This window comes from Oncorhynchus masou, chromosome 30 (genome assembly GCF_036934945.1).
Source record: "Oncorhynchus masou masou isolate Uvic2021 chromosome 30, UVic_Omas_1.1, whole genome shotgun sequence".
In the NCBI taxonomy this organism is placed as follows: Eukaryota; Metazoa; Chordata; class Actinopteri; order Salmoniformes; family Salmonidae; genus Oncorhynchus; species Oncorhynchus masou.
Genome location: NC_088241.1, coordinates 49,574,177 through 49,718,355, shown reverse-complemented (window position 1 = coordinate 49,718,355; position 144,179 = coordinate 49,574,177). Strand labels below are relative to the sequence as shown.

The following is a 144,179-nucleotide window of genomic DNA, read 5'->3' as shown; positions in this document are numbered from 1 at the left end:
GAGGGGGAGGTAGGGGAGGGAGAGAGAGGGGGAGGGACAGGGAGGAAGGAACATATGGGGTGGGAGAGGTAGGGATAGAGAGAGAGAGAGAGGACAGAGGAATGAATATATGGGGAGGTGGACGGACACGGAGGAAGGAATATATGGGGAGGGGGAGGTAGGGATAGAGAGAGAGAAAATGAGGGAGAGAGAGAGAGGAGGGGGGGACAGGGAGGAAGGAATATATGGTGAGGGAGAGGTAGGGATAGAGAGAGAGAGGGGGAGGGACAGGGAGGAAGGAATATATGTGGAGGAGAGGTAGGGATAGAGAGAGGGGGGGAGGGACAGGGGAGAAGGAATATATGGGGAGAGAGAGAGGGGGGAGGGACAGGGAGGAAGGAATATATGGGGAGGGGGGTAGGGACAGGGAGGAAGGAATATATGGGGAGGGTTGAGAGAGGGGGGACAGGGAGGAAGGAATATATGGGGAGGGGGAGAGAGGGGGAGGGACAGGGAGGAAGGAATATATGGGGAGAGAGAGAGGGGGAGGGACAGGGAGGAAGGAATATATGGGGAGGGAGAGAGAGAGAGGTAGGGGAGGGACAGGGAGGAAGGAATATATGGGGAGGGAGAGGTAGGGGGAGGGACAGGGAGGAAGGAATATATGGGGAGGGGGAGAGAGAGAGGGGGGGGGACAGGGAGGAAGGAATATATGGGGAGGGGGAGAGAGGGGGAGGGACAGGGAGGAAGTAATATATGGGGAGGGAGAGGTAGGGGGAGGGACAGGGAGGAAGGAATATATGGGGAGGGAGAGGTAGGGATAGAGAGAGAGAGGGGGAGGGACAGGGAGGAAGGAATATATGGGGAGAGAGAGAGGGGGAGGGACAGGGAGGAATGAATATATGGGGAGGGGGAGGTAGGGGGAGGGACAGGGAGGAAGGAATATATGGGGAGGGAGAGGTAGGGGGAGGGAAAGGGAGGAAGGAATATATGGGGAGGGAGAGGTAGGGGGAGGGAAAGGGAGGAAGGAATATATGGGGAGGGAGAGGTAGGGGGAGGGACAGGGAGGAAGGAATATATGGGGAGGGAGATTTAGGGATAGAGGGAGATGGGGGGGAGGGACATTGAGGAAGGACTATATGGGGAGAGAGAGGTAGGGATAGAGAGAGAGAGGGGGAGGGACAGGGAGGAAGGAATATATGGGGAGAGAGAGAGGGGGAGGGACAGGGAGGAAGGAATATATGGGAAGGGGGAGGTAGGGGGAGGGACAGGGAGGAAGGAATATATGGGGAGAGAGAGAGGGGGAGGGACAGGGAGGAAGGAATATATGGGGAGGGAGAGTTAGGGGGAGGGAAAGGCAGGAAGGAATATATTTAGGAGGGAGAGGTAGGGGGAGGGACAGGGAGGAAGGAATATATGGGGAGGGAGATTTAGAGATAGAGAGAGAGGGGGGAGGGACATTGAGGAAGGAATATATGGGGAGAGAGAGGTAGGGATAGAGAGAGAGAGAGATGGGGAGGGACAGGGAGGAATGAATATATGGGGAGGGAGAGGTAGGGGGAGGGACAGGGAGGAAGGAATATATGGGGAGGGGGAGGGACAGGGAGGAAGGAATATATGGGGAGGGAGAGGTAGGGTGAGGGACAGGGAGGAAGGAATATATGGGGAGAGAGAGAGGGGGGAGGGACAGGGAGGAAGGAATATATGGGGAGGGGGGTAGGGGGGACAGGGAAGAAGGAATATATGGGGAGGGGGACAGGGGGGGGACAGGGAGGAAGGAATATATGGGGAGGGAGAGGTAGGGGGAGGGAAATGGAGGAAGGAATATATAGGGAGAGAGAGAGGGGGGAGGGACAGGGAGGAAGGAATTTATGGGGAGGGGGAGGTAGGGGGAGGGACAGGGAGGAAGGAATATATGGGGAGGGGGAGGTAGGGGGAGGGAGAGAGAAGGGGGAGGGACAGGAAGGAAGGAATATATGGGGAGGGGGAGGTAGGGATAGAGAGAGAGAGAGGGGGGAGGGACAGAGAGGAAGGAATATATGGGGGGGAGAGAGAGGGGGAGGGACAGGGAGGAGGGAATATATGGGGAGGGAGAGAGAGGGGGAGGGACAGGGAGGAAGGAACATATGGGGTGGGAGAGGTAGGGATAGAGAGAGGGAGGGGGGGACAGGGAGGAAGGAATATATGGTGAGGGAGAGGTAGGGATAGAGGAGAGAGGGGGGGGGGACAGGGAGGAAGGAATATATGGCGGGAGAGAGAGGGGGAGGGACAGGGAGGAAGGAATATATGGGGAGGGAGAGAGAGGGGGGGGACAGGGAGGAAGGAACATATGGGGTGGGAGAGGTAGGGATAGAGAGAGAGAGGGGGAGGGACACGGAGGAAGGAATATATGGGGAGGGAGAGGTAGGGATAGAGAGAGAGAGAGAGGGAGAGGGGGGGACAGGGAGGAAGGAATATATGGTGAGGGAGAGGTAGGGTTAGAGAGAGAGAGGGGGAGGGAAATGGAGGAAGGAATATATAGGGAGAGAGAGAGGGGGGAGGGACAGGGAGGAAGGAATTTATGGGGAGGAGGAGAGAGGTTGAGGGACAGGGAGGAAGGAATATATGGGGAGAGGAGAGGGGGAGGGACAGGGAGGAAGGAATATATGGGGAGGGGGGTAGGGGGAGGGACAGGGTGGAAGGAATATATGGGGAGGGGGAGGTAGGGATAGAGAGAGAGAGAGGGGGAGGGACAGAGAGGAAGGAATATATGGGGAGGGAGAGAGAGGGGGAGGGACAGGGAGGAAGGAATATATGGGGAGGGGGAGGGACAGGGAGGAAGGAATATATGGGGGGGAGGTAGGGGGAGGGACAGGGAGGAAGGAATATATGGGGAGAGAGAGGGGGAGGGACAGGGAGAGGAAGGAATATTTTTTTGGAGGGGGGGGACAGGGAAGAAGGAATATTTGGGGAGGGGGAGAGGGGGAGTGGGGGGGGAGGAACAGGGAGGAAGGAATATATGGGGAGGGAGAGGTAGGGATAGGGAAAGGGAGGGGGAGGGACAGGAGAGGAAGGAGAGATAGAGGAGGACGGAATATATGGGGGAGAGAGAGGGGGAGGGACAGGGAGGAAGGAATATATGGGGAGGGAGAGGGAGAGGGGGGGGAGGGACAGGGAGGAAGGAACATATGGGGTGGGAGAGGGGGATAGAGAGGAGGGGTGGGACAGGGAGGAAGGAATATATGGGAGGGAGAGGTAGGGTTAGAGAGAGAGGGGGAGGGACAGGGAGGAAGGAATATATGGGGAGGGAGAGGTAGGGATAGAGAGAGAGAGAGAGAGAGGGGGACAGGGAGGAAGGAATATATGGGGAGGGAGAGGTAGGGATAGAGAGAGAGAGGGGGAGGGACAGGGAGGAAGGAATATATGGGGAGGGGGAGGTAGGGATAGAGAGAGAGAGAGGGGGAGGGACAGGGAGGAAGGAATATATGGGGAGGGGAGGTAGGGATAGAGAGAGAGAAAGAAAGGGAGAGCGGGAGGGGGAGAGAGATAGTTTGAGAGAGAGAGAGATAGAGGGAGGGAAGTAGAGAGAGAGAGAGAGAAGTAAAGAGAGAGAGAGAGAGAGAGAGAGAGAGAGAGAGAGAGAGAGAGGGAGGGAGGGAAGTAAAGAGAGAGAGGTAACTTCTCCCCATTGTAGTCTACCTCTAGGGCAATCAAATAGTTAGGAGGAATGATGAGAGTTAGTTTGGTGAACTGGTCCTTGTTTTTTATGTTTCTGTCACTTCCCCCTCAGCCCCTGTGTACTGTGTGTACCCTGTCTGGAGCATGGGGCAGGTCACAAAGGTCACAAATCTTGCTGCAGTGATGGCACGCTGTGGTATTTCACCCAATAGATATGGGAGTTTATCAGAATTGGATTTGTTTTTGAGTTCTTTGTGGGTCTGTGTAATCTGAGGGAGATATGTGTCTCTAATATGGTCATATATTTGGCAGGAGGTTAGGAAGTGCAGCTCAGTTTCCACCTAATTTCAAGTCAAATCTAATTTTATTTGTCACATGCGCCAAATAAAACATATGTAGACCTTACATGCCCTGAACCAACAATGCAGTTTTTAGAAAATAACAAATAACTAAAGAGCAGCAGTAAATAACAATAGCGGGGCTATATACAGGGGGTTCTGGTACAGAGTCAATGAGTGGGGGCACCGGTGTCGAGGTAATTTAGGTAATATGTACATGTAGGTAGAGTTATTAAAGTGACTATGCATAGATAATAACAGAGAGTAGCAGCAGCGTAGAAGAGGGTGGGGGGTGGGGGGATGCAAATAGTCGAGGTAGCCATTTGATTAGCTGTTCCGGAGTCTCATGGCTTGGTGATAGAAGCGGTTTAGAAGCCTCTTGGACCTAGACTTGGCGCTCGGGTACCGCTTGCTGTGCGGTAGCAGAAAGAACAGTCTATGACTAGGGTGGCTGGAGTACTTGACAATTTTTAGGGCCTTCCTCTGACACCGCCTGGTATAGATCCTGGATAGCAGGAAGCTTGGCCCAGGTGATGTACTGGGTATATACTACCCTCTCTAGTGCATTCTGGTCGGAGACCGAGCAGTTGCCATACCAGGCAGTGATGCAACCCGTCAGGATGCTCTTGATGGTGCAGCTGTAAAACCTTTTGAGGATCTGAGGACCCATGCCAAATCTTTTCAGTCTCCTGAGGGGGAATAGGTTTTGTTGACTGTCTTGAAGCTCTCAACCTGCTCCACTACAGCCCCATCGATGAGAATGCGGGCGTGCTCGGTCCTCCTTTTCCTGTAGTCCACAACCATCTCCTTTGTCTTGATCACGTTGAGGAAGATGTTGTTATCCTGGCACCACACGGCCAGGTCTCTGACCTCATCCTTCTATGCTTTCTCATTGTTGTCGGTGATCAGGCCTACCACTGTTGTGTCATCAACAAACTTAATGATAGTGTTGGAGACGTGCCTGGCCGTGAAGACATGATTAACCAGGTATTATTGGAGGGGACTGAGCACACACCCATGAGGGGCCCCCTTGTTGAGGATCAGTGTGGCGGATGTATTATTACCTACCCTTACCACCTGGGGACGGCCCGTCAGGAAGTCCAGTATCCATTTGCAGAGGGAGGTGTTTAGTCCCAGGGTCCTTAGCTTGCTGATGAGCTTTGAGGGTGCTATGGTGTTGAACACTGAGCTGTTGTCAATGATTAGCATTCTCACATAGGTGTTCCTTTTGTCCAGGTATGATAGGGCAGTGTGGAGTGCAATAGAGATTGCATCATCTGTGGATCTGTTTGTGCGGTATGCTACAGACGTGAGTGCTACGGGTCGGAAGTCATTTAGCTAGGGACTATGGTGGTCTGCTTGAAACATGTTGGTATTACAGACTCAGGCAGGGAGATGTTGAAAATGTCAGTGAAGACACAGTCAGAGCATGCTCGGAGTACACGTCCTGGTAATCCCTCTGGCCCTGCAGCCTTGTGAATGTTGACCTGTTTGAAGGTCTTACTCACATTGGTTGCCAGACCGTAATCACACAGGCATCCGGAACAGCTGATGCTCTCATGCATGTTTCAGTGTTACTTGCCTCGAAGCGAGCATAGAAGTAGTTTAGCTCGTCTGATAGGCTTATATCACTAGGCAGCTCTCGATTGTGCTTCCCTTTGTAGTCGGTAATAGTTTGCAGTTTTTCTGCAAAATCTCAGTTTCCTTCTCCAGCGAATGACAGGGATCTAGGCCTGGTCGGGTGTCTGTAGTATCTCCCTCCCGTCCGACTCACTGAAGAAAAACTCCTAGTCTAATCTGAGGTGAGTAATCGCAGTTCGGATGTCCAGAAGCTCTTTTTGTTCATAAGAGACAGTAGCAGCAACACAAATTGTACAAAACAATTTACAAACAACGCGAAAAACAAACAAAATAGCATGACTGGTTCATAGCCGATAAGACGGCAGGCATCTGCCTACGGCGGCCTCTCTCAATAGCAAGGCTATGCTCACTGAGTCTGTATATAATCAAAGCTTTCCTTAATTTTGGGTCAGTCACAGTGGACAGGTATTCTGCCACTGTGTACTCTCTGTTTAGGGCCAAATAGCATTCTAGTTTGCTCTGCGTTTTGTTAATTCTTTCCAATGTGTCAAGTAACTATCTTTTTGTTTTCTAATGATTTGGTTGGGTCTAATTGTGTTGCTGTCTTTGGGCTCTGTGGGGTCTGTTTGTATTTGTGAACAGAGCCCTAGGACCAGCTTGCTTAGGGGATTCTTCTCCAAGTTCATCTCTCTGTAGGTGATGGCTTTGTTATGGAAGGTTTGGGAATCACTTTCTTTTAGGTGGTTGTAGAATCTAACAGCTATTTTCTGGATTTTCATAATTAGCGGGTATCGGCCATATTCTGCTCTGCATGCAGAATTTGGTGTGTTACATTGTACACAGAATATTTTAGCTGAATTCTGCATGCAGTGTCTCAATTTGGTGTTTGTCCCATTTTGTGAATTCTTGGTTGGTGAGCAGACGCCAGACTTCACAACCATAAAGGGCAATGGGTTCTATTACTGATTCAAGTATTTTTAGACAGATCCTAATTGGTATGTCAAATTTTATGTTCCTTTTGATGGCATAGAATGCCCTTCTTGCCTTGTCTCTTAGACCATTCACAGCTTTGTGGAAGTTACCTGTGGCGCTGATGTTTAGGCCGAGGTATGTATAGTTTTTTGTGTGCTCTAGAGCAGCTGTGTCTAGATGAAATTTGTATTTGTGGTCCTAGCAACTGGACTTGTTTTGGAACACATGTAAGGGCCCACATTTGACAGAATATGTGCAGAAGATCTAGATTCTTGGTTCTCTCTCTCTCTCTCTCTCTCATCTCATAGAGTCTCACCCAGCAATTCAGTCAGGAAACTGGAGCTCCTATCTCTGTGTTCACTCTCTCTCAATAGACACAAAGGATCAGGTTTCACAGTGTGAGCTTCTGTTTTACCGCACTCCCCTCTACCTGTCGTTCTACCTCCCTCTCCTTCTCTCTCCGTCCTCTCCCTGTCGACTCCAATCAGTGACAGAGCCTCCTTCCGTCCCTCCCTGCCTGTCTATCTGACTGTCTATCAATCTTTTTTTCGGTCTGTCTGCATGCCAACCTGACTAAACAACAACTTAGCTGAAAGATGTGAATGACAATGTTGTACTTTCCCTGCCTGCATTTGGCCTGCATGCCTTATACCAGGATTTCCTCATTTCCTCTGCTCTGCTCTACTCTGCTCTGCTCTACTCTGCTCTGCTCTACTCTGCTCTGCTCTGCTCTGCTCTGCTCTGCTCTGCTCTGCTCTGCTCTGCTCTGCTCTGCTCTGCTCTACTCTGCTCTTGTCTCCTCTGCTCTGCTCTGCTCTGCTCTGCTCTGCTCTACTCTACTCTACTCTTGTCTCCTCTGCTCTAAACCAAATGGGAAGCAGCATGCTGGAAAGTGAACCCTGCTGCATACTCTGCTGAGAGACAGAGACAGAGACAGAGACAGAAAGAGAGTGAGAAACACTATTTTCTGAACCTTTTTGAAAGCAATATTTAATGTTAAATTCAAATCGTTTTTTGTTGATGATATTTTGTGTCTTCTCACTTTTGTTTATTGTTTATTTCACTTGCTTTTGCAATGTAAACATGTTTCCCATGGATTGAGAAATAAAGAGAGAGAGAGAACATGAGAAATAGAAACTGATTTCTGTACTTCAGGACCCCCAGCACAATTCAAAACACATTTTCACACACCCTCTTTCCTCTCCTTTCCCTTCTGAGAGAGAGAGAGAGAAAAGAGGCAAGAAAGAAGATTGAGCTTCACATGGCGATGGTTACAGCTGCCTCAGCCTCAGCATTTCAAATGTGTCAGTTTAACTGGGAATACAGGTGAGAGGAAGGATTGAGCAGGGAGGAAGACAGCCATGGTGGGAATCTGCTCAATCTAAAGTAGAGGCTATGCTCTGATGAGAATCTCCACTCTCAGTTGTTATTGCAGGCTCCTGAACAAAAGGCTCGTGCATCAGTACATTCAGAACACACAACACACACACTGCGTGCAAGTGGTGGGGGTGTTGTGACAATAGCAACGTGTTAGTAGAGCTTCGTGTTGACCTGAAGAAAGCAACAGCAGCTGAAGTCTCTCCCCTATAGCTCCCAGCCCCTTCTGTGACGGTAAAGAACCATAAACTGTCAGAGTGGTCAGAAAATATAGTCAAGAGTCAACAGACAGGAAATACTGGAGTGTCAGTGGACGTATTGTGTTCTAACAACTTAGGCTGCCTGCCCCCAGAAGCATTTAGATATGATGCTAGTGGTGAGACAAGGCTGGGGAGAGTGATCTTACTATTGTCAGAGAGAGAGTACTGTATAACGTCATAATGCAGGAGCAAGACAATGGCGCACACAGATAAAGTACTGCTCTCATCTCTAAATGAGGCAGCTCACTGGGGTGTCACACGAGCGCTGAGTCTCTTTCAATTGTGAGGAGTGGAGAGGCGTGTCAGCCAGCCTCTCTATCCGCCTCAGCACTCACACTCTCAAGACACAGTGCTGCTGAAGCAAAGCAGGGTCCACACCTCAAACAAGAACATAATCACTGGCACAACAAATATCAAGTGTAATTGCTATGCGGTTTGTACTTTATCACCGTTTAACAAGTGACATTTCCCCTTTGTTGATGTGATGGAGGAGGACTGTGACTTTGATGAAACCTTTGGAAAGGTCAGTTCCAGATTCGGGGGAGTTTCAGGCTCTGCCCAAAATGACTCCCTATTGCCTACATAGTGCACTACTTTTGAGAAGAGCCCAATGGCCCTGGTCAAACGTGGTGCACTATAGGCAATCGTGTTTGATTTTCAGAGAGCTCTTTTGTAACTGTGTTGCACACAGAGTATTGCTATGTAAATACTGTCAGCCTCCGTCTACATTGACCCGACGTTTGCCGTGTTTGAACATAATGAGAATATGTTTGCGGATCAAACAACAATGGCAAATTGAAATAACAGTTTACAAACACGTACACAGATGCTCTCTCTGTCATCATCTCTCTCTTTCTTCCTCTGTCTCTCACTCTCGCTCTGTTTCTCTCTGTCTCTCCTTATCTCTCTCTCTCTTTCTTTCTTTCTCACTCTCGGTCTCTCTCTTGCTATCTCTCACCCTCCGCTCCATCGATTCATTGTTTCAATGAGTCCTTCACTTACTCCCCCACTCCTGGTACTTTTTATGACTTGGAGTCGATGCAGACGAAAGCCCAGAAGAGCAGTCCCCTGATCAGGTAACAACACACACACACATGCACGTACACACACACACATGCACGTATACACACACACACACAAACCAAGTTGGTTAGATGTGACAAAACCCCAGCCTTAACATGCCCACGTGCTTCAATGTTCTCACCAAGAGAGAGCCCAGAATACTTAGCTATACTACCCAGTGAACCTCATGTGTCATGAAGCATCAAGCCAACACATCATCATCTAACATGATTCATGTGAAACCTACACATACATGCGAGGAGGTTTGGCATAGTGCATATCCTCTCTTCTCGTCTCTCTTATACACTGTGCTTTTATCCTTTCATATTGGCTGTTTTCCCTGTTTATTTAACCACTGATGACATCATAGCAGGGAACATCTCATCCGAGAGGCGATAGTGTATGTTTTGTTCCCAACCTCTCTCTAAGTGACAGTGGCATCCTGGCTGGCATCTATGTCTGTGTCTGTGTCTGTCTGAGTATTGTCTTTGTCTTGTCTTAGACTCTCCCTTCGCTTTCGTCTTCTCATTAAACCTCTCTGTTATCAGTCCGTAGTGAATGGATCAAATGGGATAGAATCTGGGCAGATCCCTCTGGATTTATCAGCCTAAGGGCTTTTTTCTCTATTAGACCAGAGACCTATGCTGAAGTTGTGAACTATATAGGGAATAGGGTGCCATTTCGGACGCATTCCTGGAGTTGATTTCCTAAAAGCAGAAGGATCATGTGATATGACCTGATTGACCCCTCCCACTGGGACTCAAGGATTTAGGCTCCTATCCATCAGGCAGGTCTGAGGACAGCTCAGAGGGATTTTATCTGGTGGTAGGTACAGTATCAGTGGTTCTCTCATGATCTACATGGGACCCCCGGAAGACCCAGGACACATGAGAGTAGACCAGAAACAACACTGGGCCTATGGCTGTTATGTAAAGCAAGGTGAGATTTACATAAGATGAATTACCCAATGTTTAGTTACACAGTGTTTCCCATAGTATTTCTGAAGATCAGACAATGGGATGACATTGACCTGCCCTCAATGCCTGACTTGTGTGTGTGTGTGTTCGGGCTTGTGTGCATGCAGGTGTGTGTGAGTGTGTGTGAGCCAGTATGAACCAGTGAGTAGAATGAATGCTTGTAAGCAGAGAATGTAACCAAATCAGCAGGAGGGAAGAAAAGAAACAACGGTATTGTCCTTCATGGCAAAATGCATGAACACAGCAGCAAACTAAAGCTAACAAAATGTTGCCAAGTAATGGCCTCCTGATCATACTCAGCGCTCTGTGAGGAGCAGGGCATCTCAACTATCTACTCAATTAGCCTTTAGGCTAGGCTTGGCAGCCTGGCCTCAAAGAGTAGACGTAAGATAGTAAATGTAAATTTGTGACACTCAAATTATCAAATCCAATTTTATTTGTCACATACACATGGTTAGCAGATGTTAATGCGAGTGTAGCGAAATGCTTGTGCTTCCAGTTCCGGCAATGCAGTAATAACCAACAAGTAATCTAACTAACAATTCCAAAACTAATATCTTATACACAGTGTAAGGGGATAAAGAATATGTACATAAAGATATGAATGATTGATGGTGCAGAGCAGCATAGGCAAGATACAGTAGATGGTATCGAGTACAGTATATACATATGAGATGAGTATGTAAACAAAGAGGCATAGTTAAAGTGGCTAGTGATACATGTATTACATAAGGATGCAGTAGATGATAGAGTACAGTATATACGTATACATATGAGATGAATAATGTAGGGTATGTAAACATTATATTAGGTAGCATTGTTTAAAGTGGCTAGTGATATATTTTACATCCTTTCCCATCAATTCCCATTATTGAAGTGGCTGGAGTTGAGTCAGTGTGTTGGCAGAAGCCACTCAATGTTAGTGGTTGCTGTTTAACAGTCTGATGGCCTTGAGATAGAAGCTGTTTTTCAGTCTCTCGGTCCCAGCTTTGATGCACCTGTACTGACCTCGCCTTCTGGATGATAGCGGGGTGAACAGGCAGTGGCTCGGGTGGGTGTTGTCCTTGATGATCGGCCTTCCTGTAACATCGGGAGGTGTAGGTGTCCTGGAGGGCAGGTAGTTTGCCCCCGGTGATACGTTGTGTAGACCTCACTACCCTCTGGAGAGCCTTACGGTTGTGGGCGGAGCAGTTGCCGTACCAGGCGGTGATACAGCCCGCCAGGATGCTCTCGATTGTGCATCTGTAGAATTTTGTGAGCGTTTTTGGTGACAAGCCAAATTTCTTCAGCCTCCTGAGGTTGAAGAGGCGCTGCTGCGCCTTCTTCACGATGCTGTCTGTGTGAGTGGACCAATTTAGTTTGTCTGTGATGTGTATGCCGAGGAACTTAAAACTTACTACCCTCTCCACTACTGTTCCATTGATGTGGATAGGGGGGTGTTCCCTCTGCTGTTTCCTGAAGTCCACAATCATCTCCTTAGTTTTGTTGACGTTGAGTGTGAGGTTATTTTCCTGACACCACACTCCGAGGGCCCTCACCTCCTCCCTGTAGGCCGTCTCGTCATTGTTGGTAATCAAGCCTACCACTGTTGTGTCGTCCGCAAACTTGATGATTGAGTTGGAGGCGTGCGTGGCCGCGCAGTCGTGGGTGAACAGGGAGTACAGGAGAGGGCTCAGAACGCACCCTTGTGGGGCCCCAGTGTTGAGGATCAGTGGGATGGAGATGTTGTTGCCTACCCTCACCACCTGGGGGCGGCCCGTCAGGAAGTCCAGTACCCAGTTGCACAGGGCGGGGTCAAGACCCAGGGTCTCGAGCTTGGAGGGTACTATGGTGTTAAATGCCGAGCTGTCGTCGATGAACAGCATTCTCACATAGGTATTCCTCTTGTCCAGATGGGTCAGGGCAGTGTGCAGTGTGGTTGAGATTGTGTTGTCTGTGGACCTATTTGGGCGGTAAGCAAATTGGAGTGGGTCTAGGGTGTCAGGTAGGGTGGAGGTGATATGGTCCTTGACTAGTCTCTCAAAGCACTTCTTGATGACGGAAGTGAGTGCTACGGGGCGGTAGTCATTTAGCTCAGTTACCTTAGCTTTCTTGGGAACAGGAACAATGGTGGCCCTCTTGAAGCATGTGGGAACAGCAGACTGGTATAGGGATTGATTGAATATGTCCGTAAACACACCAGCCAGCTGGTCTGCGCATGCTCTGAGGGCGCTGCTGGGGATGCCGTCTGGGCCTGCAGCCTTGCGAGGGTTAACACGTTTAAATGTTTTACTCACCTCGGCTGCAGTGAAGGAGAGACCGCATGTTTCCGTTGCAGGCCGTGTCAGTGGCACTGTATTGTCCTCAAAGCGGGCAAAAAAGTTATTTAGTCTGCCTGGGAGCAAGACATCCTGGTCCGTGACTGAGCTGGATTCCATCTTGTAGTCTGTGATTGACTGTAGACCCTGCCACATACCTCTTGTGTCTGAGCCGTTGAATTGAGATTCTACTTTGTCTCTATACTGACGCTTAGCTTGTTTGATAGCCTTACGGAGGGAATAGCAGCACTGTTTGTATTCGGTCATGTTACCAGTCACCTTGCCCTGATTAAAAGGAGTGGTTCGCGCTTTCAGTTTCACGCGAATGCTGCCATCAATCCACGGTTTCTGGTTAGGGAATGTTTTAATCGTTGCTATGGGAACGACATCTTCAATGCACGTTCTAATGAACTCGCACACCGAATCAGCGTATTCGTCAATGTTGTTGCCTGACGCAATACGAAACATGTCCCAGTCCATGTGATGGAAGCAGTCTTGGAGTGTGGAATCAGCTTGGTCGGACCAGCGTTGGACAGACCTCAGCGTGGGAGCTTCTTGTTTTAGTTTCTGTCTGTAGGCAGGTATCAGCAAAATGGAGTTGTGGTCAGCTTTTCCGAAAGGGGGGCGGGGCGGGGCAGGGCCTTATATGCATCGCGGAAGTTAGAATAACAGTGATCCAAGGTTTTGCCAGCCCTGGTGGCGCAATCGATATGCTGATACATTTTAGGGAGTCTTGTTTTCAGATTAGCCTTGTTAAAATCCACAGCAACAATGAATGCAGCCTCAGGATGTATGGATTCCAGTTTGCAAAGAGTCAAATAAAGTTTGTTCAGAGCCATCGATGTGTCTGCTTGGGGGGGAATATATACGGCTGTGATTATAATCGAAGAGAATTCTCTTGGTAGATAATGCGGTCTACATTTGATTGTGAGGAATTCTAAATCAGGTGAACAGAAGGATTTGAGTTCCTGTATGTTTCTGTGATCACACCACGTCTCGTTAGCCATCAGGCATATGCCCCCACAACTCTTCTTACCAGAAAGGTGTTTGTTTCTGTCGGCGCGATGTGTGGAGAAACCCGCTGGCTGCACCGCATCCGAGGGCGTCTCTCCAGTGAGCCATGTTTCTGTGAAGCAAAGAACGTTACAGTCTCTGATGTCCCTCTGGAATGCTACCCTTGCTCGGATTTCATCAACCTTGTTGTCAAGAGACTGGACATTGGTGAGAAGAATGCTAGGAAGTGGGGCACGATGTGCCCGTCTCCGTAGTCTGACCAGAAGACCGCCTCGTTTCCCTCTTTTACGAAGTCGTTTTTTTGGGTCACCGGCTGGGATCCATTCCGTTGTCCTGGTTGAAAGGCAGAACACAGGATCCGCTTCGCGAAAGTCATATTCTTGGTCGTACTGATGGTGAGTTGATGCTGATCTTATATTCAGTAGTTCTTCTCGACTGCATGTAATGAAACCTAAGATGACCTGGGGTACTAATGTAAGAAATAACACGTAAAAAAACAAAAAACTGCATAGTTTGCATAGTTTAATTAGTATGATATGTTACGTTGGGTATGGCTAAATAAGACAGAAGGTTACTTAAGTCAAAAACTAAACTTTAGCATTTTAGCTAATTAGCAACTTACTACTAGCTACTAGCTACTTTACAACTACTTAGCATGTTAGCTAATCCTTCGCCTAACCATAACCCCTAACCCTAACACCTAGCCTAGCTGATGTTAGCCACCTAGGAATTCGATTCCATAGACGATGTACACAACAGAGACTTTCATGCAGCTACACAGACCCTATTTAGTGCACTGGGGAAGAGGTGATAACTCAAAGCGGTCACTGAGGTACATAAAGGCAAACACACTGGCAGACATTACCCAGAAAATAATTATTGATCCCCCCCAACCCTAACACACTGGCAGGCCTCACCCAGAACAGATTGTCTGATCCTCATATTCCAAACCCTAACCTTAACCATAACCGTTTAACCTCCATAACTCTCCCTGCAGAACTCTGGAACTGGCACTGACTCCTGACCTGGGCGAACAGCCCACACCTATTCCTATCCCTTTCCCGATTCTGGGTCCGTATCCCTATACTCCCCATCCTATCCCTGTCCTCCAACCTCAGACTTTTCCCAGACCCCCTGTTCCTACAACCGATACAGAACCCCAGATTATACCCATCATCAGCACCTTCTCAGACATAAACAGACTCATTCATTGTAGACTCAAAGTCGCTTTCCCCCAAACACAACATACATTTCCCCCACTTCAGGAATTCAGACCCATATCAGCTATCCGCAGAAATCCCAACCTAAGGGATCTGTTCATTTTTGCAAAATGTTCCAATAAACCCACTCCTAAACCACCCATTGAACAACACTACTACAGGCAACTCCCACACATTCAAAATCCACATGCACAAACCTCCCACAACTCATGTCCATTCAGAGCAACAACATTGTTTATGCTATAACATGCACATTATGCCACAACATTTATATAGGAGAAATCGGTCACACAGTCTTGACACGCCTCAAACAGCACCTCTACACAATGGAAAAAAACACATTACAAACACACCTGGTAAAACATTTAAGTCCACCCAACAACCTCCCTCCACAATTACCGGTCTGGAGATGAAAGCCTCCTGGACCACAGGCCAGAGAAGAGCAGCTGAATCCAGGTAGATTTCCAAACTTAATACCTTGGCTCCACTTGGAAGGAATATTAAGGAGTAGCATAACTGTAGCGGTTTTCTTGTGTCAAAGGAGAGGCGGACCAAAATGCAGCGCAGTAGTTGTCAATGGTTTTTTAATTCGAAAACTGAACATGAACACATAACCAAAACAACAAAGTGAAAACCCGAAAACAGTCCCGTGTGGCACTAACACAGGAACAATCACCCACCAAACAGGCTACCTAAATATGGTTCCCAATCAGAGACAATGACTAACACCTGCCTCTGATTGAGAACCATATCAGGCCAAACACAGAAACAGACAAACTAGACACACAACATAGAATGCCCACTCAGATCACACCCTGACCAAACAAAACATAGAAACATACAAAGCAAACTATGGTCAGGTGTGACCCCCCCCAAAGGTGCGGACTCCGGGAGCAAAACCTGAACCTATTGGGGAGGGTCTGGGTGGGCATCTGTCCACGGTGGCGGCTCTGGTGCTGGACGTGGTCCCCACCTCACCATAGTCTTAGTCCGCCCCATTGTCCGCTTCCGTGGCCTCCTAACCACGCCGACCCTTCTAAATGACCCCACTGGACTGGGGGGCAGCTCGGGACAGAGGGGCAGCTCGGGACAGAGGGGCTGAGGGGCTCTGGCGCCTCTGACTCCGGCAGCGCCGGACAGGCGGGAGACACCGGCAGTGCTGGACAGGCGGGGCGCACTGTAGGCCTGATGCGTGGTGCTGGCACTGGTGGTACTGGGCCGAGGACACGCACAGGAAGCCTGGTGCGGGGAGCTGCCACCGGAGGGTTGGTGCGTGGAGGTGGTACTGGATAGACTGGACCGTGCAGGCGCACTGTAGATCTTGAGAGCAGTGCTGGCACAGGACGTGTAAGGCTAGGAAGGTGCACAGGAGGCCTGGTAACCAGAAAGTTGCAAGTTCAAACCCCCAAGCTGACAAGGTGAAAATCTGTCATTCTGCCCCTGAACAGGCAGTTCACCCACTGTTCCTGTCTCTGTGTTTGTTTGCACCAGAGGGGGTGTTTAGGTTTTTTATTGTTTTTGTATACTGTTCGTGTTTTCATCTTTATTGAGTAACCACACTGCATTTTGGTCCACCTCTCCTTCAACTCAAGAAAACCGTTACAATAACTAAGGGCTGGAGGGGCCACCGACACGAGGAGGGGGTTCAAATAAAAATGTATTTGATTGCTCAACCTGGTTTTGTCATTTTATATTTCGTATTGAATTTTATTATATTATGCACTTTAACATAGCATGTAATCCCTTCATCCCCTCTTTTGAGAGGAGGATTTCTAATTGTGTACTTAATTAATTCATTGATCTAGTAGGCATGTTTAAGTGTGATTTTATATGAAATTTGGTTTAAAGTCAAACCTCAGGATTTTGTTGATGATTGTCTTCCTCCTGTTGCAGAATCGTTATGGGTGGCCCTTCGGAGCCCTCGGCCTCTCAAGTTCTCCCACCCTCTCCAGACCAGTTATATGTACAACACAGGGCAGAAAGTTGCAATAGGCCCTTGCAACCCAAGGTCTGATACCAACATAAACATAAACCCTCTTAAACCTAACCCTAACCCCTAGCCTAGCTAATGTTAGTCACCTAGGAATTCGTAACATATCATAGATATGGCAAATTCTTAATATATCGTAGGAATTTCAATTCATTACATATCACACGAGTTGTAATTCGTAACATATCATACCAAATGGATTATGGGCATCCACATATTAATACAGTACATACCATACGAAGCATAACATATCATACGAAATGGAGGGATACATATTTACATTTACTAGGTTTACTAGGTTAATACCCCTGAGTCCAGAAAAAAAGTGCAGTAACTGCAGTTGTGGTATTTTGGATGCAGCTGTCAGATCAATTCTGCCCATTTTTCCCAGCACCAGCCTTTCGGCCACAGGCCCAGCCCCCAGGGTAGTAGATACCCTGGGGTATCCCTGGGATATGCCAGTACAGTATGGGTTGTTGCCTGACTGGTTCCAGAGAAGAAGAAAGAAGCAGAACACGAGTTAATCTTCAGAAATAACCATGAGTTCATCTGCCAAAATGAAGACAAAATGCTATGCAGGCATATAATTATTATAATGTAGAAGAACAACGTACAACAGTTGCTGTCAGCAGCAGCCAAAATTAGAGATCCTCTGATAGTTGGGTTACTGCCAGACTGGGCAAAACATAGGTAGTGTGTTAAAGTCATGTAATGGTCAACTAGGCTATTGAATCACCAATACACTTATACATAATTTATTATAAATAATGTATACATACCTCCTCGGTCAGCAAGAATCTCCTAATGGCTTCTTGTAATGCCTGTCGTCGGAAGGAGTGGACCAAAGCGCAGCGTGAAAAGTGTTCATGATTTTGTTATTATCAAAAAACACTCGAACAAAGTAACAAAACGAAAGCGAACAGTTCTGTCAGGTAACAGAGACTATACAGAAAAGAACTATCCACAAACACAGATGGGAAAAGCCTGCCTAAATATGATTCCCAATCAGAGACAACGATAGACAGCTGCCTCTGATTGGGAACCACACCCGGCCAAAACAAATAAATAGACAACATAGAATGCCCACCCCAAGTCACACCCTAACCTAACCAAATAGAGAAATAAAACAGCTCTCTAAGGTCAGGGTGTGACACTTCCTTGTAAAACATAGTCCCTAAATTGACTCCACACTGAAATACTGAAGTAAAAATAGCAATGAGCTAATTGCCAATGTCAGGCTGGGCCTGTAGCTTTATTTGGCATATCCCATAATAAAAAAGTAGGTTTATTTGAAAGAGTTAGCTAGCTAGCTTGTAAAGTGGTACATTAAAGTAGCTTAGCTTTTTCTGTTTAGTTAGCTAGCTAACATTAAGTTATGTAGCTAGCTAGCTAACCTTAAGTTACGTAGCTAGATAGCTAACATTAATAAATATGCTCATTCTAATAAAATGTCAACTTTATTAATCTAGCCTATTGTCTACCATGTGACTTTGGCTCAATATATTTGAATTAAATAATCAACTGCTTACCTTAATACATAAAATAAGGATGTGCTTATTGGTAGGCTACTTGCAAGTTGGCTCAACATCCTCTTGCGTCATCATGCTGGAATGGCATTTGGTTTTTGAATCAGAATGGCACCAAAAGGTCCTATTTTTAACCCTTTTTTTATCTAAGAGTGTATGCCTTTATTAAACACATAATTTCCTAGTTTTTCCAGATAGCATTTAGTTTTCAACAGCACAGCAGGTTTGTATGAACCTTGCTGTTTGCCACTCAGACCTCAGCAACAATGTTGCAAAATATGAATTCGACCTTCCCCTTGCCATAGAGAATTAGCAGTTTAGGACAGCAGCTAACAAAAGCTAACCCAGTCACATCAAACTCTTAAAAGACAGCTAACATTCCCTTTAAATTTGTTTCAGCTGTTTTGCATTGACATTTACAACCAGGAGCCAGTTAATTAGGTACACCACCCCGACATGAAAACGGTTTGTGCTTACAGACAATGAGTCACGTTTCAACGGCCTTCTTCTGTTGAAGGAGGACCAAAATGCAGCGTGGTGGTTACTCATGTTTATTGATGAAAATAGACTAGACATGAAATAACTGAAATGTACAAAAACAACAGACGGAAACGTGAAAAAACTATACATCTGGTGAATATAAACACAGAGACAGGAACAATCACCCACGAAACACTCAAAGAATATGGCTGCCTAAATATGGTTCCCAATCAGAGACAACGATAATCACCTGACTCTGATTGAGAACCGCCTCAGGCAGCCATAGACTACGCTATACACCACACAAAACCCCAAGACGAAACACACCACAATAAACCCATGTCACACCCTGGCCTAACCCAATAAATGAAGATAAACATAATATATTTTGACCAGGGCGTGACATCACATGGCTGTGGCTTGCTATATAAAGCAGGCAGACCGGCATTGAGGCATTCATTTGCGGTTCGATTGAATGTAAGAATAGGAAAAACGAGTGACCCGAAGCGACTTTGATTGTGATATGATCATCGGTGTCATCGGTGTCAGGCACACCGGTTCCAGTATTTCAGAAACGGCCGGCATCCTGAGCGTTTCGCGTATGACAGTGTCTAGGGTTTACAGAGAATGGTGCAACAAACAAAAAACATCCAGTCCGCGGCAGTCCTGTGGGCGAAAACAAAAAACATCCAGTCCGCGGCAGTCCTGTGGTCGAAAACAAAAAACATGCAGTCCACGGCAATCCTGTGGGCGAAAACAAAAAACATGCAGTCCACGGCAGTCCTGTGGTCGAAAACAAAAAACATGCAGTCCGCGGCAGTCCTGTGGACGAAAACAAAAAACATCCAGTCCGCGGCAGTCCTGTGGGCGAAAACAAAAAACATCCAGTCCGCGGCAGTCCTGTGGGCGAAAACAAAAGACATCCAGTCCGCGGCAGTCCTGTGGGCGAAAACAAAAGACATCCAGTCCGCGGCAGTCCTGTGGGCGAAAACAAAAGACATCTAGTCCGCGGCAGTCCTGTGGGCGAAAACAAAAGACATCTAGTCCGCGGCAGTGACATTGCTCATTGTAATATTTCTATACTTCTCTTTCTATACTAATTCCTTTCTTTTTCTTTTTGGGATCTGTGTGTATTGTCAGGTATTACTGCAATGGTGGAGCGAAGAACATAATCATTTTGCTACACCTGCTATAACATCTGCTAAGTACAGTATGTGTGCTCCAATAAAATTCATTTGATCTTGTAGATTATTTAGGCACATGTTGGGATTAGGAAAATATGTATGAATCATTACAAAAACAGGTTTGGAGAGGCTTTACACATGAAATATATTGATGAATCAAACATACAGTGGTTTGATTCATCCTGAAAGTTGTCATATTCAAGTTCCATCCATGAAATATAGTTAAGGTGGAAAAAGTGTTCAATAATGCTAGAACAATAGACCTATAAATCTACACCTACCATGGGACTGTATGACAAGGGTCCAGTCATCGTGAACCGTGCGCCAGGCTCCAGGTTTAGCCTGCTATGAGTTCCATAATGATTCAAATAGGCTACTTGTCCCAAATGATTGCACAATATGATCCAGTAATTCTAGCGACCCTCAGGACCAGCTACACAGAAATGACAGAGGAAAGAAAGGTCAACGGAGTGGAAGGATGCAAGATGTAAACTACAAATTGAAGAAAACTAACACTAAAGTGAAAGTTATAAATATTACTGACGGTGGTTTACAATAGGGGCCGATATTTAACATGATACAAATCCTGGGTATATAATATAACATTCGGAAGTGCAGACATCAAGTTGGCAGGTTCAGCACTTCAGAAGCCTATAGTTTGCGTCTCCAAATTTCATCCATTCAAATTATGAGGACGCACAATCTGAATAAAGGCACAGCTATTTATAGCCTACTTCACTGTGGAAAAGACGCCACAATACATGTCCTGTTGATTCGATTTTCAGTTTGCTTCCATATGACTGGTGTCACATTAGTTTCCAGGGATCATAAGAAACAATTATCTAGAACAATTGCTATGTGTATTTACAATCCCCTTCTCCAAACGGATTACTCATTTACCTAGCTCTAGTCAATAACTCATATCATTGTATAAAGTACAGTGCATGGAGAATGCTGTTATTTCTTTTGGGGGGAGGTGCTTTTCTCACTTGGAACTGGCAGGTTCGCTCAACCTTATTCATAGTTTTCTCTCCCGTAAAAGTGGTGGAATTATGAGGGAATTTAATCAAGGTCAGAATAAGGCGTATCTGTAGACACACCTCCGCCACACCTTCAGTTCTTAGATCTCCACCCCGAATGAATAGCAGCTGAATAGCGTGCTATTCTCAGGCTTAAATTCAAGGTCAGAATACAAATAGAGAGAAAAGCACATAAAAAGGTAATTACATTTCATTTACATGCGCTTAACTCGGGTCAGTATTCACCTGTGTTATTTTGATTATTTCTTAGTAACACCATGTGGAGTGTATAGTAGAGGGTTGGCATGTGTACAGTAAATACAGGTGAAAAATGTACTTCTTGTTTGGATGGTAATGACTTGTTAAATAGGTCAAGTTCACAACCAGGTGCAACATCACATCACCGTGTCCAGAGAGACTGATGTACGCGTATGATGCATCTAGCTAATGAGTCCCTCAGAGACAAACCGCTCATTTAGGATAGCACTGTGATCCTGTTAGACATGGCATAGTCCGTGAGGTTATGACTGGGATTATGTCACCTGTTGACTCATGTTCTTGTCACTGTGAGGCGAGTCACAGTATCCTGTGCTATTATCTCACAGAGCAGCCAAAATACTCATGTGTTCTTTCTGTAATGGAGGTCATGTGAGGAGAACAACAAAGCCATATTACCTGCTTCCTCAGGTGGGGAAAATAACTGGATGTGATTGGCCCGTACTCACGGTGTGTTTTGTGCTAATGGGTCAGTTTTGGGTAAGCGACATTTGCACACATTTTCAGAAGCAAATAAAAACTGTCCTTATTACACAATTATAAGAATCACCGGTAAAACGCAGCGGTCGTTTATCAGCTTTGTTTTGGATCCCAGCCACAGTCCTTGAGACTTATCATCATCACCCCTGGTCCAATCAGAGATGAGAGATGAGAGATGCTCATCCAATGAGAGACGGAGAATATGCCTGTCAAAGACGTTGAGTCAGGGAGTGTTTTTTTTATCTCAATTTGCAGCCATTTTTTTTATCTCAATATCAAATCATTTCTGGGTGACAATTAAGTACCTTACTGTGATTGTTTTCAAGCTTCTTAGCAAAGAGCAATTTCTCAAGCAATAGTTTTGATAGGACTGTCTGGGAGTGGTCTGAATGGGGAGGGGAAAACGGAAAACTAGCTGTTATTGGAACTCTCTTTCTTATTGGTCTATTAACTAAGGCCAACACTCCGTCCCACCAAAACAGGCTGGCACTAAAATGCATTATCGTCATTTTCACAATTTCACAGTATCATTCCAAACTCATAGTGTGGAAGTTTTTGACTGCACTGGGCCTTTAACCAAGGACTGTGTGTGTGTGTGTGTGTGTGTGTGTGTGTGTGTGTGTGTGTGTGTGTGTGTGTGTGTGTGTGTGTGTGTGTGTGTGTGTGTGTGTGTGTGTGTGTGTGTGTGTGTGTGTGTGTGTGTGTGTGTGTGTGTGTGTGTGTGTGTGTGTGTGTGTGTGTGTGTGTGTGTGTCTGTGTGTGTGTGTGTGTGTGTGTGTGTATGTGGATGTGTGTGTGTTGTTGTGTGTGTGAGAGGTGTACCTCCTTTTCCTTTCTTTAGCAAAAGGAATAACCTTGCCTCATCCCCCCACACACACACACACACACACACACACACACACACACACACTCAAGGTTTGCATCTAAGCACCTGCTTTAAAGGATCTGGCCCAATTCATTTCATACAGTTGGTGTAACCATGGCAACTGCATGACGTATAATTTCAGGCCAGGGCTACAGGGTAAGTGGAGGGTAATTCTGTGAATGAATTACAAATGTCAATGTGTGTGTGTGTGTGTGTGTGTGTGTGTGTGTGTGTGTGTGTGTGTGTGTGTGTGTGTGTGTGTGTGTGTGTGTGTGTGTGTGTGTGTGTGTGTGTGTGTGTGTGTGTGTGTGTGTGTGTGTGTGTGTGTCAGAGAGAGAATAGGATTAAGGTGTGGGAATGTTCCCTGCTGTTGTTTCCTGGTGCGGTTGAACTTCGTGAGCCAGGTAAACCAAAGATAATCCCTCCTCTCCCAAGTTCTGAAATGGGTGATCCAGGTGAGCCAAAGACAATCCCTCCTCTCCCAAGTTCTGAAATGGGTGATCCAGGTGAGCCAAAGACAATCCCTCCTCTCCCAAGTTCTGAAATGGGTGATCCAGGTGAGCCAAAGACAATCCCTCCTCTCCCAAGTTCTGAAATGGGTGATCCAGGTGAGCCAAAGACAATCCCTCCTCTCCCAAGTTCTGAAATGGGTGATCCAGGTGAGCCAAAGACAATCCCTCCTCTCCCAAGGGTGATCCAGGTGAGCCAAAGACAATCCCTCCTCTCCCAAGTTCTGAAATGGGTGATCCAGGTGAGCCAAAGACAATCCCACCCTTTCGAGGTTCTGCCCAACAGGTAACTTTACCTGCTCTGCTCCAGCTTCTCTCTGTTGAGCTGCAAAGCTCATTAGAAGATACTTTACTTTCTGGGGCATTCACTCTGCTAGACCGACGCTCTCTTGATCTTCAGAGGTAAAGAGGTTAACACACTGTTATTATAGAGCTGAAAACTGATTCTGTGGTGTGTGTTCACTTCTTGGGAGGTCTCTGTGGTTCAACAGGCACCGAAATGAGTTCACATGTTCACACAAATCTCTATTTGCCCTATACACTATTGCTGGACCCAGAACCCCTGCAATAGAGAGTGTCAAGACCTGTCAACTAATTCTGTTGAACCATGAGTCCAAAATGTGTAGGCGACTTGACCAATACGTTTGCAATATCTGCATCTGCGGATAACCTACCATAGATGTCAGTTATAGTGAATATCAGTTATGTAGCAAAAAGCATATTTATTTCCTCAAACTGTGACAAGACCTAACTGTTGAAACAACATTAGTTTAGAGAGAGACACGGGCAGCCTACTTATCCTGGGCGACATGGCTGACGTGTCTGTAGGTGAAAATGTAGGTTTGTGTTGCTGCTGATACTGGTTTTTTAGTAATTACTGGGGGCATCTAACTGTCTGGCTGGTATAAGGTAATGAGGTGTGTGTGTGTGTGTGTGTGTGTGTGTGTGTGTGTGTGTGTGTGTGTGTGTGTGTGTGTGTGTGTGTGTGTGTGTGTGTGTGTGTGTGTGTGTGTGTGTGTGTGTGTGTGTGTGTGTGTGTGTGTAGGGAGGAGGAGATGATTATCACAAAGGCAGCTGAAGCAGCAGGTCTACCACTCCCATGGCACCTGCTCAACACCTTTATATGCATCACCGCTATACACACACACACACACACACACACACACACACACACACACACACACACACTCGACCAAGGGTCCAGCCCGTGAGTCCATTCAATATGGCTCGTCGGTGGTTTGAGTAAAAAGCTATTTAGGAAAAAACTATCTTAAATTGACATTGAAATGACTAAAATCAAATTGAAACGGTGTAGAAATGATAATGGACGTACATTTATAGTCTCTTCACTCTGTCAGTCATAGACACGAAAGCTAGACAGTGGGTCTAGAATTCCAAAAGCGATGTTTACCTGACTATTTATTGCATATCTTGACGGCGAAGAAACATAATACATTTTAAGTGCGGCCCGCCGGACCTCGGTGAAGGCCGATTGCGGCCTGCAGGGCAAAATGAGTTTCCCACCCCTGCACCGCACCACACACACACACAAGCTAGGTTGACTGTGTTCATGTTTGTAATTTTTTTTAACCATTTATTGAAGAGGACTTCAATGGAAATATGTTTTCAAACTTTTTGATGTCATCCTCAATGATTTTAAATGCATTATCCACATGTGTGGTTGTATTGTGTTTGAAATGGTCAAATAAACATATCCATCTATCTACAGTAAGCTCCAAAAGTTTTAGGATAGTGATTTTTATTGTAAATAAGAATAGAATAGGTTTCTAGACACATGATTAAGGATCATTCTGATTGAATCATGAATAATGATGAGTGAGAAAGTTACAGACGCACAAATATCTTAGCCCCGAGATATGCTAACCTCTCACCATTACAATAACAGGGGAGGTTAGCATTTTATATCATACCCCCAAGACATGCTCACCTCTCACCATTACAATAACAGGGGAGGTTAGCATTTTATATCATACCCCCAAGACATGCTCACCTCTCACCATTACAATAACAGGGGAGGTTAGCATTTTATATCATACCCCCAAGACATGCTAACCTCTCACCATTACAATAACAGGGGAGGTTAGCATTTTATATCATACCCCCAAGACATGCTAACCTCTCACCATTACAATAACAGGGGAGGTTAGCATTTTATATCATACCCCCAAGACATGCTCACCTCTCACCATTACAATAACAGGGGAGGTTAGCATTTTATATCATACCCCCAAGACATGCTCACCTCTCACCATTACAATAACAGGGGAGGTTAGCATTTTATATCATACCCCAAGACATGCTAACCTCTCACCATTACAATAACAGGGGAGGTTAGCATTTTATATCATACCCCCAAGACATGCTAACCTCTCACCATTACAATAACAGGGGAGGTTAGCATTTTATATCATACCCCAAGACATGCTCACCTCTCACCATTACAATAACAGGGGAGGTTAGCATTTTATATCATACCCCCAAGACATGCTAACCTTTCACCATTACAATAACAGGGGAGGTTAGCATTTTATATCATACCCCCAAGACATGCTAACCTCTCACCATTACAATAACAGGGTATGTTAGCATTTTATATCATACCCCCAAGACATGCTAACCTCTCACCATTACAATAACAGGGGAGGTTAGCATTTTATATCATACCCCCAAGACATGCTAACCTCTCACCATTACAATAACAGGGGAGGTTAGCATTTTATATCATACCCCCAAGACATGCTAACCTCTCACCATTACAATAACAGGGGAGGTTAGCATTTTATATCATACCCCCAAGACATGCTCACCTCTCACCATTACAATAACAGCGGAGGTTAGCATTTTATATCATACCCCCAAGACATGCTAACCTTTCACCATTACAATAACAGGGGAGGTTAGCATTTTATATCATACCCCAAGACATGCTAACCTCTCACCATTACAATAACAGGGTAGGTTAGCATTTTATATCATACCCCAAGACATGCTAACCTCTCACCATTACAATAACAGGGGAGGTTAGCATTTTATATCATACCCCAAGACATGCTAACCTCTCACCATTACAATAACAGGGTAGGTTAGCATTTTATATCATACCCCCAAGACATGCTAACCTCTCACCATTACAATAACAGGGTAGGTTAGCATTTTATATCATACCCCCAAGACATGCTAACCTCTCACCATTACAATAACAGGGGAGGTTAGCATTTTATATCATACCCCCAAGACATGCTAACCTTTCACCATTACAATAACAGGGGAGGTTAGCATTTTATATCATACCCCCAAGACATGCTAACCTCTCACCATTACAATAACAGGGGACATTTTATATCATACCCCCAAGACATGCTAACCTCTCACCATTACAATAACAGGGGAGGTTAGCATTTTATATCATACCCCCAAGACATGCTAACCTCTCACCATTACAATAACAGGGGAGGTTAGCATTTTGGGGGTGTATGATATTTGTGTGTCTGTAACTTTCTCACTCATCATTACTCACACTTCATTCAGGACTATCCGTAATCATGGTAGGATCCACATTAATGTAGAAGTGTCTAGAAACATTCTTATTTACAATAAAAGTGACTCCAAAATGACACAATACATTATTTACCATTAATTTCTATTGGGCAGAAAATAAATCTGAAACACAACCAAAACAAAGAGCAAATGCATCCAACAAATGTGTAGAGTCACAAGCTTGATGTAGTCATTGCCTGCTGTGAATATGGGACCAAATACTTAACGGTTTACTACTTTAATACACATAACTGAATTTGTCGGCAAACTTTTGGTCCTCTAAAATATGGGGACTATGTACAAAAAGTGATGTCATTTCTAAACCGTCACCCGATATGGATGAAAATACCCTCCAATTAAAGCTGACATTCTGCACTTTAATCTCATAGTAATTTGATCATTTCAAATCAAAGTGCTGGAGTACAGAGCCAAAACAACAACACATGTGTCACTGTCCCAATACTTTTGAAACTCACTCTATATATAGCCATCTGCTCTGGTGCCTGTATGGAACAAGAAGGCCTAGGCAACCTAGTATGGCCGCTAGCAGGTCATTATAAACCATTTAACCCCAAACCCCTACTCACACACCCCTCCCCCTCATCTGCCTCTATGTCCCCCTCTTCTCCTCTCAATTCAATTCAATTCAAGGGGCTTTATTGGCATGGGAAACATATGCTAACATTGCCAAAGCAAGTGAAGTAGATAATATACAAAAGTGAAATAAACAATAAAAATGAACAGTAAACATTACACTTACAGTTCCAAAATAATAAAGACATTACAACACTGTATATATACATAATATGACATTTGTAATGATATGCAAATAGTTCAAGTACAAAAGGGAAAATAAATAAGCATAAATATGGGTTGTATGGTGTTTGTTCTTCACTGGTTGACCTTTCCTTGTCTGGTTGACCTCTCTCTGCCTCCCCAACACAGGAGGCTGCCGAGGGCAGGACGGCTCATAATAATAGCTGGAATTTTCCCCTTTCTCCTGTCTCTCCACTCCCCCCCTCCCCGTTCCCCTCTCTCCCCCTCCCTCTTCCCCTCTGTCCTCACTCTCCCTTGTTACAGCCAGTTATAAATCAATCCTGTTAGCTCTCAGAATGGTGCCTGTAATTCCTCCTCCTTGCAGATAACGCGTAGAGAATGCGTAAAACGGCACAAAAGAAAGCAAACAGTATTAGATATATTTATCTGCTCCTTGCTTTCATATTGAATCTGTAGGCAGTACTGGTTAGAAGACCAGAGAGTGTGTTCTTCTCTACCTCCACTGCTCTCCATAGCCACACATGTTCCTTATGGGATCCACAGACACAAACACAGCGTTTTGCCCAACCTGATATTACAGGTGGAAGGAGTGTTCCTCTTTGTCTGCTTTAGCCTTGGCCCTCTCAGTGAAAATGGAATAAAGCAGTTTTTTTGAGGGCAGTCATTTCTCTAAAAACTCTTCTCCCGGACCTAAAATCTGATTTGATTGTGAGTGAATTATGATTATTTTTCAACTTTACTTTAATGAGCAGTCAGTGTTCAGAAATGGTGGGAATGGAGCTGAACAATGAGAGAAACCGATTTGACTCTCAATAACACCCATCTCTGTAAGTTTTCACCAAATTGCTTGCATGTTTTTGAGCCGGTAACATCTCTGCTCTTAGCTTCTCCCACTTACAGCTCTCCTCCCAGCACCTAGCTACACACCAGTCTTCATTTGTACCAAATTTCTCAGTGGGTGTTGGGATGTAACCTTTTATTCCTGATATAACCACCAGACAAGGGTTTTGGAATGTTCCATAAGTTATGTATTGAGAGAGGCAGGGAACCAGAATAGCACACTGCCTAAAGCCTCGTCTGACTGACTGACTGACTGACTGACGTTTACACATTCTAGAATAATTGCAAACCATTATGTCACGGACATTCTTCATAGAAGGAGTCATAAGAAAAAATCCTGGAGAACAGTGACACTGCAGGCCTCACACCAAGGCCTTTTAAGGAACAGGCCTCTTGGGCCAATAACATTACATTTGTATCCTTTTCTAACAGTGGAAGTATTGCATGGTGATGTCTTCTAGCTGGTTTTAAGACGGGAACAATAGTCTGAGTGATTGTTTCTGCCAGTCCGCGCTGCACAGTCAGGGGGGAGAGAGAAAGAAAGAGATTGTGTTTTCTTTCTCCCATCAATAAACTTCACAGTGCTCCTCTTCCAACAGAAGCAGGAAGCTCAGATCGCCTCTGAAAAGCAAATAGTGATGTTGAAGATTATAGTAATATGATACTGTGTTTTGCACCAGTAGCTTTGATTGGCAGTATAATTTTGCATTTGGATACAGCAGCCCTGGCAGCCTCCGCTTTGTTACTCTCTTAATGATGAAAAGACCCCTAAGACTTTAATCATCTATTCAAACGCAGTAACCTGTACATAAGTATCCACACACACACACATAACTTCAGTATGAGTGAAAAGTGTCTGAATCAGCAGTTGAAACCCATCACATCGTCGGTATCATTATGACACGGAGGAGATTCAACGTAGCACGGCAGGAGGTGTTGTATTCCTGCACATTGGATGAACCACTAGCTAAAACCCTATCAAGCAGAAGCTGCTTTTGATACCTTCTGTCTGCCGCTATAAGATACACATCCTAGACTAGGCTATCTGCCTCCCCCTCTGCATGCTAATTCTGCACGTGGAATATTCATCAAAGTCAAGAGCTGGTGCACATGGGATAAACTGGTGATTGTTTAACATACATATCTAGTCTCCTACAGAAATTCTCCCAAGACACCAACACACACACTCCGTCTATAAGGTCACAGATATGTTAAGCCTGCTATAACCCACTCCAGCCCCCCACGGACCAGCTCCCCGCCCTTGTGGTGGGTGTAGGCACACACACACACACACTGCGCCCCTGTGGCGTGGGCCTGTGGCCAGGCATACAGTAACGCTCACCATGCAGCCCCAAATTTAACCAGGTAGAACTCCCCGTCGCTCTGCACTCAACTGAATACTGTGCTTATCAATTAGTGCACTGTATGTTTGTTGCTTCAACTACCCATAGGAATACACTACTATATCAATATAGGAATATACACGACATGGCCAAGAGTACGTGGACATCGTCTGTCCTCGGTTGCAACACTCACTACAGAGTTCCAAACTGCCTCTGGAAGCAACATCAGCACAATAACTGTTCGTCGGAAGCTTCATGAAATGGGTTTCCATGGCTGAGCAGCAGCACACAAACCTAAGATCACCATGCACAATTCCAAGCATCGGCTAGAGTGGTGTAAAGCTCGCCACCATTGGACACGCTTCACCATCTGATAGTCCGACGGACGCTACCTGCCCCAATGCATAGTACCAACTGTTTGGTGGACGATGAATAATGGTCTGAGGTTGTTTTTCATGGTTTGGGCTCGACCCCTTAGTTCCGGTGAAGTGAAATCTTAGCGCTACTGCATTCAATGACATTCTAGACCATTCTGTGCTTCCAACATTGTGACAGCAGTTTGGGGAAGGACCTTTCCTGTTTCAGCATGACAATGTCTCCATGCACAAAGTGAGGTCCATACAGAAATGGTTTGTTGAGATCGGTGTTGAAGAACTTGAATGGCCTGCACAGATCCTGACCTCAACCCCATCAAAACCGTTTGGGATGAATTGGAATGCTGACTCCGAGCCAGGCCTAATCGCCCAACATCAGTGCTCAACCTCACTAATGCTCTTGTGGCTGAAAATAGAAGCAAGTCCCCACAGCAATGTTCCAACATGTAGTGGAAAGCCTTCCCAGAAGAGTGGAGGCTGTTATAGCAGAAAAGATGGGAACCAAATCCATATTGATGCCCATGATTTTGTAATGAGATGTTTGATGAGGAGGCATCCACATACTTTTGCCATGGAGTATAGTTCAATGTCATAACACAATTATTGCATGACAGGGACAATCATAGATTGGCACCGTGAGGTCGCTATCAATGCTAGGCAACACAGCATGAAAGTCTCCCTTACAGAACCAGGGACAACTACTGAATACAGAGGCATAGTGTGCATCCCAAATGCCACCTATTCCCCATATAGTCAACTACTTTTGACCAGGGTCTATAAAGCTCTATTCAAAAGTAGTGCGCTATACAGCTCTGGAAAAAATTGAGACCACTGTAAAATTATCTGTTTGTCTGGTTTTACTCTTTATAGGTATGTGTTTGGGTAAAATGAACAGTTTTGTTTTATTCTATAAACTGCTGACAACATTTCTCCCAAATTCCAAATAAAAATGTTATTTAGAGCATTCATTTGCAGAAAATGACAACTGGTCAAAATAACAAAGAATATGCAGTGTTGTCAGACCTCGAATAATGAAAAAATTGAAGAAGCTCGGCTTAGTTTGATGGCGTGTGGCCATCCATCTTCCTCTTGATCACATTCCAGAGGTTTTCAATGGGGTTCAGGTCTGGCGATTGGGCTGGCCATGACAGGGTCTTGATCTGGTGGTCCTTCATCCACACCTTGATTGACCTGGCTGTGTGACATGGAGCATTGTCCTGCTGGAAAAACCGAGCTGGTTGAATTTTTGCGCCAGGAGTGGCATAAAGTCACCCAACATCAATGTGAAAGACTGGTGGAGAGCATGCCAAGACGCATGAAAGCTGTGCTTGAAAATCAGGGTTATTCCTCCAAATATTGATTTCTGAACTCTTCCTAAGTTAAAACAAAAGTATTGTGTTGTTTAAAAATGAATATGAATTTATTTTCTTTGCATTATTTGAGGTCTGACAACACTGCATTTTTGTTGTTGTTTTGACCAGTTGTCATTTTCTGCAAATGAATGCTCTAAATTACATTTATTCTTGGAATTTAGGAGAAATATTGTCATTAGTTTATAGAATAAAACAAAAATGTTAATTGTACCCAAACACATACCGATAAATAGTAAAATCAGAGAAACTGATCATTTTCCAGAGCTGTATAGTGAATAAGGTACAATTTGGGACGCAGACAGAGGCAGGCTGCACCTCCACCACAGTTAGGCTGAGTTACCATGCGCAGGTGGACCAGGGGTCCCTAGGTTGGTGATACTTAGTCTGGACCCCCAACACCAGCCTGGGAAGTGATCTCTGACCTCTTACCAGCTAGGACGTGAACTCCAAACTATCCCAGACGGACATGTGATAATGGCAAAGACAGTACAGTATGACAATTGGCTAAAACTGCTTCTCCAATAGAAATCGCCGATCACACTTGTAGGCGATGTCATTGCGACGTTGGCAAGCAAAGCTCATGTGTAGAAACACTTCATCGGGTCTAACGGTCGTCTCACACCGAGCTGTGTATGTGCAGGCTGTCAAATCAAAGGCACTCCTTCCATATAAAGTTGTTTTTGATGAAAATGAATATGTATCAGTTTGCCACTTTCACATGGTTGGAGTAATAACATATTCAACTACTTAAGACATTGGCTCGAATCTAAGTTGGCCTTTTAGATTTCGAGATTTTTATTTTATTTCTCTCATTAACTCTAACCTCAAACCCTGGCCTGGTCTGTTTCGCAAGCATTCCCGGAAGTCTCGTGATGTTGCGCCTCAGGGTTTAGAGAGAGAGAGAGAGAGAGAGAGAGAGAGAGAGAGAGAGAGAGAGAGAGAGAGAGAGAGAGAGAGAGAGATGCACACACATACACACTTACAGGGCAGGGTCATGAAAAGAAAACAACATATGGCACTGGGGTTTCTTGCTCTTCTCTTTTTAACGACTCTCTCCTTATGGACTCTCCTATTTTGTTATTAGCAAAAATTATATTTTTGTACCGAGCAACTCCTCATACATTTACTGCACATTTCTCCCAGCTTTTTTGCTCATTCAAATGTATTCCATTGAATTTATCAGCCCTCTCCTCTCTTACTTATCATTTAATGTTGCGTCAGAATAGTTCCGAATGCTTAAGTCCATTAGCAGCGTTTGTGAAGGAGACTATTAACGCTCCAAAGTTTTAAACTGAATCCCATAAATTCAACCCAGAAAATGAAATCATCTGTATATTAATATTCACCACTGTGTCTGTCCCCATGTTAAGTATGGCATAAATCTCTGTGCCCTGTTCCCCTTGAACAAGGTGGAGTGGACAAATTCAATATGAAGAAGGTTAGCTCTCTCTCTCTCTCTCTGTGAGGCTAGATTGTTTTTCTCATATTCATAAGAACACTGTCTTTGGCTTTTAAGTGCTTGTCAAAGATTACTGCATGGATGTCTCTTTTTTCTATCTGTGGATCATTGTTGCATTCCAATCTCCTATAAAATACATGTATTTTCTACACACTAGATGGAAAGACCTCAACAACAAGATGTCTCCCTGTAGACTGAAGCTGTGTCTGAAATGTCCCCCTATTCCCTCGGGCCCCGGTCGAAAGTAGCTAACTAACTAGGGAATACGGAGCCATTTGGGACGCACCCTGAATGTGCAGAATGGCAGCTGAGGACTATTGTTGTGATGCAACCCCGGTAGGACAGTATGTCTTTGTGCTCTGAAACAAGATGATTCACACGTGTCCTCAATGTTAACACATTGTTCTAAACCTTAACCCAGTCCATGTACTGCAATGAGAGACACTGTCTAGTGTCTAACCAATAATACCCCATACAGAATGTGTAAAAAGCCATTTTCTACTCATACCTTCCACATCCTCCCTTTCCTTTACTCGATTCCATTATGTTATATTTGCACGTTCTAATTGTAGAAACTGCATTGGACTAGCCTGGTCCCAGATATGTCTGTGCTCTTGCCATCTCTATTGTTGCCATTGTCAAGCGAAGCATGCTTGGCATGAGAACATGTTTAGCCTGACAATTCCATAAGGAGTTGACAAGCAGACAGGCACCCAGGCTACCTTGCACTAGCCAGGCTAAGGGAATGACAAAGACACTGTACTATATCTCAGGTCAATAAGATAATAAGATGAGCGTATTATATACCAATGACCAGTGTGTCTAGGCCAGCAGCACTTCAATTTGTTTTATATATTTATATTATATTTTTCAGATTTAATTGTAGCATCATTGATGGTAAACAACCTTGTTGATGAGCTATAACCTATGTTATGTTTTGGTTTGGTTCAATAAAGGTGAAAAAGCTACTCTGCTTCAACCTTTTCTATATTTTTTTTTTAAGCAGTTTGGACAAATCATGTTTGCATCCAGAGAGCTAGCACCTGTAAATATGTAAAATGACACCAAACTTGTCTCACAGTGACAATGAGAAAGCCTTAGTTCCTGGGACTTCCCCAGCTGCGTTGTCATCATGGTCGACTATTACTGTGGTCATATGAGCTGAAATTTGTATATTTTGGGATGTGAACTCTCGGTGTGTTAGACCTGATGAAGATCCGTTTCGGATCGATGAGTTGTCAATAAAGCGGTGGATTGGGAGCTGTAACAGTGTGCGGGCCTTCTTGTTCTATACTAGTATTCATTAGCCTAGCACCTACACTACCGTTCAAAAGTTTGGGGTCACTTAGAAATGCCCTTGTTTTTCAAAGAAAAGCAAATGTTTTGTCCATTAAAATAACATAAAATTGATCAGAAATACAGTGTGACATTCTAAACCTTGTAAATGACTATTGTAGTTGGAAGCGGCTGATTTTTAATGGAATATCTACATAGGCGTACAGAGGCCCATTATCAGCAACCATCACTCCAATGGCATGTTGTGTTAGCTACGTTTATCACTTTAAAAGGCTAATTGATCATTAGAAAACCCTTTTGCAATTAGACATAGCTTTTTCTTTGCAACTCTGCCTAGAAGGCCAGCATGCTGCAGTTGCCTCTTCACTGTTGACGTTGAGACTGGTGTTTTGCAGGTACTATTTAATGAAGCTGCCAGTTGAGAACTTGTGAGGCATCAGTGTAGACATTAACAATGTCTACACAGTATTTCTGATCAATTTGATGTTATTTTAATGGATTTAAAAAATGATTTTCTTCAACAACAAAAAAGTTCACCAAACTTTTGAACGGTAGTGTATGTTTTTAAGGAAGTGCGTATAACTCAAACTTTACTAATACTGTCCTACTATCTGTTGTCATCTGGGGATGTCCCACTGTAATAACATATAATAAAAAACTAATTAATAAATAAATAACTAATAAACCTGAAAGTCAAAAGACGCTTCCTCAGAGTAACATTATAGTTATAACAGACCAGTTTAATGATTGTCTCTGAGTCCATCCATGACTCACAATGTAACATAACCTGCTCAAACAATTAGCTTTTTGATGAATTAATGCAGGATTTTTTTCATTCGCTGGTTTTTCACTTTTACAAACATTATGGATAGTGGAAAACCATATCTTTTCTCAGGTTTTGAACATTCAAAATAACTCCCAAAACATCCAATTTGAAGTGTTTTCATAACAAGATACATGAATCATACAGTGTTTGTTTGTTTCCATAGTTGCAGTTCAATATTCAAGTCATTGTTCATAGGCCTTCAGGCTTTGTCAGAAGCATCCAGTTTTCCAGACACCAAAGTAATGGTCCTGTCAAATACAACTGTCTGTAATTGAACTGAAAAATAAAACTAAGATACATTCCAATGTGGCCAAGAAGTAGAATTCCTCAAAAACACTGATTCAAAGTAAAGCTTTATAATTCCACGATTAACGGAATGGCACTAGATGCAAAATTACATTGAATTCACTGTCTTTGGTGGAAAGGAAAAATAAATGTTTTTCTGTCACAGTTTGGAGACCGTCAGTAAAGTCTTCCTGAGGTCCTTGGCCTCCCCGGCCGTCCTGACTCTGTCGTAGCCCAGGACAGCCATGGAGTGATGACAGTAGTCCTCCACCTGTTTGATCTGCTGGATGCTGAGCACTGTTCTCCATGCGCTGGCAGCCTGAGTGGCGTTCCTGGAGGACACTATGAACGGCTTGGAGGACGAACTAGACCCACCTGTCATGTTCAGAGCAAACGACTCAATGTCGTGGTTGGTGGTGAGGTTGGCGAAGCGGTAGATGTTCCTCAGGATCTTCACAGGGTTCTCCACCAGGTCCTCATAGCGCACGGCCATGTACTTCCCTTTGAGCCAAGTGGGAGGGTTTAAGGCCGTCCTCAGGGTCCGCGAGGTGCGGTCACAGATCACCTCCATGGCTCCGATGGAGTGGTAGTCTGAGCCGTCCTTCTTGTTGGCTTTGTGGTTGGGGTCGACAAAGGGGATCCTGCGGAGCTTGGGGTCCCTGCTCCGGACCACCTGCAGGTTCTCCCGGATCAGCCCGTGTCGGGACTTGATCCTGGAGTTGGCCACGGCCCGGGGGTCCCTGACCAGGTGAACTACCTTCACATCCAGCGACGGGTCTTCCATGAGGGGGGCGAGAACGTTCACGTCCAGGATACGCACCCCTTTAATAACGATAGTGCTGTACTTGAGGCACTCCTCCTCCAGTAGTCTAAGGCTTTGAGGTGGGCACTTTTTACACACCTTATCGTCCACCATCCCCACCACCTCTTTCCTGTAGGCGGAGCACAGAGGGTAGGAGCACACCACCTTATTCAGGGTGGCCCCAAAGAGTCCTAGGGAGGTAAAGTTCTTTCCACCTGGGCTGTTGTACAGCTGGAACACAGAGAGATCACAGCGGTATAAGGAGCTGAGCATGTCCCTGGCTGCCCCCTGCAAAGACACTGCGTCTCCCGGGTACAGCTTCTGCCAGATGTGCCACATGGGTTCATACAGGAAGAACACTTCAGGATTTTGGTTAAACAGCTCCCCGAAAAAGGAGGACCCAGACCTCCATGTGGTCAGAACATAGACCAACTGTCTTTTCTTGGCCAGAGAGGGTCTGTAGAGGAACCGGATGTCTGATCTGCCATGATAGGTAGTGCTCCTCATCTGGTGATTGCACTGCTGGGGCTCTTTAGTCCATTTATAGTTGGCCAAGTTCAGCATGGTCAGCACCAGCAGCAAGAAATAGGCTATAAACAACACAATCCGCTTTCTGCGTAGCACCTTCATCACAATGCCGGGCTGAGCTATTATCTTGGTATGGTTCCTGTACGTTTTGAGCTTTCTCCCGTAGCCAGCATCCTTCTCCCAAGGCGCTGTCAACTTCAGTTGTTGGTGGTATTGTTTCCCTCTCATCTGTAACCTAGGAGTGAGTGGCTCTCACCACTGGGAGAAAGCTTCTTACATTTACAATAGGCGAACCCGTACAGCGTATTGAATATCTCCGGTGGGAATTGATACCGACCGAATCCAAAGCTAAATGATTAGGTAATACCCCAGCCAACAGATTCGATATCACAATCCGATTCGCGATCCAAAATACGATAACGCAGCTCTGCCTTTACTGCAGTGCGCAAGGCTCTTCACATGAAAATGTTTCCATTACGGGTATTACAGTGCGTATTGCGTTAGGCCTGCCATCAAAAACAAAACGAAGAACCGTTCATGCAAACAATTTACGCCCTCCTTGACAATATTCAGTGTAGGCATCTCAGCGCAGTTAAAATCTGATGCGCTCCGGTATAGATGGAGCCTATATGAACATTGTACCACAGCACACAAGTAATACGTTAGCAATTACGCGCTCCAGCTTCTTCTTGAATAATGCCGCTAAATGTCGCAGGTAAATCCAGAGGTGAGTCTATTCGTCCAAAGAATCAAATATTTCCATTATTCCTGATGTGCGGTATTGTATCTCTTAACCATTGAAACAGGACTGATTTAATCAGAGTACAGGGAGAAAAGCCCTCCCTTCTCTAAACGCCATTGGAGCATGATAGGATACGTGCATAAACGAGTTACGCCCTTGGTTCTTCGGCACGTCTGTCAACAATGAATGCACTGCTCTCGACACGCTCACATTTGAAAAAAGGCAACAGAAAACATGTCGTCTCTCACGAATGATGCAGCGCCCCCGCTTGGGCCAATTGAGATATCACGTGTGACTAACACATTTCAGTTTCGCAAATGTAAGTTAATTACTTTAGCTCTGGTCTTGGGCCAATCAGTGTTATTTTGTAAATGCTGGATGTTTATGGCAAGACGCATCATTCACTGAAGTTTCGTCAACATCGGCCAAGTGCTGTCTGAGATATCGCGTGTGATTAACGTACAAAGGCACCGACGGATGGAGACAGATCCACAGTCCCCTCCCCGATTTCATCGTGGGGGACAACAAAGTCTCACAGCAATGGTAGACGTCACAACCGTGGAAAATGATGCTGTTGTTAGGATAGAATAGAAATGTAAGGGATGCTGGTCTCCGCTCTGGCAGTGTAGTAGCATTGGGTCGACTCAGCTCAGGTCCGTTCATTTATAGACTTGCTTAGAGCACTGTTATGCAACTAGGCTAATAGTAGAAATCTGTTACATACATTGTTTCAATGTTACACTGTATCATATCAATGTGTGGTAGTATTTTCAAATCGTATGTTTTGTTGCATTTTCAGGGAGAACAGACAATAGTCTACATTCAAGGTCTGTTGGTAATATTAATGATCATGTTTCACCATATCTGTCTCCTCTCATATTGTGCTGGCCAAGGCAGCAAGTAATCGATAGCTCCCATTAGAGACATGTGTTTTGCCAAGTCTCAAGAGCTACTGTAGACCTGATGCCCGTTTGAAAACGGGACCAAACGGGACCAATGAAAGATAGGCAATGAGAGCAGTTCTGCTCCAACTGGTAACTGAACTGCCTATCCTGTCCTGTGATCTCAATTCAATTCAAGGGGCTTTATTGGCATGGGAAACAAATGTTTACATTGCCAAAGCAAGTGAAGTAGATAATATATATAGTGAAATAAACAATACAAATGAACAGCAAACATTACACTCACAGAAGTTCCAAAAGAACAAAGACAAATGTCATATTGTGTGTGTATATATATATATATATATATATATACACACAGTGTTGTAACCATGTGCAAATGGCCAAAGTACAAAAGGGAAAACAAACAAACATAAATATGGGTTGTATTTACAATGGTGTTTGTTCTTCACTGGTTGCCCTTTTCTTGTGGCAACAGGTCACAAATCTTGCTGCTGTGATGGCACACTGTGGAATTTCACCCAGTAGATATGGGAGTTTATCAAAATTGGATTTGTTTTCGAATTCTTTGTGGATCTGTGTAATCTGATGGATATATGTGTCTCTAATATGGTCATATATTTGGCAGAAGGTTAGGAAGTGCAGCTCAGTTTCCACCTCGCAGTGTGCACATAGCCTGTCTTCTCTTGAGAGCCAGGTCTGCCTACGGCGGCCTTTCTCAATAGCAAGGCTATGCTCACTGAGTCTCTCTCACCAGCCAAATTGGAATCAGCGTTAATCCACATTTTGACAGCTGTTAGCGTGGAATTGACAGCCATGGCAAGCGATAAACCCATATGTTTTAGGGGCACGGATCAAATGCCCAACAGATTGAAAATGATCCGCTCACGTGTCAGTTCATGTGTTATTACACCAAAGGCAGGCAAAAATGGGAGGGTTTGGGCATGTCTATTGGGCGTCCTACAGTTGTCTCAAGAGTTTTTAGTTCACTATTAGGCTAATCTTTTCCTGAGAGGATTTCTTGGTAAATGTGTATTTTCATTACTCTTATGTTTTTGGATGCGGTCACTGCTGTATGCGCTGCAGTTCCTTTCCGAAGGTTGCCATCTGCTGGGGTAAAGGAGATATTTCAATTCCTGTTGGGTGCGGTAAACCTTTGGATATTATGTAGGCTACTGCACCTGTTGTCAGTGATTTATGTCTTGTAGAAAAATAAGTTAAATAAACTTAATTGATCAATTGTTAAATGTATTATTTGAACTTTTATCTCTTTTTCTTATCCAGATTTTTTTTAAACAGCATTGTCGGTTAGGGGCTCGTGAGTAAGCATTTCACTGTAAAGTCTACTACACCTGCGCATGTGACGAATCAAATTTGATTTGATTTGATTATTTGTACTACAGATTTACGCCTAAAGTTATTTCAGGAGATATGTTCACCCAGATTAGAAAAATAAAACCTTTAACATTAAAGGGGAAATCTGCCGTTGCTACATCCATTTGTGGACTTATAAAAGAATAAGGTGTACACAATGATTCTTGAAGAACATAAATTCTAATTGCTTCATGAGTTTAGTTCATCTGTCGTACTCCATCAGCTGTCGTACCCCCTCAGCACCCACAATATTAACTTGTTCTACTCCAATGTTTGTAAACATGGTTAGTCCTTGCATCCATAGTGCTGTCTGAATTTGAGTGGTTACATTTCTCCAGACCCGTTCTTTAGCTTTTTTCGCGAAACAGGTGGCGGGGAAAACACTTTGTAACTGCTGATTGCCCCTTGTTTCAACGCCTCATGTTGAAAGATGCATGTGTGCACCATAATTATTAGCCCTCTTAGTGTAATTTTACCATCATTTATCCCAATCTTCCTTGCTTTAATGGTACAATGGCATGTTCATTACCTAAAAGCCCTCTGGTATTAAATGGTGCAGTATAGGCCTATGTGACATTCATCTGCAGTTACACTATGTCCTCAAAGTCATGCTGCTCCTACACGCATTGTCATTATATTGATCTGAAATGCTTTGTATCTTTGTCATCCAAATGTCTTTCTGTGAGGCAAGATGGGAAAGATCACATACAGACACACACACAAAATGTGCTCATATAATTCCTGTCAGTATGAACAAATTAGAGCAAGGTAAATAGTCAATTTGTTGAGATGTTTGTGTTATGAATGTGCAAATAGAAACTTTGAGACAATAGTATTCCAAATGAAACTGCTTATTTGAGCATTATTATTGCAGACTATGATTGTAGTAGTGTTTTGGAAATACTTCAGGGTGAACTATTTATTTACCTCTCTAAATATGCTCATGAAAATGAATGGTTGAAAAACGATTAGACCCATTTCCCTTTATGACACGTCCGCGCTGGGTATTAGTGGACCGTTGAGGATGCTGGCTGCGCTGTGCCAGCGAGATGAGATTGAGCATGCGCAGCAGCAACACCATCAGGACCAGAGGACTGTCAGGAGCCTGCGAAGCGATGCGAAAAAATGGTGCATGCAAACACGTTGATGGAGAGTTCTATGTATGCACTGACTGCGTGCGGTATGTTTACATCTGAAGAAGAATAGCGTGTGTCAAAGGGTTATTACGAGGAAACAACTGGGAAGGTCGTTACGCGCGCCAAACGCCGACGCTGCGTAAAAACGGATGAAACGTTAGCAACACGGATGCGACGACAATAATAGCTTAGATATATTTATTTATTTATTATTCCGGGAAGACGTTTACACCTGCCGTTCTTTGGGGGGAAATACATTAACAGTCTTTTGCAGTATATGTCATCCCATGTGACGGGCTTTCATGGTTAAATGGTCGCTGGCGCCTAGTAGTGGGATGCACATCAGTGTCCTTCCCTACTCCTTCTCCGTCGCAATGGCCGCTCTATATCAGGTCACGGACGTGTCCTCTCCGGATAAATTTCTGGCCCTGAAAGACGTGAGGGAGGTGAAGGAGGAGACTACTCTGGATGAAAAGCTCTTCCTACTGGCCTGTGAGAAAGGTGAGTTATTTTAGGCTTCTAGGTGGATTCATTTATCAAACAAATAAGTAAGTATATGATGTTATTAACAAGGCATTAGAAAAACACGTGACTTTATGACAGCGTGTTGTAACATGTTGTTTAAGAAAAGGTGTGAACATGTAGTGTTTTATTATTTGAAACACTTCATGTCATATCACACCATTATTACCAACAGTCATCCTCTCTTGCCTTATGATGGATGAGTGAGTATACTTTGGATGAATGCCTACTGCAGCAGCCTGCATGTAGCTCCACTGGACGTTTGTCCACAGAGCTGAGTTTTATTTAACCTAGTGGAGCTATATGCTCTTGTGTAGAGCTATGTGAAGCTATTTGCTCTTGTGTAGAGCTACGTGAAGCTATATGCTCTTGTGTAGAGCTATGCGAAGCTATATGCTCTTGTGTAGAGCTATGTAAAGCTATATGCTCTTGTGTAGAGCTATGTGAAGCTTTATGCTCTTGTGTAGAGCTATGTGAAGCTGTATGCTCTTGTGTAGAGCTATGTGAAGCTATATGCTGTTCTGTAGAGCTCTGTGAAGCTATATGCTCTTGTGTAGAGCTCCGTGAAGCTATATGCTCTTGTGTAGAGCTATGTGAAGCTATATGCTCTTGTGTAGAGCTATGTGAAGCTATATGCTCTTGTGTAGAGCTATGTGAAGCTATATGCTCTTGTGTAGAGCTATGTGAAGCTATATGCTCTTGTGTAGAGCTATGTGAAGCTTTATGCTCTTGTGTAGAGCTATGTGAAGCTATATGCTCTTGTGTAGAGCTATGTGAAGCTATATGCTCTTGTGTAGAGCTATGCTCTTGTGTAAGCTATATGCTCTTGTGTAGAGCTATGTGAAGCTATATGCTCTTGTGTAGAGCTATGTGAAGCTTTATGCTCTTGTGTTGAGCTATGTGAAGCTATATGCTCTTGTGTTGAGCTATGTGAAGCTATATGCTCTTGTGTAGAGCTATGTGAAGCTATATGCTCTTGTGTAGAGCTATGTGAAGCTATATGCTCTTGTGTAGAGCTACGTGAAGATGTGAAGCTATATGCTCTTGTGTAGAGCTATGTGAAGCTATATGCTCTTGTGTAGAGCTATGTGAAGCTATATGCTCTTGTGTAGAGCCATGTGAAGCTATATGCTCTTGTGTAGAGCTATTTGAAGCTATATGCTCTTGTGTAGAGCTATTTGAAGCTATATGCTCTTGTGTAGAGCTATGTGAAGCTATATGGTCTTGTGTAGAACTATGTGAAGCTATATGCTCTTGTTGAACACACACACACACACACACATATCAAACACATGTACATAATTCCCATGAGAGGAGGGGTATAAAGACAAATAACTTCCATCATTTGAAATCAATGACAAGTGAAGCTGAGGTGGATGTTTTTATAGGGGCCAGCAGGTTGTCCCAGAGAGTCTCACCATATAAAGCCAGTATAAACATGGCTCAACAGACTATCTTTGTCCTTTGATGGAGATTGTTATTGTTACATTAAGCCGGGAGTGTAGGGTGCTGGAGTGTTGGAGTGGAGCCTACTCTCTGTGTGCAGAGTGCATTCTGCGTCTCTCTCTGTGCATCTGCGTCCCACTCTCTTTCTGTGTGTGTGTATGTGTGTGTGTGCGTGGGTGCACCCATGTGTGTGTGTGCATTTGTGTGTCTCTTTGTGTTCTTTTCTTTCTTTGTGTTTGTGTGTGTGTGTTTTTCTTCTTCTCTTCTCTCACAGTGTGCATTTTTGTGTGTGTGTTTCTGTGTGTGGGCATGAGTGCGTGTGCATTTTTATTTGTGTGTGTGTGTTGTGCTCTAATGTCACACTGTTCCAGGTGACTACTACATGGTGAAGAGACTGCTGGAGGAGAAGACAGAGCTCAATATCAACTGTGTAGACGTGCTGGGGAGAGACGCTGTCACCATCTCTATAGAGAACCAAAACCTGGACATCCTTAAGCTTCTGCTGGAGCACGGCTGCCAGGTAACACACACACACACACACACACACACACACACACACACACACACACACACACACACACACACACACACACACACACACACACACACACACACACACACACACACACACACACACACACACACACACACACACACACACACACACACACACACACACACACACAGAGCAAGATGTTTCACACATTGTGGCCTCTGGCCCTGCGCTGTTGACTATTTTACTATAACTATCTAACTATCCTAACTCTATTCTCTGTTGTTGTGTCTGTGTTTGGTCCAGGTGCTCTCTCTCTCTTTCTCTCTCTCTAACCCAGTCCTGATGTTGTGTTTGGTCCAGGCTATCTCTCTCTCTCTCTCTCTCTCTCTCTCTCTCTCTCTAACCCGGTCCTGTTGTTGTGTTTGGTCCAGGCTCTCTCTCTCTCTCTCTCTCCCAGTCCTGATGTTGTGTTTGGTCCAGGCTCTCAATTCAATTCAATTCAATTCAAGGGGCTTTATTGGCATGGGAAACATGTGTTAACATTGCCAAAGCAAGTAAGGTATATAATATATAAAGTGAAATAAACAATAACAATTAACAGTAGACATCACACATACAGAAGTTTTTGGTCAATAAAGACATTACAAATGTCTATTATATATATATACAGTGTTTTTAACCATGTCCTGTTGTGTGTGGTAAAGGACACAAGATAAAAATAAATAAGCATAGATATGGGTTGTATTTACAATGGTGTTTGTTCTTCACTGGTTGCCCTTTTCTCGTGGCAACAGGTCACAAATCTTGCTGCTCTGATGGCACACTGTGGAATTTCACCCAGTAGATATGGGAGTTTTTCAAAATTGGATTTGTTTTAGAATTCTTTGTGGATCTGTGTAATCTGAGGGAAATATGTCTCTCTAATATGGTCATACATTGGGCAGGAGGTTAGGAAGTGCAGCTCAGTTTCCACCTCATTTTGTGGGCAGTGAGCACATAGCCTGTCTTCTCTTGAGAGCCATGTCTGCCTACGGCGGCTTTCTCAATAGCAAGGCTATGCTCGCTGAGTCTGTACATAGTCAAAGCTTTCCTTAATTTTGGGTCAGTCACAGTGGTCAGGTATTCTGCCGCTGTGTACTCTCTCCAAATAGCATTCTAGTTTGCTCTCTCTCTCTCTCTCTCTCTCTCTCTCTAACCCAGTCCTGTTGTTGTGTTTGGTCCAGGTTCTCTCTCTCTCTCTAACCCAGTCCTGATGTTGTGTTTGGTCCAGGTTCTCTCTCTCTCTCTCTCTCTAACCCGGTCCTGATGTTGTATTTGGTCCAGTTTCTCTCTCTCTCTCTCTCTCTCTCTCTCTCTCTAACCCAGTCCTGATGTTGTGTTTGGTTCAGGCTCTCTCTCTCTCTCTAACCCGGTCCTGTTGTTGTGTTTGGTCCAGGCTCTCTCTCTCTCTAACCCGGTCCTGTTGTTGTGTTTGGTCCAGTCTCTCTCTCTCTCTCTCTCTCTCCCGGTCCTGATGTTGTGTTTGGTCCAGTCTCTTCTCTCTCTCTCTCTCTCTCTCTCTGTCTCTCTCTCTCTCTCTCTCTCTCTCTCTAACCCGGTCCTGTTGTTGTGTTTGGTCCAGGCGCTCTCTCTCTCTCTCTAACCCGGTCCTGTTGTTGTGTTTGGTCCAGGTTCTCTCTCTCTCTAACCCGGTCCTGTTGTTGTGTTTGGTCCAGGCTCTCTCTCTCTCTCTCTCTCTCTCTCTCTCTCTCTCTAACCCAGTCCTGTTTATGTGTTTGGTCCAGGTTCTCTCTCTCTCTCTCTCTCTCTCTCTCTCTCTCTCTCTAACCCGGTCCTGTTGTTGTGTTTGGTCCAGGCTCTCTCTCTCTCTCTCTCTCTCTCTCTAACCCGGTCCTGTTTATGTGTTTGGTCCAGGCTCTCTCTCTCTCTCTCTCTCTCTCTCTCTCTCTCTCTCTCTCTCTCTCTCTCTCTCTCTCTCTCTCTCTCTAACCCGGTCCTGTTGTTGTGTTTGGTCCAGGTTCTCTCTCTCTCTCTTCTCTCTAACCCGGTCCTGTTGTTGAGTTTGGTCCAGGTTCTCTCTCTCTCTCTCTTCTGGGTCTAACCCGGTCCTGTTGTTGTGTTTGGTCCAGGCTCTCTCTCTCTGTCTCTCTGTCTACTCTCTCTCTCTCTAACCCGGTCCTGTTGTTGTGTTTGGTCCAGGCTCTCTCTCTCTCTCTCTCTCTCTAACCCGGTCCTGTTTATGTGTTTGGTCCAGGCTCTCTCTCTCTCTCTCTCTCTAACCCGGTCCTGTTGTTGTGTTTGGTCCAGGCTCTCTCTCTCTCTCTCTCTCTCTCTCTCTCTCTCTCTCTCTCTCTCTCTCTCTCTCTCTCTCTAAACCGGTCCTGTTTATGTGTTTGGTCCAGTCTCTCTCTCTCTCTCTCTCTCTCTCTAACCCGGTCCTGTTTATGTGTTTGGTCCAGGCTCTCTCTCTCTCTCTCTCTCTCTCTCTCTCTCTCTCTCTCTCTCTCTCTCTCTCTCTCTCTCTCTCTCTCTCTAACCCGGTCCTGTTGTTGTGTTTGGTCCAGGCTCTCTCTCTCTCTCTAACCCGGGCCTGTTGTTGTGTTTGGTCCAGGCTCTCTCTCTCTCTCTTTCTCTCTAACCTGGTCCTGTTGTTGTGTTTGGTCCAGGTTCTCTCTCTCTCTCTCTAACCCGTTCCTGTTGTTGTGTTTGGTCCAGGTTCTCTCTCTCTCTCTCTAACCCGGTCCTGTTGTTGTGTTTGGTCCAGGCTCTCTCTCTCTCTAACCCGGTCCTGTTGTTGTGTTTGGTCCAGGCTCTCTCTCTCTCTCTCTCTCCCGGTCCTGTTGTTGTGTTTGGTCCAGGCTCTCTCTCTCTCTAACCCGGTCCTGTTGTTGTGTTTGGTCCAGGCTCTCTCTCTCTCTCTAACCCGGTGCTGTTGTTGTGTTTGGTCCAGGTTCTCTCTCTCTCTCTCTAACCCGGTCCTGTTGTTGTGTTTGGTCCAGGCTCTCTCTCTCTCTAACCCGGTCCTGTTGTTGTGTTTGGTCCAGGCTCTCTCTCTCTCTCCCCCTCTCTCTCTCTCTCTCTCTCTCTCTCTCTCTCTAACCTTGTCCTGTTGTTGTGTTTGGTCCAGGTTCTCTCTCTCTAACCCGGTCCTGTTGTTGTGTTTGGTCCAGGCTCTCTCTCTCTCTAACCCAGTCCTGTTGTTGTGTTTGGTCCAGGCTCTCTCTCTCTCTCTCTCTCTCTCTCTCTCTCTCTCTCTCTCTAACCCTGTCCTGTTGTTGTGTTTGGTCCGGGTTCTCTCTCTCTCTCTCTAACCCGGTCCTGTTGTTGTGTTTGGTCCAGGCTCTCTCTCTCTCTCTCTCTCTCTCTAACCCGGTCCTGCTGTTGTGTTTGGTCCAGGCTCTCTCTCTCTCTCTCTCTCTCTCTCTCTCTCTCTCTCTAACCCTGTCTTGTTGTTGTGTTTGGTCCAGGTTCTCTCTCTCTCTCTAACCCGTTCCTGTTGTTGTGTTTGGTCCAGGTTCTCTCTCTCTCTCTAACCCGGTCCTGTTGTTGTGTTTGGTCCAGGCTCTCTCTCTCTCTAACCCGGTCCTGTTGTTGTGTTTGGTCCAGGCTCTCTCTCTCTCTCTCTCTCTCTCTCTAACCCTGTCCTGTTGTTGTGTTTGGTCCAGGTTCTCTCAATTCAATTCAATTCAAGGGGCTTTATTGGCATGGGAAACATGTGTTAACATTGCCAAAGCAAGTAGGGTATATAATATATAAAGTGAAATAAACAATAAAAATTAACAGTAGACATCACACATACAGAAGTTTCAAAACAATAAAGACATTACAAATGTCATATTATATATATATATACAGTGTTTTTACAATGTGCAAATGGTAAAGGACACAAGATAAAATAAATAAGCATCGATATGTGTTGTATTTACAATGGTGCGTGTTCTTCACTGGTTGCCCTTTTCTCGTGGCAACAGGTCACAAATCTTGCTGCTCTGATGGCACACTGTGGAATTTCACCCAGTAGATATGGGAGTTTTCAAAATTGGATTTGTTTTCGAATTCTTTGTGGATCTGTGTAATCTGAGGGAAATATGTCTCTCTAATATGGTCATACATTGGGCAGGAGGTTAGGAAGTGCAGCTCAGTTTCCACCTCATTTTGTGGGCAGTGAGCACATAGCCTGTCTTCTCTTGAGAGCCATGTCTGCCTACGTCGGCCTTTCTCAATAGCAAGGCTATGCTCGCTGAGTCTGTACATAGTCAAAGCTTTCCTTAATTTTGGGTCAGTCACAGTGGTCAGGTATTCTGCCGCTGTGTACTCTCTGTGTAGGGCCAAATAGCATTCTAGTTTGCTCTGTTTTTTTGTTAATTCTTTCCAGTGTGTCAAGTAATTATCTTTTTGTTTTCTCATGATTTGGTTGGGTCTAATTGTGCTGCTGTCATGGGGCTCTGTAGGGTGTGTTTGTGAACAGAGCCCCAGGACCAGCTTGCTTAGGGACTCTTCTCCAGGTTCATCTCTCTGTAGGTGATGGCTTTGTTGTGGAAGGTTTGGGAATCGCTTCCTTTTAGGTGGTTATAGAATTTAACAGCTCTTTTCTGGATTTTGATAATTAGTGGGTATCGGCCTAATTCTGCTCTGCATGCACTATTTGGTGTTCTACGTTGTACACGGAGGATATTTTTGCAGAATTCTGCGTGCAGAGTCTCAATTTGGTGTTTGTCCCATTTTGTAAAGTCTTGGTTGGTGAGCGGACCCCAGACCTCACAACCATAAAGGGCAATGGGCTCTATGACTGATTCAAGTATTTTTAGCCAAATCCTAATTGGTATGTTGAAATTTATGTTCCTTTTGATGGCATAGAATGCCCTTCTTGCCTTGTCTCTCAGATCGTTCACAGCTTTGTGGAAGTTACCTGTGGCGCTGATGTTTAGGCCAAGGTATGTATAGTTTTTTGTGTGCTCTAGGGCAACAGTGTCTAGATGGAATTTGTATTTGTGGTCCTGGTGACTGGACCTTTTTTGGAACACCATTATTTTGGTCTTACTGAGATTTACTGTCAGGGCCCAGGTCTGACAGAATCTGTGCATAAGATCTAGGTGCTGCTGTAGGCCCTCCTTGGTTGGTGACAGAAGCACCAGATCATCAGCAAACAGCAGACATTTGACTTCAGATTCTAGTAGGGTGAGGCCGGGTGCTGCAGACTTTTCTAGTGCCCGCGCCAGTTCGTTGATATATATGTTGAAGAGGGTGGGGCTTAAGCTGTATCCCTGTCTAACCCCACGACCCTGTGTGAAGAAATGTGTGTGTTTTTTTAGCCAATTTTAACCGCACACTTGTTGTTTGTGTACATGGATTTTATGATGTCGTATGTTTTACCCCCAACACCACTTTCCATCAGTTTGTATAGCAGACCCTCATGCCAAATTGAGTCGAAGGCTTTTTTGAAATCAACAAAGCATGAGAAGACTTTGCCTTTGTTTTGGTTTGTTTGGTTGTCAATTAGGGTGTGCAGGGTGAATACATGGTCTGTTGTACGGTAATTTGGTAAAAAGCCAATTTGACATTTGCTCAGTACATTGTTTTCATTGAGGAAGTGCACGAGTCTGCTGTTAATGATAATGCAGAGGATTTTCCCAAGGTTACTGTTGACGCATATTCCACGGTAGTTATTGGGGTCAAATTTGTCTCCATTTTTGTGGATTGGGGTGATCAGTCCTTGGTTCCAAATATTGGGGAAGATGCCAGAGCTAAGGATGATGTTAAAGAGTTTTAGTATAGCCAATTGGAATTTGTTGTCTGTATATTTGATCATTTCATTGAGGATACCATCAACACCACAGGCCTTTTTGGGTTGGGGGTTTTTATTTTGTCCTGTAACTCATTCAATGTTATTGGAGAATCCAGTGGGTTCTGGTAGTCTTTAATAGTTGATTCTAAGATCTGTATTTGATCATGTATATGTTTTTGCTCTTTATTCTTTGTTATAGAGCCAAAAAGATTGGAGAAGTGGTTTACCCAAACATCTCCATTTTGGATAGATAATTCTTCGTGTTGTTGTTTGTTTAGTGTTTTCCAATTTTCCCAGAAGTGGTTAGAGTCTATGGATTCTTCAATTACATTGAGCTGATTTCTGACATGCTGTTCCTTCTTTTTCCGTAGTGTATTTCTGTATTGTTTTAGTGATTCACCATAGTGAAGGCGTAGACTCAGGTTTTCCGGGTCTCTATGTTTTTGGTTGGACAGGTTTCTCAATTTCTTTCTTAGATTTTTGCATTCTTCATCAAACCATTTGTCATTGTTGTTGCTCTCTCTCTAACCCGGTCCTGTTGTTGTGTTTGGTCCAGGCTCTCTCTCTCTAACCCGGACCTGTTGTTGTGTTTGGTCCAGGCTCTCTATCTCTCTCTCTCTCTCTCTCTCTCTCTGCATGCTGGGAATTGTTTGAGTGAAGGAGTGCGTGTGTTGTGGAGAGTTAGATATTCACAACTTTCTTTCGGTTTGTTATTTCTTGGTGGCATTTATTTGGTGCATGCAGAGAGAGAGAGATTCTGTGCATGATTAAGGTTATTATTATTTTTTTTTTTTGTGGTAGAATTAAGTATTTTGTTTTTTCGTATCGAAATTACCCTGATTTTGGCGGGGATGGCAGCCCGATTGGGGATGCCGTCCCTGTCACTTCGGCACGGTTTTAGGTGTGTTACTGAAGCTGCTGTCACGGTAGAGGAATTTCTGGTCGCCGTAGGGGAGAAGGTAGGCTATGAGAATATTACTTATGCATCCCGGATGAATAAAGCTGTGGTGGTATTTCTTAAAGAAGAGTGTCTGGTTGATCGTATGGTTGAGCATGGCGTACTTCTTAAAGGAATGTTTATTCAAGTTACGCCGCTTTTTCTCCGTCAACAAGGGTAACGATTTCAAATGTACCACCGTTTATTCCAAATGAGCTATTGGAGCGCGAGTTATTGCGCTTTGGGAAGTTCGCCAGTTCAATTAAGGTTGTCCCGTTGGGTTGCAAACACCCGGCGTTGAAACAGGTAATGTCATTTCGGCGACAGGTGTTTATGTTTTTGGACTCACCGGAGCAGACTTTAGAGTTATCGTTTAAAATCAAGTATGACAATAGAATGTATATGGTTTATGCTAGTACGGGTAGTCAACGGTGTTTTGAGTGTGGGGATGTTGGTCATAAGCGATATGCTTGCCCGAAAAGGGAGAAGGCAGAGGGAGGGGCACAGGTGGTCATCGTAACGCCTGGGCCCACTGATGTAGGGAGAGGTGAGCTGACAGCGGTAGAGCAGCCACAAGCACCTGTTGCTGAGGAACAAGTTATCCGTGTTGAGGGCACGGGATTGCAACTTGTATTAGAAGGAAATGTTATGTTACAGAAAAGTATTGTTGTAGAAGGTAAGGATGTATCTGAAGAGCCAGTTCCTCAGACTGGTGAGCAGGTGCCCAGTATGAGTGCTGGGGTAAAGGAGGTGGTTCATGTGGAGCTAGGCTCCCAGTTAGTGGAGGAGATGCCCACTATGAGTGCTGGGTTTCATGTGGAGCTAGGCTCCCAGGTAGTGGAGGAGATGCCCACTACGAGTGCTGGGTTTCATGTGGAGCTAGGCTCCCAGGTAGTGGAGGAGATGCCCACTACGAGTGCTGGGTTTCATGTGGAGCTAGGCTCCCAGGTAGTGGAGGAGATGCCCACTACGAGTGCTGGGTTTCATGTGGAGCTAGGCTCCCAGTTAGTGGAGGAGATGCCCACTACGAGTGCTGGGTTTCATGTGGAGCTAGGCTCCCAGGTAGTGGAGGAGATGCCCACTACGAGTGCTGGGGTTCATGTGGAGCTAGGCTCCCAGTTAGTGGAGGAGATGCCCACTATGAGTGCTGGGGTTAATGTGGAGCTAGGCTCCCAGGTAGTGGAGGAGATGCCCACTACGAGTGCTGGGGTTAATGTGGAGCTAGACTCCCAGTTAGTGGAGGAGATGCCCACTATGAGTAGTGATGTTCAGGTGGGGCTAGTCTCCCAGGTAGTGGAGGAGATGCCTGGTACGAGTGATGAGGTGCAAGTGGGGAGTGTTGAAAGGGATGTGGTAGAGGGGAGTCAGTTGTCTGTGGTCTCAGCTGAGGATCAGGAGAATGATATGGAGATCTCTTCAGATATGACAGCTGCTGGTGATGACTCAGTTTATGATCTAGAGGAGGTAAATGAGTTTCTGGATCAGACTTTTGGGAAATCTGTCAAATTGGCAGATTATTTTGATGTTGATAAGTTTGTGAGGTCAGCTGTGATGTTACAGAAGACGGTGGGGTTAGACCAGCTGAGTGAGAAGAAGTGGTTTCGCTTGAGGAAATTTGTTACTGCTGTTGCTGCAGCAAAAGGTGGTGGGAAACGTAGTCAGGTTAAGAGAAGAAAAAAAAATAATGATGATGATCATGCTTCATAGGGTGTCTTTTTTCTCATTGGTTTCTCTATGGTTTCTTCTGCTTTTCTTTTCTCTTTTCTATATGGAAGTACTAAGGGTAGGTTCTCTTAATATTAATGGGGGAAGGGACAGGAATAAGAGGGCTTGGGTATTAGAAGTAATAAAACAGAAAAGACTTAATGTAGTTTTCCTACAGGAGACACATAGTGATGAGGAAAATGAGGTTGACTGGGGTATGTGGTGGGAGGGGCAACATGTACTCAGTCATGGTACTAATTTCAGTGCTGGGGTGGCAATTTTGTTTTCCTCAGGCTTAGGGGTGACTGTGGTATCTACAACAGAGATTGTCAAGGGTCGGGTTTTATTGGTCAAGGTGGATGTTATGGGATTTTCGTTAGTTTTTTTGAATGTTTATGCTCCTAATGAGGGTACAGAGCGTATTGCTGTTTTTGATCAAATAAAGGAAACCTTAAGACAGTGTGACCAAGAGGGGTGTATGGTTTTAGGGGTGACTGGAATTGTACAGTGGATTTTACTGTTGATCGCACCGCTGAAGAACCTCACCTGCGGTCAGCCACTTGCCTGTCTGGCCTATTACATGAGTTTGAGCTTTCTGATGTGTGGAGAGTTAGAAATGCAAAAGTTAGGCAATACACATGGCTAAAAATTAATGAAGGTTGTGTCAGTGCAGCAAGGTTAGACAGGTTGTATGTATCTGATCACTACTGTAGTAGGGTTGGAAAGTGTGCCATTACTCCTGTGGGTTTCTCTGATCATCATATTGTTACTGTTGATATTCACTTGTCCTGTCCACGAAGGTCATCGCCTTACTGGTATTTTAATGTTAAATTGTTACATGATGTCATGTTTTGTGACAGGTTTTTGTTGTTTTGGGAAAAATGGAGGGTTATAAAGGGAATTTTGAGTCCTTGAGACAATGGTGGGAGGTTGGGAAGGCCCAAATACGAGTATTTTGTCAACAGTATACTGCTCTGTCTCAAATTGAAGTTAAAGAGACTATCAAGGCCCTTGAACAGGACATCAAGTTTATTGAATTGAAGCTGCTCACTCAGAACGACCCTGGACTAGTCATGAACTTACAGGACAAGAGACATGAACTGAGGTCGTTTCTGCATGAAAGAGTGAAGGGTGCCTTGATTAGGTCTCGTTTCGCTTCCCTTAAGGATATGGATGCTCCTAGTGCTTTTTTTTTAACCTGGGACAGTCGACGTTTCAAAGAAAACAGATGGTCTGCCTTCGTCTCCCTGATGGGAAGGTGACCACGAATGATATTGAAATGCGTCAACATGCCGTGGATTTCTACTCGTCTCTTTATAAGGCGGAGGATTGTGACTCTCTGTGTACTGAACAGTTGTTACATGGTCTTCCTCAATTGGGACCTGAGCAGAGAGTCGCTTTGGACTCTGACATTACATTGCAGGAGCTGTCCACAGCAGTTATGCAGCTCTCAACAGGCCGAGCCCCTGGCATCGATGGTTTACCATCTGAGTTTTATAAGCACTTTTGGGGGTCTATTGGGGAGGATTTTTATGAAGTGCTGTGTGAATCTTTTCATGAGGGTTCTCTTCCTGTATCCTGTCAACGTGCGGTGCTTTCACTGTTGCCAAAAAGGGGGATTTGGCTCTCATAAAAAATTGGAGACCTGTTGCTTTGCTGTGCGCAGAATACAAAATTGTTTCGAAATGTCTCTCAAATAGGTTGAAAGAGTATCTGGGAGTGTTGATCCACAAGGACCTGTCCTACTGTGTACCGGATCGCTCTATTGTTGACAATTTGTTTATGATAAGAGATGTTTTAGACATTTGTAAACTGCCTGATGTAAATGTGGGTTTACTTTCATTGGATCAGGAGAAGGCTTTTGATCGTGTGGACCATCACTACTTGTTTAAAACGATGAAAGCCTTTGGGTTTGGGGATGTTTTTCTGTCTTGGGTGAATTTACTGTATGCTGGAGCCTCGTGTATGGTGAAGGTGGGTGGTGGTTTAAGTTGCCCCATCCCTGTCCAAAGGGGCATCAGGCAGGGATGTCCAATTTCAGGGCAGTTATATAGTCTGGCGATTGAACCAATGCTTTGTTTTTTAAGAGCGAAGCTTACTGGTTTCTCTGTGCCAGGTGTGATGAAGGGTCCCACGATAGCACTGTCTGCGTATGCAGATGACGTGATAGTTTTTATTACAGGGGGTGAGGATGTTAAGGTTCTTTTAAACACTTTAAAGGTGTATGAGGGGGCCTCCTCAGCTAGAGTCAATTGGGGAAAGAGTGAAGCTCTGTGGGCAGGTCAGCTTCAGATGGGGTCCACTCCACGGTTACCAGGGGGGCTTCAGTGGGGCAGAGAAGGGATGAAGACTTTGGGGGTTTTTCTAGGCTCTGATGTCTTTCAGAAAAAGAACTGGGATGGTGTAGTGGAGAAAGTGTGTGCTAGACTGTCAAGGTGGAAATGGGTGTTGCCCCAGCTGTCTTATAGGGGACGGGTCCTGGTAGCTAATAATCTTGCTGCTTCTACCTTGTGGCACAGACTAATGATTTTACAGCCACCAAAGGGTCTGATACAAGAGCTTCAGAGGGCCCTTGTCAATTTCTTCTGGTCTGGACAACACTGGATTAAAGCTGCAGCCCTGTACCTGCCACTGCACGAGGGTGGGCAAGGCCTGGTGGACATTTCCTCTAGGATCACGGCTTTCCGGCTCCAAGCTGCCCAGAGATTGTTGTACAGAGACTGTTCGAGCTGGGTTGAAACAGCCTACATATTGATGAGGAGAGCGGGTTGTTTGGGCTTAGACAGGCATCTTTTCCTCTTAAAACTGGAGGGGGGTGATTTGACTGGCCTGACTCCATTTTATGAGTCTGTTATGCAGGCTTGGAGAGTCTTTGTCAAGTCCCGTAAGGCCTGCACGCCACCAGGGATGTGGCTTTTTGAAGAGCCTCTTTTTCATAACACTGCCATCCAGTCCCGTGTTCTGGGTTCAGCCAGCCTACGTTCATGCCTGTTAGGCGTGGGGTGTACCAAGCTGGGCCATCTGATGCGGAGCAGGAGCAGTTCGTTGGAGGAGCTGGGAGAAAGAGCAGGGATCCGATCATCTCGCCTACTGAGGAAGGTTGTCTCTGAGGTCTGTGAATCCTTGCCAGAGCTTCATCTGCAGTATGTGACTGACACTTCCAATTCTGATCGGTGGAAGGAGGGTCTGGATTATGTGTTCCCTGCACTGATTGTTAGTGCTGCGATGGGGGCATTTGAAGAGGACGTGGGGATGCTGCTTTCCTTCGATACCCCGGAGCTGGGGGAGTTCAAGGAGGTGGGAAAGAAGGCCATATACAGAACATGTGTAAAGGTGTCCCATGCCTCTTCCCTGGAAGGGGTAAAATCGACGAGGTGGGCGGATGTGCTTGGTCCAAGTGCCTCTCCAAAAGGCTGTTGGCGATCATTATATAAACTGCCTATTGATAAGAGGACAGCTGACCTCCAATGGAGGATAATACATGGAGTTATAGCCACCAACATGCATCTGGTACACCTGGATCCTACTGTTGGAGAGGGGTGTCCATTCTGTGCTGAGTCTGAATCTCTGGCACATCTGTTTTTACTGTGTCCCAGGTTGGTTGGGATAATTGACCTGATCACTGATTGGTTCTCAACGTTGGGAGAGGTTTTTCTTCCCAACTGTATATATTTGGGCCAAAGTACAGGTTCAGTCAAAAGGGTGTAGTTGTGTTGCTTAATTTTGTGTTAGGGGCAGCAAAATTAGCGATATGGAAGACCCGAAAGAATAGTATTCGGGGACAGGGGTCTGTGGATGTGGTGGGAATGCTGGAGGGAATGTTGGCAGCGAGACTAAGGGTTGAGTTTTCCTATTATAAACTTGTCAACAACATCGATCTGTTTTTGAGTATATGGGGTATTCAGAGGCTGTTGTGTGTAGTTACTGTGGAGGAGGAATTGGAGTTGTGTTTTTAATTGATGTGTAACTGTGGTTTTGTATGAGTATTTATTGTGTGGTGGGCCCCCAGACCCAATAAAGAGTATTTAAAACTCAAACTCTCTCTCTCTCTCTCTCTCTCTCTCTCTCTCTCTCTCTCTAACCCGGTGCTGTTGTTGTGTTTGGTCCAGGCTCTCTCTCTCTCTAACCCTGTCCTGTTGTTGTGTTTGGTCCAGGTTCTCTCTCTCTCTCTCTCTCTCTCTCTAACCCTGTCCTGTTGTTGTGTTTGGTCCAGGTTCTCTCTCTCTCTCTCTAACCCGGTGCTGTTGTTGTGTTTGGTCCAGGCTCTCTCTCTCTCTCTCTCTCTCTCTCTAACCCTGTCCTGTTGTTGTGTTTGGTCCAGGCTCTCTCTCTCTAACCCGGTGCTGTTGTTGTGTCTGTGTTTGTCCTAGGCAACAGATGCTCTGTTAGTGGCCATTGACTCGGAGGTGGTGGGAGCTGTGGATATCCTTCTCAACCATCACCCCAGGAGGTCCTCGAAGCCCTCCATCGCTGTTAGTCTCTTCTCTTCTCCACCATTGTAATACTTATGATAATAAATTGATTATTACCTGCCACAGCCAAGTGACTCTCCTGACCCTGTATTTTAGAGCAAAAAGTACATTACATTATCAGGACAAATGAATGCTTTTCGAGGACTAAAGACTGCATCAATAACAACAAGCCTCTTCTCCTTCCCTCTCTCTCTTTCTCTGTCAGAAACTGATGCAGCGCATCCAGAACCCCGAGTACTCCACCACCATGGATGTGGCTCCAGTGATCCTGGCGGCCCATAGGAACAACTATGAGATACTGACCATGTTGCTGAAGCAGGATATCTCCCTGCCCAGGCCTCACGCTGTGGGCTGCGAGTGTACTCTCTGTAATGCCAAGAACAAGAAGGACAGCCTACGCCACTCCAGGTACGATCCTGTAGAACACACACACACACACACACACACTCTCTCTCTCTCTCTCTCTCTCTCTCTCTCTCTCTCTCTCTCTCTCTCTCTGGGAAGGATAGAATAATCAAGTAAGTATTCTCTACTCCTATCCACAGTGAACCACTAAGGGGGACCACTAAGGGGGAGGCGGTGTGTCTGCCATGTGACCATGGATGTGTTCGAGAGTGTGTGTGTGTGTAGGTACACACCTCTTTGTAAAACGAATAACGTTTTCCTGGGCTACCTTCAAAGGACACTTGTTTTGACGTTTTGTCCTTGCTCTGGTATTCTGGAACCTGGAAAATAGAAGGAAATCCACATATGGTGTCAAGAAGGTGTCTGTTCACCAAAGGTTATTGTAAGGTGCTGACCTGTTGACAGTGGTAGAGCTATTTGGGAGACAACCCCATCATACATCATCTCCCTTTTCTGGGTTGACTGGTTGCATCTGAAATGGCGCCCTATTCTCTATGCAGTGCACTACTTTTGACCAGGGCCCATAGGACTCCCCTATATAGTAGTGCACTATATAGGGAACAGGGTGCCATTTAGGCAGGGTTAGCCTCTAGTTGCTCAGGTGACATGTTGGTAGAAATGAGGTAAAAACGGGATTTCAGTTTCCCTGCAATAAAATCACCGGCCACTGGAAGGTCCTTCCCCAAAGATTATCCAACATGAATTAACACTGAGAGGTAAGGACTACAGCAGTGGTGTAGCCTACGGGCAATACGGATATCATGTATTATTGATATCTAGGCTACAGTGATGTGAATCACACTGCTGCTCTCTCATTCAGCTATTTGCACCTTATGGATTGTGGATGTTGTGATTGTGGATGGCTGTTCACAGATGTACACAGATTGTACAAAACATGAGTAGTTTCTACCCCTTTTTCCCTCAGAACAGTCTCAATTCATCGGGACATGAACTCTACAAGGAGTCAAAAGCAATCCACTGGGATGCTGGCCCATGTTGACTCCAATGCTTCCCACAGTTATTTAAAATTGACTGGATGTCCTTTGGGTGGTGGACCATTCTTGATATACACGGGAAACTGTTGAGGGTGAAAAACCCAGCAGCATTGCAGTTCTTGATGCACTTAAACCGTTGCTCCTGGCATCTACTACCATACCCTGTTTAAAGGCACTTAAATACAGTATTTTGTCTTGCCGATTCACCCTCTGAATGGCACACATACACAATCCATGTTTGAATTGTCTCAAGGCTTAAAAATGCTTTAAACTGTCTCATCACCTTCATCTACACGGATTAAAGTGTATTTAAGTGATATCAATAAGGGATCATGGCTTTCACCTGGATTCACCTGGTCAGTCTATGTAATGGAAAGACCAGGTGTTCTTAATGTTTTGTACACTCAGTGTATGTGCATTTTCACCCAATATTAGTTGAATTGAAGAAGTTTTAGATGCCTATCAATCGTTGTTTTTGCGACCGGGGTGTATCCATTAAGGAAACCGTTTACTGTTGAAGAACCAAACAGAAGAAAACAGATCAAAATTTGAGTTTATTTTGGACAAATTCAGGTAGGTCTCACCCCTTGTCACGCCTTGGTCTTAGTATTTTGTGTTTTTAGTTAATTAGTTGGTCAGGCCAGGGTGTGACATGGGTTTATGTTATTGTGTTGTCGTATTGTTTTTTTTGTAGGCATTGGGATTGTGGTTGATTAGGGGTGTGTTTAGTTTAGGTTTGGTTGCCTGAGGCGGTTCTCAATCAGAGTCAGGTGATTCTTGTTGTCTCTGATGGGGAACCGTATTTAGGTAGCCTGGGTTTCACTGTGTATTTCGTGGGTGATTTTTTTCCTGTCTCTGTGTAGTTTCACCAGATAGGCTGTAATTAGGTTTCACGTTCCGTTTTGTTGTTTTGTAATTATTAGTTATTTCATGTATAGTTCCGTTTTTTCTTCATTAAAAAACATGAGTAACCAACACGCTGCATTTCGGTCCGACTCTCATTCAACAAAGGAAGAACGCCGTTACACCCCTTTTCATTCCGTTCACTTACGTTTAAGAAATGTTTTGCAACAGAATCGGCGTAATGAATGTGCCCCTTTGGACAGCCAGAATAAAATGTTCTCTTGCAACAGCCGCATAGTGCGGATCCCAGCCTATGGAATAAAAGTTCCTCCCTTCTAAACTTGTGCTCCATACTGTCAAAAACTAGTTTAATTTAAGAAGAGCACGAGTGGAGCTTTTATTCCTCAATCAAGTGCTGATTGAAAAGAAATGCCATAGGCCTAACAGACACGTGCTCAAACACGCAGACTTTTGATAGATTTAGACTGCTGCAAATGATTAAGATATCAAAGTGTCACCAACAAAAATGTAAACAGTCTCTATAGTCTCTATAGCAAATGCAGGATATGGCATATATTTTTCAAATGCAAAAACCTCTGTATTCAAGGCACTGTATTCAAAGAGCAGCATTTATTTTTCACCTCAAATCAATGTTCCCAATCACTTCTCCAGGACAACAAAATCATAAACAACGAGGTAGGATAATTAGTCCTTACTTTTAGGGTTACGCTCAGGTTAAACCATTTGGCTTATCTATATTTCCATATTTCCATGTCCTTCTTTTGAAGATGAAATGAATTGGAATGACTGGAAATCTGACAGATTGTTTTTTCATTTGAATAAAAACTCATCGTATTATTATCTGTAGTAGAGAGCAGTGGGTTAGAAGAAGCCTACATAACCAAACCTTAAAGTAAAATGCAACATCCATTTATGGCCAACTATGTCAACTCTAACATTGATTTATCCTGCAATGGATATTGTTCAAATTGGTAAAATGCATTTTGTCTTCTTCTAATGCCTTTTAAACAGGTTGACACTTATTGGGATGAGTCAGAACTGAGAAGTTTCCTCTAGATGGGCCAGCTGCAGAGTCAAAATTGCAAATATTGTAAAAATGTATGAAGACAAAATGTTGCTTTTTGGTCTTAATTTAAGGAAGGGTAAGGCATTATGGGTTGGCAGTGTGGTTAATGTTAGAGTTAAGGTTATGTTTACAACTCTGCAGAGCTGCCTTTAGAACAAGATTCATTATGAAAAATGCAACTTTGTGCCTCTTAAGGGGAAAATAATCTAGAAGTAATTGAAAGTAATCCGATTAAATTACTGAGTTTGGGTAATCCAAAAGTTATCTTACTGATTACACTTTTGGACAGGTAACTAGTAACTGTAAAGGACTGCATTTAGAAAGTAACATACCCAACCCTCCATTTTGGACACAATGACTGACTCCACTGACCAGAGCTGGATGACTTGTCTTGTCTTTCACAGACATTAGGAAAAACTTTGCACTCTTATCTTTGAAGCAATAGGACAATTTCTGGGTTTCTGTTTAGAAGTATTAGCAGGAATCAATGCTATGTTCTGCTTGGTGTTTATATTCTAACTGTGTGACAGAGGCCTCCCACACAGCCCACTGTGAATCAGCACACAGATCACAACAGCATGTCGATGGGAATACGTTTTAAATAGATACAGAACGAGGAACAAGAAGGAGTTTTAAATAGGTACAGAACGAGGAACAAGAAGTCAAATGATGTAAACTTTTAGAAACAGCTTTGTGACTCTCTTGTCTTCTCTCTTTCTTTCTCTCTCTCTCTTTCCCTTCCTCTATCTCCCCCTCCCTCCCCCCACCTACTCTTCCTTCCCTCTTGCTTTCTTTCTCCCTTTCTCCTTCCTTTCTCCTTTTCTTCATCCCCTTCCTACCTCCTTCTCCCACAACTCTCTCCCTCCTTACCTCAACCTCCTCTCACTCTCCTCCCTCCCTGGCTCCCCTACCAAACCCCCAGGTTTCGTCTGGACATCTACAGGTGCCTGGCCAGCCCGTCTCTGATTATGCTGACCGAGGAGGACCCCATCCTCAGGGCCTTTGAGCTGAGTGCAGACCTCAGGGAGCTCAGCCTGGTCGAGGTGGAGTTCAGGTACGCCACAGACACACACACATAAACATCAGGTGAGTTCAGGTGAGAGCTTCTAGCAGGACACTCAAAGGCAGGGATCATCAACTTAAAATAATATATATATATCCGATTAAGATATTATATATTATATATATATATATCTTAATCGGATGGTCGGGGGCCGCAAGAAGCCAAAACAGATAATATTAGATTTCAAACCTTCCTCACATTTGTATACAAACACATGCAAGTCTCTCTATTATGCGTGAGAATAAATTGGAACAGATTTCCTGGTGTTTTTTACAGTCTTTTATGTCCAACAATGAAGATTGGGGGGTTGACAGTTGGGGAACCCTGCTCAATGGCTTCCTTCCATCAGGGGTGTAAAGTACTTAAGTAAAAATACTTTAAAGTAAGTACTACTTAAGTAGTTTGGGGGGTATCTGTACTCTACTATTTATATTTTTGACATCATTGACTTTGTAAATGATGTTGGAGTGTGTCTCTGGCTACCAGTAAATAAAAAATAAATATGTGCCGTCTGGTTTGCTTAAGATAAGGAATTTGAAATGATTTATTTATTTTAGAAATTACATTGACTTTTGATACTTCAGTATATTTAAGACCAAACACCTTTAGACTTTTACTGAAGTAGTATATTACTGGGTGAGTATGATAATTGTGTACTTTTTCCACCACTGCCTTCTATAGCCTTCTATAAGGGCTTGCTGTATTTCTGCCCTATGACTGGTTTATGGCTGCATAGCTACTAGCTACTAGCTAAAAGACTGACCGGTGTTACTGATTGGACTATCCTGGCTAAATAAATTCAATGAAATTATTTTACTTAAAGCTGGAATACGTAAAGGGGGAAACAGCCCCACTGTTCACACCAGCACCTGTGTTATTGTTTTGGTTTTGTTAATGAAACGGAGGAGAGGAGCAACCAGTATTGTGCTAAAAAAAAGTCACACCTGCAATGACGACAGAGGGAAAAAACTGTATTTGTTGTTTGCAGTAACTTCTTTGTTTTTGTAATATCCCAAACGGACATAGGAGATGCGCAGCTACGGATTTCAGCTTTAAGCCGTTTTACTCATTCTGTGTGTCTTTTCTTCCTCTTCATCATCGTCAAATAAAATAAAATAAAATGTATTTCTTGCATCAGCTGATATATCAAAGTGCTGTACAGAAACCCAGCCTAAAACCCAAACAGCAAGCAATGCAGGTGTAGAAGCCCGGTGGCTAGGAAAAACTCCCTAGAAAGGCCAGAACCTAGAGAGAGAGGAACCAGGCTATGAGGGGTGGCCAGTCCTCTTCTGGCTGTGCCGGCTGGCGATTATAACAGAACATGGCCAAGATGTTCAAATGTTCAAAGATGACCAGCCGGGTCAAATAATAATAATAATCACAGTGGGTGTCGAAGGTGCAACTGGTCAGCACCTCAGGAGGGAATGTCAGTTGGCTCTTCCCCCTCTCCTCTCCCGTCTCCCCTCGTCCACCTCTGCTCTCCTCTTCCCCCTCTCCCTGCTCTTCCTCCCCTCCTCCTCCCCCTCTCCTCTTCTCCCTCTCCTCTTCTCACTTTCCTCTCCTCTTCATGGTTCCAGGAATGACTATGAGGAGCTGGCTAAGCAGTGTAAGATGTTTGCTAAGGATCTCCTGGCCCAGGCACGTAACTCCAGAGAACTGGAGGTGATCCTCAACCACATGGCCAATGAGGACACAGTGGACAAGAGAGGCCTGATGGAGGAACGCATGAACCTCAGCCGCCTCAAACTAGCTATCAAGTACAACCAGAAAGAGGTGAGACTCAAAATCACTGGCCATCAAGTACCAGTATGTTCCAGTAATTTATCTAAAGTTTTCCAGAAATCCTTCCTTGGAGGATTCCCAGACCTGGGAATTTTGCAACCCTAGGTATTTTGTATTTTATTAGGATCCCCATGAACTGTTGCAAAAGCAGCAGCTATTCTTCCTGGGGTCCATACAAAACATGAAACATTACATAGTACAGAACATTAATAGACAACAGCTCAATGACAGATATGTAGGCACACGTAGCCTACATATCAATACATACACACAAACTATCTAGGTCAAATATGGGAGAGGCGTTGTGCCGTGAGGTGTATGTTTTTCATATGTTTTTTGAAACCAGGTTTGCTGTTTATTTGAGAAATATGAGATGGAAGGGAGTTAATGGCTCTATATAATACTGTACGCTTTCTTGAATTTGTTCTGGATTTAGGTACTGTGAAAAGACCCCTAGTGGCATGTCTGGTGGGGTAAGTGTGTGTGTCAGGGCTGTGTGTAAGTTGACTGTAAAAATGTGGGATTTTCAACACATTAATGTTCCTTATAAAAAGAAGAAGTGATGCAGTCATTCTCTCCTCAACTCTAAGCCAAGAGAGACTGGCATTCATAGTATTTACATCAGCCCTCACCTCAACCGGGAGACCCATGGGGCGGTGCACAATTGGCCCAGCGTTGTGTGGGTAAGGGGAAGATTTGGCCAACAGGGATGTTCTTGTTCCATCGCGCTTTAGCGACTCCTGTGGTGGGCCAGACATTGTGTCAAGAAGCAGTGCGGCTTGGTTGGGTCGTGTTTAGGAGGATGCATGGCTCTCGACCTTATCCTCTCCCAAGTTCGTACGGGAGTTGCAGCGACGAGACAAGACTGCCAATTGGTGACCATGAAATTTGGGAGAAAAGGGGAAAAACTAAATACAAAAAAAATAATGTGATCGATATATTATGTGGATGATCTTGTTCCTGTAGTGTTTGTAAACACCATGGTAGGTTGATTAACAACCTGAACCAGATTACAGGCACTGGTTACAGTGAGAAGCTTACACTTGTGTGGACAGCTTGTTGAAAACCAGTCAATATTCAGGTTCCGAAGAAAGTAGACCTCTCTTTTTACATCACATACACGATCAAGCATTTCACACACATTATTTAGATACTGACCGTTAGCACTTGGTGGCCTATAGAAACCCCCCTAAAGAAAGAGTTCTAGATGTGCCAAGTGAACTTGCAACCACAACGCTTCAATAACACTTGACATAAGAGGCTCAAAGTGTCCATCAAATAGAAGCAGAAAGAGGTGAGGGAGGGAGGGACCACTCCCTCAAATGTATTAGCATACAGCGCTAGGCTAAACAAATAAAAAATGATGAATAGGTGGAAATGGTTGACAGTTGAAAGCATTTAATGGATTTATAGCAGGCATCATTTATATTTCTATATATACAGAACATACATCATGTGAATTGTTTGGACTATTTTATTGTAGCCTACACAGGCAATAGCAGACTGCTAGGTAAAGAGGGTGATTATAGTGAATTATGAATGACTATTCATCAAACATAAAACGTGAAGTCCACAACATCTGTTTTTCCTGTAGTTGTCTGGTGGAAATATGACCCTGATTTAGCTATAGTCTCTCCAGGCTACATGCAATCGAGGGCCGGACCAGCTCAAACCAGAGCAGAGACAGAGAGGCAGAGACCGACTGTTATGAGGGTGGATGTTTGAAGCTGTTCTTTTATTTATAACTGTGCTTGCTCAGCCTGGCAGGTTGTGTTTGGATTATATTTTATATCACAGTGAGGCTCGAGCATGCTGCTACCATTCTGTCTCACATTGAGAAATTATGCTAATAAGAGCTCCTCTGGTACCAGAACCTGGAAGAGAGAAAGGAAGATGGATAGAGAAAGAAAGAGAGAGAGAGAGAGAGAGAGAGAGAACTTGTGCCACAGAGCCCTAAACACTTTCTCTTCATAGCCTTGACTGAATCTGTGTTTGATAAACATGCCTCCTATTTCTGTTTTGTGTCAGTGGTGGTATGTGATCACAGAGGATAACATTAGTACAGTTTATTATGACTGGGAACAAACCATAAAGATGGGATCAGTCACAGTTTTCCACAGAAAACAAATCCAAGGCAGACATGTGATAAACAAGCACACTGTTGACAATGTGCATGTACCGTATTCTGGAATGAATTACCATTCTGAATAACCCTTTACTTCTTCTCTCTTTGTTTCCCTGTTGACTCCTACATGTCCATCCACATCATTGTTCTGTGGCGCCTCCCACTGTCCCTGCATGGCACCACCTCCTCCCCACCCCCTCCAGTTTGTGGCCCAGTCCAACTGCCAGCAGTTCCTCAACACCGTCTGGTTCGGCGAGACGGCCAGCTACCGGCGTAAACACACGTGTCTGAAGATGTCCACGGTACTGAGCGTGGCGGTGCTGTGGCCGCTGCTCTCCCTGTGCTACCTGGTGGTGCCGCGCTCCCGCGTGGGCCATATCATCCACACGCCCTTCGTCAAGTTCATCATACACAGTGCCTCCTACTTCACCTTCCTCCTGCTCATCAACCTGTACTCTCTGGTGTACAACGAGGGCAAGAAGAACACCATGGGCCCTGCCCTGGAGATGATCGACTACCTGCTCATACTCTGGATCATAGGTGAGACGTCCTTCCATCTCCTCTCCCCTCCTCTCTTCTCCTGCCCTCTCCCCTTCTTCCCTCTCATCTCCCCTCCTCTAGTGTCCTCTCCCCTTCCCTCCCCTCCGCTCCTGTCTCCTCCCCTCCTCTCATGTCCTCTCCTGACCTGTCCTCTCTCCTCCCCTCCTCGCCTTCCTTCTCCACTCCACTCCCCACCTCCCCTCCGCTCCTCTCCTCTCCCCTCTTCTCCTGTACACTCCCCTCCTATCCTGTCCTATACCCTTCTATCCTGTCCTCTCCCCTTCTCTCCTGGCCTGGCCTGTCCCCTCCCCTCCCTCCGCTCCTGTCCCCTCCTGTCCTGTCCTGTCCTCTGACCTCCTATCCTGTCCAGTCCTCACCTGTCCTCTCACCTCCTCTCCTGTCCTGTCCTCTGACCTCCTATCCTGTCCAGTCCTCACCTGTCCTCTCCTATCCTTTCCTCTCACCTCCTATCCTGTCCTCTCCTCTCCTATCCTGTCCAGTCTTACCTGTCCTCTCCCTGGATCATCATTTTAAATATACAGTGGGGTCTGAAATTATTGACACCCTTGATAAAGATGAGCAATAATAACTGTATAAAATAAATAATACAACTTTTTTTCCAAAAGGTAAGGGTCATAATTATTGACACTTCTTATAAATAAAGTGGTCACATTTTTTGCATTTGGTCCCATATTCCTAGCGCACAATGACTACATCAAGCTTGTGACTGCATTTTTCAGTTAATTTTGGTGGTGTTTCAGATGATTGGTAAATATGAATGGTAATGAATGGTAAATAACGTATTATGTCATTCTGGAGTCACTTTTATTGTAAGTAAGAATATAATATGTTTCTAAAGACATCTACATGAATGTGGATGCTACCATGATTACAGATCATCCTGAATGAATCGTCAATAATGATGAGTGAGAAAGTTACAGAGGGTCAAAGATCTAGTTACCAGGTGTCCAGTGTGCCTCCACAGCCCAGTACGTCCTGTGTCTCCTCTACGCACTCACCGTGCGGAGTGTGTCATCGTTCCGGCACCATCTGTGCCAGCTCTACGCACCAGGTCTCCAGTGTGCCTCCATAGCCCAGTACGTCCTGTGTCTCCTCCTCACACTCTCCCTCAAGTGCGCCTTCCCAGTCCGGTACGTCCTGTGCCTGCTCCCCGTACTCACCCTGAAGTGCGTGTCACCAGTCCGGTGCCACCTGTGCCGGCCCCACGCATCAGGCCTTCAGTGCGCCTCCCCAGTCCAGAGCTTCAGGCGACGGTCCCCGGTCCAGAGCTTCAGGCGACGGTCCCCGGTCCAGAGCTTCAGGCGACGGTCCCCGGTCCAGAGCTTCAGGCGACGGTCCCCGGTCCAGAGCTTCAGGCGACGGTCCCCGGTCCAGAGCTCCGAGGTCCCTCCAGAGCTTCAGGCGACGTCCCGTCCAGAGCTTCAGGCTCCCCGGTCCAGAGCTCACCGGTCCCCGGTCCAGAGCTTCAGGCGACGGTCCCCGGTCCAGAGCTTCCGATCCCCGGTCCAGAGCTTCAGGCTCGGTCCCCGGTCCAGAGCTTCAGGCGAGGTCCCCAGTCCAGTGCCTCCGACGGTCCCCAGTCCAGAGCTTCTGGCGACGGTCCCCAGTCCAGAGCTTCTGGCGACGGTCCCCAGTCCAGAATTTCAGGCGACGGTCCCCAGTCCAGAGCTTCCTCCAGGCCCAGACGGTCCCCAGTCCAGAGCTTCTGGCGACGGTCCCCAGTCCAGAGCTTCTGGCGACAGTCCCCAGTCCAGAGCTTCAGGCGCCGGTCCCCAGTCCAGAGCTTCAGGCGACGGTCCCCAGTCCAGAGCTTCAGGCGACGGTCCCCAGTCCAGAGCTTCAGGCGACGGTCCCCAGTCCAGAGCTTCTGGCGTCCTGGTCCCCAGTCCAGAATTTCAGGCGACGGTCCCCAGTCCAGAGCTTCAGGCGACGGTCCCCAGTCCAGAGCTTCCTGGCCTGTCCCCAGTCCAGAGCTTCTGGCGACGGTCCCCAGTCCAGAGCCACCTGTCCCCAGTCCAGAGCTTCAGGCGACGGTCCCCAGTCCAGAGCCTTCAGGCGACGGTCCCCAGTCCAGAGCTTCAGGCGACGGTCCCCAGTCCAGAGCTTCAGGCGACGGTCCCCAGTCCAGAGCTTCAGGCGACGGTCCCCAGTCCAGAGCTTCAGGCGACGGTCCCCAGTCCAGAGCTTCAGGCGACGGTCCCCAGTCCAGAGCTTCTGGCGACGGTCCCCAGTCCAGAGCTTCAGGCGACGGTCCCCAGTCCAGAGCTTCAGGCGACGGTCCCCAGTCCAGAGCTTCAGGCGACGGTCCCCAGTCCAGAGCTTCAGGCGACGGTCCCCAGTCCAGAGCTTCAGACGACGGTCCCCAGTCCAGAGCTTCTGGCGACGGTCCCCAGTCCAGAGCTTCAGGCGACGGTCCCCAGTCCAGAGCTTCAGGCGACGGTCCCCAGTCCAGAGCTTCAGGCGACGGTCCCCAGTCCAGAGCTTCAGGCGACGGTCCCCAGTCCAGAGCTTCAGGCGACGGTCCCCAGTCCAGAGCCTCAGGCGACGGTCCCCAGTCCAGAGCTTCAGGCGACGGTCCCCAGTCCAGAGCTTCAGGCGACGGTCCCCAGTCCAGAGCTTCAGGCGACGGTCCCCAGTCCAGAGCTTCAGGCGACGGTCCCCAGTCCGGAACCTCCTGAGACGTTTCACGGTCCGGAACCTCCTGAGACGTTTCACGGTCCGGAACCTCCTGAGACGTTTCACGGTCCGGAACCTCCTGAGAAGTTTCACGGTCCGGAACCTCCTGCGACGGTCCACGGTCCGGAACCTCCTGCGACGGTCCACGGTTCGGAACCTCCTACGACGGTCCACGGTTCGAAACCTCCTACGACGGTCCACGGTTCGAAACCTCCTACGACGGTCCACGGTCCAGAACCTCCAGCTCCAGGGCAGGAGCCTTCCTCTGCACCAATGCCCAGTCCGAGCACGGCGTCCAGTCCAGCTCCATGGCAGGAGCCCTTCTCTGTGCCGATGTCCAGTCCAGTCCCGCTCCAAGGCCGGAGCCTTCCTCTGCGCCGGTTCCCAGTCCAGGCACGGCGTCCGGTCCCGCTCCATGGCAGGAGCCTTCCTCTGTGCCGATGTCCAGTCCAGGCACGGCGTTCGGTCCCGCTCCATGGGAGGAGCCTTCCTCTGTGTCGATGTCCAGTCCAGGCACGGCGTCCGGTCCCGCTCCATGGCAGGAGCCTTCCTCTGTGCCGATGTCCAGTCCAGGCACGGCGTCCGGTCCCGCTCCATGGGAGGAGCCTTCCTCTGCGCCGATGTCCAGTCCGGGCACGGCGTCCGGTCCCGCTCCATGGGAGGAGCCTTCCTCTGCGCCGATGTCCAGTCCAGGCACGGCGTCCGGTCCCGCTCCAAGGCCGGAGCCTTCCTCTGCGCCGGTTCCCAGTCCAGGCACGGCGTCCGGTCCCGCTCCATGGCAGGAGCCTTCCTCTGCGCCGGTTCCCAGTCCAGGCACGGCGTCCGGTCCCGCTCCATGGGAGGAGCCTTCCTCTGCGCCGATGTCCAGTCCGAGCACGGCGTCCGGTCCCGCTCCATGGGAGGAGCCTTCCTCTGCACCAATGCCCAGTCCGAGCACGGCGTCCAGTCCAGCTCCATGGCAGGAGCCCTTCTCTGTGCCGATGTCCAGTCCAGTCCCGCTCCAAGGCCGGAGCCTTCCTCTGCGCCGGTTCCCAGTCCAGGCACGGCGTCCGGTCCCGCTCCATGGCAGGAGCCTTCCTCTGTGCCGATGTCCAGTCCAGGCACGGCGTCCGGTCCCGCTCCATGGGAGGAGCCTTCCTCTGTGTCGATGTCCAGTCCAGGCACGGCGTCCGGTCCCGCTCCATGGCAGGAGCCTTCCTCTGTGCCGATGTCCAGTCCAGGCACGGCGTCCGGTCCCGCTCCATGGGAGGAGCCTTCCTCTGCGCCGATGTCCAGTCCGAGCACGGCGTCCGGTCCCGCTCCATGGGAGGAGCCTTCCTCTGCGCCGATGTCCAGTCCAGGCACGGCGTCCGGTCCCGCTCCAAGGCCGGAGCCTTCCTCTGCGCCGGTTCCCAGTCCAGGCACGGCGTCCGGTCCCGCTCCATGGCAGGAGCCTTCCTCTGCGCCGGTTCCCAGTCCAGGCACGGCGTCCGGTCCCGCTCCATGGGAGGAGCCTTCCTCTGCGCCGATGTCCAGTCCGAGCACGGCGTCCGGTCCCGCTCCATGGGAGGAGCCTTCCTCTGCGCCGGTGCCCAGTCCAGGCACGGCGTCCGGTCCCGCTCCATGGGAGGAGCCTTCCTCTGCGCCGGTGCCCAGTCCAGGCAGTCAACTCAGCTCCATAGCTGGAGCCTTTTTCGGCGCCGGTGCCCAGTCCGGGTGCGGCGCACAACCCAGCCACATGGCCGAGGGCCTCCTCTGCTCCGATGTCCAGTCCGGGCATGGCGTTCTACCAGGCTCCATGGTCGGACCCGTGGTCTGGGCGAGGGCAAAGTCCTGCACCGGAGCCGCCACCGACGCTAGACGCCCACCCGGACCCTCCCCTATAGAGTCAGGTTTTGCGGCTGGAGTCCGCACCTTTGGGGGGGGGGTACTGTCACGCCCTGACCATAGAGAGCCTTTTTATTCTCTATTTCGGTTAGGTCGCGGTGTGACTAGGGTGGGTGATCTAATGTATTTATTTCTATGTTGGACTGGTATGGTTCCAAATCAGAGGCAGCTGTTTATAGTTGTCTCTGATTGGGGATCATATTTAGGCAGCCATTCCCCCACTGTGTTTTGTGGGATCTTGTTTCTGTGTAGTTGCCTGTGAGCACTGCATGAACTTCACTGGTCGTGTATTCTTTATTGTTTTTTGTTCAGTTCTCTTATTTCACGCTGCGCTTTGGTCTGAGTATGATTACAACGACGATCGTGACAATGACTCAGTCATGTCACAATACATTATTTAACATTCATTAGTATTGGCCACAAAATTATCTGAAACACAACCAAAACTAACTGAAAATGCATCCAACAAGCTTGACATAGTCATTGCATTCTAAGAATATGGGACCAAATACTAAACTCTTGGCTACTTTTTTTATACAAATCTTTAGGGGTGTCAATCATTTTGACCCTTACCTTTTTGAGAAGAAAAGTATTACTTGTTAAATAAAATCTCTCTCTCTGAGCAATTGTATTAGTATAAAATAAAATGTCATTTTTTTTGGAGCTTAAAATAAAGGTCAGTATTTGAATTATTTATTTTATACAGTCATTATTGCTCAACTGTATGAAGGGTGTCAATAATTTTGGACCCCATTGTACGTATATATTTTTTTGGGTGTATTTTCATCTTATTGTGACAGACATAGATGAGGGGTAACGTGTATGTGGTGCGGGCGACAGTGTTACCTGCTAGCCTCAGGCACAGGTAAGAGATCATTTACAGTGCCATCAGAAAGTACTCACACACCTTTTCCATATTTTGTTACATTTGTTACAGTCTGAATTTCAGATGGATTCAATTGAGATTGTTCTCTCGCTGGCCTACACACTATACCCCATAATGTCAAAGTGGAATTATATTTTTCAGCATTTTAAAAAATGTATAAAAAATTGACATCTTAAGTGCTTTTGTTATGGCAAGCCTAAATAAGTTCAGTAGTTAAAATCGGATGAACAAGTCACATAATAAGTTGCATGGACTCACCCTGTGTATAATAATAAATAAAGGTTAAAAAAATGTTTAACATTTTTTTTATTGTGTTTAACATGATTTTTCAATGTCTAACTCATCTCTGTACACCACACAAACAATTGGCTGTAAGGTCCCTCAGTCGAGTAGTGAATTTCAAACACAGATTCAACCACAAAGACCAGGGAGGTTTTCCAATGCCTCTCAAAGAGGGGCACCGGTTGGTAGATGAGTACAAATAAAATAAAAAGCAGGCATTGAATATCCCTTTGAGCATGGTGAAGTTATTCATTACATGTTTGGATGGTGTATCATTACACCCAATCACTACAATGATACAGGTGTCCTTCCTAACTCAGTTGCTGGAGAGGAAGGAAACCGCTCAGAGATTTCACCATGAGGCCAATGGTGACTTTAAAACAGAGTTTAATGGCTGTGATGCAATAAAACTGAGGATGGATCAACAACATTGTAGATACTCCACAATACTAAACTAATTGACAGAGTGAAAAGAAAAAAGCCTGTACAGAAAAAAAATATTCCAAAACTTGCGTCCTGTTTTGGCACTAAAGTAATACTGCAATAATGTGTACAAAGTGTTATGTTTTGCGGCAAATCCAACATAAAACATATTTTCAAGCATGGTGGGGGCTGCATCATGTTATGGATATGCTTGTAATCATTAAGGACTGGGGAGTTTTTCAGGATAAAAAAAGAAACTGAATGGAGCTAAGCACAGGCAAAATCCTAGAGGAAAACCTGGTTCAGTCTGCTTTCCACCAGACACTGGGAGATGAATTCACCTTTCAGCAGGACAATAACCTAAAACACAAGGCCAAATCTACACTGCAGTTGCTTATCAAGAAGACAGTGAATGTTCCTGAGTGGCATGACTTGAAAATGGTTGTCTAGCAATGATCAACAACCAATATGATAGAGTTTGAATAACGTTTTGAAGAATAATGAGCAAATATTATACAATCCAGGTGTGCAAAGCTCTTAGAGACTTACCCAGAAAGACTCACAGCTGTAATTCTTGCCAACTGTGATTCTAACATGTAGAGACTCAGGAGTGTGAATACTTATGTAAATTAGATATTTATGGATTTAATTTTCAATACATTTGCAAACATTTCTAAAAACATGTTTTCACTTTGTCAATATAGTGTATTATGTGTAGATGGTGGGAAGAAATATACATTTTGAATTCAGGCTTTAACACAACAAAAGGTGAAATAAGTGAAGGGATATGAATACTTTCTGAAGGCACTGTATGTAACAGCATAATAATACAGTTGATGTATGGCATTGGCTCAATTCCAGAAAACAAACTAAAGGTCAGTCCTCATTGGTGGAGTTCAGCAAGCAGGACTTCCTGACTTCTCATTGGGCTAAAACCAGACTAGTGTATAACTTCCTGTATCATTTCCTGCCCTCCTTCTGTGATGATAGAGTTTAGAGTCACACTGTCTTTGGTTAGTCCACAACAGATGCTCTGTAGAAGAGAATTGAATCAAATTAAATAGTAGAGAATAGCAACGCAATGCATTAATTAGCATAGACCAGACAAGACCAGACCAGATTAGAATATGTAGCTGTGCAGTTAGTAACTCAAGACGCAGCATGTCCTCTCTATACCACCCTTTCTGTGCTCTGGTACTGTAACAATCTGTACCAGTCTGCTATCATGATAATGGCTCCTGCGGGGATGGCTGCCATTTTAACCAACTTTTCTATTTTGTGTGTTTTTCTGCATAGTTTGTAACGTATTTTGTACGTAATGTTGCTACTACCGTCTCTTATGACCGAAAAGAGTTTCTAGACATCAGAACAGCGATTATGCACCTCCAACTGGACAAACATTTTTGTCCGACGCAAAGGATGTACTGCTTCTCCAAGACCTGGTCCAAATCCTCGTCATTCGTGTGAAGAAAAGACGGAAATACAGGGGGCAGAGATCAGGGTCGTTTGTGAGAATTTGTTGGTGAGTGGGTAACCCACCTCTACCATCTGTTCTATTGGCCAATGTGAAATCACTGGAGAATAAACTTGTTGATCCCCGTTCGAGACTATCCTACCAACGGGACATTAAAAACTGTAATATCTTTTGACGACACAGATAATATATAGTAGGCTGGCTTCTCCGTGCATCGGCAGGACAGAGCAGCTACGTCTGGTAAGAAATGTAAATGGTAAGATGAGGGATGGTGGTGTGTGTCTATTTGTCAATAACAGCTGGGGTGCGATGTCTAATATTAAGAAAGTCTCGAGGTATTGCTCACCTGAGGTAGAATACCTCATGATAAGCTGTAGACCACACTATCTACCAAGAGTTTTCATCTCTATTTTTTAATTGCCGTCTACTTACACCACAAATAGATGCAGGCACTAAGAACACACTCAGCGAGCTGTAAAAGGCCATAAACAAACAAGAAAATGCTCAACCAGAAACGGCGCTCCTAGTGGCCTGGGAATTTAATGCAGGCGAACTTAAATCCATTTTACCTCATTTCTACCAGCATGTCACATGTGCAACCAGAGGAAGAAAACTCTAGACCACCTTTACTCCACACACAGAGACGCATACAAAGCTCTCCCTCGCCCTCCATTTGGAAAATCTGACCATAATTATATCCTCCTGATTCCTGCTTACAAGAAAAAATAAAGCAGGAAGTACCAGTGACTCGCTCAATACAGAAGTCTATGCTAATCAGATGACGCGGATGCTACGCTACAGGACTGTTTTGCTAGCACAGACTGAAATATGTTCCAGGATTCATCCAATGGCATTGAAGAGTATACCACCTAGTCACGGGCTTCATCAAAAAGTGCATCAACAACATCGTCCCCACAGTGACCGTACGTACATATCCCAACCAGAAGCCACATGCAACTCCCTCAACGATCTAAAGGCTGGATCTTATAAGAAATCCCATTATGCCCTCAGACGAACCATCAAAGAGGTAAAGCGTTAATTCAGGACTAAGATTGAATCCTATTACACAGGCTCTGACGCTCATCTGGTGTGGCAGGGCGTGCAAACTATTACATACTACAAAGGGAAACCAGCTGGGAGCCTCCCAGTGGCGCGAGCCTAGCAGACGGGCAAAATGCCTTTCATGCGTGCTAGGCAATCAACACTCAAGCATGCATGAGAGCACCAACTGTTCCTGACGACTGTGTGATCACGATCTCCTTGGCCGATGTGAGCAAGACCTTTAAACAGGTCAACATTCACAAGACCGCAGAGCCAGACGGATTACCAGGACGTGTACTCAGAGCATGCGCAGACCAACTGGCAAGTGTCTTCACTGACATATTCACCCAGGTGGTAAGGGTAGGCAACAACACATCTGCAACGCTGATCCTCAACACGAGGTGCGTGCTTAGTCCCCTCCTGTACTACCTGTTCACCCATGACTGCATGGCCAAGCACGACTCCAACACCATCATTAAGTTTTCTGACGACACAACAGTGACAACGATGAGACATCCCATAGGAAGGTGGTCAGAGACCTGGCAGTGTGGTGCCAGGACAACAACCTCTCCCTCAACGTGAGCAAGACAAAGGAGCTGATCGTGGACTACAGGAAAAGGAGGGCCGAACACGCACCCATTCGGGGCTGTGGTGGATTGGGTCGAGAGTTTCAAGCTCCTTGGTGTCCACATCACCAACAAACTATCATGGTCCAAACCAAGTCAGCAGTGAAGAGGGCACGACAAAACCTCTTCCCCCTCAGGAGACTGAAAAGATTTGGCATGGGTCGCCAGATCCTCTCAAAGTTTTACAGCTGCGTCATCGAGAGCATCCATCACCGCCTGGTATGGCAACTACTCGGTATCCGAGCGGTGTCAGAGGAAGGCCAAAAACATTGTCGAAGACTCCAGTCACCCAAGTCATAGACTGTTCTCTCTGCTATCGCATGGCAAGCGCTACCGGAGCGCCACCTCTAGGTCCAAAAGGCTCCTTAAAATCTTCTATCCATAACTGCTGAACAATTAATCAAATGGCCACCCGGACTATTTACATTGTTTTTACACTGCCTCTACTCGCTGTTCATTATCTATGCATAGTCAGTTTGCCCCTACCTTCATGTACAAATGACCTTGTCTAACCTGTACCCCCAAACATTGACTCAGTACTGGTAACTCCTGTATTTAGCCTCGTTATTTTTACTTTACTGTGTTACTTTTAATTACATTTTTTACATTTGTTTATTTATTACTTTTTCTTAACTCTATTTCTTGGACTTTGTTGTTGGTTTAGTGCTTGTAAATAAGCATTTCACGTTAAGGTCTACCCCTATTGTATTCGGCGAATGTGACAAATAAAATTTGATTTGATTTGATATTCAGACCACACTGAATGATGGCTCTGGGATTGTCTTTGGCTTACCTGGATCACCCATTTCAGAACTTGGGAGAGGAGGGATTGTCTTTGGCTCACCTGGATCACCCATTTCAGAACTTGGGAGAGGAGGGATTATCTTTGGTTTACCTGGATCACCCATTTCAGAATTTGGGAGAGGAGGGATTATCTTTGGTTTACCTGGCTCACGAAGTTCAACCGCACCAGGAAACAACAGCAGGGAACATTCCCACACCTTAATCCTATTCTCTCTCTGACACACACACACACACACACACACACACACACACACACACACACACACACACACACACACACACACACACACACACACTCCTCTCCTGTCTTCTCTGCTCCTCCACATCCTCGATCAATGACACTAGAATTACTTATTGGTTTCTCAGGACAGCCACCTCTCCTGTCTTCTCTGCTCCTCCACATCCCTCGCCCTCTCCTCTCATCTTCACTCTCTCCCCTCCCCTCCTTTTCCCTCCACTCCTCTCCTGTCTTCTCTGCTCCTCCACATTTCCCTCCACTCCTCCCCTCCTGTCTTCTCTGCTCCTCCACATCCCTCGCCCTCTCCTCTCATCTTCACTCTCTCCCCTCCCCTCCTTTTCCCTCCACTCCTCTCCTGTCTTCTCTGCTCCTCCACATCCCTCGCCCTCTCATCTTCACTCTCTCCCCTCCCCTCCTTTTCCCTCCACTCCTCTCCTGTCTTCTCTGCTCCTCCACATCCCTCGCCCTCTCCTCTCATCTTCACTCTCTCCCCCCTCGCCCTCCCTCCCCTCCTTTTCCTTCTCCACCCTCCTCTCCTGTCTTCCCCTCTGCTCCTCCACATCCCTCGCCCCCTCCCCTCCTCTCATCTTCACTCTCTCCCCTCCCCTCCTTTTCCCTCCACTCCTCTCCTGTCTTCTCTGCTCCTCCACATCCCTCGCCCTCTCCTCTCATCTTCACTCTCTCCCCCATCTTCACTCCCCTCCTTTTCCCTCCACTCCTCTCCTGTCTTCTCTGCTCCTCCACATCCCTCGCCCTCTCCCTCTCTCCTTTTCTCCACTCCTCATCTTCACTCTCTCCCCTCCCCTCCTTTTCCCTCCACTCCTCTCCTCTCTTCTCTGCTCCTCCACATCCCTCGCCCCACATCTCCTCTCATCTTCACTCTCTCCCCTCCCCTCCTTTTCCCTCCACTCCTCTCCTGTCTTCTCTGCTCCTCCACATCCCTCGCCCTCTCCTCTCATCTTCACTCTCTCCCCCCCTCCCCCTCCTTTTCCCTCCACTCCTCTCCTGTCTTCTCTGCTCCTCCACATCCCTCGCCCTCTCATCTCATCTTCACTCTCTCCCTCCCCTCCTTTTCCCTCCACTCCTCTCCTGTCTTCTCTGCTCCTCCACATCCCTCGCCCTCTCCTCTCATCTTCACTCTCTCCCTCCCCTCCTTTTCCCTCCACTCCTCTCCTGTCTTCTCTGCTCCTCCACATCCCTCGCCCTCTCCTCTTCACTCTCTCCCCTCCCCTCCTTTTCCCTCCACTCCTCTCCTGTCTTCTCTGCTCCTCCACATCCCTCGCCCTCTCCTCTTCACTCTCTCCCCTCCCCTCCTTTTCCCTCCACTCCTCTCCTGTCTTCTCTGCTCCTCCACATCCCTCGCCCTCTCCTCTCATCTTCACTCTCTCCCCTCCCCTCCTTTTCCCTCCACTCCTCTCCTGTCTTCTCTGCTCCTCCACATCCCTCGCCCTCTCCTCTCATCTTCACTCTCTCCCCTCCCCTCCTTTTCCCTCCACTCCTCTCCTGTCTTCTCTGCTCCTCCACATCCCTCGCCCTCTCCTCTCATCTTCACTCTCTCCCCCTCCCCTCCTTTTCCCTCCACTCCTCTCCTGTCTTCTCTGCTCCTCCACATCCCTCGCCCTCTCCTCTCATCTTCACTCTCTCCCCTCCCCTCCTTTTCCTCCACTCCTCTCCTGTCTTCTCTGCTCCTCCACATCCCCTCGCCCCTCTCCTCTCATCTTCACTCTCTCCCCCCCCTCCTTTTCCCTCCACTCCTCTCCTCTCTTCTCTGCTCCTCCACATCCCACATCGCCCTCTCTCCTCTCATCTTCACTCTCTCCCCTCCCCTCCTTTTCCCTCCACTCCTCTCCTGTCTTCTCTGCTCCTCCACATCCCTCGCCCTCTCCTCTCATCTTCACTCTCTCCCCTCCCCCTCCTTTCCCCTCCACTCCTCTCCTGTCTTCTCTGCTCCTCCACATCCCTCGCCCTCTCCTCTCATCTTCACTCTCTCCCCTCCCCTCCTTTTCCCTCCACTCCTCTCCTGTCTTCTCTGCTCCTCCACATCCCTCGCCCTCTCCTCTCATCTTCACTCTCTCCCCTCCCCTCCTTTTCCCTCCACTCCTCTCCTCTCTGCTCTGCTCCTCTCATCTAATCTCCTCTTTTTTTTCTCTCTCTCCTTTCTCCGCTGCCCAAAAAACATTAACATGATCCTCCAATCAGTGTAATGGCCTGTGTTCCCACATTAGTCTCCTCTCTCTAGCATCCCTCTGCTCTCTGGAGAATCAGTCTGTTTCAATACCAGACACAGTAGAAAGAAAGAGAGAGAGAATCTTCACTCTCTCCCTCCCCTCCTTTTTCCCTCCACTCCTCTCCTGTCTTCTCTGCTCCCTCCATCGAGGTAGAGGAGAAGAGAGAGAGAAAGAGGAGAGGAAAGGAGAGAGAGAGAGAGAGAGAGAGGGTAAAGAGATGTGAGGGAGACAGAGAGTGAGAGGTAGAGTGGGATATAGTTGTTCTAGTATTTTCTGTAGTTGCTACGTGCTTGTTTCTTTTGATTCATTGCTCAAATTACTTTTCTAGACGGGAAATTAAATATATAAAGTACAGCACAGGTCCTATTGGCTCACAGATCATGTCAATAAACAGTGTCTTGTCTATTATCTAGTTAATTCTGTAGCTTGGCAGTGAGCGAACACTACTCTACATGCCTTTCTGTCTGGAGAGGAAGCTTGTTTGAGGCTATAGGATAGAGGAGTTTGGATACAGGTTTTAGTGGTTTGAGGAGACAGAAATAGCCCACTAGAGGGAGGAATACTCCTTAACTAATACAACAAGACCAACACATCCATCCATGTACAGTTTGCTGAAACCTTTTTCCATGTAATCAAATCAGTTATTGATCAAAATCATTATTAAGATCGAGATCAACCTAATGAAAATCATCAACAATTTTGACTATTAAAATGGCCATGGCGTAGGTAAATGTAAATAAAGTATTGGATTGCAGTTCAATAACAGATACTTGTTTCCTATTACTTGTGTTTTTCTGCTATTCTGTATGGTTTCTGAAGACTCTTACTACTGTTGTTTCTTATTGCTGAAATTCTAAGGCGAATACTGGGTTTGTAGAATTTTTATTGGCCCTTTTAGTTCCAGATGTGTGTCTCCTTCCAGTGTCTAGGGAGCAGTTTTAGTATATGGCCTCCCTTCATTTCCATTGTTCTGTCTCTCCATCCCTCCCTCTCTCCATCCCTCTTTCTCTTTCCCACATTCTGTTAATCCCAGGAGCCAGATGCCTCACGTTAATGCCAAAATGAGATATGTCAACTGCCAAATGCGCCAATTGCCAAATGATTTTGTGAACTTGGGCAGAAAAAAGTTCACGTTGATCTACTGAGGCAAAAAGAGCACTGTCAGAGTTTAATTCAATAAGAGAAAAGCTGCGAGGGAGGGCCAGAAAAGTAGCCTAATGTTTGGAAAAGATTTGGTGAAGTGGTAAATGTGGATGATAGCAGTGCCGGCTATATTACAGTATATGTGATATAGTCACAAGGCGGGGACTTCAACTAGCACGTCAAGGGAACTGTACTGTTTAGATGAGTTAAATGGAATAGTAGTCTACCTCAAGTCAAATCAAATTGTATTTATCACATACGCATGGTAAGCAGATGTTTTTGCGAGTGTAGCGAAATGCTTGTGCTTCTATTTCCGACAACGCAGTAATATCTAACAAGTAATCTAACAAATTCACAACAACTATCTAATACACACAAATGTGAAGGGATGGAATAAGAATATGTACATAAAATATATGGATGAGCGATGGCCGTGTGACACAGGTAAGAGACCGGTGATTTGGGTCTGTATGTTGGCAGCAGCCTCTTTATGTTAGTGATGGCTGTTTAACAGTCTGATGGCCTTGAGATAGAAGCTGTTTTCAGTCTCTTTGTCCCAGCTTTGATGCACCTGTACTGACCTTGCGTTCTGGATGTTAGTGGGGTGAATAGGCTGTGGCTCAGGTGGTTATTGTCCTTGATGATCCTTTTGGCCTTCCTGTGACATCAGGTGCTGTAGGTGTCCTGGAGGGCAGGTAGTTTGCACCTGGTGATGTGTTGGGCAGGCCGCACTTCCCTCTGGAGAGCCTTGTGATTGAGGACGGTGCAGTTGCCATACCAGGCGATGATACAGCCCAACAGGATGCTCTCGATTGTGAATCTGTAAAAGTTTGTGAGGAATTTAGGTGACAAGGCAAATTACTTCAGCCTCCTGAGTTTGAAGCTGCGCTGTTTCACCTTCTTCACCACGGTGTCTGTGTTGGTGGACCATTGCAGTTTGTCCGTGATATTTACACCAAGGAACTTAAAACTTTCCACGTTCACCACTACTGTCCCGTCGATGTGGATAGGGGGGTGCTCCCTCTGCTGTTTCCTGAAGTCCACGATCATCTCCTTTGTTTAGTGACGTTGAGTGAGAGGTTGTTTTCCTGACACCACACTCCGAGTGCCCTCACCTCCTCCCTGTAGGCTGTCTCGTCATTGTTGGTAATCAAGCCCAGTACTGTTGTGTCGTCTGCAAACTTGATGAATGAATTGGAGGCGTGCATGGCCACACAGTCATGGGTGAACAGGGAGTATAGGAGGGGGCTGAGCACACACCCTTGTGGGCCCCAAGTGTTGAGGAACAGCGAAGTGGAGATGTTGTTTCCTACCTTCACCATCTGGGGGCATCATGTCAGAAAGTCCAGGTCCCAATTACGCAGGGCAGGTTGAGACCCAGTGCCTTAAGCTTGGAGGGTGAGCTTGAATGATGAGCTTGGAGGGTACTCTGGTGTTGAATGCTGAGCTGTAGTCAATGAACAGCATTCCTACATAGATATTCCTCTTGTCCAGATGGGATAGGTCTGTGGACCTGTTGGGGCAGTATGCAAACTCAAGTTTGGTAGGTAAGGTGGAGGTGATATGATCCTTGACTAGTCTCTCAAAGCACTTCATGATGACAGAAGTGAGTGCTACGGGGCGATAGTCATTTAGTTCAGTTATCTTTGTCTTCTTTGGTACAGGAACAATGGTAGCCATCTTGAAGCATGTGGGGACAGCAGACTGGGATAGGGAGCAATTGAATATGTCCATAAACACACCAGTCAGCTAGTCTGCGCATGCTCTGGGGATGCGGCTAGGGATGCCGTCTGGGCCAACAGCCTTGCGAGGGTTAACATGTTTAAATGTCTTGCTCATGTTGGCCACGGAGAAGGAGAGAGGGGGGGGGCACAGTCCTTGATAGCGGGCCGCGTCAGTGGCACTGTATTATCCTCAAAGCGGGCAAAGAAGGTGTTTAGCTTGTCTGGAAGCAAGACATCGGTGTCCGTGACATGGCTGGTGACTCTGCCACAGACGTCTTGTGTCTGGGCTGCTGAATTGAGACTCCATTTTGTCCCTATACCGACATTTTGCTTGTTTGATTGCCTTGCGGAAGGAGTATCAAATCAAATCAAATTTATTTATATAGCCCTTCGTACATCATCTGATATCTCAAAGTGCTGTATAGAAACCCAGCCTAAAACCCCAAACAGCAAGCAAAGCAGGTGTAGAAGCACGGTGGCTAGGAAAAGCTCCCTAGAAAGGCCAAAACCTAGGAAGAAACCTAGAGAGGAACCAGGCTATGTGGAGTGGCCAGTCTTCTACTGGCTGTGCCGGGTGGAGATTATAACAGAACATGGCCAAGATTTTCAAATGTTCATAAATGACCAGCGTGGTCAAATAATAATAAGGCAGAACAGTTGAAACTGCAGCAGCAGCACGGCCAGGTGGACTGGGGACAGCAAGGAGTCATCATGTCAGGTAGTCCTGAGGCATGGTCCTTGGGCTCAGGTCCTCTGAGAGAAAGAAAGAGAGAATTAGAGAGAGCACACTTAAATTCACACAGGCCACCGAATAGGACAGGAGAAGTACTCCAGATATAACAAACTGACCCTAGCCCCCGACACATAAACTACTGCAGCATAAATACTGCAGGCTGAGACAGGAGGGGTCAGGAGACACTGGCCCCATCCGAGGACACCCCCGGACAGGGCCAAACAGGAATAACAACACTGTTTATATTCGACCGTATCCCCGACCTCTTTCCATAGTTGAATGCGGTGGTTCGCGCTTTCAGTTTTGCACAAATGCCGCCGTCAATCCACGGTTTCTTGTTAGGGAAGGTTTTTATAGTCACAGTGGGTACAACATCTCCTATACACTTCCTTATAAACTCACTCACCAAGGCAGCGTAAAAATCGATGTTATTATCTGAGGCTTCCCGGAACATTTTCCAGTCCACGGAACACGGACCTGTTTGGACACTGACTGTAGGCCTATAACATTGTTATAATGTGCGGTTAGGGACCGTCTATAAAGGTGCAGTCTTAATCAACATCATAAAAGCTGATAGTATTTCAACCACATTAAATATACATCCAAGCCAAACTTAAGTTAACTTATTTAAAACCAGTCAAACTGATGTCATTTGGAAATTTTGTATGGAAAATCTTTCCAGTTTTTTTTTTGTTATTACATTTTCTCCCTAAATGTATTTTCTGCGTGAGAGAAAGAGGAAAGCCAAAACACATTTTACAGATGATTTTACAAACTAGATTACATTCTGTCACTGTAAGCCATGATTCTGGTGAGCAATGGTTTATTTAGTCTTCCAGGGCAACAAGTAGTAACAGAAGAAAAGTTGCATGTATCTAATAATAGACAAGTTGACTAACTAATAGCCTACCAAAATTTTGCAAATTATAATCAGAAACATAGATTTATCTTTAAGACCTGTCAAAAATGAATTATCCCATATTTGACTGTACTGCACATTTTCTATTATTACCTGGTTAGGGTTGGGTGCATCCCCCAGATTTTCACTTTATCACATATAGTCGGGAGGTTGCAGATGGGTTATTAGCAGTGGTGTAAAGTACTTAAGTAAAAATACTTTAAAGTACTACTTAAATCATTTTTGGGGGTATCTGTACCACTTTTACTTTTACTAAAGAAGATAATGTACTTTTTACTCCATACATTTTCCCTGACACCCAAAAGTACTTGTTACATTTTGACAGGAAAATGGTCCAGTTCACGCACTTATCAAGAGAACATCCTTGATCATCCCTACTGCCTCTGAACTGGCAGAGTCACTAAACTCACTTTTACTTGAGTCATTTTCTATGAAGGTATCTTTACTTTTACTACAGTGTGACTTTTGATGACTTTTTCCACCACTGGTTATTAGCAATTGTGGGCAGGTGTGGGTGAACAAACAGCTGTGTCTTTGTATGCGTGTGGTCAGATACAACCCTAACCAAAAAAGAAATCACCCAAACAAATTCTAATAAGCTCCAATGATTCCCTGACCAAAACCACGGATGTGTAAATTTGGTGTGAAAAATCCTGATACACTAGAAACCTGCATTCCCCTATTCATGTTCCAGACAGTGGGTACCATTAGGACCCAGAAAGGGTTTTGTAATACAAATTATTTCATGAATCCCCCCCCCCCCCCACACACACACGCAGGAGGATAATACTTCTAAACCCCACCTCACTGGATCGTAGAGATTCCACACATAAATCCTGTGGTTTCTATTTCTCAGACTGACCAATCCCAGGAGCCTCTCTGTGGGATAACTTACGGCATTCCCTGTTGAATCTGGAAGTCATTGTAAAATGTCAAGAATGAGAACCTTGCGGGTGAACACAAAATGCCTTTCCCATTACTCTGTTAATTTTTCTGTTTGGTGGATTGAATATGGTCAATTCTACACAGTTTAGCGTGGAGCTGAGAGAAAATGTTGCAGTTTTAAAGGCCCAGTGCAGTCAAAATTCTGTTTTTCTTGTGTTTTATATCATATTGTACAAAAAACTAACTGTAAAAGTGTGAAAACATTAGCTCAACTGAGACATGGAGTGTGCCCTGTGTGTGTGCCATTTAGAAGGTGAATTGGAATGACCTTTGACCTGGGTAGGTATGGTAGTAGGGGCCAGGCACAACAGTTTGTGTCAAGAACCGCAATGCTGCTGGGGTTTTCACGCTCAACAGTTTCCTGTGTGTATCAAGAATGGTCCAACACCCAAAGGACATCCAGCCAACTTAAAACAGCTGTGGGAAGCATTGGAGTCAACATGGGCCAGCATCCCAGTGGATTGCTTTTGACACCTTGTAGAGTCCATGTCCCGATGAATTGAGGCTGTTCTGGGGGTATGGGGGTATAGGGGGGGGGGGGTGTCCTTAATGTTTTGTACACTCAGTGTGTATGTTTTATTGTCACATGCACCTGAGATGTTACAGATCTGCTGTATTTGAGGCACCAGTCCCTTCTGCCCAGTTTCCCTGAGGTTGCTACGGCAACCGAGCTGTTTTTACCATCCCTGTAACTGTCACTTCTGCGGAGAGATAGTTTGTCTAAACTAAAACTCATAAAGAACTACAGAAGCATTAGGTTCTCGGTTTGATATGAGCGTTTGAACACCTGAGTAAGCTCCACTCATTACACTGGTGCAGTCGTAGCCTTGACCAAGCCATTTCTTCACCAGTATCCGCATACTTTTTTCTCAGTTACATTTTTTCCTTTTTCAAGACATTTTTCAGTCACATTCCTGAAGCCCAGGATACCAAAAACTTGGCTTCGTTACTATGAATATATGGAAAGTAAAAAGGTTTATGAATGACCTTTTGGAGGGTTACTATCAAAATGATTTATTAAATAAATAAAAATTGACTGATGTCAGGAGCATGGACCCCCCCGCCTTGTGGAGGCTGTGGGAGCGTCCCGTACCCCAGTTTGAAAACCCCTGGTACTTACCTTTCACTCTGTTTGGTGATGGTAAATTCTTTCCTTCCCTCTAGGGATGGTGTGGTCGGACGTGAAGCGTCTATGGTACGAAGGCTTGGAGGACTTCCTGGATGAGTCGAGGAATCAGCTGAGCTTCGTCATGAACTCTCTCTACCTGTCCACCTTCGCCCTCAAGATAGTGGCTCACAGCAAGGTGTGTCTGTGTGTGTCTGTGTCTGTGTGTGCGTCTGTGTGTGTGTGTGTGTGTGTTTGTGTACTAATGTGATCTCCTCTGTGCCAGTTTAAGAACGTGGAGGACACAGAGAGGAAAAATTGGGATGCCTTCCACCCCATCCTTGTGGCTGAGGGGCTGTTTGCCTTCGCTAACGTCCTGAGCTACCTACGACTGTTCTTCATGTACACCACCAGCTCAATACTGGGCCCACTGCAGGTACACGCACCAACTAACAGACGCACACATACACACACTCACAGTACATTAGCTATCACTTCTGCCACGGGCAGCAGAAGGAGCACAATCACCAACATCATCCTTCTATCATCACCTCACATGGGAACTATTTCCCTGGTGAACATCCCAATTAATACAGATTCATTCTGCCATTGTTTCTCCTCCCAACTCTGTCCTCCGGCCTCAACACTGGGCCCAAAGTCTGTTTTGAATATTCGGCTGGAGTTCGTGTAGTGCCATGGAGTAGGTGTCTCTATTTAATTAGAGAAACCTTCAACCTCTCCCTTGCTGTCTCAGCCTGCCAGCTAGTATCAAAGTCCCAGCTCTCTCCATTGTGTGTGTATTTCCTATTTTCCTATGGCCAGGAATCTCCTTTTCTCTATTCAATTTGGATAGATTTATGGACATAAGGTAATATGGCAATTAATTATAATATGAGCAGTTATGAATGATTGATGAGGTAATTCTGCTCCTATGACTATTTCCTATGTCCTGTTATTATGTGAAAGGGTTGTTGTGGGTTTCCTATCAAACAGCAGGACTCTCCTGTGGATTGGAATAATATTCTTAATACCAAAAGGTGCTATCTAGAACCAAAAAGGGTTCCTTGGCTGTCCCTTTTGGAACCTTTTTTCTAAGAGTGCACCTTGCTTCACTCTCTCTCTCTCTCTCTCTCTCTCTCTCTCTCTCTCTCTCTCTCTCTCTGTCAGTCACTCTCTCTATATCTCTCTATATCTCTTTTTCGCTCTTCTTTTAGCTCTCTGTCTCTCTTTTTCTCTGACCTTCTCTTTTATCTATCTAGCTATCTAGCTATCTATCTATCTACATGCACTCAAGCTGGAACTGTGACATCACTGTCTGGCATGGGCGAATGGAAAAGTTATTATCTGGCTGTGTGTACCTACACACACATGCTCACATGGCAGACACACCCCTCAATGATTGTCTGACACACATTTACATACGTGTACACACATGCCACACAAACAACCACTTACATTAACATATGAGCACACATTCTGTATGTACAAATACTTTGTCTCTCTCTTTCACTATCTCTCTCTCACACACACACACAAACAAAAGCACTGAGACAGTAGTCCCACTGCAGACTGATGGTGTAGTGTGGTTATAGTGTGGTTAGGAGTAATGAATACTTGCCTGGTTACTCCATCCTACCCAGAGAGGCCAACTCACTCTTCTATAGAGGAAGTACCCCACACAGAGGCCCTCCTAGGTGGAAAGTGTGTGTGTGTGTGTGTGTGTGTGTGTGCGTGCGTGGGTGCGTGGGGGGGGGGGTGGGTGTGTGTGTGTGTGTGTGTGAGGGGGTGTGGTGTGGGTGGGTGGGTGTGTGTGTGTGTGGGGGGGGGGGGGGGGGGTGGGGGGGGTGTGAGAGAAAGCTAGTTGGAACGGTACAGATGAATCATCCCTTTTTCAGAGTGAGGTCCCTCAGGGCCAAAGTCTAACTGGATTATGTGTGTAGGTGTCTAACTCTGATGACATTTCAGGGTCGGTGTGTGTGTGTAGGTGTGTTTTAAAGGTGTGTGTATCTACCCCTCCCCTCCTGCGTCAGTACCCCCAAGTCTGCGTTAAGAGCTCCTGACCCCCTATATTCCTGCTCTGTTTGTATAGTAGGTTAGAGGCTAGCTGACAGCCAGGCAGATCATGCTGAGACCAGGGAACTTCCACAGCAACTAAATCAGCCATCTTCTAAGAGGGATGGAGGGAGTAGAGGGACCCGCCGCACCAGATGATAGGGGAACCACTGGGGAGATTCACATGTGACAAGATCATGAATCATACTAATGGAGGAGCTGCTCTCTCTCTTTCTCTCTCTGTCCCGAAACAACCTGGCGAATTGCACCTTGTGGTCGTCCCTCTCGACTCCTGTTGGCTCTTGGTTAGGGAGTGAGTCTTCTGACTGAAGTCTCTCTCACACTGGACCATCTGTGTGTATGTGGGACAGGGGTGTTTGGGATGGTTAGACCTGGGCCAGGGAGCTACAGGTCTGGATAAATAAAAACCACCAGCCATGCTCTCAGGGCTATATATAGAGACTTAAACCCTGCTCTCAGAACAGTTTCAGTGTCCTTCAGCTTGGTCAATGTTTATCTGTGTGCTACCTCAACTCGCTAGGGTATCTGCTTGTCAAGGTTGTTTTTAACAGAACAGTTCTCTTCAGTAGGTGGTACAGAGAATAACTATTTGACCATGTTTATTTGCTCACTCTAAAGATAGACATCCTAATGAAAGGGGTTTGCTTTCCAATGTAGCTCTTTTGGACATTTTCTTTACTAGGCATAAGTACACACTACTATCCCTGGACTTGTTTGACCTGGGTGGTTGGTTGTGTTCTTAGCTAGTCTGTTTTGGTCCAGGGTTGTGTTCATCAGGAGTCGCACACTGTAACAAAAATATTTTGCAATGGAAAATGAACTATTTTGTTTTATTATTGGACAAGCTCAGGTAGTAGTTACCTCTGGGTCAGAAGATGGTAATTTAGCTCATGCCAGAGGGCTCTTGTGTTCCCAGATCTCCGTTGGCCAGATGCTGCAGGAGTTTGGTAAGTTCCTGGGTCTGTTTCTGCTGGTGCTCATCTCTTTCACCATCGGCCTGACGCAGCTCTACGGGAAGGATCAGAAGGACCCGGCCAAGAGTCCCGCCAAAGACTGTGAGGGCATCTTCTGTCAGCAGCAGAGCAACGACGCCTTCCACACGTACGTACAGTCTACCTAAATTCTCTCTCCTCCCCTTTCCCTGTTTCACAGGTTCATGGGTACCAGTTTTGACTGTTAACCTCTGACCCATAGAGATCCAATAATTCAATGTTCTACTGTATATGTCATTATATTTTCCATGACCTCCCTGTTGACAGATTCTTGGGTACTGTACCTGTTACTCCCTGTTCTGACCTATAACCTTCCTGTTGACCGATTCATGGGTACTGTACCTGTTACTTCGTGTTCTGACCTTTAACCTCTGACTTTCATGTTGAAAGGTTCATGGGAACGTGCTACGCACTGTTCTGGTACATCTTCTCTCTGGCCCACGTGGCTCTCTTCGTGACCCGGATCAACTACACGGAGGAGCTGAGGTCATTTGTGGGAGCCCTCATCGTGGGCACGTACAACATCGTGGTGGTCATCGTTCTCACCAAGCTGCTGGTCGCCATGCTCCACAAGAGCTTCAGGCAGATCGCTGTAAGTCAATCAAGCGATCAATCAATTAACCATTTAAATCAGTCCAATTTATTTCTAAAGCCTGATTTGCATCAGCAGTTGTCAGTAACCCGGCCTGAAGTGACTGCAAGTCACAGATTGTCCATCATTGTCCATCAAGTTACAACAACAACAAAAACAATAGGATTTGATTGGTCTGTCTATAACACTGTGTCTAAGTGTTCATTTGGAGTACTATTTTTTGATTCAGTGTTTGGAGTTTAGGCAAAGATCAGCCTTATAATTCACATCAATTAATCAACTTTAATGCTTCATAAATTACATTTACCCATCATCAACTCAACAATCATCATTCTGAATGAAAAACACAAATCCACTCCAAGAACACTTCAGTCTAACAGATGGTAGTGATTTCTTAACATTTCTCTGTCGATAAACACGTTCCCCTATTTTCTCAGTGATTTCCTAAATCTCCCATTTCCCTCTAAACCGCCCGAATCCCCTAGAACCACGAGGATAAGGAGTGGAAGTTTGCCCGCGCCAAGCTGTGGCTGAGCTACTTTGACGACAAGTGTACCCTGCCGCCGCCCTTCAACATCCTACCCTCCCCCAAGACAGTGTGTTACCTTCTGACCAGTATGAGTAAATGGATCTGCTCCCACACCTCCACGGGGAAGGTCAAGAGACAGAACAGCCTCAAGGTAAGAGAGGCGGGACACTATCCAATCAAGAAGTGATACCTCTGTATACTTTACATGTATGACCGTTTCTCATCTTCTCCTCCCATGACATCCAGATAAGTAGACACTGGGTTCAGTCTCCAGTCCTAACCTCCCATGTTGTTGTTGTCCCATCCATCCAGGAGTGGAGAAACCTGAAGCGGAAGCGTGATGAGAACTACCAGAAGATCATGTGTTGCCTTGTCCATCGCTACCTGACGTCCACCAGGCAGAAGATGCAGAGCACCGACCAGGCCACCGTAGAGAACCTCAACGACCTGCGGCAGGACCTCTCCAAGTTCCGCAATGAGATGAGAGACCTGCTGGGATTCAGAACCTCCAAGTACGCCATGTTCTACCCCCGGAGCTAAGACTGACCTGATCTGAACCTCAACCCAACCATGTTCTACCCTTGGAGCTGGAACTGATCTGGTCTCAACCTGCACCCAACCTCAACCGGCCAGCTAAGACTGGCTTCAACCCCAACATCAACCCCAACCACCTCTGTTAGCCTCTTCACCCAGGGGGTCCTATCTCTGACCCTAGCATGCTCAGAAATGACCTTGTGTCCAGTCACAGAGAGACATTTAAACCTGGAACTCCACTGGAAATATATATATATTCTGCACCAAAGTCTCCAGATTCACCCAGATCCCTTATGTAATAATATTCAGTCATCCTACTTGTTTTCTAAAATTGTCATTGTTTTCAACAATGGACTTAATAAAATGTAATGGAAAATACAGACTGGCTGTGACTTTTTGTCTTGGCAGTGAGAAACGATAAATATTGAGTTGCATCACATGTTCAGCTGGCACGAGGACGGAGACAGTTGGTTTTAATTGTGAAATATCTGTGAATGTTACTCACTGTTCAGAGCCAGCACTTCCCTGGTCAAAACACACCTGACCATTCCCAGTGCTCAGTGGAGCGTTCATGACTGCCCTACTAACAGCTGCCTTCACACCTGGCCATAGTTACCACACTCTATGTAGGCCAGATATAAATGTTGTTATTTATGTTCTGATATGCGCTGTTTAGTTGTTTGTTTTTTATCCCCTTTTCTCCCCAATTGGTAGTTCCAGTCTTGTCCCATCACTGCAACTCCCGTATGGACTCGGGGGAGGCGAAGGTCGCGAGCCATGCGACCCTGCCAAGCCACACTGCTTTCTTGACACACTGCTCGCTTAACCCGGAAGCCAGCCACACCAATGTGTCGGAGGAAACGGGATCCAACCCGGATGTAGTGACACCTCTAGCGCCTTAGACCGCTGCACCACTCGGGAGGCTCTTCTATGCACTGTTAACGTGACATATTACAACACACTGCTGGGCTGTCAATGAATGAATGATGACACTCCATGTGAAGAACCACCTCGTTAAAATAAACTTCATTTTTGTTTTTTATTTGGTCAGATGAAAACAATAAAATATAAATAACATTTACCAATTGAATCATATGAAAATACTTTATATTGTAATTCATGTCATATCTCTTTATTACATGCATTACAAACCAAGCTGACATAGTGATAAGGAGTGCTTTGTTGAATCCATTCATTGTGAAAAGCTTTGGCTAATAAGTGACAGTACTAACCGTAATACTAGCATGAAAACAAATCATTTCAAAAGGAATGCTATATATTCAGCTATTGCACTTATCGACACCACATAAAATACCTCCCAAACCTTGTCCATTCAATGTGAACATAGGAAATAAAGAGCAGTTTGTAAACACTGTCCATAAAACTATAACACCCCGTCCTCAATAATGTACTTCCTCGAACAAACTCCTTCCTGTCTGATGTTTGATCCAAGCCAACACTCATGACACTTGGGTTGTGTTCAGTGGGCTTGAAACGTGAGAAAATGTTTTTGAAACAGAAAAGGTACATGAGCACTCTCATTGGACATATTTAGGTAGTATTTAGTTTCAAAACATTTTCTCCTGTTTTGTTCAAACTGAACGTGACCCAGGTGAGTCCCCCCCCTACTATCGGTCTCTCTTCCTCTCCTCCCACTCTTCAATTATCACACTCATTCTTCACATTGCACTCAAAACAGGTCCAGTTCAGAGGAAAGAGAAAAAAACAGCATAGAAAACCAAAACAAAGGAAAGAGACAGCCAGACACCTCCAGGCAGTAACAGCCTGGGCTCTGTAGACTAGTCCTGTGGTGAAGGATGATAGATAATGATGGGCGGAGCCAGGGAAGGCTGGGCAGAGACTAACAAGAACAGCCACACCCTTTTGTGGGTGGGGCATGGTGGTTGGGTGGAGACTCAGGCAGCACGTAGCTGATCTCAGCAGCGTTTGTTCTTCAGTACGTTGAGTCCCCTCTGGTTCTTAGCCTTGAAGGCCATGACGAAGTGATGCGGGGCGATCTTCCCCTTCCCATCCTCGTCCGCTGAGCCCATGAAGATGTAGTTGAGGCCTAGTGAGATCACACAGAAAGAGCCTGAATGCAGTGGCGGAACGGCAGAGACATTCAGGAAGGTAGCACATCAGCGTCAACTCTCCTTTGGGTTCCATATATGTTTATAGCGACAGTTGAAGTCGGAAGTTTACATACACTTAGGTTGGAGTCATTAAAACTCATCTTCCAACCACTCCACACATTTCTTGTTAAACTATAGTTTAGGCAAGTCGGTTAGGACATCTACTTTGTGCATGACACAAGTAATTTTTCCAACAATTGTTTACAGAAAGATTATTTTACTTATAATTCACTGTATCACAATTCCAGTGGGTCAGAAGTTTACATACAAGTTGACTGTGCCTTTAAACAGCTTGGAAAATTCCAGAAAATTATGTCATGGCTTTAGAAGCTTCTGATAAGCTAATTGACATAATTTGAGTCAATTGGAGGTGTACCTGTGGATGTATTTCAAGGCCTACCTTCATACTCAGTGCCTCTTTGCTTCACATCCTGGGAAAATCAAAAGAAATCAGCCAAGACCTCAGAAAAGAAATTGTAGACCTCCACAAGTCTGCCTCATCCTTGGGAGCAATTTCCAAACGCCTGAAGGCCCCACGTTCATCTGTACAAACAATAGTACCCAAGTATAAACACCATGGGACCACGCAGCCGTCATACCGCTCAGGAAGAAGATGCGTTCTGTCTCCTAGAGATGAACGTACTTTGGTGCGAAAGGTGAAAATCAATCCCAGAACAACAGCAAAGGACCTTGTGAAGATGCTGGAGGAAACAGGTACAAAAGTATCTATATCCACAGTAAAAAGGAGTCCTATATCGACTGCTCAGCAAGGAAGAAGCCACTGCTCCAAAACCTTCATAAAAAAAGCCATACTACGGTTTGCAACTGCACATGGGGACAAAGATCGTACTTTTTGGAGAAATGTCCTCTGGTCTGATGACATAAAAATAGAACTGTTTGTCCATAATGACCATCGTTATGTTTGGAGGAAAAGGGGGAGGCTTGCAAGCCGAAGATCACCATCCCAACAGTGAAGCACAGGGGTGGCAGCATCATGTTGTGGGGGTGCTTTGCTGCAGGAGGGACTGGTGCACTTCAAAAAATAGATGGCATCATGAGGCAGGAAAATTATGTGGATATATTGAAGCAACATCTCAAGACATCAATCAGGAAGTTAAAGCTTGGTCGCAAATGGGTCTTCCGAATGGACAATGACCCCAAGCATACTTGCAAAGTTGTGGGAAAATGGCTTAAGGACAACAAAGTCAAGGTATTGGAGTGGCCATCACAAAGCCCTGACCTCAATCCTATATAAAATATGTGGGCAGAATTGAAAAAGCATGTGCGTGCAAGGAGGCCTACAAACCTGACTCAGTTACACCAGATCTGTCAGGAGGAATGGGCCAAAATTCACCCAGCTGGTGGAAGGCTACCCGAAACGTTTGACCCAAGTCAAACAATTTAAAGGCAATGCTACCAAATACTAATTGAGTGTATGTAAACTTCTGACCCACTGGAAATGTGATCAAAGAAATAAAAGCTGAAATAACTCATTCTCTCTACTATTATTCAGACATTTCACATTCTTAAAATAAAGTGGTGATCCTAACTGACCTAAAACAAGGCATTTTTACTCGGATTAAATGTCAGGAATTGTGAAAAACGGAGTTTAAATGTATTTGGCTAAGGTGTATGTACATTTTCCACTTCAACTGTACATCTATAAACGTATAGAGTACTGTATAGTATGTTTGTATATATTCACAGTGTGAATCAGCGGCTGAGGGGGAAGGTATAGATCTTATTGCACAGTGAGTTTTGCTGCTTACCTCAGACCTTGGTCAAGCTCCTTCGGGTGAGCTTGAAGATAGGTTACAGCAATGGAGGCAAACTCAGAGCCATAAACCAAGTAGTATGTCGAACCACCTCTTTCTTATGTATATTGTACATTTGGAACATGCCGCTGTTACAAGTGCTTACTCATTGCCACACTTGAAACCGTGTCAGTATTACTCAATCGTAGAATTTGAACTGAAATAAAAACATATGGTTCAATAATACAATCATGGACTAAAACCTGTGCTATCGTGTCACGGTGAATGTCTGAAACTTAAGCAAGAGAAACGGACGACTATATCCAGGGGAGAGTTAGCAAAAACAGACTGGCACTCAGGCTATCATGCCAACTCCTTGTCACGCCAAACCACATTGTCTTGAGTTGGAGTTGGCAAGAGCACAAACGGATCAGGGACCAGACTATCGAAACAGACAACAGATCTGGGACCAGGCTATAGAAGGAGACAACAGATCTGGGAACAGGCTATCGAAACAGACAAAAGATCTGGGACCAGGCTATAGAAGGAGACAACAGATCTGGGACCAGGCTAGTGGAGAGTGAGCCCCAGAGTCCTTTGGCAGTGGTCCACCGTACTACTACTCACCTCGTCTGATGGATGGACACTTCTTGCAGAGCACGATGATCTTGGTGCTCATGGTCTTGCCGGCCTGCTGGATGGCCAGGTTGCCTTCTTTGTAGACGTTGATGATGGAGATGGTGGCGTACACGCTGCCTCCTCGCACCACCGCCGTGATGACAGTTCCTGTTATCACTGTCACAGAAACATGGGGAGTTTAGATGGCTCAACAACAAGCACTCAACAACATCGACTTAGAGTGGAAGTCTGACAACTGTGTCATCATTATGAAATGGTGGTGTATAACGTTCAACAGCCTGTAAGCCCTGTAATTGCCTTGACCAAATATTGTATGATCGAGATTGGATATCTTTCTATACAAATACTCTGATGCTCGGCTTGCAAAATGTACTGGTTGAATAGCTTTGAATAAGATGATCAGATCAATGTGTAAACAGGAAGGAAAGGCCGGGTCTTCTGTTAGGTCCTTTTGTGTCAGGCCTAGTCATTAAAACTTGTGATGCAACACCCTTGGCTTGATATGACTGCAGACTGTCTGCCACTGTATTATACAAGACATTTTGACACGAACACCAAATTACTGGTCTTCACAGACTGGTCTTCATTTTCCATGCAAATTTGACCTCACATCCCTTAGGAAAAGCAATTATTAAAATACCTGCCTCGTTCCATCAACATCTACTCGGAGAAAAACATCACAGAGCTAGTCTAAATACTGTGGTAGCAAGCTAAGGCCATGGAGTACGTTGGCTGAATCAACACCTTCATTTAGCAGCAGTTTACATACAGTTAGGCTCTTCTCTGGCATGTGTGTTACCTCTATGAGACGAAGAGATCTGTGTCAGTCCCATACACAAATTCACTGGGCTGCCCTGTCAGAAAACCCTCAAGGACGCTTTTCAGAAGCGCTGAAACCACGCAGATAGTGTATCACGACAACATGGGTTTGTTGAGAGAGGGACGGCTCATATGGACTGGTTTGATGCTGGGGTTAATGTTGGACAATTTTCTCCCACCCCACCCCACCCCCCTGACTGACACACACACACACACACACACTGTTGACCTGTTGTTGTTTGTTGCTGTAGCTTAGTATCTATGACGGCAGTAGTGGCGGCTTTAGGCAGGTCAGCCATAGTAATATATGTAGCATTAGCTGTAGGGGAATAGGATCTCTCTTACCAAAGTCACTGGTACAGTAGTTGCTCTCAACGGTTCCACTTCTTTTGCATTTCTGCTGGCACAGAGCTAAAGAGTACTTCAGGGCTGGGGAGACACAGAGAAAAGGAAAATATAGTTACTTAGTTCACATTCTTCTTCAACATTCAAGGGATGCTAGCAAGTAGGGTTTGGGTTGATTTTGTTTCACATGGGAATGAATTGAAATCAATCGCAGGCCAATGAATTAGTATGAACACTTCCCATTGAAAACTGTGGGAAACTTAGAATCCTACAATTCACATCATGCTTAAGGTATCGGGTTCTACTTACGTCTGGCGTTAAGGAGGGGCAAGTGTCTAATGCATGCATGTTGTAAAAAGGCCGCGCTCAGCTATTCTCCAGCCCTTGTGCCAGGGTTGGTCATTTACCTGTCTAACATCAGCTTGCTTGCGCTGAGATGGGAGTGGTGAAACTATTTGAGATGTGTCCTTAAAAACGAGCACCAAACTGCCAATTTCGGTCAGAGTAACGGGAGATAAACTGATCTTTGTGGTTATGTTGGTTATGGCATCAATTTTGCCAGCGGAGGTGCACAGTAGCCTAATCAGTGGCATTTCATCAATGTTTTATTAAAAGATCATCTTTGAGAGCAGCAAAACAGTCTACAGACATTTTTAGTCAATTGGAACGTATTTAGGCGTCACTACAGACCTGGGCTCGATCCCGGACTGTATGACAACCAGCCATGATCGGGAGTCCCATAGGCTGGCACACAATTGGCCCAGCGTCGTCCGGGTTAGGGAATGGTTTGGCCGGGGGGGGCTTTACTTGGCTCATTGCGCTCTAGCGACCTCTTATGGCGGGCCGGGTGCCTGCAGGCTGACCCTGGTCGTCAGGTGAACGGTGTTTCCTCCGACACATTGGTGCGGCTGGCTTCCGGGCTAAGCGGGAGGAAGTTAAGAAGCGCGGTTAGGAGGCTTATGTTTCGGGGGACACATGACTCGACCTTCACCTCCCAACCTTCGACCTTCACCTCCCAACCTTCGACCTTCACCTCCCAAGCTCGTTGGGAAGTTGCACAGATGAGACAAGATCAAAAAAGAGGGTAAAATAAAACATTTAATGTATCTTTCTTTAAGTGTCAGTGACTGTGGGAAGCCTGTCTAGGAACAGGCCTTGCCTTAGAGAGTTGGTGTTCTCAAACAACCATGCATGGGTGCCTTTAGGAGGTTCGGCACATTCGTTTGTCTGAGTAAGAAGGAACAAGGTGTCTCTTTGGAGTGACTACTTGCTTCCCTTCCCCATAACTCTGTCATAGTAGAGAAATCACAGATTTAAAAAGACAAAAAAAAACTAGAAAAGAATACATGGAAGTGATAAGTTAGAGGGGACTGATGTTATGACTGGCATCTAACCTCGTCCCCAATTGCTACAGATAGAGCCGGCTAGGGACAAGATTAACAGCCATCCAGCCTTGGGTGTCTGCTCCATTGCCTTTCATCCTGGGGTCAACAGCCACTACCATGGTAGATCTGATCTGGAACCAGGCTAATGAAAATGCCTGTAAGCCACTCTCCTAGTGGGAGGGAGGGAGCTACAGCAGCTACACCACATGTTGGCATCAGCAAAGACCACTGGGACCAGGCAATCTAATCTGTCTCTAAATCCACAACTCCTAGTAGCAGATCAAATGGACCAAACACCCATGTGGCCTGGAGATGATGATGATGAATTGGATTCATATTGTGCTAAAAGCACTTTACATTGTAACAACAAGACTGAAGAGATGTGTCAAGACAAGCGAAGAGTTACACATATGTCCTGTTTGGATTAAACATTAGAAAAAGGAGCTACCTACGTATGGGTCTGGTGGTAGCTGCTGGGGTGGTGGTGGTCGCTGGTACCGTGGGGGTGGGGAACTTCTTGGGTCTAAACTTGTAGTGGCCGATGAACCCGTCTGCTGTTAAACTGAGGTCTGAGAGGAACTGGATCAGGAGCTGGTTACCTTCAGAGAATACTGGACTGAAGAGAGAGACAGACAGAGAGAGACAGAGAGAGAGAGAGAGAGAGAGGGACAGAGAGAGAGAGAGAGAGAGACAGAGAGAGAGAAAGAGAGAAGGACAGAGAGAGAGAGAGAGAGAAAGAGAGAGAGAGAGAAAGAGAGAGAGAGAGAAGAGAGGGAAGAGAGGGAAGAGAGACAGAGAGACAGAGAGAGAGAGAGAGAGAGAGACAGAGAGAGAGAGAGAGAGAGAGAGAGAGAGAGAGAGAGAGAGAGAGAAAAAAGAGAGAGAGAGAAGAGAGAGAAGAGAGAGAGAGAGAGAGAGAGAGAGAGAGAGAGAGAAAAAGAGAGAGAGAGAAGAGAGAGAAGAGAGAGAGAGAAAGAGAGAGAGAGAGAGAAAGAGAAGAGGGAGATCGATATATAGAGATAGAATGTTAGCTTACCTGGTAAGTAGTTGATATATTGAATATGCTCATGGATATCTTGTGCTTAGGTAAACAGTTAATCATGCATTAGTAGGTTTATGATCAAGGTCATAAGCGAAGCGGTACATTAGCTAGATGAATGCAGAGTAGAAACAGGTGTGTGACGTACGCTGGAGGGCTGTCGCCACAGTACTTCCCGATCCTCTTGGCATCGTTGATCTCTGCCCCGTTGAAAATGGCCACATAGTCATATCGACAGTAGTTGTCTCTTTCCACATCGAACTTCTCAAACTTCACCTCAATAATCTGTGTTGGTGGACAGGTTACATAGAACACAGGTCACACACAACACAGAACACAGGTTACACAGAACACAGGTCACACAGAACACAGGTTACACAGAACACAGGTCACACAGAACACAGGTTACACAGAACACAGGTCACACAGAACACGTTACACTGAACAAATTACTTTCAGCCCACATTCTGAAGTTGCATTTCATTGTGCAACACTAACCAAGAGCAAACCACAAAGCAATTATGTGAAAATGGACATCTTAGGCGATCTCAATCACTGTCAATTGTGTCAAGTTGAACTGTGAGTAAAGTAAGAACCTCTGGCTGTAGACGAACACTCACCTGGTTCTTAGGAGCCACTATGTGCCATGAGCAGGTGACCCCTGCAGGGTAGTCGTTCTCGGGCCAGTTAGGAGTCTTAAAGGACCCGGAGGGTTTAACCAGACGACCGCCACAGTACTGATCCCCTGGTGGGTGCAAAGTCAAACTACAACGTTTAGTTATACTGCCCAGATAGTACTGCTTCACATGCTATTCATTTGACGCACCACTGGGCATCATCCTGCGACTCTGTGTTTATGTGCAAGATATATCGCTTCCTTCTGAATGTTAAAGGATGGAACATTGTGCACGCGCATGACATAATCCCATAATGGAACAAACATTTTCGAAAAAGTAGGCTCTTGTCTTATGCTTCCCTTGTGGTTATGAGTAAATTAAGAAGACATCGGTCTGTTCCTCTGCCTTGGTCCCATGCTGCAACGTGCAGTTAAAAGGGAGTCTATATGCCAGGCATACCATCACACATCTGAGAGATCACATCAACCAACCACACAAGCTGCTTGGACTGGCAAGGGATCTGTGGATCTTTAAAAACCATGGCTGGATCTCCTGCAACATGTAGTTAGTGGCTATAGCAGTTAGTTGCACTACAGCTGAGCTCCCAGCCTCATGACTGGCAGATGGACAAGCCCAATTTGACTCTGTAACTAAAATAGACATTGAACAAATGGAGGAGTGCTGTGTGGTGCTTTTCAGTTTCAACCAACCACACCCAGGAACAGGGAAAACACCAGTCAATCTAAACTGACAGACCAAGAGTGATTCCAGCTGTCAGCTACTGTAGAGGTACGGAGACAGAGAGAAGGTATTCAGGGAGGCACTCAGCCCCCCAAAAATTCCACAAACTCATTCGGGGAGAAGTAACGTCACTGGGTCAGAAGAGGAAGGGACGGCTTAGCGCTGACCTGTCTGAACCTAGAGCTCTCCATCTGGAAAATGAGCCGTGAAAAATTCGTCATGCTGTTAAATGTGTAGAGATTCACCTCCTCCTCGAGGAAGCTTTAAGTCAACAGGTTTCGTCTTAACTGCACAAGAGGTCTAAACTGAAAGAGCACTGGTACTTTATCTTACCAAGCAGAAGTCAACTTTCCCTTGACCTGCTATCCGTTGGGAGTGATTTATTTAGCTAGAACTGCCCTTTAGTCTCAGATGTAAATAATTGACCTCTAAGATCTCATCATCTGGATATTAGTATTATTACAGTGACACGGTGCAACGACCTTGCTGGGGCAGCTAGCGGTTAAGAGGCTAGTTAATTAGCTGGTTAAAATGTGAACCGTAGCACTCAACAGGCACACACATATCTGAGGTCTTTACGATGTGGAGTCCGAGCAGAGTCACGGCTAGGGTTCAGTCCCTAATGCTCTGTTGAACATGCTTGGGTATAGGCTGGATACAGATGACTGCAGTTTTAACTACACACTACATAGCCTAGAGGTTAGAGAGGCAAGCCTGCAACCAGCAGGTAACTAATCCAACAGAAAAAATCTAGTAGGATCCTAGATCCCGTCTCCTGCCACTGTGCCATTGAGCAAGGCACGTTTATTTTATTTTCATTTTATTTAACCTTTATTTATCTAGGCAAGTTAAACGTAACCCTTAACTACTACATTATTCTTCTATATTCTATTCTGCTTACCCCTCTCATGCGGCTGGGCAGCAGAGTACACCGCCAGGAAGCCACTCCCAGCTGTGTTGGCATCAGACACCATCTGAATGAGCATCTTGTTGCCTGTGGATACCAGGGCGCCTGGCCTGAAAGTCCCACAGAAGCGGCCCAGCCTCTGGCCACTCACATGGCCACTGTAAACATCCACGTAGTCATAGCGGCACAGGTTGTCACTCTCCAGGTCAATGAAGCGGAAGGACAGGACCACCACTTTACCCTCAGGGACCTGGGGACAACATTCAATCCAATACAATATACATTACAATCTATTCAATCACATAAGGGGTATACAGTGCCTTCGGAAAGTATTCATACCCCATGACTTTTTCCACATTTTGTTACGTTACAGCTTTGTTCTAAAATTAATAAAATAAAAACTCAGCAATAAAAACACAATATACCATAATGACAAAGCGAAAACAGGTTTTTAGTTTTTTTGCAAATGTATAAAAACTATTCAGACACTCTGCTATGAGACTCAAAATTGAGCTCAGCTGCATCCTGTTTCCATTGACCATCCTTGAGAAGTCCACCTGTGGTAAATTCAATTGATTGGACATGTTTTGGAAAGGCACACACCTGTCTATATAAGGTCCCACAGTTGACAGTGCATGTCAGAGCAAAAACCAAGTCTTAAGGTCAAAGAAATTGTCGGTAGAGCTCCAAGGCTAGGCTTGTGTCAAGGCACAGATCTGGGGAAAGGTACCAAAACATTTCTGCAGCATTGAAGGCCCCCAAGAACACAGTGGCCTCCATCATTCTTAAATGGAAGAAGTTTGGAATCACCAAGACTCTTCCTAGAGCTGGCCGCCCGGCCAAACTGAGCAATTGGGGGAGAAGGGCCTTGGTCAGGGAAGTGACCAAGAACCCGATGGTCACTCAGAGCACTAGAGTTCCAGAAGGACAACCATCTCTGCAGAACTGCACCAATTAGGCCTTTATGGTAGAATGGCCAGACTGAAGCCACTCCTCAGTAAAAGGCACATGACAGCCCACTTGGAGTTTGCCAAAAGACACCTAAAGTCTCTCAGACCATGAGAAAAAAGATTCCCTGGTCTGATGAAACCAAGATTGAACTCTTTGGCCTGAATGTGAAGCGTCACGTCTGGAGGAAACCATCCCTATGGTGAAGCATGGTGGTGGAAGCGTCATGCTGTGTGGATGTTTTTCAGCGGCAGGGACTGGGAGATTAGTCAAGATTGAGGCAAAGATGAACGGAACAAAGTGCAGAGAGATCCTTGATGAAAATCTGCTCCAGAGAGCTCAAGACCTCAGACTGGGGTGGCAGTTCACCTTCTAACAGGACAATGACCATAAGCACACAGCCAATGCACGCAGGAGTGGCTCAGGACAGTTTCTGAATGTCCTTGAGTGGCCCAGCCAGAGCCTGTACTTGAACCCGATCGAACATCTCTGGAGAGACCTGAAAATAGCTGTGCAGCAACGCTCCCCATCCAACCTGACAGAGCTTGACAGGATCTGCAGAGAAGAATGGGAGAAACTCCTTAAATACAGGTGTGCCAAGCTTGTAGTATCATACCCAAGAAGACTTGAGGCTGTAATCGATGCCAAAGGTGCTTCAACAAAGTACTAAGTAAAGGATCTGAATACTTATGTAAATGAGATATCATTTTTGTTTTGTTTTAATAGAATAAGGCTGTAACGTAACATAATGTGAAAAACTCAATGGGTCTGAATAGTTTCCAAGTGCACTGTATGTGACAACTCATATGAGGAAACAAATATTCCTCTGATTGACCTTTAATTCGTTGCAGCCATGTAACCATACTGCTTGTTAATACAAATGCCAAGCAGGCAGCTCAAAGTGCCTGAGGGGTGCTGTGTGGCCAGTGGCCAAATATCAGACTACGAATTACACCTACACAGTTAGGGTTAGTGAATTAGTATCTCATTGTACTTTATTACAGAAACATTGCAGCATTTCAGTTCTCTGATATGGGTGCTGTTAACTGTTAAAACATGAATCATGTATTTACAGTAGGGTACAAGTGTGTTTGACTCACCGTGATTCTCCAAACACATTTGGTATTTGGGGGGTACACCCCTGGATACCCTGGGCTCCCAATGACCCCAGAACCCCCCGTTATATTCCCTCCGCATGTAAACGTTGGTCTGGAAACATTGAGAAAAATATTTTAGACACTTCTCATTCTAATACAAAATATATAGCCTATGCTATCATGGAATCTGGAAAGGAGCAGAAGCCTAGGCGTTAATGGTTGGTGTTCATTCTTGGGTTGTCTCGGCAATGCGCCAATGTGCGTCCTCGTGCCTACAGCGCAGACTGCAGATTCCACCAAAATAACAACTCCTCAGTTATGAACAATTTAACATCATTGATGCCGTTCATTCATTCATTGTGCCGTAGGCTAACGGATCATTGGCACCTCACGATAAGGCTTTGTAGGCTACAGTACACACGTGTTAATTCTAACAAATAGCCCAACGCAAAACCAAAAATAATCAATTGTAAAAAATAAAAATAAAAGAAGTGAAGAGGTACCTCCGTTGTGACTGCCCGCAGACGTCTGTCAAAAACAGTACACTCCATGCGCAAAAAACACTGCATATTCTCAACATTATCGGGTGAACTGACCAGGCACCACTTCGCCTGTTTTCGCCCGCTGGCATGAATGACATTGTATTCAGTCGCTCGAGCGGTGGGGAAAAGTACCCAGAAGTTCCTGGAGGGAGTTTCGCAAGCTGTAGCACAGAGATGAATATAGCGTTTGTTCTGCGTGGTAGGAGGGAGCATTCGGCAGGCAGCTGCCTTTTTCCAAAACCTGGGATCAAAGACGCATTAGAAGTATTAGAGGGGGTGGTGGTGCTTTGGTTTAGTACCACACCTGGCATAACCTACCTTGGGTAAAATAATGTTAATATCCCTAGTGAAATATTTATTCAAGGCACAGAGTTCAGGTGATCATGATGAATATATGGTCATATGTTTAAAAAGGTATACCTTTATTTTACTAGGCAAGTCAGTTAAGAACAAATTCTTATTTTCAATGATGGCCTAGGAACAGTGGGTTAACTGCCTGTTCAGGGGCAGAAAGAAAGATTTGTACCTTGTCAGCTCGGGGATTCGAACTTGCAACCTTTCGGTTAATAGTCCAACGCTCTAACCAATAGGCTATCGTGCCTCCCCAAAATGTATGTATTTTGCACATAGGCTGTTGAATTTAACAACAAGTGAATAGCCTGATTAATCAATGAATGCAAAATAGGTCTAAACAACAAAAATAGACTATTACAGTACATACATATATTACAGTATTTACAGTATAGATTCCAGAATGTGTTCTTATGCACTAATATGTGTGCTATGTGCTATCTACTAGCCTACTTACACAGAGTGAGACTGAAAGACAGGCAGACAAACACTGATGGCGGCGCTGAGGAGAGCACTCATCTTTTTTATTTTTTTATTTAACCTTGATTTAACTATCACTTAAAAACAAATTCTTATTTACAATGACGGCCTACCAGATGGCAAAAGGCCTCCTGCGCGGACGGGGGCTGGGATTAAATATAAAAAACATGAATTATAGGACAAAACACACATCTCGACAAGAGAGACACCTAAAATGTTTATTTTATTATATGGAGCCATTTACTTTATGTTCATATTCTTATCCTTTAATAGTTCTTATTGGTGTTGCATTGTCGATGAGGAACCTGTAGGTACGCATTTCGCAGGATAAGGTGTATACCAGACGTATCCCCTGCATATATAACATACGTATGTATCCCTTACATAAGGACAAATAAAAAACTTGAAACACACGTACTGAGACAGATCACACTGAGCGTATGCTATAAATGGCACCATCTAGTGGACCAAATGAAGCATCGCATTTCAAATAAATGTTTTCAGGTTGTCCGATTCTGAATGTGTAATATTGGCTTGAAAAATCGGATTAAAATCCATACATCTACAGGTCATCAATAGTACAAAGTTGGGTAATGCCATTGAAATATCGGGTAAACCCCAACCCCACAAAAAAATAAATTACCAATGTGATTTGCCTTAGGCTGATTAATAGTTTTTTTTTTTTTATCCAAACATTAATTATTACACGGCCACCATTGAATCATAATGGGTTTATGTTTTCTTTGTAAATAAAACGTATCGGTTGACATCCATATTTCTGTATTCGACTATTTTGAACTCGGTGAAAAAACGTATCCAACAATTGGTAATCGATTAGAGTTAGTACAACCAAAATGGCGGACAGAACGCCTGGTGGTACGCAGAAAGCCAACGCAAAGGTGAATTTATTAATCGATGTTTACTTGATGCATTGGCTATTAAATGTTATAATAATTGTTTATTGTAGTTATAAACGTTGTACAGCTGTTGCCATATGTTCCCATTTATAACTCGTAATTGTGTACGAAAAGACCACGTAGCGAACGCTAGCAAAGCCAGGCCCCAATCACCGGTATTTTTCCTGTCCCAAACATTGCAATGATTTCGCCATGTGTTTACATAACTGGGTAATCTAGCTGCTGTATAATAGTAACTAGGATAGCAATTGTTTACATAACTAATTAGTATGTTTGAGTTGGTGTGTGATTTTGGTTGTCGCAACGTGGAGTATGAACAGTCACTACTAGCAAGCTACCGTTAGCTAACTCCACCCTGCACGAGTCCTTTGGCTTTGCCGCCTTATGAAGCAGTGGTGAAAAGCATTCGGACCCAGCGTAAGCTGACTGCTAGCTAGGTAGCCAACTATCTCACTGCTAACACCTACTGGCAAACTAATATCCAATTTAACAACATCCGTAATTAGCAATAGTTCGCTATAGACTAGCTAACGCACTATTGCAACAAGCTGTCGCCTGTACATCAGGGTGTATTCATTAGTTAAATTCCGCTGCAAAACGTTATGCAATGGAAACCGTTTACTCTATCTAGGAAGCAAACAAAGCATTCGAAACTGGGAGGGACCTACCTATATTTGTCCAATAGAAACGGTAGTTTTCGTTGACAAACCTTTTCGGTTTTGGAGTTTTGCAACGGAAATCGACTAATGCATATACCCAATTACATTAGCCAGCTAACTTGGCTGCTTTACAGCTTTGACGGGTCAGCGTGCTAGTGAAACGAATGCCTTTATTAATGAGATCGAGCTAGCAACATCAAGGGAAATACAGAAGTTATATTTCGGAATATTGTAACTAACTCGTTAACGTTACTGTGACATTCAAGTTTTGTTTTGTTTCATTTTGTAGGCGCTGCTGGAGAGCAAGTTGAAGTCCTTCAGCATTGGAAAAATGGCCGTGAGTAAGAGGACCCTAAGCAAGAAGGAACAAGAGGATATCAAAAAGAAGGTAACGTTAAGACTAAATATAAGTGTTACACTGCAGTGGCAAATGCACCTTGTCTTTGATATGAACATTGTGTTCATTAGGGCACACAGTAACAAAATGTTTTTGCAACGGAAAATAAAATACATTTATTATTTTTTTGTCTTATCAAATCCTTTTTTGGGAGGCCATATACCCATATTTAGCAGATGTTATTGCGGGTGCAGCGAAATACTTGTGTTCCTGGTGCAGTAGTATCTAACAATACACACATCTAAAGTAAAAAATAAATAAATTAAGAAACATATAAATATTAGGAGGAGCAGTGTCGGAGTGGCATTAACTAAAATACAGTAGAATAGAATACAGTATAAATCAATCAAATCTAATTGTATTTGTCACAAACATATGGATAGCAGATGTTAATGCGAGTGTAGCGAAATGCTTGTATGTACATATGAAATGAGTAAAGTGGTATGTAAACATGACCCTGATGTTGTGACATGGCTTATGAGAGATGGTGTTGGTCTGGTCCTTGACAGGAGGATGAGCGGGCAGCTGCAGAGATCTATGAAGAGTTCCTGGCTGCGTTCGAGGGAGGAGAGGGAAAGGTCAAGGCCTTCGTCCGGGGTGGCATTGCTAATGCAACTAAAGGTAAATAGAAATAGAACCATGCCAACCTTCTTAAACAGCACAATATTATCAGGGATATTTTTAGCTAGATATTAAATGTTTAGATATGTTGTGTAGTAGGGTTGGGCAGTCAAATGACCAATTTCCGTTGTCCCCGTGTATGGATAGACAGTTGTAAGCTATTGTATTGAACATTCTAGTATGAAACTACACTAACTTGTGTTGATGTACTGTGTTTCTTCCTACAGAGGAGGCTGCTTCTGATGATAAGAAGGGCAAGCTGTATAAACCTAAGTCACGCTTTGAAACAGCAGCAGCACCGAAAAGCAGCTTCCTGCCTTTGGAAACCCCTCCGCAGTTTTTAACATTAGATAAAAGACATGTATGTATCATCGCAATCAACATTTATTTTACTGTTGCTAGACTAAGCAAAGTCCTAGCTAGTCCTTTTAACGGCCTCTTACAAAAAGTAAATATTTTTGTTGTTTATCTTCCTTTCAGACACTGAAGAAAACAAATGAAAAGGAAAAGAAGAAGAGTAATCTAGAGCTCTTTAAGGAAGAACTTAAACAGTAAGTAATTTCACATCCCTCATCTTTTGCTCCCTGGACTCAGGTAGACGTAACATAGTAAATATAAATCCGAGACAGTCCGATTAGTATAATATCGTACTATTAGAAATCGTACAGTATGTTATGAATTGCAATGCGTACAATATGTTACGAATTGCAATGCGTATATTAGGTTCCTCCTATATTTTTCGAATGTGCAAAACATAGAAATATGTAAGATATCCTATTTGTTGTGGCTATTGTTAGTTAGGTGGCTAACACTAACATTTGTTAGGCAAGGGGTTAAGCAGCCTTCTGTCTTATGTAACCAAACATAACATATCATACTAATTTGAGTGTCCCGGATTTGCCTTTATTATGTTGCGTCTAGTCTGAGACCAGGCTGATGTACTTGGCATTGCACTGGATTGCATAATCTAATATTCTCTTTCTCTCCCAGAATACAGGAAGAGCGGGATGAAAGACACAAGATGAAAGGCAGAGTCAGTCGATTTGAACCTCTCTCCGGGATGGAGGGAAAACGCTCCTCATGTAAGTGTCTGCCAGGGTTCTCACCAGGTGTTTGAGGTGCTTAAAGTACTTCAATAAGGCACTCTGAAATTCAGGTACTGGAATACCTTGAAAATCAGAAATTTTCTCAAGTTGGTACTTGACTTAAAATGAGAGGGGAACATGATCAAATGTGTTTATGAAAAATATTAGAAACATTTATTGTTCTTCCGAATGAATTTAGAGGCTTACTACCAAGTTTTATTTACTCAAATGTTTCGTGCTGTGGTTGCAAGGTGAGCTCGCTCATTCCACCCACACTCCCACTCACTCAGGTACTGACTGATTAGGCGCCACCTAACATCATATTGAGAGCTAAAATGTCGGGCAGATGTAGATTCAATCCTGCCTTTTGTGCATATGGAATACTTTTGGGAACTTTTATTTCAGCTCATGAAACATGGAACCAACACTTTACATGTTGCGTTTTATATTTCTGTTCAATATAGTTCACCAAACTTTTTTTACCACTACATCACTGGACCCAATCAACCCACACTGTGAGGTGCAAAAAATGCTTCAGTTTGACATTGTGAGCATGGGTGTATCGTCACCGAAGAGCCACATGAAGGGGGAAAGACACAGTGCTTCATCCTGCACTGACATCAGTTCTGTATTTGTCAACCTCCAGAGAGTTTTTGGCGATCGGCGCCCGCAATATTCCGTTTTATCAAGCGGCAGCCGTGCTCCTGCCGTTCACGTGCCGTTTTCCCTCACACACAGCCCACCCGACTGACGACACTAAAGCTGCCAGTTGGAAGCAAGACGCTTTTTCGTAGCTATTAAGTAGTAGATTCCCAAATGCCCAATAAAAACAGTCATTAAGCTGGAATTGTGTAGTGATGCGAATAGGAAATGTGTGATCACCAGTAGGCATGTCCAAAAACTCCAGTCATCACTACTCAAATTACAAAATCATCAGTACTAACTTACCACTCGTGTACACTACCGTTCAAAAGGGAGGAAGGCTTGAAGGAGGAAGGCTATCAATCCATTTTCTAACGCCATGCCATACCCTGTGGACGGTGCTTAATTGGAGCCAATATCCTCCTACAGCAGGACAATGACCCAAAGCACAGCTCCAAACTATGCAATAACTATTAGGGAAGAAGCAGTCAGCTGGTATTCTGTCTATAATGGAGTGGCCAGCACAGTCACTGGATCGCAACCCTATTGAGCTATTGTGAGAGCAACTTGACCGCATGGTACGTAAGAAGTGCCCATCAAGCCAATCCAACTTGTGGGAGGTGCTTCAGGAAGCATGGGGTGAAATCTCTTCAGAATACTTCAACAACATCTAGAATTCCAAAGGTCTGCAAGGCTGTAATTGCTACACATTGAGGTTTCTGTGGTGAAAGCGAAGTTTAAAGGACACTATTTCAATTCAAAATCATTATTTATAACCTTGTTGATGTCTTGACACTGTTTCCTAGTCATTTTGCAACTCATTTCATGTGTTTTTTATTTTATTTCCCCTTTATTTAACCAGGTAGGCTAGTTGAGAAACACTTCTCATTTATAACTGCGACCTGGCCAAGATGATAAAGCAAAGCAGTGCGACACAAACAACAACAGAGTAACACATGGAATAAACAAAAATACAGTCAATAACCCAAAATAAAAAAGTCTATATACAGTATGTGCAAATGAGGTAAGGCAATAAGTAGGTCATAGTGGCGAAATAATTACAATTTAGCAATTGAACACTGGAGTGATAGATGTGCAGAAGATGAATGTGCAAGTAGAGATACTGGGGTGCAAAGGAGCAAAAAAATAAATACCATTATGGGGATGAGGTAGTTGAATGGGCTATTTACAGATAGGGTGCAGTGATCTGTGAGCTGCTCTGACAGCTAGTACTTAAAGTTAGTGAGGGAGATATGAGTCTCCGGCTTAAGTGATTTTTGCAGTTCGTTCCAGTCATTTGCAGCAGAGAACTGGAAGGAAAGGCGGCCAAAGGGGGAATTTGCTTTTGGGTTGACCAGTGAGAAATACCTGCTGGAATGCGTGCCACGTGTGGGTGCTGCTATGCTGACCAGTGAGCTGAGATAAGGTGGGGCTTTACCTAAACAAAGACTTATAGATGACCTGGAGCCAGTGAGTTTGGTGACGAATATGAAGCAAGGGCCAGCTAACGAGAGCATACAGGTCGCAGTGGTGGGTAGTATATGGGGCTTTGGTGATAAAATGGATGGCACTGTGATAGACTGCATCCAATTTGCTGAGTAGAGTGTTGGAGGCTATTTTGTAAATTACATCGCTAAAGTCATGGATCGGTAGGATAGTCCATTTTACGGGGGTATGTTTGGCAGCATGAGTGAAGGATGCTTTGTTGCGAAATAGGCCGATTCTAGATAACATTTTGGATTGGAGATGCTTAAAACTTCTTAGGGCTGCAATCCCGTTAACGGAATTGATATGACAACAGCCAGTGAAAGTGCAGAGCGCCAAACTCAAAGTAAAAATCTCATAATTCAAATTTCTGAAACATACATGTATCTTATACAATTTTAAAAGGTAATCTTGTTGTTAATCCCACCAAAGTGTCCAATTTCAAATAGGCTTTACAGCAAAAGCACCACAAACGATTGTTAGGTCACTGCCAAGTCACAGAAATTCGGCCATTTTTCCAGCCAAAGAGAGGAGTCACAAAAAGCACAAATGGCGATACAATTAATCACTAACCTTTGATGATCTTCATCAGATGACACTCATAGGACTTCATGTAACAGAATACATATGTTTTGTTTGATAAAGTACATATTTATATCAAAACATCTCAGTATACATTGGCGCGTTATGTTCACTAGTTCCAAAAACATCTGGTGATATAGCAGAGCCTCGTCATTTTACAGAAATACTCATTATAAATGTAGATGAAAATACAGTTGTTAGACATGGAAATATAGATACACTTCTCCTTATTAATGCAACCGCTGTGTCAGATTTTAAAAAACTTTACGGAAAAAGCAAACCATGCAATAATCTGAGTGCAGCTTTCAGACAACAAAACAGCCAAAAAGATATCCGCCATATTGGGTAGTCAACAGAAGTCAGAAATGGCATTATAAATATTCACTTACCTTTGATGATCTTCATTAGAATGCACTCACAGGAATCCCAGTTCCACATTAAACGTTTGATTTAGTTCGATCATGTCCATCATTTATGTCCAAAGAGCTACTTTTGTTAGCACGTTTGGTAAACGAATCCAAAGTCATGAAGCGCATGACCTAGTTTCAGACGAAATGTCAAGTTCCGTTACTGTCCGTAGAAACATGTCAAACGATGTATGGAATCAATCTTTAGGATGTTTTTAACAAAAAACATCAATAATGTTCCAACCGGAGAATTCCTATGTCTGTAGAAAAGCAATGGAACGAGAGCTAACTCTCTCGTGACCGCGTCTCAGAGCCTGTGGCAATCTGCCAGACACCTGGCTCAAACAGCCCTTATGAGCCCCCACTTCACAGTAGAATCCTCAAACAGGTTTCTAAAGACGGTTGACATCTAGTGGAAGCCTTAGGAAGTGCAACAACCAATATTCCACTGTGTATTCAATATGGGCTGGGTTGAAAATCGACCAACCTCAGATTTCCCACTTCCTGTTTGGATTTCTAATGTTTTTGCCTGCCATATGAGTTATTTTATACTCACAGACATCATTCAAACCGTTTTAGAAACTTCAGTGTTTTCTATCCAATACTTATAATAATATGCATATATTAGCAACTGGGACTGAGGAGCAGGCTGTCTATTCTGGGCACTTCTGGGCACCTTTCATCCAAGCTACTCAATACTGCTCTTGCAGCCATAAGAAGTTAATGTGAGTCTGGAAGGAGAGTTTACAGTCTAACCAGACACCTCGGTATTTGTAGTTGTCCACATATTCTAAGTCAGGTGCTGGCAGCGATCGGTTGAAGTGCATGCATTAAGTTTTACTTGCATTTAAGAGCAGTTGGAGGCAACGGAAGGAGAGTTGTATGGCATTGACGCTCGTCTCGACGTTAGTTAAGTGTCCAAAGAAGGGCCAGAAGTATACAGAATGGTATCGTCTGCGTGGAGGTGGATCAGAGAATCACCAGCAGCAAGAGGGACATCCTTGATGTATACAGAGAAAAAAGTCGGTCCGAGAATTGAACCCTGTGGCACCGCCATAGAGATGTATGTTTTCATGGAAAACAAGGACATTTCTAAGTGACCCCTAACTTTTGAACGGTAGTGTGTGTAGTAAATAAGTAGTGAAACAATGTATTATTGAGTAGAACTTGTAAGTTACTGATGAATAGTACGTTTATTTTTTTTCTCATGAGGTTGTGGTGATATACTGTCATCTGATGGTAACTAGAAACAATGGCATAATAAGAACTATTATAAATGGATGTTCCTTGAAAATAAATATTAGTGCTTGGACAGTGTGGTAACTGCCTTGTTCAGGGGCAGAACGACTTATTTAAACAAAAATGACCTTGTCAGCTCTGGGATTCGATCCAGAAACCTTTCGGTTACTGGCACAACGCTCTTGGGATATCAGTTAAGATTTCAGGCTCGGAAACTGTTAGACTATCTAAAATACATTAAGACCCGTTGGCTCTTGGACATGCCCCCTTCCTTCCTTCCTACAACTCTCATACTGACTGCTTCAAATCTCCACCCACTCCATTTCCTTTGCCTGGAAACAACATTTATATACTGCCTTTCTGCTTTTTTTAGTGGATAGTTCTTCAAGAAGAAACCGTCCTTCCAGTGGTAATTTGATAAATTTATACAGTGGCTTGCTTTTAATATCTAACATCTCACTAAGATTATATATTCTATAAAAGGCTTCTCTACTCTGCTCTCTCTGCAGTTTTGGATGACGCTGCACCTGGTTCCCATGACGTCGGAGACCCCTCTACAACTAACTTATACCTCGGGAACATCAACCCACAGGTAAACCTTTTTATGGCTCATAAATGTTTTATATGCTTATTTATGCAATATGTTACATGCCTAATTGCCTATATTAATAGCATAAATCCTACTGATCTATTGCATTACAATGTAAAATGACACCAATAACAACAAGTCCACATGCCCCGCTCCCTCCCTCTGCCTCTGTTGTTGTGGTTGCTGTGTGTAGATGAATGAGGAGATGCTGTGTCAGGAGTTTGGGCGCTACGGCCCTCTGGCCAGCGTGAAGATCATGTGGCCGCGGACAGATGAAGAGAGGGCCAGGGAGAGGAACTGTGGCTTTGTGGCTTTCATGAACCGGAGGGATGCGGAAAGAGCTCTGAAGAATCTCAACGGTATTAAAGCCTTAGTTATCATCATACCACTGACCGACCACAATGCAACTTTACTCACATTACATCAAATAATGTTGTAATGTCAAAGGGTTTTACTGTTTTTTGTCTAGCTGTTCTGCTGCTTGGGCTATCCTTTTGCTCTCTCTGTGGGACATAGGACTTGTAGAGTACACCAGCATGTATCACATGTACACTACCGTTCAAAAGTTTGGGATCATTTAGAAATGTCCTGGTTTTTGAAAGAAAATTTATTTTTTTGTCCATTTTTAAAATAACATCAAATTGTTCAGAAATACAGTGTAAACATTGCTAATGTTGTAAAGGACTATTGTAGCTGGAAACAGCAGATAAAAAATAAAAAAAATGTTTAAAAAATGAATATCTACAAAGGCCCATTATCAGCAACCATCACTCCTGTGTTCCAATGGCACGTTGTGTTAGTATCCTGGAGTCACCTCTTCACTGTTGACGTTGAGACTGGTGTTTTACGGGTATTATTTAATGAAGCTGCCAGTTGAGGACTTTTGAGGCGTCTGTTTCTATAACTAGACACTCTAATGTACTTGTCCTCTTTCTCAGTTGTGCACCGGGGCCTCCCACTCCTCTTTCTATTCTGGTTAGGGCATGTTTGCGCTGTTCTGTGAAGGGAGTAGCACACAGCGTTGTATACGAGATGTTCAGTTTCTTGGCAATTTCTCACATGGAATAGCCTTCATTTCTTAGAACAAGAATAGACTGACGAGTTTCAGAAGAAAGTTCTGTTTCTGGCCATTTTGAGCCTGTAATCGAACCCACAAATAACGATCCTCCAGATACTCAAGTGTAAAGAAGGTGCTTTAATTAGGACAACAGTTTTCAGCTGTGCTAACATAATTGCAAAAGGGTTTTCTGATGATCAATTAGCCTTTTAAAATGATAAACTTGGATTAGCTAACACAACATGCCATTGGAACACAGGAGTGATGGTTGCTGATAATGGGACTCTGTACGCCTATGTAGATATTCTATAAAATAAAATCTGCCGTTTCCAGCTACAGTAGTCATTTACAACATTAACAATGTCTACATAGTATTTCTGATTTATGTTATGTTATGGACACAAAAATTTGCTTTTCTTTGAAAAACAAGGACATTTCTACGTGACCCCAAACGTTTGAATGGTAGTGTATATGTAATGAAAGGGGCTGGTTATTCATCAGCAATGTATTTAGCAGCACAAACTGGTTATAGTGGTTATAGACGGCCAAACAGGACATTAATGTTTTATTTTATTTGCAACATCAACATGACGTATTGGCATTCTTAGTGTATTCAAAACAGCAACTGATACAGTATAATTGGTAGTAAGATCAGATGAGATGTACAGTAATAAAAGGCAAATAGGCTGCTTGTGATTTTTTTAACGGTTTTTCACTGTTTCCAGCGAAGATGATCATGAACTTTGAAATGAAGCTGGGCTGGGGTAAAGGCGTGCCCATCCCCCCTCACCCCATCTACATCCCCCCGTCTATGGTGGAGCACACTCTCCCCCCCGCCGCCCTCCGGCCTGCCCTTCAACGCACAGCCCTGCGAGAGGCTGAAGAACCCCAACGCCGCCCTGCTCCCTCCGCCCAAGAACAAGGAGGAATTCGACAAGGTAACTCTCCGTGTCATGTCTGGGATGCTGCTGTGTACTGTATTAGGCCTGTCAGTTGTACCATGTGTATTTCTTAGGCTTAGACCTAGTTCAGGGTATTTGTCATGTAGTGAATATTTTGCTCATCTTCTACTAGTCATGGGTTTATTCCTTTTAAACATTTCTACATTTATTGACCAAACTATGCTAGATTTAGCATTTTGTGAGGTGTGTTTAGTGTATATAAAGAAGCAGTGGTAAGTTGTGTGGGAATTTAAGGACTGTATACATTTGACCTGAAACTGACAGCAGTAAAGTACTTTTTCATATGATGCAGTTTTTAATGCATTTAATATTTTTCACCTGTTGCCTTTTAACAATACTCACATATTCTGTTTATTATCTGATGTGACTTCATATACAGACTCTGTCGCAAGCCATAGTCAAAGTGGTTATCCCAACAGAAAGGTACATGTTTTTCTTTTTTAAATTGATGTAAAAGTAGAAAAACATCCCATAATGAATAAACCCCAATTTTAAAGTTTGATCAATTGGATCACTGCATGCTACGTGGGGTCGTTCAGTATGGGTGAGCAATGGTTGAGACAAGCAGACGTAGGCTTATAACCCCATCAGGTTCCTGTTAGTAGACTACAAGATACTCACTCCCACAGCCCAGCTTTGTGCCGCCACACAGTGTCCATATGTTTTTCCTTTCACACATTCATTCCAACACTCCCTCCAAACATCAATACAGTCCATGGACCACCATGCCATTGCTTGTCTGACGGTATAGAGGACATCAAAGGAATTTTTACCACCACTTGTCAGTCGTCACATGTAGGCTAATAATATCCATGTTATGATGCTAGCTACATAACACAGTCACATACCATACATACCGTGCTGGTTGTGGTTAGGTTGTTTAGACCGGTCTTGCACTCTGACTATTGCTCACTCCCACCGACACGCCCCCTTGGCCTCTGTCACCCAATCACGGGCTCAGCAACACCTGGCCCCTGTTCAGACCTCCAATCCAAACTTCCCGTTAGTCTCAGTGACCGTTTGACATTGGCCTTGGTGAGCAGCACAAGTTGAACTGTCTGCGGCAGCGAGGGACCTGAAAGCATCATGGGATGGATTGGGAAAGTATACAGCATTTTACCCACCATGCATTGGTACGATCGGCTCCAATACTATATGGTAAATGTGATTTGCGTTGTCTACATATAAATGAAAGACATCCTTTGTTGTTGTGTTGTCCCCTTTAGGCTAATTGGTCCAACATGCTCCAATATTAGGCCGCTCTAAAATGTTCCAAAGGAGCTTAGGCCTAATTGCCCCCCATTTGGACATTTTGTGTTTATTCATACATCATTATGTAGTGGAATCATATGACCAGTAGAGAGCCTTTTGTTATTTAGCCTGTTTAGGCCAATAATCCTATAGTGCTTTGGTTCTTCATGCGAGTCAGTCAAGAAGAGTTGTCAGGCTGGCTTTGACAGGCTCTGTATGGGCTGATGCGTCACTCAATACAGAGTCACTCAAACCTCTCTCAAACATGATTTATCTTATCCAGCTTCACTGTCCTCCCTTCCTTATACTCTGTACTGCGGGGAGATGGTAGTTAGCGTTGTCTTGACCTGCAAAGATCCATACAGCATTTTATAACTAGGAGAAGTACTAACTAATGTTAGTTTTGGGCAGCTAATGGCTCTTAAAATTGGTGTTAGGTGCTCTGAGCATTTCTGAAATGATAAGGTCGGAAATATTTAGGAAGATGTTTAGGAAGATTCTTACAAATTAAACATTTTAACACATTAGATTAGTTAACCTTATCAAACACAATGTAGGAAATAGTTTAAATTTAGTACATGCATAGTTCCATGTGTCTTACACCTTCATGTGTTACTTAGAGGCTGTACTAGGTCAGGGCAGCAGACACAGGCTTTGCCTTGGGGAGAAGAAGGGTTGCCTGCTCTGAATCCGTTTGTTTTAACTGTGTTTTTCTTCTAGGAATTTGCTCTCTCTCATCCACCGAATGATCGAGTTTGTGGTGCGTGAGGGCCCAATGTTCGAAGCCATGATCATGAATCGAGAGCTCAGCAACCCCATGTACAGGTATGTCTGTCGGTGCACGTGTTTGTGTGATCACTTTTTCAGTTGACACAATGTATTGTAGTACAACAAGTTGACTGTCATTGTGTTGCCTCTGTTGGCCAGGTTTCTGTTTGAGAATCAGAGCCCAGCACACGTGTACTACCGCTGGAAAATCTACTCCATACTACAGGTCAGTACGGACCAGTCACTGTCTGGCATCTTCTCCTGCATCACATTCTTAGACCAATTGCATCCTCCCTTTTTTCCTTCTTCTTTATCACCTCTGTTTTCTGTCCCCTCTCGTGACTGGTTAGGTTGAAAGCAGTATAGATCAAACACGTCTGTCCTCTTAATACTGTTACATTTAGAATGGGGGGTCTGTGGATGCATTGTTGACATGCTGCTATTTGATAGCCTGAACACATGACGATGGGGCTCCCGAGTGGCGCACTGCATCTCAGTGCATGAGGCGTCCCTGCAGTACCTGGTTCGAATCCAGGCTGCATCACATCTGGTTGTGATTGGGAGTCCCATAGGCGCACAATTTGCCTAGCGTTGGCCGGGTTTGGCTGGGGTAGGAGGTCATTGTGAATAAGAATGTGTTCTTAACCGACTTGCCGAGTTAAATTTAAGATATGTCCTCGTTAGAGAATAATGTGAATGACATAATAACTTGTCCCCACAGGGAGAAGCACCAACAAAATGGAGGACGGACGACTTCCGCATGTTCAAGAACGGCTCGCTGTGGCGCCCTCCTCCCCTCAATCCCTACCTGCACGGCAATTTTGAGGAGGGGGAGGGGCCTGAGGAGGAAGAGGAGGAGCCTGGGAAGAAAGGCTGCCTAAAAGAAGAGTATGTTCCCTGTTTATAATTTCATTACTCTCAAGTCTCTGCGATAGACTAGCATCCTGTCCAGAGGGTTGTACTTGTACATCAAGCTGACTCACACTACAGAAACAGATTGGGCTGACTTTTACTTTTAACATTATCTATGCTCCACTCCTCTTCTTTCTTATCACCCCTCCCTCCCCCCAGAGAGCGTGATCAGCTGGAGGAGGTGTTGAGGGCTCTGACTCCTAGAAAGGGGGACATAGCCGAAGCCATGCTGTTCTGTCTGCTGCACGCCGAGGCTGCTGAGGAGATCGTAGACTGTGTCACAGAGTCCCTCTCCATCCTCAAGACACCACTCCCCAAGAAGGTAAATAAGATAGTATGGCACTTGTTTTCTATGTTCTTTAGAGAACTTTTTCTGCCATGTTGTATTGCATGTATATAGTGTATTGTTTTTGTGCTGACCTCACAAAAGGAATTTCCATGTAAATGGCCAATAAATAAGAAGTTACTGTATCGTATCACAGTCCCAAACTTAACAAAACCTGCTACTTATCTTTTACCTTCTCTTGAGTTTGTTGCTTTCGTAGCCGGTTTTGCCTTGTGTTATTTGGTTTGGAAAGAGCTTTGAGTGGCACGTGTAAAATGTGCAGTCAAATAAATGATTTGTATTAATTAAACAGTTATTCCATTCTATCAGTGAGGACTGGCCAGTTTGTTTACTGTCTGATAATTCCTTCCTTGTTTTTCAGATTGCACGGTTGTATCTTGTCTCTGATGTGCTGTACAACTCATCTGCTAAAGTAGCCAATGCGTCGTACTACAGAAAATAGTAAGTAGTCAAGTTTGGGTTCAGGGGTTGTGATGTTTGCTTGTGACTGACTGGCTGGCTGGGTGTAGAGGACCCTGCTTGTTCGTAGATTGGGTAACTTTTCAGTATACATTATTTGCATTATTAAAGCTGTTTTCCTGCATAAGTGAATATGTTAAACTTGTCCCTGACACAGCTTTGAGACCAAGCTTTGCCAGGTCTTCTCAGACCTCAATGCAACGTACAAGACGATACAGGGTCACCTGCAGTCTGAGAACTTTAAGGTATATTTAATTGTATACATTTTCCAATCACAATTTGAGTCATGTTACCTGCCCATATCTTTAAGAAGTACACAATTATTTCAGGGCCCGTATCCACAAAGTATCTGAGTAGAAGTCCTGATCTAGGATCTGTCCATACAATCATAGTCATGATGGTCTAAAAGGCTAAACTGATCCTGAATCAGCATGCCTGCTATGATATGCATTGTGTTTAATGGCTATGGATTGCTTCTGGACAGGGTATTACCGTTTCACCTGTCTGTTTTATATCCTCTTGTCCAACAGCAACGAGTGATGTCGTGTTTCCGTGCGTGGGAGGACTGGGCCGTGTACCCAGATCCCTTCCTCATCAAGCTGCAGAACATCTTCCTGGGTCTAGTCAACCTATCAGCTGATAAGGAGGCTCCCGCTCCCATCACAGTAGAGGTCAGCTAGCATACTCCCTTTTCTTTTCCGGTCTTTCTCCTGATGCTGCTACCCCTAACCTTGTTGTTAGATAATGAGTTGAAAATGTGTGATGGTTTGTAAATGGTGTGTGTTGATTGGAGAATGTTGTGTGATGGTTGGAGAATGTTGTCATCGTTTGAACATGTGTCATGGATTGAAAATGTTATCTGAAGGTTTGAGAATGTTGTGATTTGATCATGTTGACAAAGTGTAACGTTGCCCACGCAGCACTACTGCTCTAATACATGTCTCCTTTCAACAGAAACCATCAGTTGATCACCTGGTCCCTGGTCTACTGTCCCAGCCTGAGCCAGCAGAGGACATCGACGGGGCCCCCATCGGGGAGGATATGGACAGGGCCTCTCTGGAGGACGTGGATGGGGTCCCTATAGGGCTGGATGGAGGGACCATGGTGGACGGAGCCCCCCTAGGCTCCGCCCCCCTTGACAGAGCCCCGCTGGGGATGGATGATCTGGACGGAGTGCCCATCAAGGCCCTGGAGGAGGACATAGACGGAGTGCCCTGTGAGTGGCCATATAACCTCTATACTACCACATCCTCATAGGAATTATTAAAGGGATACTTCTTCCCCCAAATGACACTGACATATTAGTTTCCGTACCTTGTCAACAGTCCATTGACTAACCTTGGAGGACATTTTTCTAACCTTGTTCTCCTTGTCTTTTAGTGGATCATGCTGCGGCCAAAGCAGCATCCTTTAAAGTAGCACCTTCAAAATGGGAAGCAGTGGACGAGTCTGAGCTAGAAGCACAGGGTGAGTGAGACCACAACTACAGCTAGTTTCTACCAAGCTAGGATTGCACTTGAAAGTGTCCTAAACCTGTTTCTATGGCTAGTTTATACCAAGCTATGAGTCTGTCCTAATTCTCTGTCTCCTCCTCAGCCGTGACCACCTCTAAATGGGAGATCTTTGAGCAGCCAGAGGAGAAGAAGGACGAGGATGACAGTGATGATGAGGACACCAAGAGTTCCCGGTCAGAAGAGCCTCCGAGTTACACCAACCCCATCAGAGACGACTTGGACTCCAAGACCAAGCACTCTGAGATGAATGAGGACAGACGCACCAAGCTCCGGGAAATAGAGGTAAACTAGTCAGCATTTTACTGGAAGCACAAAGTACACAACAGGTTATTTAGACAGCTGAAAATAAACAAGCACAGCTCTGAGTTGTTTGTATATTTTTATTTCTTTGGGCTAAATTGGTTCAAAGAATTTTGGATTACTTCGCTAGTTCAATGGCCTCACCCTGAAAGTTAATCCTGCCGTATTTATATCTAAATGTTAACATATACATTTTATTTTTTTCCAGGTCAAAGTGATGAAGTTCCAGGATGAGTTGGAGTCTGGGAAAAGGCCCAAGAAGTCTGGCCAGAGTCTCCAAGAGCAGGTGGAAAACTACAGAGAGAAACTCTTACAGAAGGTATTACATCCTGACTGTCCTCTTGGTTCCTGGAGGAACATAGGGCCTGTACTATTGTTTTCCAACATTGCTATTGACTTTTTACATTCAGCTGGTACAGACGGTACGATATGTGGAACCATGCTGTTTATCTGATGAAGTGCGGTCATTACTGTTTACCTCAATATCTAAAGTATCCTCTTGAAAATGTTTCTAAGCTATAACTTCAGTTTATATTAAGGTATTTGATATCACACGAATACAGTGGAAGTTGTTTACTGAGAGGACTATTGTAGCGAAATAACAAAAAAAATAAGTGAATTTGGATCATGTTGGTTTACATTCCATAATATAAAGTTGGCCTTGTCCTTTTTCTTTTGCAGGAAAAAGAAAAGGAGAAACTGGAACGAGAGAAAGAGAGGGAGAAAAAGGACAAGGAGAAAAGCGAAGCTCGCTCTAAAGACATCAAGAAGGAGAAGGAGGAGTCAACTCCAACCAGGAAAGACAGGTTAGTCCCTCATACATTGTGACACATTCATTAGAGCCCTGATGGCTGTGTGTGGTTGGATAACAGGGGGAAACTCTGGTAGAGCTGTGTAATGGGATTCTAGGAAATGACTTAAACAAAGGACTCCCTACTCATGATCAGGTTTAAAGTTCATGCTCCCTTGAAATACAGGGGCAGTTTAGGGCTCCTTGAAAAAGGGATTAATGTATCAATGGGATTCACCTAATAAAAACAAGCGTAGACCGTTGTAACGTCATCACTGACAAAATATTTCATCCGCCGTTGTCGTCTCTGACAGGCGTGGCCTGTCTCCTGTGGTTGCTAGGAAACGGCGCCACAGCGGCTCACCCGGCAGCCCCCCACGGAGCAGCAGTAGACGGGTGCGCTCCCCATCCCCCCGCTCCGAAAGGTCAGAACGCCTCTACTCCAAGGACGTAGGGTCATCACGATCCCGCTCCTCCCACAAAGACTCCCCTCGAACCACCATCATCAAGAAGTCCTCCAAAAGGTACTAAATCATCTAGATGTGTTTAAAACATTCTAAAAGTAACACTTCTATACTTTATTATACTGTCCCTGGCCTTTCTGGATCCACTGTTTTGAGAATAGTGCTGATCTTCTCTTGACATTGGAGGGAAATAAACTTAAGTGGATTTGTATTTGATTGACAGTCTTTGTGGTGGACCAACTTCCTGTAACTTCCCCAAGACCATTGCAGTTTGGTTGTCCTGGTGTCCCTCTGACTGTCCGGTCTGTGTTTTTTCTCCCCCAGGTCTCCCTCGTTATCCCGCACGCCCAAACGGTCCCGGAGGTCACGCTCCAGAACACCCAAGAAATCCACAAAAAAATCCCGTTCAAAATCACGGTCCCCACACCGGTCCCACAAGAAATCAAAGAAGAGTAAACACTGACAAATCACCCACCCCTCGTTCTGAACCCCCACCCTCTTCCCTCTCCATCCCTCTGCTGTGATGTATAAATAAAAGAATGAACAGTGGCAGCTCAGTTCCCTGCCTGAATGTTCCTGTGAAGAAGAGGATGATTAAGATGAGAAAAGGTTATGCACAGGTTGCCATGTTGAGACTCAATGGATTGAGAAATGTTGCCATGTAGGGTCTACTCTAAATGGATCCTTCCGGGTTGCCATGTTGGGTCTAAATGGATCCAGCGATGCTGTTTTATATTGTAAATAAATAAGTGTCCTGCCCACCACCCAATGGGATTCATCCTCGTGGTAGACCACACCTCTTGTACCCAGTGTGAAGATGACTTGTCTTATTTCCATGCTGTAGTTTTCTTTTTTGTAGTTCACAATTAATAAATATGACTCATTATAATATTATCTTGTTAAACTTTTTGCATTGTAAATCCAAAATGAAAGCTTCAGACAAGCCCTGGAAGTTCTCCCCCTGCTGTTTCAGTCCATTTGGTGCCTAATGAACGCTGCCCAGATCTGTTAAGCACTGGTATTTATTTAACACATGGCTGTAATGGTAGTGAGTCCTACGTTTTCACAGTTGTCAAGCTGTGGTGGAGAATGAGGGAAACTAGAAAACATTTGCGGCTCTGAACTGTACATGACAATACTGAAAATATAGAACCCCAACTGTTTCAAATGTGTCATGGTGAGATTGTCCTTTGTAGAAATAAACGTACTATATGTTTATTGTAACTTAGACTACACAAATCTTTAAAGCAATAACAACCATTTGAATGTTTGAAATTATGATCACAGTGCATTGAGTTCACTCCATGCTGGGTGTAGAGACCCTAGACCTGTCAGTGGTTTGACTATGGTGGATATATGGACACTCAATCACGTTGAACTCTGAGGGGTTAGATGATAAGTTGCCATGGTCAACAAGTAAATTGTATAAATATTATCGACGTTGTTTACACTTGAGCAAACAGGGATATCATGAGTATTGCTACAGAACTTTTACTAGCCACTAAAACACAGACTTTTTTATTATACTACATATCCACTAGATGTCGGTAAGAAGCTTTATAGTTCAGATATCTAGAGACTTCTGAAAATCCTGTATTTTGTCATTTGTATGTTTATCTTTGAAATTTGCCTACATCAACGTCTCAAGCACAGAAGGCAAGCCATCAATCCTCAGTCCCTCTGACGTGTTTCTGGGAAAGAATAGATGTATAATGTGTTATGAAAGGGATCGCTTACACACTATCTCTCACTCGCTCTCTCTGGGGTTCCTAGAACTGTAATTCATCGAACATATCGCTCACTATTTGTAGTGAGAAAGAACAATGTTCTTTGCCAGGATAGGATATGGGGTGTTTGCTGTGTAAACATCCCACAGGGGGAGCCCCACGCTGAATGAATGATGTGCTGTCTGTTTCCCTTGGCCTCTATCTGGAATTGAGTCCTTGCTTGTTCAGAGCCCAGCATCTGTCCTCACAGATCCTCAGTGGGGTTTAAACCTGGATACAATGGGAAACTGTCTCCATGATGTCGGATGTGTTGGGTCCCATCCATGTATACAATACAGAGGGTGGGATAGAGGAGAGTGTGTCCTGCTGAGACACTGGCCATTAATGCTGTCTTTTGACAGAAGGCTTGGATGAGTCTCCTCTCAGGAAGTGAGAATCAAAAGCACAGATGTGATGATCTATAGAGGATGGCCCCATAAAGATAAGGGAAGACAGACTGCTTGTTTGTGTGGCCCCTTGCATAAAAACATGGGGACAAACGACTGATTCATACAACTCGTTGGTTTGGAAGGTTAAGTATACTACAAAGGACACCTTTTAAAGCCTCTGATGTCTTGAGGTTTATGGAAGTATATAGACCCCTTGGAGAAGCAATTCATTACTGTTATATTGATACCTTGTTATGAGGAGTGAATGGTGGTGATATGGCTGTATAGTTTAAACTTGTATGATCTAGACTATGATCTATAGACCCATAGGCTAGACCGTAAAGCACCTGATATAAGACACATCAATGGCGTTATCGTTATGTTTTTACGTATATAAGTCATAGGCTACTTTGGATAAGTCACATAACGTCTTCCTATTTATAAACATGCAGTAAATACTGTACCTTGGCTTCTACCCCTCTCTCCCGCCTCTACGCATTCCCACTCTGATCTAAAAAACACGTGCGCTCAATGTGGATTCCGATAACATTTGAACTCAGAAGCAAAACTAAATTACCAAAGTAGCCTATATTTATTTGCGCAAATTACCCACTAGTGGTAATGTGTTTGTCTGAAGAATTAGTTCGGCTAAAAAATAAAGCTCGCGCTTGGAAGCTGGAGTTCAACAACAGCACCTCTCCGTCTCGCGATCAAAGCTCTTGTCGCCTCTGCTCCCAGTAAAGGCCGTTGAAGGTCTTTGACGGGTAGGCTATTATGCCGCGTTCATGTACTATTGAAAACTCGGAACCTCAAAGCAAAAATGGACGTAAGTTATTTGCGTGGAGCTTCCTATTGGTTGGTTCTGATAGCCTACTTCCCAAGCGGGAAACTCGAGAATGGGATCATTTTTCTATAACGAATTGGCAAGTTGAAAATGTCCGAGTTTCCTAGTTCCGACAAGCATGTGAACGCGGCAGACCGGTGTTGTGGTTTCCCAGTGCGCTGTTTACTGAACAGTGCGCCACAGTCTCGGTTCGGCCTCGCGACCTAGGGCTGTTTTGTAACGGCTTTGATGTTTACATACAAGGAGGAAAGTATGACATAATTTGCTGAAGGTTTTTCATAGTTCAAGATAATACAACTTTTTTTTATCGTTATGTTGGCTACAATAATCATGTTGACAGTTTAGGAACTAGTCTACATGTGCGGGCGCAAGGTGAGACTTCGTGGAACGGGGAAATCGAAGGCTGCGCTATCCCCGAGACAGTTGAAAACTTAATAGAATACTACAGGCGAGGAAAATGGATGATAACAACAATGACAACGCTCGCTGCAAGTCGTCTGAGGATAACCGCCGCGACTCACCAGTTGACAGCGGGGCAACAGGAGATGTTGGAGCTGGAGGTCTAGAAGAAGTACAGCTGCATCTCACGTGCCTACCGGAGCGGTACATGATGGCCAAGTTTACCTTATCAGCTTATATGCTCTGCTGGGCAGCGCTGAAACTCTACCAGGTAAGGTGGTCTCACTGAAGCTTTCTAAATCACAATACAGTGTTGATGACCTATGCACTCTGGTGCCCTTTTAGTTTATGAAAATCAAATCATTTTGAAAGGCCTAAATGGTCCTTTTATTATTGCCCACACCCTCTGAGTAACAGACTGTACTTCAGAACTATATTGAGCCACAGGAATAAAATGATCATAGTGTTTGCTTATACAAACCTCTTCAAAGTGTTATGCAAAATGTATCCAGTTTCATGTTCTCAAATATGACCGCTGTATATTTTTCCTGGAGGCCTACGTTGGTATTGTTCAAACATGTCCGATTGCCGTGTGAGAGAAGCCTACTGGTGTATGGATACTTTCATTCACCATTCATACCAATAATGTTGAAGAAAAACACCAAGCCTATTCATAAACCAGATATCAAATCTAAAATCTTGCCCAAGAGTGTTAAAATATCCTGCAAGTGATGTCTTGTGTTTTCCAGTAATTCTCCCACTTTTCTATTAAGTACCATGCATTCACACTCAAAATGTTGTTTCTATGGAAACACCCTTTGGTTGGTTTTGCTGGGCTCCTGCATTCTGTTATTTTAACAAGGGCCCCAATTATCAATGCATGGGAACGTTTCACAATTATCAATACATGTGATCGTTTCACTCTTAACCAAGCCAACCCACTGAAACCCCCACACTTATCACAATGAAGGGCAAGAGTATAAAATGTACAAATATTTGGTTAGAGATTCTACATGGCACATTACAGTGTTATCGCTCTTAAATCTAAAAGGTTGGTGAAAAGCCATTCAAAGTACCATTCCAGGCTGCCAAAAGATTTCAATCAAAACCAATTAAAACCAGACAAGGAGCAACAGAGAGCTATGTAAAGTCCTGCCTTGACACTGTAGTGATATATTGATAGTTGAATCATTGATTGATTAAGAGATTCCTCATTTTCTAGTCTTTGTCATGTTTGTCCCCGTCACTGGTTGGAGAGAGAGTCGTATTTGTATTGGCTGGAAGTGCAGTTGGATTACAGGGCTGCCAGAGCAGACAGCTGTGGAAGTGAACTAAAGTGTCTCATGTGGTTGGGTTCCTCGGTGATGTCCTGCCTGCCAACCCCTCAGCTTAACTGGCTCTTTAGACAGGATGCCAGTTGTCATGGTTGCAGTGCTAAGCAGCAGCATATAGGCCCTCATAAGCACACAATCCCATTCACCCAGGGGTAAAGATATTAGGGTGCGTTCGACGCGGCATCCTATTCCCCTGCGTAGTGCACTACTTTAGAACCACAGAGTAATGTACTATATATGGAATAGGCTGCCATTTGGGACGTAGCCATAGAAAACACAACATAGAAAACACAACCCATAATAGATGTTTATCACGCAGAGTTAACACACACCACTTCTATTAGAATACTGCTGTATTTTTAGTCATGCAGTACCTGGGTTTATTCAAATAAAGTCACATTTTTCCAGAAATGTAATCATTGTTGGGTGTTATGGAAAAGTGTGATGCTTTTAACTATTTTCCATTTTGTTCTGTTTTGATGTCTCTGTTTGTCAGTGTTATCAGCATGACAATAGTGATATGTACTTACTGTATAGGCCTGTATCCCAAATGACACCCTATGCCCTATAAAGTGCACTACTTTTTGACAGAGCTCCATGGGCCCTGGCCAAAGTAATGCAATATAAAGGGAATAGGGTGTCATTTGGGATACAATCATAATGTTGGTCTGGAACATTTCCTCTGTCCCCAGGGAGGGGCTTTGATCCAGTTTGTCAGGTTCTTGACATTTGCATCGGTCCATTACCCCTCTCAAATACCCTCACAGTGACTCCTAGTTTATTAAAACGTTGTCGGCAGCCTTCTCCTTCTGACCTTTGCCGTGTGATAAGCCCTGTATTGGTTACTAAAGTGTATCAGAGAGGAATGCTCTGGAAGGGAGTCTAACAGATCCACTGCACATCAGGTTGACACAGCAGTTAGTCTTATAATAACACATGACAATCAAAGGGTGTGTCAGTGTCAGGAAGGGATGGAGGCTGTAACCCTTCTCTCCCTTCTGTGTAACTAACGTCACTGTGGATTCGCCCCCAGATTCCCCCTGTATCAGGGCAAGCCAAGTCTTGTCCCAGAAGTCTCCCTAGGGCTCCCTCTACCATTCCTCACGGTGCAAGGAGTAACCACGGACACCAAGCCCAGCCAAACACACCACACACACACACACACACACACACACACACACACACACACACACACACACACACACACACACACACACACACACACACACACACACACACACACACACACACACACACACACACACACACAACATACACACACACAACAACATACACACACACAAAAACATACACACACACACACACACACACACACACTAAGCCCAACCCCAGAGCCAGTCTCATCTCAACTCATGCACAGATTCAGCTCTTCTTATCACATCAAACTCCTTAGTTCACTTTGAACTGGCTCCTCCCTGAATTCCTAAGGTTATTATGGCTATGAGATATGAGATATGGTAATTGGGCAGGTGTGCACTGCGCATCGCTTAATTCACTGGTACAATCTGTCAAAATCAAAGGTATATTTATCAGGTTTTTTTTGGTACAAAAAATATATATAGAGGACAGGTAATTATAATTATGTAATAATACAGGTAACTGCCAAAATAAAGGAAACACTTGAGGAAATGAGAGATAAAAAGCTTCTACACAGGCATCTCATCATGTTTTTTTTATTTTATAAAAATATTTTACCCATTTTTCTCCCCAATTTCGTGGTATCCAGTTGAGAGTTACATTCTTGTCTCATCTCTGCAACTCCCGTACGGACTCGGGAGAGGCGAAGGTCGAGAGCCGTGCGTCCTCCGAAACACAACCCAGCCTTAGACCACTGTGCCACTCAGGAGGCCATCCCATCATGCTTACGCTCATGTATAAAAATGGCCAGTTGCCCATTATTTTGGCTACCATGGCTAGAAGAAGAGATCTGTGTCTTTGAAAGAGGGGTCTCAAATGAGTATAGGGGGGGGGTTTAAAAGGTGTGTGTGTGTCTCAGTCACCAGATCTCAACCCAATTGAACACTTATGGGAGATTCTGGAGTGGGGCCTGATACAGCGATTTCCACCACCATCAACAAATCAACAAATGATGGTGTCACATCCCTCCAATGGAGTTCCAGACACCTGTAGAATCTATCCCAAGGCACATTGAAGCTGTTCTGGCTCGTGGTGCCCGACGCCCTATTAAGACACTTTATGTTGGTGTTTCCTTTATTAAGGCAGTTAACTGTGTATTTGTAATGTACACATATGAAGTGTTTGTGCCTTCTTGCTATGGTGATGGCCTACCTCCTTGCCCAAACTGCCGAGGTTAAAGCCCCTCCCCCTGCTGTAGTCAGGGCTGGTAACCTGTCAAGTCCAGATGGTTCTGGAATGTGTTGGTTTGATTAGAAGGTAGGATTCAGTTTTAAAAAGCCACTATAGGTCACAGTCTGAGGTGGTGGATCCCGGGTCACACATCTTAGTGCCACAACATGCCCTCTGTGACATAACAAGCTGGGAGAGGTCAGAGGTCAAGAGTGTTGTGACCTTGTCTCAGGTCTGCTGTTCTCATAAACTCTGTCAGTTAAGGATACACACACACACACACACACACACACACACACACACACACACACACACACACACACACACACACACACACACACACACACACACACACACACACACACACACACACACACACACACACACACACAGAGGGTGGCCAGGTAGGTCAAAACACACACACACATGTTCATTTTTTATAGTCACTTGACTAAACGTGCAGTAGCCCATAAATGCTCATTACAGGTATAGTTCAACGGATTGGTTTCCTGGTCAGGTGAAGCTTCTTTTTCAGTAGTTTGGCCTTTGACCTTTAGACTAACGAGTTAGCATCCAGTCAGGAAACAAGGACTCTATAATCACCTTTGATGATTTGGGTTTAGTGGCAACAATGGTATTGATGTCATCCTTCTGGAGGTCATATATGTCATAAGGAAGCACTACAGGCAGGCACTTCCTGCTACACACCAGTGTTGTTGCGACGGACAACGTGATTCTAATTTACTGGCCATTTGAGAAATTTAACAGACGCATATGCATTGGGTGCATAATCTATTAGAGCATCCACCAACAGTGCTCAGAATGACAGAAATTATCACCCCCTGATCTGTTTCACCTGTCTTGTGCTTGTCTCCACCCCCCACCAGGTGTCTACCATTTTTACCCAATATCCCGCGTATTTATACTTGCATTTTCTGTTTGTCTGTTGTAAGTTGGTCTTGTATTGTCAGGTCGTCCCAGAGTGTTTCCTGGTTTTACCTGCACTCTAGTTTTTTGTTTCTTGCTTTTCCGGTTCTGACCTTTCTGCCCTAAGCCTGCCTGCTGTTCTGTACCTGCCTGATTCTGATGTGGTTTATGAACTTCTGCCTGCCCTGACTCTGAGCCTGTCTGCTGTCCAGTAACTGTCAGACTCTGATCTGGTTACGAACCTCTGCTTGTCCTTGACCTGCCCTTTGCCTGCTCTCCATGTTATAACAGATCCCAGATCTGAAGACTGAACCATCTGCCTCCTGCGTCTGCATCTGGGTCTTTTGCTGAGTTCTGATAGAAATCACATTTAGATTCTGGTAATGCATCTTAAAAGAACATACAACTCGTGTAATTAAGCAGCCAATAAAACGTAATTTCCTGTTTCAAATCACAAGCTCGTAGGCCTATGGCTATTTGAGTAGCCTGCGATTTGGGCAGTGTGTGTGGCACAAGGCCTAGCTGACTATTGAGGTGCGGCTGTCAGTGAAAAGCATCTAAAACATGTGTGAAGATAATGTGTCTTGAGTATCATTTAAAATGTTACGACAAGAAGGGGAGGTGTGGTGAGGATATAGGCAAGTCTCTCTCCAGAATGACTCAGCTGTCTCCCGCCAATTCTAGTGCATTCATTATTTCATTAAGTGAATTGTTTGCTCATAGATTTACAATTTGGATCAATTCCCCATTACATACAGTAGGGAGAACAAGTATTTGATACACTGCCGATTTTGCAGGTTTTCCTACTTACAAAGCATGTAGAGGTCTGTAATTTTAATCATAGGTACACTTCAACTGTGAGAGACGGAATCTAAAACAAAAATCCAGAAAATCACACTGTATGATTTTTAAGTAATTAATTTGCATTTTATGGCATGACATAAGTATTTGATACTTCAGAAAAGCAGAACTTAATATTTGGTACAGAAACCTTTGTTTGCAATTACAGAGATCATACGTTTCCTGTAGTTCTTGACCAGGTTTGCACACACTGCAGCAGGGATTTTGTCCCACTCCTCCATACAGACCTTCTCCAGATCCATCAGGTTTCGGGGCTGTCGCTGGGCAATACGGACTTTCAGCTCCCTCCAAAGATTTTCGATTGGGTTCAGGTTGTGGCAGGTAGCCTAATGGTTAGAGTGTTGGGCCAGTAACCAAAAGGTTGCTGGATCGAATCCCCGAGCTGACAAATCTGTTGCTCTGACCCTGGACAAGGTTAACCCACTGTCCAAGGCTGTTATTGTAAATAAGAATTTGTTCTTAACTGACTTGCCTAGTGAAATAAAGGTTAAATAAATAACTTGAACACCTCCTATGAAGTCTTTATAAAAGAATTGCCTCCATGTTTCTATGATTTTTCCTATAGGCTACTTTGAAGCAAGGTAAGACATGCCTCATAATATGAAATAAAACATTCAAACAATTAAGTATGTTTTCAAAATGCATACTGCATCCAGCTCACATTGTAAAGTGGTGGGTAAACACGCTGATAGCCTGTTGTCTGCACTTGAATGGTGAATGGGAGGTGACCTTCAATTACCAGTTGAGAAATAAAAATAGTGGCTCTTTTTAATCGTGCACCAAAACTGTTTTGAACATGCAATTGCATTTATAATTGTTGTGTAATGAATGGGCTTGTAATAGCTTGTTTTACTCCAGCAGTCCACCAGTTGAGAAGCTGCAGGAGAAATCCCACTCAAAATAGTATGCTCTGCACAGGTGATGGTTAAAATACAACGAAAATACACACAATGTAGTTACATCGATTAGTATTTCCATCAATGAATAAAAAGCATTATAAAGCAGTTTGCTAGGGAATTTTTCTTCTCCCGGTCATTTTGGCAGCAGTTTTATTTATCAGCTTTTCACTTTTTTTATTGGTCACAAGCCGGCAATTGCCGTATAATGGAAACTCTGTTGCACTCACATGCAAGCACGCCGGCCCCCCACCACAGAAGTTCTATGCAGGTTTGATGTGCAGTAGCAGTCTGCCTCTCTGGTGCAGCATGGGAAAGCCCAGCAGGAAACAACTAGTTCTCACTGCAACATCATGAAAATGCAAAACATCCCATCAGAATTAAATGAATGCCTATACACTCCGGATGTATATGAAGTTCATCTTTATTAGGCAGACTGAAAGATCTTTTTGTTGGGCTCTGTCTGCCATTTTATGATTCACTGCGTGGAGTCCTACTCAGCTGCTTCATTGTATGGCACCCTATTCCCTACATAGTGCACTACTTTTGACCAGAGGCGTATGGAGCCTGGTCAAAAGTAGTGCACTATAAAGTGAATATGTTGCCATTTGGGCCACACACATTGTGTGAGGAAGGATACCTCAGGCCTGTTTTACTGAGACAGACTTCCCTCAGCATCAAAGTGGCAGTAAACGCAACATATGCTACGGTTAGTTTAGCTTGTCTTCTGAAGTGAGATGATGAGGTTTATGTGCAGTTTTTTTATTAGGCTACCCACTTCTCCTTCTAGCACTTCTGAAAGGTCAGGGATGCTAACGAATAGAACAGACATAACCTGCTGTATTTCTGACGCCATAAGTAACTGGCCTGGTGCCTGGCCTGGCAGTGTACCAATTTCATACTCATGCATGTTGCTGTTGTAGACAAATGACTAAACCTAAGGACCACTGGGCAGCGCACAACCTCTAATGCTTTGTTCTCTTCTACCTCCTCATAGAGACTACGATGCACTCCTGCCACTCAAGAGGTGAAACGGGTAAGGAATAACATTTTCATTTGATTTGGTTTTATAGATATTAACATCCATTTCAATGGACATCTTTCTGTTCCCCCACATAATGTATGCATTTCAAAAGGTACCCTATTCCCTATATATTGTACTACTTTTCACCAGGGTCCATAAGGGGGCCTTTGGGGGGGGGGGGGGCATAGGGTTCTGTAGTGCACTATATAGAGAATAGCGTGTCATTTGGGAAGCACCCAATGTAAACCCTTTTTGATTGCACTTTTACGGCAGTGGGCTAAATCAGTCTGATTCTTGGTGGTCTTAAACAAATCTACTTTGAAGCAAAAGTATAGACCTCACACACATGGTTATGGGCTTAGAAAAAGAAGGCACCTGTACCATGTCAGATATAGAGTTTAAATCTATTCAACTTGAAGTTTTTATTGCAATATTCCACTTTATGTACATCACAGAAGACTGAAAACTGTTTTGACTGGTTTGACATAGAAACATTGGATTTTCGGCTTTAAAAAAACAGTTTATTCATTAAAGAAATTATGAAAAATATTAATACCATTCCACCAATGTTCCCTCAAACATTTTTTGGCACTGAGCAAATTTCAGGTCTGCTGAGTGCAAACTCAAATGCAACTTCTGTGCAACTTCCAGCACATGTTTACTGTGAACACTGAGGCTGTATCCACTTTAAGTTACAGTTTTAACAGTGGTTAAGTAGGCTGCTGTGGCTATTTGATCATAATCTAGGCCTACCAGAGTGGCCTACCATCAAACAATGGAGAAAATGCATCCCATAACATTTTAACATGGAAATAGCTGTTCTTTCATTCAGCCTACACTACCAGCCAGTGTGTGGTGTTCATTGTAGGCCTACATTCCATGATACTTTTGGAAAAAAAACATGCAGGGCTTGACATTAACCTGTTTATCCACTTGTCATTCAGACAAGGAGGTGACTGAAAATGTTGTTGTGTTGTTTGATGCAAGAAACCACTTTCCAAAATACATTTCATTATCGTAACCTTACCGCTATTACAGAGAATCAGAACATTTATTATACCCTCTGGCTATTGGCTACTTAGCTTATTCAAGCCTGTCTCAAAATGCAACACTGCTTCTTTAAGACAAATAAAAGCTCTTCACCTGACTCGCTTTTCAAAGATGTCTGGAAATGTACACGTTTTGTGCTATTGTAGGAAGCAATCACTCCCCTGCTGCTGACTACAAATTATCTATAACTGGGCTAAAACTCACTAACAAGCAAAGGATATGAACAAAATATGCACACGTGGCTACATGCAGGTGTCGTTTGATCTCAAAACAAGTACATCTACTCACGACCGCTCATGCTGTAAACACAGTTCAGTTCAAAATGAATGGCAAAGATCCATATATGGCAATGGTCTATTTGCATATAGGCTTACTGCAACTCTGATTGGATATGCAGTACAGGTCTGTGTAGAGTATGGGCGTCCGTGTCATTGCAATAGAATCCTACTCCAATGTGCTCTGCCTATAACAAAATCTCTTGCATAGTTAGTTGTGCATACTAAGTCTTGCATAGTTTGTTGATAGTGTTCACTAAGGTGGAAAACTCTAGACAGTTGAGTGAAGTTTAATCTCATACATCTCTGCGTGGGATGATATTTCTTCTGCGGGGCAGTCCTGGTGAAGCTGCATGCCTGCAGACGCACGCAGTTTAGAGGGAACATTGCATTCCACCCATGAGGCCACTAGAGGGAGCTTTGATCATTCAACTGCAGGAAAGGGGTCTACTAAGGTCTGTATCTTCATTATGAACAGCTCTGGTATCATAAGTATTGGAACATTGAGATGCTGGTGAATGTTTTCCTTCAGAGTACAGCACAACAAGAGATCAGAGGTGTGTTTGAATAGCGAATGTAATGTGTATAAAAGGAAGGGCTGGGTTACTTATAGATGACTTCTAGTCAACTACACTCTAGCTATCTTGGATGGGAAGTCTACAATTTCAAGTTCTAGCGTGTTTGTTTGTCTTGAGCTTGTGTCATGAAATATCCGTGTTAAACTAAATATGGTATCGTCTCGAACTGGAAGGATGGAATCAGGGCAAACACACACACACACGGCTTTTTAACACACTTTTTCACCTCAACCCAGGAAGGAACAGGTTTCTTCAGGCGTTTGTTTCTATCTGCTCACTGTTCTCTTTTGTTTATAAAAACAACAATCACCCGTCCCAACAATCACCCGTCCCAACAATCACCCGTCCGAGAGAACATTGGATGGAAGGGATTTGATTTCACACATTGTCAGCAGACACCAGCCTGTTTGGACGCACTGAAAGTATTTGTGTTTTCTCTCTACCTGTCTGTTTGCTGGATCTTTGGCTAATGCCTTCTAAATGCTGACTTCAAAGACTCATGTGGCTTCAAATAGCCACTGCATAGTTAGAACCATATGCTTACAGTATTATGCCGGTCTGAGACTTTCATGCTGGGGCGTTTACAGTATTTAACCCCTTAATAAATACTGAAGCAAGGGGTTTGTATAATGAGCTCCCAGTAATGTTCACAGGGGCTTAGCCCTCGTGGAGATCTGAAAAAGCCAACTCTTGTTTCATAGTACAAGGTACAAAGTGGAGAGAATTCAGTGAAATTGGCTTTTATAAGCTCTCTGAAAAGGAACCTCCTATTGCCCTTTCTCTTTGTTGCTGAGGCACCTTTGCTGAGCAGAGCTGTACAATCAAAGTGTGTGCGTGTGTGTGTGCGCGCTGTGCTGAACGAGGGGTTGAAATCGGCTCCAGTAACCATGACCCAGAGCTGAACCTAAAACTCTGAAATCTGTCAGTAACCGCTCCGCTTGCTAGCAGTCTTCCGGGGACATGGATTTACCGTGCCAACGCAAACCAAAGCCCGGGCAATGCTTTCAAAGGACCGTTCGGGGTAAAACGTGGAACCTGTGTAATTTACACTGTCATGGCCCAGTGAGGGAGCTGCTGCTGGGGAGACAACTAGGGGTTAAATCAATTCCGCCACAATGCTCTCAGATGCTTTCTGAAACTCCACCACAGCTATAATAAAAACTCTCAGAGCACCAATGGTCACTCTTTGTACACATTGATGTTTGCGATTCATCAGTAGACTGCTAGGCTCTGGGGGCTTTGGTTCTGTAGAAAGATTACTTACTGAGGTCTCTTTTCTCTGAGCCAATTAGTCTAGCTTTTAAAACCAGATCAAACACTGGCTTTCAATGGCTGTTAATTCTTAGAAACTATTCTCTCAACCCTAACCTTAGCCAGGCAACTCCTATGTCACTTTCAAAACTTTCTAGCTGGACTGCCTTCAGAATTGAAGAAGCTGACTTGTTTACTTCGCTAATGTTCGCCACACATCTTTGCTTGAACAGTAGTTGTTGTTCACATGGCTGCATTCACTGGGTTATTAGAGGGGGGAAATTGAAATAACACAGCCATCTGAACGCTGACCGACTGGGCCAGTCTTCCCCGTCTGCTGCCAAGAGCTTCCCTTTCTACCCAGTAGAATGACACTGTACTTTTCCAGACTGGCATGCCCCCCTCCTCTCTCTCTCTCTCTCTCTCTCTCTCTCTCTCTCTCTCTCCCTCTGTCCCTCTCTCTCCCTCTCTCTCTCTCTCTCCCTCTCTCTCCCTCTCCACCTCCCTCTCTCTCTCTCCCTCTGTCCCTCTCTCTCTCTCTCCCTCTCTCTCCCTCTCCACCTCCCCCTCTCTCTCTCTCTCTCCCTCTCTCTCTCCCTCTCTCTCCCTCTCCACCTCCCTCTCTCTCTCTCTCTCTCTCTCTCTCTCTCTCGCTCTCTCGCTCTTGGCTGGCTGGGAGAGGGGGATCTGGACTCTGCTGGGGGGTTTATAGTGGGGCTTCAATGTGTCCATCCCAGACACATTGTCCAAGCTAGGCCATTCCTGCCACAGCCAGTAGTCAGCAGTACCCCACTGCTTTTCTCAAGGGAATCGGATCAAGTTTGAGCTCTATGCATCGGGTTAGCTGCTACAGTCTAAGCCGTTTACAGGGGCACAGAACTGACCCTCTGTGTCAGCCAGCCACATCAAGCCCCTACAGAGCCAACTAACCTTGAATGGACACTGAATTGACCAATAGAGAGCAAGTTTACTGGAGGTGGCCTTACAATCAATGGCCCTGATTGGTGAAACAGGTGCAGGTCTTGGTCTTTGGATGTCTTCTGTCAGAAAACAGTGTAACTGTGTGTTGGTAATGTACAATACCACTATTCCGTCCTTTATGTTAAGGTTGATTAGGACAGATGTATGCACATCCTTCCTGGTAGACAGGCTGAGTTTGCACTTTCACTTTAGTCTTCAAGAGGAAAGTAGTAAGTAGTCTCTGGAGAGTCACCCACCTGCTGCTGTATCTTACAGGCGCTGACAGTCTCTCACCTGGATCTGCTTCCAGTGTGAGAAAGGGAAGTGACACACACACACATACACTGACCCACATACAATCACCCGCAAAACCAGCTGGTCCTCTTCTTTCCTGCAAACTGCTTTTCTCAGAGACTTAATTGCTGGCCAACCTAGCCTCCACCACCAACCCTCCCTCCCCTCTCTTTTTTCCCTCTTGTGTTTCTCTGGGGTTGGGCTCGCTGCCTCCGGAGACGACACAGGCTGTAGCGTTAGTGCTGCTGTCTGTTTGTGTGAGTTTGAGCTGCCTCCGTGCCGTGAGCGGGACTGTCTATCTGCTGGAATGAATGCTCTGCTTGGGTGTGTTGGAATTCCAGAGCTAGCCTAGCGACCTCGCTAGTAGCCACCTAGCCTCACGTTTCCCTGTGTCTTGCTGGCTGTCAAAGGATGTCACAGCAGCACTACTATGGCTCAGGTGAGAACACTTTCACAGAACAGCTGGCTTCACTCAACTCAGGAAAACGGAGGGAATGTTTAGAGCTGTGGAAAGAAGGACAACGGGTTTATTTGGCGATTCATTGAACCCTGTTCTCCTGAGAACAGAGGGAGCTGCTGAAGTTATGTAATATCTTGCTAGTTGCAGGTGATCAGTGTTGTCGTAGTGGGATGGTTTGAAGCAGTCCGGGGTGACATGGGCTTTGTGTGTGGCTGCGTAGCTCCGAGTACTTCACTAAGTCAGCCAGGCTTTTGGGTTCCATCTACAGTCATTACATCTTATGATGATCTTAGATGTTCAACCTTTCTTTCTAATAATATCAACAGCCTTTGGTTTCTTCTGTGTGTGGAAAATGTTATAAATGAACTAATGTGTAACTGTGTTTGTCTCAACCAATTTAGTTTACCTCCATCTGTGTACATGTGTGTGTGTGTGTACATGTGTGTGTGTGTGTGTGTGTGTGTGTACATGTGTGAGTGGAAGGTTTGATGCCTTGGTGTTTGTGGATGTGTGTGTGTGCACCTGTGTTTGATTGAGAGAGACCAGCCTGTGTTAGGTGTGAGTGAAGGGTGATGGTATGAGTTGGCGATGTTGTTAGGTGGTCCGTATGTTTTTTCCTCCTCGCCTGTGATGCTCAACAATGTGTGTGTGGTGTTATGAGAACTCTGTGTGCACTTACACACTGTGATCGTTAAATCACAGTCCAGAGGCGAATCCCTCACATTCCTCTCATACAAGAGGGTCAAGGGGGTGGTCCATTGGCCATGCAGGCTTTAGTACTGTTGACACAGGGCAGATATCCAGGAATTGTTCAAATTTTACTTGTAGTAGAAGGCTCAGACAAGGAGAGGATGGGAGGACTGCTGGACAGAAGTCTGTGTCCCATGCTGTCCACCATCATGCCCAGGTGTTTGTTTGTGTGTGTGTGTGTGTGTGTGTGTGTGTGTGTGTGTGTGTGTGTGTGTGTGTGTGTGTGTGTGTGTGTGTGTGTGTGTGTGTGTGTGTGTGTGTGTGTGTGTGTGTGTGTGTGTGTGTGTGTGTGTGCGTGCGTGCGTGCGTGCGTGCGTGCGTGCGTGTGTGCATGGGTTCTTCTATCCTTGAGGGTATCTAAAATCCCCAAAAGTATGGTTAAACAAGGAAAATTCTCCCTTGTGGGGACATTTCCCACGTATCATGCAGACAAAGCCTATTTTAAGTTTAGGGGTTAGGTTTAGGGTTAGAGTTCGAATTACAATTAGGGTTAGGGTAAGGGCAGGGGTTAGGTTTAGGGTTAGGAGTTAGGTTTAGGGTTAGGAGTTAGGTTTAGGGTTTAGGTTTGGGTTAGGGTTACGGGTTAAGTTTGGGGCTACGGTTATGGTAAGGGGAACAGGCTAGGATTAGGGGTTAGGGAAAATAGGATTTTGAATGGAAATTCATTTGAGGCTAGAAGAACATAACGTGTGTGTGTGTGTGTGTGTTATGTGTGTGTGTGAGACTGTGTGTGAGACTGTGTGTTTGTGTGGCTCAGTTGGTAGAGCTTAGAGCTTGCAACGCCAGTGTTGTCGGTTTGATTCCCATGTGGGACCAGTATGTAAAATCATGCACTCACTACTGTAAATGGCTCTGGATAAGTGTCTGCTGTCGTGTTGAGAAGTTTATGTTAGCAGAATATTTGGGTGGTAGTAAAATGTGTACATTCATGCTGTGTTGCTCTGCCCATAGCATTACTGACCTTTCAGGTCAAGAGGTTCAAATTCTGGTTTTATCCACATAGAATATCAATCTTCATTATGTCATGTTAAATTACTTTAGAATAGCTTCACAGAATGACATAGGTGAAATAGAGACCTGGAGAATACTAATACTAAAGTAGATACCAAGCAAAGTGGGAAGCAGCATCGTTCTGTTGACTGCATCGGACCAAACAGAACAGCACGCAAACTTTTAGTGAATCTAACACAGAGGAGGAACTGCGGCTGCTTGAGTGACAGGGGGCGGGGCTTGGTGTGTATGTGGGAAGCAGGAGAGAGAGAGAGAGAGAGAGAGAGAGAGAGAGAGATGGGGGGGCATGCTAGTCTAGAAAAGTAAGGCGTCATTCTACTATAAAAACTGATGAGTGGTGTTTCCAAATATTGCTGTATGGAGATCTCTTGATATATGTATATTGTACATGTCAATAATGCTGCCCTAACACACACACACACACACACACACACACACACACACACACACACACACACACACACACACACACACACACACACACACACACACACACACACACATCCCATGTGATGGTGTGGTCCAGTGATCAATCCCCTTAGTGTGTGGTCACTGGCGCGGACAGCGGCCTCATGGTGCTGGCACGGTCAGGGACGGCCTGGCCAAGTATGACATCACCCCACCGGTTACTGGGGTCCACTACCGGTCAGCCCAACACTGTTGAGCTGTCAACAGGGAGGGAGGGAGGCACCAGGGGTGAAGGAGTGGGTCCAGGCCAAGCTGTGGAGTAGGTTACCTGGGGTGTCAGGCATGTGCTCATGAACCCACTATGCATGGAATTTGTGCCACTCTGGTTCTCAACGTCTGAATGTACTCAACTTTCCATGTCCTGTCTGTTTTCATTTGATTTATTAGGATCCCCATTAGACGAAGCCAACGGCGACAGCTAGTCTTACTGGCATCCGACACATAACAAAAAATGCATTACAGACAAAAGATTTTACATTTGACATGCATTTCTCTCTGTGTACTTGGTCAGGGTTAGGGGTCAGATGTCAGGTTTAGGAGGGCGGAGGTCAAATGTTACAAGGCTCAAAGCAGACCAGTGACATCACTGCATGAAGCACACACCCACGCACACACACACACACACACACACACACACACACACACACACACACACACACACACACACACACACACACACACACACACACACACACACACACACACACTTGAAGTTGGAGGTTTACATACAATTTAGCCACATACATTTAAACTCAGTTTTTCACAATTCCTGACAATTAATCCTAGTCAAAATTCCCGGTCTTAGGTCAGGTAGGATCACCACTTTATTTTAAGAACGTGAAATGTCAGAATAATAGTAGAGAGAATTATTTTTTTCAGCTTTTGTTTCTTTAATCACATTCCCAGTGGTTCAGAAGTTTACATACACTCAATTAGTATTTGGTAGCATTGCCTTTAAATTGTTTAACTTGGGTCAAACGTTTTGGGTAGCCTTCCACAAGCTTCCCACAATAAGTTGGGTGAATTTTGGCCCATTCCTCCTGACAGAGCTGGTGTAACTGAGTCAGGTTTGTAGGCCTCCTTGCTCACACACGCTTTTTCAGTTCTGCCCAGACATTTTCTATAGGATTGAGGTCAGGGCTTTGTGATGGCCACTCCAATACCTTGTTGTCCTTAATCCGTTTTGCCACAACTTTGGAAGTATGCTTGGGGTCATTGTCATTTGTGACCAAGTTTTAACTTCCTTACTGATGTCTTGAGATGTTGCTTCAATATATCCACATAATTTTCCTCCCTCATGATGCCATCGATTTTGTGAAGTGCACCAGTCCCTCCTGCAGCAAAGCACCCCCACAACATGATGCTGCCACCCCCATGCTACACGGTTGGGATGGTGTTCTTCGGCTTGCATGTCTCACCCTTTTTCCTCCAAACATAACGATGGTCATTATGGCCAAACAGTTCTATTTTTGTTTCATCAGACCAGAGGACATTTCTCCAAAACGTATGATCTTTGTCCCCATGTGCAGTTGCAAACTGTAGTCTGGCTTTTTTACGGTGGTTTTGGAGCAGTGGCTTTTTCCTTGCTGAGCAGCCTTTCAGGTTATGTTGATATAGGACTCGATTTAATGTGGATATAGATACTTTTGTACCTGTTTCCTCCAGCATCTTCACAAGGTCCTTTGCTGTTATTCTGGGATTGATTTGCACTTTTTGCTCCAAAGGACGTTCATCTCTAGGAGACAGAACGCATCTCCTTCCTGAGCAGTATGACGGCTGCATGGTCCCATGGTGTTTATACTTGCGTACTGTTGTTTGTACAGATGAACGTGGTACCTTCAGGCGTTTGGAAATTGCTCCCAAGGAGGTCTACAATTTCTTTTCTGAGGTCTTGGCTGATTTATTTGAATTTTCCCATGACGTCAAGCAAAGAGGCACTGAGTTTGAAGGTCGGCCTTGAAATATATCCACAGTTACACCTCACACTGGAATTGTGATACAGTGAATTATAAGTTAAATAATCTGTCTGTAAACAATTGTTGGAAAAATGATTTGTGTCATGCACAAAGTAGATGTCCTAACCGACTTGCCTAAACTATAGTTTGTTAATTAACAAGACATTTATGGAGTGGTTGAAAAACGAGTTTTATTGACTCCAACCTAAGTGTATGTAAACTTCCGACTTCAACTTTACACACACAATGTCCGTCAATGTTGTGTCCGTAGGGAGGGCTGTAGTGTTCTGTAAAGCAATGTCAAGTCAGGCGGCTTTGTATTGCGTTGCTTGGCCACTCAGAAGGGTCTGGGTTAAGACGTGGAGGCCCAGTAGACAGCCTGTTGTATGGATGACTGCTGTCCTGTGTGGGGTTCATCTCCCACAGTGTGACCTCTCAACCTACAGGCCTGAAGGCAGTGGTGTCATGGCTCTAACATGGAATGACAGTAACACAGCAGGAATAGGAGACACACACACAGACAGAGCAAAGGCCCTAACCTACCCAAAACATGTACCTGGCCTAACATAGCCACATACTTACCTACATATTTACACAGTAGCCCTCACAACTGAGTTTTGACAGAAAGGCTGCTGACTGGAGTATTCCTTGCATTTAGGTGACTTGGTTGCTTGCTAAGCTTAATGACCTGCTCGACACCCCATGTGTTAAGATACTGGGTTGCTTTTAAACTAATGGATTAAATAGAGGAACAGAGGGAGATACCCATCCTTGGCTATGTCTGTTGGATAGCGTGTGTTTGTGTGTGTATCTGCATGCGTGTGTGTGTGTGCGTACGTGTTTGTACAGTCACACAGACTAACTGGTTCCCACAGGTCAGTGTGAGCCTATATCACAGTAGCAATGGTCTGGTCTCCTCTGCTTCCTCCCTCTACCCTATACTGAACCACTAATAGCAGACCTGTGTTCTACCAGGACTCCCCAAGCTTCTACAGCTTCAATTAAACCGTCCCTCAGGGGTCAGAGGTTAGAGTAGACTGTGACCACACTAACCCTACAGTCACTGGGCTTCCTTCACTACCCTTTGTTTTATTTTGCCTCCGTGCTATTTCAGGCCTGTGTATGGCTGTATGATTTAATTTTAATGGGGCCTGACCAGGAAGTACCAGAGTGTAGAGTTATTTTCTACAGTTAACTCCTAACTGACAATAAATCTCTCGCTTTTACATGGAAATGATGGGGAAACAACTTTCAACTAGTTTTTGACCAGTGACTGCCTCTTCCCATGGTCTTGTTCTCACAGATTCTAGCTAAGGAGGCAAATAGATGGAAGCTGCACCGAGACATCCAACAGGCGTTATTAGAATCTAGCTAGCACGTTTATCTCCTGTCTGTGGCGTAGCCAGAAACTCGGCGGTGGGCCCGCAGATATTTGGGTGGGCAAAAAAAACATGCAAAACATCCCGGAAGAGTGAATGTCATTCCAGTCCATCTGTCCTGTTATACAGTGCCTTGCGAAAGTATTCGGCCCCCTTGAACTTTGCGACCTTTTGCCACATTTCAGGCTTCAAACATAAAGATATAAAACTGTATTTTTTGTGAAGAATCAACAACAAGTGGGACACAATCATGAAGTGGAACGACATTTATTGGATATTTCAAACTTTTTTAACAAATCAAAAACTGAAAAATTGGGCGTGCAAAATTATTCAGCCCCTTTACTTTCAGTGCAGCAAACTCTCTCCAGAAGTTCAGTGAGGATCTCTGAATGATCCACTGTTGACCTAAATGACTAATGATGATAAATACAATCCACCTGTGTGTAATCAAGTTTCCGTATAAATGCACCTGCACTGTGATAGTCTCAGAGGTCCGTTAAAAGCGCAGAGAGCATCATGAAGAACAAGGAACACACCAGGCAGGTCCGAGATACTGTTGTGAAGAAGTTTAAAGCCGGATTTGGATACAAAAAGATTTCCCAAGCTTTAAACATCCCAAGGAGCACTGTGCAAGCGATAATATTGAAATGGAAGGAGTATCAGACCACTGCAAATCTACCAAGACCTGGCCGTCCCTCTAAACTTTCAGCTCATACAAGGAGAAGATTGATCAGAGATGCAGCCAAGAGGCCCATGATCACTCTGGATGAACTGCAGAGATCTACAGCTGAGGTGGGAAACTCTGTCCATAGGACAACAATCAGTCGTATAAGGTACATATCTGGCCTTTATGGAAGAGTGGCAAGAAGAAAGCCATTTCTTAAAGATATCCATAAAAAGTGTTGTTTCAAGTTTGCCACAAGCCACACCAAACATGTGGAAGAAGGTGCTCTGGTCAGATGAAACCAAAATTGAACTTTTTGGCAACAATGCAAAACGTTATGTTTGGCGTAAAAGCAACACAGCTCATCACCCTGACCACACCATCCCCACTGTCAAACATGGTGGTGGCAGCATCATGGTTTGGGCCTGCTTTTCTTCAGCAGGGACAGAGAAGATGGTTAAAATTGATGGGAAGATGGATGGAGCCAAATACAGGACCATTCTGGAAGAAAACCTGATGGAGTCTGCAAAAGACCTGAGACTGGGACGGAGATTTGTCTTCCAACAAGACAATGATCCAAAACATAAAGCAAAATCTACAATGGAATGGTTCAAAAATAAACATATCCAGGTGTTATAATGGCCAAGTCAAAGTCCAGACCTGAATCCAATCGAGAATCTGTGGAAAGAACTGAAAACTGCTGTTCACAAATGCTCTCCATCCAACCTCACTGAGCTCGAGCTGTTTTGCAAGGAGGAATGGGAAAACATTTCAGTCTCTCGATGTGCAAAACTGATAGAGACATACCCCAAGCGACTTACAGCTGTAATCGCAGCAAAAGGTGGCGCTACAAAGTATTAACTTAAGGGGGCTGAATAATTTTGCACGCCCAATTTTTCAGTTTTTGATTTGTTAAAAAAGTTTGAAATATCCAATAAATGTCGTTCCACTTCATGATTGTGTCCCACTTGTTGTTGATTCTTCACAAAAAAATACAGTTTTATATCTTTATGTTTGAAGCCTGAAATGTGGCAAAAGGTTGCAAAGTTCAAGGGGGCCGAATACTTTCGCAAGGCACTGTATTTCATCCAATCTGACTAAGCCAGTGCACTGCTTGCTGTGAATTATTTGTTTGCGTGTTAGGTAAAAAGACAAATAATGTCCTGTTCGGAACACTGACAATTAAAGAGCATAAACATAAATCAAAAATTCAATCTGATTGGGTTGGCCTAGCTCCCCAGTGGGACCACCCAGGCCCACCGTGCCAACGTCCATATCTCCTGTGTAGATCATGAGATATATCAGACTTGTATAAACTAGCTCTCCTTCCACTGCTCCAAACACAGCCCCAGGTCACAATACACCTCCCAACTGGTGATTTACATCAGCTGTCTGAAACAGGGCATGCAGGACAGATGGTGGTTGTTTGATTGCCACAATTCCCTTTGATGGGGTTTGATTATTTGGGGTTATGTATGGCAGAAAGCAGTGAGTTAAGTGAAACCAGTTTAGTCTGAAGAGAAAAGCGAGTACAGTGAACCTGGTACTTTGGCTGAGCCAGGGGGTTGATTCTTTTCTCGCCATGGAAACGCTTGGTGGCGTTTGAGATTGGCTTCTTCTCTCTCTATTCCCAGCCGACACTGGCTAACACTGAGCCTTTCAATAGAGGAACAGATATATTTTGTAGGTGGATGGGAACTTTTGAAACTGTAGTATGTTGTCAAAGGTTGAAGATTAGTAGAGGAAGTGGACTGTGTGTGTGTGTGTGTGTGTGTGTGTGTGTGTGTGTGTGTGTGTGTGTGTGTGTGTGTGTGTGTGTGTGTGTGTGTGTGTGTGTGTGTGTGTGTGTGTATGCGGTGGATGGGAACAGGGGGTACCCTCCCCTCTCCTCACCCGGGCTCCCCCATCCATCTCTCTGCACTGAGGTGAAATACAGAGTGGTAGAGAGGTAGTGAGACAGGCAGGAAAACATTCCAGGTTCTCCACATCCTTGATGTTCCAGTCAGAAGGGTCGTGGCCATGCCAAGGGCTGAGGAGGAAGCCAAAGAAAATTCATCTGGAAAGTATTCCTTACCAAGGAGGACTGGAGGTCGGGAAGAGGCAGAGGCAGGGATACAGAGGTAGAGATAGAGGCCGAGGCGGACAGAGAGAGGGAAGCAGAACGATGGTTGTTATGAGTGAATCCTCTTTCTTTTCTCTGTCTAGTCCTGTGGTTTGTCTGTTTCTCTGTCTAGTCCTGTGGTTTGTCTGTCTAGTTCTGTGGTTTCTCTGTTTCTCTGTTTAGTCCTGTGGTTTGTCTGTTTCTCTGTCTAGTCCTGTGGTTTGTCTGTCTAGTTCTGT

General features: G+C 44.8%; 4 protein-coding genes across 4 annotated transcripts; 2 read left to right on the top strand and 2 right to left on the bottom strand.

Annotated features, from left to right (window-relative positions):
• Nucleotides 1–34,802: 34,802 nt before the first annotated feature.
• Nucleotides 34,803–37,426, bottom strand: chst2b (carbohydrate (N-acetylglucosamine-6-O) sulfotransferase 2b). Its single transcript, XM_064949229.1, has one exon. The coding sequence runs from the start codon at nucleotides 36,750–36,752 to the stop codon at nucleotides 35,355–35,357; it is 1,398 nt and encodes a 465-aa protein (XP_064805301.1). The 5' UTR covers nucleotides 36,753–37,426; the 3' UTR covers nucleotides 34,803–35,354.
• Nucleotides 37,427–40,629: 3,203 nt separating this feature from the next.
• Nucleotides 40,630–89,112, top strand: trpc1 (transient receptor potential cation channel, subfamily C, member 1). Its single transcript, XM_064949226.1, has 13 exons — nucleotides 40,630–41,179; nucleotides 43,018–43,166; nucleotides 55,939–56,040; nucleotides 56,246–56,448; nucleotides 60,293–60,424; nucleotides 62,011–62,206; nucleotides 64,544–64,880; nucleotides 84,074–84,213; nucleotides 84,301–84,450; nucleotides 87,004–87,188; nucleotides 87,470–87,671; nucleotides 88,157–88,351; nucleotides 88,513–89,112. Exons 1-13 carry the CDS (start codon nucleotides 40,981–40,983, stop codon nucleotides 88,738–88,740), a joined length of 2,418 nt encoding a protein of 805 aa, XP_064805298.1. The 5' UTR covers nucleotides 40,630–40,980; the 3' UTR covers nucleotides 88,741–89,112.
• Nucleotides 89,113–89,745: 633 nt separating this feature from the next.
• Nucleotides 89,746–101,915, bottom strand: LOC135522709 (procollagen C-endopeptidase enhancer 2-like). Its single transcript, XM_064949228.1, has 9 exons — nucleotides 101,661–101,915; nucleotides 101,161–101,269; nucleotides 99,107–99,362; nucleotides 97,468–97,592; nucleotides 96,996–97,132; nucleotides 96,261–96,424; nucleotides 94,424–94,507; nucleotides 93,248–93,415; nucleotides 89,746–90,802 (listed from the first exon to the last, which is right to left on the bottom strand). The coding sequence occupies exons 1-9, from the start codon at nucleotides 101,795–101,797 to the stop codon at nucleotides 90,672–90,674; spliced, it is 1,311 nt and encodes a 436-aa protein (XP_064805300.1). The 5' UTR covers nucleotides 101,798–101,915; the 3' UTR covers nucleotides 89,746–90,671.
• A 1,449-nt stretch (nucleotides 101,916–103,364) lies between these two features.
• On the top strand, nucleotides 103,365–120,867 carry LOC135522707 (U2 snRNP-associated SURP motif-containing protein-like). Its single transcript, XM_064949225.1, is given in 26 exon segments — nucleotides 103,365–103,429; nucleotides 104,396–104,494; nucleotides 105,013–105,124; nucleotides 105,352–105,485; nucleotides 105,605–105,675; nucleotides 106,115–106,206; nucleotides 110,938–110,973; nucleotides 111,074–111,156; nucleotides 111,347–111,512; nucleotides 112,936–113,039; nucleotides 113,041–113,148; nucleotides 113,552–113,595; nucleotides 115,144–115,248; nucleotides 115,351–115,417; nucleotides 115,913–116,079; nucleotides 116,263–116,425; nucleotides 116,811–116,890; nucleotides 117,066–117,153; nucleotides 117,439–117,579; nucleotides 117,863–118,124; nucleotides 118,289–118,375; nucleotides 118,505–118,704; nucleotides 118,931–119,041; nucleotides 119,404–119,528; nucleotides 119,854–120,036; nucleotides 120,301–120,867. Coding segments are annotated over 26 exon segments (3,012 nt in total). The 5' UTR covers nucleotides 103,365–103,384; the 3' UTR covers nucleotides 120,440–120,867.
• The last annotated feature ends 23,312 nt before the right edge of the window (nucleotides 120,868–144,179 follow it).

Excerpts from the sequence above, each read along its gene's own strand:
- LOC135522709 (XM_064949228.1), bottom strand. The coding sequence starts at position 101,797 with ATGTCATTCATGCCAGCGGGCGAAAACAGGCGAAGTGGTGCCTGGTCA. Across the intron at positions 101,270-101,660 it reads TGCGGGCAGTCACAACGGAG|ACCAACGTTTACATGCGGAG; the intron begins GTACCTCTTCAC and ends CAATGTTTCCAG. Across the intron at positions 94,508-96,260 it reads AGCTACCACCAGACCCATAC|CCCTGAAGTACTCTTTAGCT; the intron begins GTAGGTAGCTCC and ends GTGTCTCCCCAG.
- trpc1 (XM_064949226.1), top strand. The coding sequence starts at position 40,981 with ATGGTTAAATGGTCGCTGGCGCCTAGTAGTGGGATGCACATCAGTGTC. Across the intron at positions 41,180-43,017 it reads CCTACTGGCCTGTGAGAAAG|GTGACTACTACATGGTGAAG; the intron begins GTGAGTTATTTT and ends ACACTGTTCCAG. Across the intron at positions 84,451-87,003 it reads CAATACTGGGCCCACTGCAG|ATCTCCGTTGGCCAGATGCT; the intron begins GTACACGCACCA and ends TTGTGTTCCCAG.
- chst2b (XM_064949229.1), bottom strand. The coding sequence starts at position 36,752 with ATGAGAGGGAAACAATACCACCAACAACTGAAGTTGACAGCGCCTTGG.